This window comes from Larus michahellis, chromosome 1, assembly GCF_964199755.1.
Source record: "Larus michahellis chromosome 1, bLarMic1.1, whole genome shotgun sequence".
NCBI classification, from domain to species: Eukaryota; Metazoa; Chordata; class Aves; order Charadriiformes; family Laridae; genus Larus; species Larus michahellis.
In genome coordinates, this window is record NC_133896.1 from 125,407,234 (window position 1) to 125,539,990 (window position 132,757).

The 132,757-nt window shown below is 44.8% G+C and overlaps 1 protein-coding gene across 2 annotated transcripts; it reads left to right on the top strand.

The window, feature by feature from the left end:
* The first annotated feature begins 63,728 nt into the window (after positions 1-63,728).
* ABCG1 (ATP binding cassette subfamily G member 1) lies at positions 63,729-120,198 on the top strand. Of its 2 annotated transcripts, none has more exons than XM_074602637.1 (15): positions 63,729-63,849; positions 67,182-67,425; positions 98,553-98,670; positions 99,432-99,564; positions 100,966-101,016; positions 107,754-107,899; positions 108,589-108,712; positions 109,780-109,894; positions 111,451-111,599; positions 111,781-111,882; positions 114,303-114,471; positions 115,779-115,879; positions 116,336-116,494; positions 117,870-117,988; positions 119,390-120,198. In XM_074602637.1, exons 1-15 carry the CDS (start codon positions 63,808-63,810, stop codon positions 119,616-119,618), a joined length of 2,001 nt encoding a protein of 666 aa, XP_074458738.1. In that variant the 5' UTR covers positions 63,729-63,807; the 3' UTR covers positions 119,619-120,198. The 2 variants fall into 2 exon arrangements, with proteins under 2 accessions (XP_074458738.1, XP_074458746.1); XM_074602645.1 differs by lacking the exon at positions 63,729-63,849 and adding an exon at positions 64,162-64,249.
* Positions 120,199-132,757: the final 12,559 nt, after the last annotated feature.

Below are 132,757 nucleotides of genomic sequence, written 5' to 3' on the forward strand. Positions count from 1 at the left end.
AAAGATGAAACATGCAGTGTCTTACCAGATTTTATGACTTTTTTTAGCCTTAGGCTTGGTTATGAGACCAAAGAATGATCTATTTTGCCAATTTTTCTCCCCTGAGAGACGCTTTAGGAAAAGACTCATAAGAAACCATGGACTAGGTTGTATTAATTGGGCTGTGTTCTCACTGTACTGCAGAAGTTTTTAAAAATAACATCTACAAATTCAGAGGGCTGCATTATTTCATTTTTACTGTCTAATTTCATGCCATTCAATGCAGATGACTTTAAGCTTCTTGAGTGATCAGCGCTTGCTCTTAATAATCCAAAGTATATGAGCAAGGGTCTTATAATTCAAGCTGTATTGTGATGCAGAAAATCTATCAGTCTGTAGGAGGAATTTTGCAAAATATATGTTGTTACACATTTCAAAAGCTTTTAGGTATACACCAAATGATATGAAAATACCACTTTAGTTTTACAGGTAGAGACAAAAGAAGTTAATTAATGTGGTTCTTAAGAATTTGATTGATCTACTCCAGTATACTCTCTCTGAGAATACTTTAAGTTTCATACAGACAAAACCAAAGATCCAGGATTATAACTAAGTGTAGCTCAGGAGTAATATTAACTTAAGACAGAAGACTATGTCTGTGTTTTCAGTAGGAACAAAACCACTCCTCAAAATCAAGGTTAAATTACTTGAGGAAGTAAATGAAATGAGCCCGAGTTAGCCTGAGTAATCACAACGGAAAAAGGATTTGATTTTCCCTTTAAAGAAATTTCAGGACTCTCAGAAATGTTGCATCTTCATACTTACAAACTAACATAGTTATGATTTATTCATAGAGATACAGGTAAACACAGGAAAGCAATTTTCTCCCGTGATTATTATGACTTATGATATCAACATAAATATCTGCACAGAAAAAGCTCTCCCTCCTGACTGACAGCCAGTAAATAAGAAAGACATAATTGCCTTGTAAAATAAAGAAATAGAAATAATAAAATGTATGCAAAAAGATGAGGAGAAAATGATGCAGAAAAAAGGCATTCTGTCCATTATTAATTTTCCTTGTTAATACTCTAGACATTTCAGAAAGAAATGCTTTTTATGTTGGAAGGTAAAAGGGATTTTTTTAAAAAGTTTATGCCTACTGGTATTTGAATTTCTGTGTTGATATGAAGACCTTAATTGAATATCATGCATGTATTTAATAGCATTTGAATACTGATGATGTGGAGGAACAGTTCTAATTATCTAAATTTTAGCCAAGTTGACCATCTGAAATACACCAAATGGGGAAAGTTAGGAGTCTAAGTTTCCTATTAAGCCAACCGGTAAGCAATTCACTGCACTGAAATTACAGTCCCTGAACAGATGAAGTCAAAACTGCTTTATAATTATAAAGTGAGAGGAATGCTGGAAGGTCAAAATCCGATGTCTTTATCATAAAATAAACAAAATGGTATAAAATTGTCAGGTCCTGACAAGAGAGGCAACAGGTGCAGATAGAAAGGAATGAAGGAGATGTACAGAGCTAAAAGATCAGAAATTTATAACGGCTGAACTGGGAAAGTGAGAAGGTATCTGAATTGCTGCAGGTACTCCTGCAAAGCAGAGCAGGGCTTTAAAGAATGTAACGTTATACATATAAAAAATTTCAGTAGACTTGTCCACATGACTCATTCTAAGTTTTGTTCTGGAATACGCCATGTGCATGTATCCATGTGTGTACGCTCTTCATCTTCCATACTGTCCTGAAATTGCTTCTTAGTGATTACTCAGTATATGAGTGCAAATTCAGATCTTAGCATGATTAAACGAGAAAGGAAGTAATCTGAGACAAAAGATATAATAGAATGTATCTTTGCTTGCAAAAATCAAGTTTTCAGCAAATATTTAATGATGTTTTCCTACTTCCACAGTGACTTTTAATGAAGGGCTGGCCAGGAGCAATGTGACCAGCCCCACCTTCCCGACGACCACAAAGACCAACGCCGCTGCCACCAGCATGGCCACAGCGAGTGGCAGTGCTGCCTCCGTGTCTCTGGGGCCCAGCTCGGCAGCCACGAGCCACTTCTCCTCCTCTCCTGCGGGCTCCTCACCTGCCACTCCCAGCCCGCAGCCCAGCAGCTCCAGCGGCACCACTCAGCAAGCCTTGCCCGCCACATGCCAACCATCCACGCTACTGGCGTCCTCCGCTCCGTCCTCCACTCCTGCTGGTGGGAGCGGTGGGTCAGCCGCTGTGACGGTAGCAACCACGAAGCACAGCCCAGCTCCCAGCACGCCCAGCCCCCAGCCATCGACTTCTGCCTCCGGCACGTCCCCAGCTTCCGGCACGACCGAGGCCGGCCTTTCGTCCACGCTGGCTGCCACTGCCCAGACGCGTCTCACCTCCGGAGCCCGCACGCAGAGGCAGAGCACGCTGGTGGAAAGGACCACTGCATCTTCCACAGGGAGCCCCTCTCCTGCCATGGCCTCCACCTCTGCGGCTAGCCGTGCCACCACTGCTCCTGTCCAGGGTGAAAGTCCCACCACCATCCAGGGGACCAGCCTGAAGACAGAGCCCAATGCCAAGACCTCCCTATCCCTACCTGCCACATCTTCGGGAACTCCATCCGCGACGAGCATGGCAGGTGGAGGAGGGCCCACGGAGACTGCGGACACCACGCCAACTCGGCAAGGCAGCTCCCTCGGGATGTCGGCCAGGAGCGATGTGACCAGCCCCACCTTCCCGACGACCACAAAGACCAACGCCGCTGCCACCAGCATGGCCACAGCGAGTGGCAGTGCTGCCTCCGTGTCTCTGGGGCCCAGCTCGGCAGCCACGAGCCACTTCTCCTCCTCTCCTGCGGGCTCCTCACCTGCCACTCCCAGCCCGCAGCCCAGCAGCTCCAGCGGCACCACTCAGCAAGCCTTGCCCGCCACATCCCACCCATCCACGCTACTGGCGTCCTCCGCTCCGTCCTCCACTCCTGCTGGTGGGAGCGGTGGGTCAGCCGCTGTGACGGTAGCAACCACGAAGCACAGCCCAGCTCCCAGCACACCCAGCCCCAAGCCATCGACTTCTGCCTCCGGCACGTCCCCAGCTTCCGGCACGACTGAGGCCGGCCTTTCGTCCACGCTGGCTGCCACTGCCCAGACGCGTCTCACCTCCGGAGCCCTCACGCAGGGGCAGAGCACGCTGGTGGAAAGGACCACTGCATCTTCCACAGGGAGCCCCTCTCCTGCCATGGCCTCCACCTCTGCGGCTAGCCGTGCCACCACTGCTCCTGTCCAGGGTGAAAGTCCCACCACCATCCAGGGGACCAGCCTGACGACAGAGCCCGATGCCAAGACCTCCCTATCCCTCCCTGCCACATCTTCGGACACCCCATCCGCGACGAGCATGGCAGGCGGAGGAGGGCCCACGGAGACTGCGGACACCACGCCAACTCGGCAAGGCAGCTCCCTCGGGATGTCGGCCAGGAGCGATGTGACCAGCCCCACCTTCCCGACGACCACAAAGACCAACGCCGCTGCCACCAGCATGGCCACAGCGAGTGGCAGTGCTGCCTCCGTGTCTCTGGGGCCCAGCTCGGCAGCCACGAGCCACTTCTCCTCCTCTCCTGCGGGCTCCTCACCTGCCACTCCCAGCCCGCAGCCCAGCAGCTCCAGCGGCACCACTCAGCAAGCCTTGCCCGCCACATCCCACCCATCCACGCTACTGGCGTCCTCCGCTCCGTCCTCCACTCCTGCTGGTGGGAGCGGTGGGTCAGCCGCTGTGACGGTAGCAACCACGAAGCACAGCCCAGCTCCCAGCACGCCCAGCCCCCAGCCATCGACTTCTGCCTCCGGCACGTCCCCAGCTTCCGGCACGACCGAGGCCGGCCTTTCGTCCACGCTGGCTGCCACTGCCCAGATGCGTCTCACCTCTGGAGCCCTCACGCAGGGGCAGAGCACGCTGGTGGAAAGGACCACTGCATCTTCCACAGGGAGCCCCTCTCCTGCCATGGCCTCCACCTCTGCAGCTAGCCGTGCCACCACTGCTCCTGTCCAGGGTGAAAGTCCCACCACCATCCAGGGGACCAGCCTGACGACAGAGCCCGATGCCAAGGCCTCCCTATCCCTACCTGCCACATCTTCGGGCACCCCATCCGCGACGAGCATGGCAGGTGGAGGAGGGCCCACGGAGACTGCGGACACCACGCCAACTCGGCAAGGCAGCTCCCTCGGGATGTCAGCCAGGAGCGATGTGACCAGCCCCACCTTCCCGACGACCACAAAGACCAACGCCGCTGCCACCAGCATGGCCACAGCGAGTGGCAGTGCTGCCTCCGTGTCTCTGGGGCCCAGCTCGGCAGCCACGAGCCACTTCTCCTCCTCTCCTGCGGGCTCCTCACCTGCCACTCCCAGCCCGCAGCCCAGCAGCTCCAGCGGCACCACTCAGCAAGCCTTGCCCGCCACATGCCAACCATCCACGCTACTGGCGTCCTCCGCTCCGTCCTCCACTCCTGCTGGTGGGAGCGGTGGGTCAGCCACTGTGACGGTAGCAACCACGAAGCACAGCCCAGCTCCCAGCACACCCAGCCCCGAGCCATCGACTTCTGCCTCCGGCACGTCCCCAGCTTCCGGCACGACCGAGGCCGGCCTTTCGTCCACGCTGGCTGCCACTGCCCAGACGCGTCTCACCTCCGGAGCCCGCACGCAGGGGCAGAGCACGCTGGTGGAAAGGACCACTGCATCTTCCACAGGGAGCCCCTCTCCTGCCATGGCCTCCACCTCTGCGGCTAGCCGTGCCACCACTGCTCCTGTCCAGGGTGAAAGTCCCACCACCATCCAGGGGACCAGCCTGACGACAGAGCCCGATGCCAAGACCTCCCTATCCCTCCCTGCCACATCTTCGGGCACCCCATCCGCGACGAGCATGGCAGGCGGAGGAGGGCCCACGGAGACTGCGGACACCACGCCAACTCGGCAAGGCAGCTCCCTCGGGATGTCGGCCAGGAGCGATGTGACCAGCCCCACCTTCCCGACGACCACAAAGACCAACGCCGCTGCCACCAGCATGGCCACAGCGAGTGGCAGTGCTGCCTCCGTGTCTCTGGGGCCCAGCTCGGCAGCCACGAGCCACTTCTCCTCCTCTCCTGCGGGCTCCTCACCTGCCACTCCCAGCCCGCAGCCCAGCAGCTCCAGCGGCACCACTCAGCAAGCCTTGCCCGCCACATCCCACCCATCCACGCTACTGGCGTCCTCCGCTCCGTCCTCCACTCCTGCTGGTGGGAGCGGTGGGTCAGCCGCTGTGACGGTAGCAACCACGAAGCACAGCCCAGCTCCCAGCACACCCAGCCCCGAGCCATCGACTTCTGCCTCCGGCACGTTCCCAGCTTCCGGCACGACTGAGGCCAGCCTTTCGTCCACGCTGGCTGCCACTGCCCAGACGCGTCTCACCTCCGGAGCCCTCACGCAGGGGCAGAGCACGCTGGTGGAAAGGACCACTGCATCTTCCACAGGGAGCCCCTCTCCTGCCATGGCCTCCACCTCTGCGGCTAGCCGTGCCACCACTGCTCCTGTCCAGGGTGAAAGTCCCACCACCATCCAGGGGACCAGCCTGACGACAGAGCCCGATGCCAAGACCTCCCTATCCCTCCCTGCCACATCTTCGGGCACCCCATCCGCGACGAGCATGGCAGGCGGAGGAGGGCCCACGGAGACTGCGGACACCACGCCAACTCGGCAAGGCAGCTCCCTCGGGATGTCGGCCAGGAGCGATGTGACCAGCCCCACCTTCCCGACGACCACAAAGACCAACGCCGCTGCCACCAGCATGGCCACAGCGAGTGGCAGTGCTGCCTCCGTGTCTCTGGGGCCCAGCTCGGCAGCCACGAGCCACTTCTCCTCCTCTCCTGCGGGCTCCTCACCTGCCACTCCCAGCCCGCAGCCCAGCAGCTCCAGCGGCACCACTCAGCAAGCCTTGCCCGCCACATCCCACCCATCCACGCTACTGGCGTCCTCCGCTCCGTCCTCCACTCCTGCTGGTGGGAGCGGTGGGTCAGCCGCTGTGACGGTAGCAACCACGAAGCACAGCCCAGCTCCCAGCACGCCCAGCCCCCAGCCATCGACTTCTGCCTCCGGCACGTCCCCAGCTTCCGGCACGACCGAGGCCGGCCTTTCGTCCACGCTGGCTGCCACTGCCCAGATGCGTCTCACCTCTGGAGCCCTCACGCAGGGGCAGAGCACGCTGGTGGAAAGGACCACTGCATCTTCCACAGGGAGCCCCTCTCCTGCCATGGCCTCCACCTCTGCAGCTAGCCGTGCCACCACTGCTCCTGTCCAGGGTGAAAGTCCCACCACCATCCAGGGGACCAGCCTGACGACAGAGCCCGATGCCAAGGCCTCCCTATCCCTCCCTGCCACATCTTCGGGCACCCCATCCGCGACGAGCATGGCAGGTGGAGGAGGGCCCACGGAGACTGCGGACACCACGCCAACTCGGCAAGGCAGCTCCCTCGGGATGTCAGCCAGGAGCGATGTGACCAGCCCCACCTTCCCGACGACCACAAAGACCAACGCCGCTGCCACCAGCATGGCCACAGCGAGTGGCAGTGCTGCCTCCGTGTCTCTGGGGCCCAGCTCGGCAGCCACGAGCCACTTCTCCTCCTCTCCTGCGGGCTCCTCACCTGCCACTCCCAGCCCGCAGCCCAGCAGCTCCAGCGGCACCACTCAGCAAGCCTTGCCCGCCACATGCCAACCATCCACGCTACTGGCGTCCTCCGCTCCGTCCTCCACTCCTGCTGGTGGGAGCGGTGGGTCAGCCGCTGTGACGGTAGCAACCACGAAGCACAGCCCAGCTCCCAGCACACCCAGCCCCGAGCCATCGACTTCTGCCTCCGGCACGTTCCCAGCTTCCGGCACGACTGAGGCCAGCCTTTCGTCCACGCTGGCTGCCACTGCCCAGACGCGTCTCACCTCCGGAGCCCGCACGCAGGGGCAGAGCACGCTGGTGGAAAGGACCACTGCATCTTCCACAGGGAGCCCCTCTCCTGCCATGGCCTCCACCTCTGCGGCTAGCCGTGCCACCACTGCTCCTGTCCAGGGTGAAAGTCCCACCACCATCCAGGGGACCAGCCTGACGACAGAGCCCGATGCCAAGACCTCCCTATCCCTCCCTGCCACATCTTCGGGCACCCCATCCGCGACGAGCATGGCAGGCGGAGGAGGGCCCACGGAGACTGCGGACACCACGCCAACTCGGCAAGGCAGCTCCCTCGGGATGTCGGCCAGGAGCGATGTGACCAGCCCCACCTTCCCGACGACCACAAAGACCAACGCCGCTGCCACCAGCATGGCCACAGCGAGTGGCAGTGCTGCCTCCGTGTCTCTGGGGCCCAGCTCGGCAGCCACGAGCCACTTCTCCTCCTCTCCTGCGGGCTCCTCACCTGCCACTCCCAGCCCGCAGCCCAGCAGCTCCAGCGGCACCACTCAGCAAGCCTTGCCCGCCACATCCCACCCATCCACGCTACTGGCGTCCTCCGCTCCGTCCTCCACTCCTGCTGGTGGGAGCGGTGGGTCAGCCGCTGTGACGGTAGCAACCACGAAGCACAGCCCAGCTCCCAGCACGCCCAGCCCCCAGCCATCGACTTCTGCCTCCGGCACGTCCCCAGCTTCCGGCACGACCGAGGCCGGCCTTTCGTCCACGCTGGCTGCCACTGCCCAGATGCGTCTCACCTCTGGAGCCCTCACGCAGGGGCAGAGCACGCTGGTGGAAAGGACCACTGCATCTTCCACAGGGAGCCCCTCTCCTGCCATGGCCTCCACCTCTGCGGCTAGCCGTGCCACCACTGCTCCTGTCCAGGGTGAAAGTCCCACCACCATCCAGGGGACCAGCCTGACGACAGAGCCCGATGCCAAGGCCTCCCTATCCCTACCTGCCACATCTTCGGGCACCCCATCCGCGACGAGCATGGCAGGCGGAGGAGGGCCCACGGAGACTGCGGACACCACGCCAACTCGGCAAGGCAGCTCCCTCGGGATGTCGGCCAGGAGCGATGTGACCAGCCCCACCTTCCCGACGACCACAAAGACCAACGCCGCTGCCACCAGCATGGCCACAGCGAGTGGCAGTGCTGCCTCCGTGTCTCTGGGGCCCAGCTCGGCAGCCACGAGCCACTTCTCCTCCTCTCCTGCGGGCTCCTCACCTGCCACTCCCAGCCCGCAGCCCAGCAGCTCCAGCGGCACCACTCAGCAAGCCTTGCCCGCCACATCCCACCCATCCACGCTACTGGCGTCCTCCGCTCCGTCCTCCACTCCTGCTGGTGGGAGCGGTGGGTCAGCCGCTGTGACGGTAGCAACCACGAAGCACAGCCCAGCTCCCAGCACGCCCAGCCCCCAGCCATCGACTTCTGCCTCCGGCACGTTCCCAGCTTCCGGCACGACTGAGGCCGGCCTTTCGTCCACGCTGGCTGCCACTGCCCAGACGCGTCTCACCTCCGGAGCCCGCACGCAGGGGCAGAGCACGCTGGTGGAAAGGACCACTGCATCTTCCACAGGGAGCCCCTCTCCTGCCATGGCCTCCACCTCTGCGGCTAGCCGTGCCACCACTGCTCCTGTCCAGGGTGAAAGTCCCACCACCATCCAGGGGACCAGCCTGAAGACAGAGCCCAATGCCAAGACCTCCCTATCCCTACCTGCCACATCTTCGGGAACTCCATCCGCGACGAGCATGGCAGGTGGAGGAGGGCCCACGGAGACTGCGGACACCACGCCAACTCGGCAAGGCAGCTCCCTCGGGATGTCGGCCAGGAGCGATGTGACCAGCCCCACCTTCCCGACGACCACAAAGACCAACGCCGCTGCCACCAGCATGGCCACAGCGAGTGGCAGTGCTGCCTCCGTGTCTCTGGGGCCCAGCTCGGCAGCCACGAGCCACTTCTCCTCCTCTCCTGCGGGCTCCTCACCTGCCACTCCCAGCCCGCAGCCCAGCAGCTCCAGCGGCACCACTCAGCAAGCCTTGCCCGCCACATCCCACCCATCCACGCTACTGGCGTCCTCCGCTCCGTCCTCCACTCCTGCTGGTGGGAGCGGTGGGTCAGCCGCTGTGACGGTAGCAACCACGAAGCACAGCCCAGCTCCCAGCACGCCCAGCCCCCAGCCATCGACTTCTGCCTCCGGCACGTCCCCAGCTTCCGGCACGACTGAGGCCGGCCTTTTGTCCACGCTGGCTGCCACTGCCCAGACGCGTCTCACCTCCGGAGCCCTCACGCAGGGGCAGAGCACGCTGGTGGAAAGGACCACTGCATCTTCCACAGGGAGCCCCTCTCCTGCCATGGCCTCCACCTCTGCGGCTAGCCGTGCCACCACTGCTCCTGTCCAGGGTGAAAGTCCCACCACCATCCAGGGGACCAGCCTGACGACAGAGCCCAAAGCCAAGACCTCCCTATCCCTCCCTGCCACATCTTTGGGGACCCCATCCATGACGTCTTATAAGAAATCAACAACTGTTAGTCCTGCTTTTACTGGAACTTGCAGTGAGTATTTCAATACATGATGCTACATTCAGTTTTCCTCTTGTTGCGTGAATTGAGTGTAATTTACTTTTCTTCTTCTTTCTTTCTGATGTATTGTTTTACGTTTACCGTATGCCTTTTAAATTGGGAAAATAATCCAGGAATATGAATCATTGCTTCTACATACATTTCTCAAATTCTGCAGCTCTAGCCTGCACTTGTGTTCAAAATGGCTCACCTTCTGTTTATGCAGTGCGGCGTGCCACAGTGGTAATAAGCTGTGTAGTTATGTTGCATAAGCATCGTTATGTCTAGTGGTAACTGACTAGATTTGAAGGGGTAAGGGACGAATCGAGCAGCAGAGACGCAAGGGTAGTTGATGTTTTTAGAAGCTATGGCTGTGCCTGGGCATCGTCAGGTAGAAGTTAAACCTTTTACCTGGCTTATGGCCATATGGTTTGGTGATGGTTTATGTCAGAGTCAGGTTGATGGTTGGACTAGATGATCTGAAAGGTCCCTTCCAACGTAGGCAATTCTATGATTCTATGATTCTGTAACTTCAGTTGTTGTTGTTGTTGATTTGAGTTTTGAAATTCCCTTTTATGAGATAGTAGAGGCAGTTCCTTCATTGTGAGAATTCTATCTAATTTATTTTGCTAACTTAGTTCTTGTATTTTTCAACAGTACTTCTCTTCTAGTGTATTTTTAGTTTTTTCCAAGTGGCTATCTTCTGACTTCCAAGAATATGCAGTAATGAACCTTTCAAAATTTTTTGATGCATAACAAAGAAGTAAAGAAAAGACAAAAGGATAATAATGCTACCTTTTTCTATTTTGCAACAAAAAGAAATTAACTGGGGATACGATTTCCATTTTTAGAGCATAATAGTATTCTTCTAGTTTGAATTCAAATCTCAGGGGTTAATTCTAATCTGCTTTGGAGTTGCAGTGCTCTCATGGAATTCAATAGGAAATACGCACACACGTGATAAGGTATAACTTGGTCTTTCACACCTTTATAGAAACATTGCAGAGACTACTTATTTTCCGTAGCCAATCAGTTTTGCATTAATACTTTATTCCTTAAAGACACGGAGACTATAACTACATGCCTCACACGGATTTCCTTTTTGTTTTTTAGCTCCTATCACTTTCTCCATACAGCTGGAAAAGGTGACCAGTACAGTGATACAGTTCAGCTGGAAACCTGAAGGTGGCACAAGAGATAGTCCTTACAGAGTGCGTCTGTGGGGAGGCTCTGGAGAGATGGAGAACAGAAGCCTAAATGAAACAAGTACTGCATTTGAAAATCTGCTTTCTGATAATAAGTACCAAATATCCGTGGATGTTTCAACTTGCTCCAAGAATGTCAGTACCTCCTTGACAGTTCAGACAGGTATTTCCTCAGGAACCTTTTATTTTTTCCATTAGCAGACTAACACATACATGGCCTGATGATGAAGCCTTTTTCATTGAGCACCTACCTAGACATGAATAAGCTATACAATGAAATGAATAGGCAAAGAGAGGCCAAACTTTCAGACACTTAAAGCCAACCTGCAAATTTTTCTTGGGGCTGAGACCCAAAGCCTCCCTTGTCCTCCTGCCAAATTCAAAACTTTACTGAACTAAAAGCACAGTGGTTCAGCATGCCAGTCTCTCCCAGCTCCATACCCTTTACTTCCCAAGCCCGACCTGCTCCTGCATCTTCACATGCAAGTTGTGCCCACTTTTGGGTTCCCAGTCACATAGCAGCCAGAAGGTTTAAAGCCATAGTCCTCCTGTAGCCACCTAGCCTAGGAAAGCTCAGAGTCCTGCACCTCTTACTGCTTGCTCGCTTTGCAAATCCCAGCTTCTTTGTCAGTAGAAGCAGCAGCTGCAGTATGGCAAATGCTTACAGTAGGATATACCAGTGTAGCTAAATTCACAAATGAAATACTTATTCTATTATCTGGCGCCTTGCGCTATCCTCCCATGGGAGAGCGTCTGTGATTCTGGGAGCAACTGTGGCTGGTACATGAAGCCACATGTCGGAAGGAGCAGCGGCAATGTACGGCAAGTCAAGGGCAGGCCTCTTGCAGGGACTGATGCTCAAAGCTGCCTTGTTGTAAGGCACATAACCCAAGGGTATGGTGGTCATTCCTGTCCACATCATGTAACAGCTTGTCCTCTTCCTTCAGAGAAACATCAAGTAAAAGGTGATGAATACTGTAGTCAGTGCATGGTACAGAGTGTTTATGAGATATATCGTGGTCAGCTGTGGTGCAGGGAGTTAACCTGTCTGCAGTCACCTCTGGTCTGCCCTTATCCTTAGAGGTACTTAGGTGAGGAACCACTTTTAAACAGTACTTACACTTTGGCTGGTTATTCTGTCTTTAATATCTCCACAGCTGCTGAAGTCTTCAATGGAACCACTAGGATTACCAATGAAGTTTACACACCTGCATATCAGAACAAATCAAGTACAGCATTTAAGGACTTTGAAACTAAGTTCATTGAGGAGGTATTTTGCTTAGGAATTCTAACCCAAAATTTATTTTCTGTTGAGTTCTTTGTAACGTAAACAATCACGAGGATCTGGGTATGAATAATCTTAAATATGGGTAGGAAAGATTTTGTGACGGTTAAAAACAAAACAGTACTTATTTAGGCCTTACTTCTCATTTGTATTGTGGTCCTCTGAGGCCCTGGTTTAAACGAAATTCTGCCTGGGAGTTATACACGTTCCCCTATTATGAGAGATGCTTCTAAATTAATTATAGCCAGCATATTGCTCTAACAACTTTTGATGTTAAAGGAGAAAAATAGATAATAACTTATACCTTTTACCTTGCAGATAAAAAAACATCTGCCACAGGAGATCCTAGAATTAATACAGAGCAATAGAATGCGTATTGTAATTAATAGCATCAGGAATGGCAGTGTGATTGTGCTCTTCGACGTTGTGTTGGATACAGGAGAAAATATAACAAAACCACAGATTTCAGATGCTTTTACAGACGCCCTTAACATGAGTACAGCATTGCAAGTTGATCTTAAAAAGACTGTAATAGAAGGTATGAATTTGTTCATTGTGAATTCAAGCAGTAGTGTATATTTCACTGATGGTAACATCCAGTGAAATGGAATTTGGGTGGGGAAAGGCAATTGCAAATAGTATTCTGTTTATTTCTTTTCCCAATGCTGACTTAAAACCTTGTTCTTTTTCTGTTTTCTTTAATTTCACTTCAGCAAGGAATAGCTGTCAGCCAGGACTAAATGACTGTTCACAACATGCTACCTGCACTGCTGAAGGAGCCAGTTATTCCTGTCAGTGCAACAAAGGATTCACAGACAGCAGTCCCCAAGTTCCAGGGAGAGTTTGTCAGCATGACCAGAATCTACCTTCAGGTAACTGCTTCAGTTATTTTTTTTTAATTAAAAAAAGCCTTAAAATTTTGCATATAATGTCTATTCCCTCCCCTGACCCTTCCTCAACTAATAATTCATTATGATGACTAACGCTGGCCTTCGATGGATCGGATTTTATATGAGAATGGGTACCATAGTTAACTATTTAGGAAAACAATAGAAGCATATTTTCTGGGCTTGTTTTTTTCAAAGTTCTTTATGAAAACAAATAGCACAGACTTGGTGAAACTTTAAAAGAAATTCTACTCCCCGACTCCAAATTGCTATTTTACAGAACAAATGACTACGGTCCCTCCAGAAAGTGCTACAGCTAGGTTTACAGGGAGCCCCTCTACCTCTGCGGACAGCCATACCACGACTGCACCTGTCCAAGGTGAAAGTCCCACCACCATCCAGGGGACCAGCCTGACGACAGAGCCCAATGCCAAGACCTCCCTATCCCTCCCTGCCACATCTTCGGGCACCCCATCCGCGACGAGCATGGCAGGCGGAGGAGGGCCCACGGAGACTGCGGACACCACGCCAACTCGGCAAGGCAGCTCCCTCGGGATGTCGGCCAGGAGCGATGTGACCAGCCCCACCTTCCCGACGACCACAAAGACCAACGCCGCTGCCACCAGCATGGCCACAGCGAGTGGCAGTGCTGCCTCCGTGTCTCTGGGGCCCAGCTCGGCAGCCACGAGCCACTTCTCCTCCTCTCCTGCGGGCTCCTCACCTGCCACTCCCAGCCCGCAGCCCAGCAGCTCCAGCGGCACCACTCAGCAAGCCTTGCCCGCCACATCCCACCCATCCACGCTACTGGCGTCCTCCGCTCCGTCCTCCACTCCTGCTGGTGGGAGCGGTGGGTCAGCCGCTGTGACGGTAGCAACCACGAAGCACAGCCCAGCTCCCAGCACACCCAGCCCCCAGCCATCGACTTCTGCCTCCGGCACGTCCCCAGCTTCCGGCACGACCGAGGCCGGCCTTTCGTCCACGCTGGCTGCCACTGCCCAGATGCGTCTCACCTCTGGAGCCCTCACGCAGGGGCAGAGCACGCTGGTGGAAAGGACCACTGCATCTTCCACAGGGAGCCCCTCTCCTGCCATGGCCTCCACCTCTGCGGCTAGCCGTGCCACCACTGCTCCTGTCCAGGGTGAAAGTCCCACCACCATCCAGGGGACCAGCCTGACGACAGAGCCCGATGCCAAGGCCTCCCTATCCCTCCCTGCCACATCTTCGGGCACCCCATCCGCGACGAGCATGGCAGGCGGAGGAGGGCCCACGGAGACTGTGGACACCACGCCAACTCGGCAAGGCAGCTCCCTCGGGATGTCGGCCAGGAGCGATGTGACCAGCCCCACCTTCCCGACGACCACAAAGACCAACGCCGCTGCCACCAGCATGGCCACAGCGAGTGGCAGTGCTGCCTCCGTGTCTCTGGGGCCCAGCTCGGCAGCCACGAGCCACTTCTCCTCCTCTCCTGCGGGCTCCTCACCTGCCACTCCCAGCCCGCAGCCCAGCAGCTCCAGCGGCACCACTCAGCAAGCCTTGCCCGCCACATCCCACCCATCCACGCTACTGGCGTCCTCCGCTCCGTCCTCCACTCCTGCTGGTGGGAGCGGTGGGTCAGCCGCTGTGACGGTAGCAACCACGAAGCACAGCCCAGCTCCCAGCACGCCCAGCCCCCAGCCATCGACTTCTGCCTCCGGCACGTCCCCAGCTTCCGGCACGACTGAGGCCGGCCTTTTGTCCACGCTGGCTGCCACTGCCCAGACGCGTCTCACCTCCGGAGCCCTCACGCAGGGGCAGAGCACGCTGGTGGAAAGGACCACTGCATCTTCCACAGGGAGCCCCTCTCCTGCCATGGCCTCCACCTCTGCGGCTAGCCGTGCCACCACTGCTCCTGTCCAGGGTGAAAGTCCCACCACCATCCAGGGGACCAGCCTGACGACAGAGCCCAAAGCCAAGACCTCCCTATCCCTCCCTGCCACATCTTTGGGGACCCCATCCATGACGTCTTATAAGAAATCAACAACTGTTAGTCCTGCTTTTACTGGAACTTGCAGTGAGTATTTCAATACATGATGCTACATTCAGTTTTCCTCTTGTTGCGTGAATTGAGTGTAATTTACTTTTCTTCTTCTTTCTTTCTGATGTATTGTTTTACGTTTACCGTATGCCTTTTAAATTGGGAAAATAATCCAGGAATATGAATCATTGCTTCTACATACATTTCTCAAATTCTGCAGCTCTAGCCTGCACTTGTGTTCAAAATGGCTCACCTTCTGTTTATGCAGTGCGGCGTGCCACAGTGGTAATAAGCTGTGTAGTTATGTTGCATAAGCATCGTTATGTCTAGTGGTAACTGACTAGATTTGAAGGGGTAAGGGACGAATCGAGCAGCAGAGACGCAAGGGTAGTTGATGTTTTTAGAAGCTATGGCTGTGCCTGGGCATCGTCAGGTAGAAGTTAAACCTTTTACCTGGCTTATGGCCATATGGTTTGGTGATGGTTTATGTCAGAGTCAGGTTGATGGTTGGACTAGATGATCTGAAAGGTCCCTTCCAACGTAGGCAATTCTATGATTCTATGATTCTGTAACTTCAGTTGTTGTTGTTGTTGATTTGAGTTTTGAAATTCCCTTTTATGAGATAGTAGAGGCAGTTCCTTCATTGTGAGAATTCTATCTAATTTATTTTGCTAACTTAGTTCTTGTATTTTTCAACAGTACTTCTCTTCTAGTGTATTTTTAGTTTTTTCCAAGTGGCTATCTTCTGACTTCCAAGAATATGCAGTAATGAACCTTTCAAAATTTTTTGATGCATAACAAAGAAGTAAAGAAAAGACAAAAGGATAATAATGCTACCTTTTTCTATTTTGCAACAAAAAGAAATTAACTGGGGATACGATTTCCATTTTTAGAGCATAATAGTATTCTTCTAGTTTGAATTCAAATCTCAGGGGTTAATTCTAATCTGCTTTGGAGTTGCAGTGCTCTCATGGAATTCAATAGGAAATACGCACACACGTGATAAGGTATAACTTGGTCTTTCACACCTTTATAGAAACATTGCAGAGACTACTTATTTTCCGTAGCCAATCAGTTTTGCATTAATACTTTATTCCTTAAAGACACGGAGACTATAACTACATGCCTCACACGGATTTCCTTTTTGTTTTTTAGCTCCTATCACTTTCTCCATACAGCTGGAAAAGGTGACCAGTACAGTGATACAGTTCAGCTGGAAACCTGAAGGTGGCACAAGAGATAGTCCTTACAGAGTGCGTCTGTGGGGAGGCTCTGGAGAGATGGAGAACAGAAGCCTAAATGAAACAAGTACTGCATTTGAAAATCTGCTTTCTGATAATAAGTACCAAATATCCGTGGATGTTTCAACTTGCTCCAAGAATGTCAGTACCTCCTTGACAGTTCAGACAGGTATTTCCTCAGGAACCTTTTATTTTTTCCATTAGCAGACTAACACATACATGGCCTGATGATGAAGCCTTTTTCATTGAGCACCTACCTAGACATGAATAAGCTATACAATGAAATGAATAGGCAAAGAGAGGCCAAACTTTCAGACACTTAAAGCCAACCTGCAAATTTTTCTTGGGGCTGAGACCCAAAGCCTCCCTTGTCCTCCTGCCAAATTCAAAACTTTACTGAACTAAAAGCACAGTGGTTCAGCATGCCAGTCTCTCCCAGCTCCATACCCTTTACTTCCCAAGCCCGACCTGCTCCTGCATCTTCACATGCAAGTTGTGCCCACTTTTGGGTTCCCAGTCACATAGCAGCCAGAAGGTTTAAAGCCATAGTCCTCCTGTAGCCACCTAGCCTAGGAAAGCTCAGAGTCCTGCACCTCTTACTGCTTGCTCGCTTTGCAAATCCCAGCTTCTTTGTCAGTAGAAGCAGCAGCTGCAGTATGGCAAATGCTTACAGTAGGATATACCAGTGTAGCTAAATTCACAAATGAAATACTTATTCTATTATCTGGCGCCTTGCGCTATCCTCCCATGGGAGAGCGTCTGTGATTCTGGGAGCAACTGTGGCTGGTACATGAAGCCACATGTCGGAAGGAGCAGCGGCAATGTACGGCAAGTCAAGGGCAGGCCTCTTGCAGGGACTGATGCTCAAAGCTGCCTTGTTGTAAGGCACATAACCCAAGGGTATGGTGGTCATTCCTGTCCACATCATGTAACAGCTTGTCCTCTTCCTTCAGAGAAACATCAAGTAAAAGGTGATGAATACTGTAGTCAGTGCATGGTACAGAGTGTTTATGAGATATATCGTGGTCAGCTGTGGTGCAGGGAGTTAACCTGTCTGCAGTCACCTCTGGTCTGCCCTTATCCTTAGAGGTACTTAGGTGAGGAACCACTTTTAAACAGTACTTACACTTTGGCTGGTTATTCTGTCTTTAATATCTCCACAGCTGCTGAAGTCTTCAATGGAACCACTAGGATTACCAATGAAGTTTACACACCTGCATATCAGAACAAATCAAGTACAGCATTTAAGGACTTTGAAACTAAGTTCATTGAGGAGGTATTTTGCTTAGGAATTCTAACCCAAAATTTATTTTCTGTTGAGTTCTTTGTAACGTAAACAATCACGAGGATCTGGGTATGAATAATCTTAAATATGGGTAGGAAAGATTTTGTGACGGTTAAAAACAAAACAGTACTTATTTAGGCCTTACTTCTCATTTGTATTGTGGTCCTCTGAGGCCCTGGTTTAAACGAAATTCTGCCTGGGAGTTATACACGTTCCCCTATTATGAGAGATGCTTCTAAATTAATTATAGCCAGCATATTGCTCTAACAACTTTTGATGTTAAAGGAGAAAAATAGATAATAACTTATACCTTTTACCTTGCAGATAAAAAAACATCTGCCACAGGAGATCCTAGAATTAATACAGAGCAATAGAATGCGTATTGTAATTAATAGCATCAGGAATGGCAGTGTGATTGTGCTCTTCGACGTTGTGTTGGATACAGGAGAAAATATAACAAAACCACAGATTTCAGATGCTTTTACAGATGCCCTTAACATGAGTACAGCATTGCAAGTTGATCTTAAAAAGACTGTAATAGAAGGTATGAATTTGTTCATTGTGAATTCAAGCAGTAGTGTATATTTCACTGATGGTAACATCCAGTGAAATGGAATTTGGGTGGGGAAAGGCAATTGCAAATAGTATTCTGTTTATTTCTTTTCCCAATGCTGACTTAAAACCTTGTTCTTTTTCTGTTTTCTTTAATTTCACTTCAGCAAGGAATAGCTGTCAGCCAGGACTAAATGACTGTTCACAACATGCTACCTGCACTGCTGAAGGAGCCAGTTATTCCTGTCAGTGCAACAAAGGATTCACAGACAGCAGTCCCCAAGTTCCAGGGAGAGTTTGTCAGCATGACCAGAATCTACCTTCAGGTAACTGCTTCAGTTATTTTTTTTTAATTAAAAAAAGCCTTAAAATTTTGCATATAATGTCTATTCCCTCCCCTGACCCTTCCTCAACTAATAATTCATTATGATGACTAACGCTGGCCTTCGATGGATCGGATTTTATATGAGAATGGGTACCATAGTTAACTATTTAGGAAAACAATAGAAGCATATTTTCTGGGCTTGTTTTTTTCAAAGTTCTTTATGAAAACAAATAGCACAGACTTGGTGAAACTTTAAAAGAAATTCTACTCCCCGACTCCAAATTGCTATTTTACAGAACAAATGACTACGGTCCCTCCAGAAAGTGCTACAGCTAGGTTTACAGGGAGCCCCTCTACCTCTGCGGACAGCCATACCACGACTGCACCTGTCCAAGGTGAAAGTCCCACCACCATCCAGGGGACCAGCCTGACGACAGAGCCCAATGCCAAGACCTCCCTATCCCTCCCTGCCACATCTTCGGGCACCCCATCCGCGACGAGCATGGCAGGCGGAGGAGGGCCCACGGAGACTGCGGACACCACGCCAACTCGGCAAGGCAGCTCCCTCGGGATGTCGGCCAGGAGCGATGTGACCAGCCCCACCTTCCCGACGACCACAAAGACCAACGCCGCTGCCACCAGCATGGCCACAGCGAGTGGCAGTGCTGCCTCCGTGTCTCTGGGGCCCAGCTCGGCAGCCACGAGCCACTTCTCCTCCTCTCCTGCGGGCTCCTCACCTGCCACTCCCAGCCCGCAGCCCAGCAGCTCCAGCGGCACCACTCAGCAAGCCTTGCCCGCCACATCCCACCCATCCACGCTACTGGCGTCCTCCGCTCCGTCCTCCACTCCTGCTGGTGGGAGCGGTGGGTCAGCCGCTGTGACGGTAGCAACCACGAAGCACAGCCCAGCTCCCAGCACACCCAGCCCCCAGCCATCGACTTCTGCCTCCGGCACGTCCCCAGCTTCCGGCACGACCGAGGCCGGCCTTTCGTCCACGCTGGCTGCCACTGCCCAGATGCGTCTCACCTCTGGAGCCCTCACGCAGGGGCAGAGCACGCTGGTGGAAAGGACCACTGCATCTTCCACAGGGAGCCCCTCTCCTGCCATGGCCTCCACCTCTGCGGCTAGCCGTGCCACCACTGCTCCTGTCCAGGGTGAAAGTCCCACCACCATCCAGGGGACCAGCCTGACGACAGAGCCCGATGCCAAGGCCTCCCTATCCCTCCCTGCCACATCTTCGGGCACCCCATCCGCGACGAGCATGGCAGGCGGAGGAGGGCCCACGGAGACTGTGGACACCACGCCAACTCGGCAAGGCAGCTCCCTCGGGATGTCGGCCAGGAGCGATGTGACCAGCCCCACCTTCCCGACGACCACAAAGACCAACGCCGCTGCCACCAGCATGGCCACAGCGAGTGGCAGTGCTGCCTCCGTGTCTCTGGGGCCCAGCTCGGCAGCCACGAGCCACTTCTCCTCCTCTCCTGCGGGCTCCTCACCTGCCACTCCCAGCCCGCAGCCCAGCAGCTCCAGCGGCACCACTCAGCAAGCCTTGCCCGCCACATCCCACCCATCCACGCTACTGGCGTCCTCCGCTCCGTCCTCCACTCCTGCTGGTGGGAGCGGTGGGTCAGCCGCTGTGACGGTAGCAACCACGAAGCACAGCCCAGCTCCCAGCACGCCCAGCCCCCAGCCATCGACTTCTGCCTCCGGCACGTCCCCAGCTTCCGGCACGACTGAGGCCGGCCTTTTGTCCACGCTGGCTGCCACTGCCCAGACGCGTCTCACCTCCGGAGCCCTCACGCAGGGGCAGAGCACGCTGGTGGAAAGGACCACTGCATCTTCCACAGGGAGCCCCTCTCCTGCCATGGCCTCCACCTCTGCGGCTAGCCGTGCCACCACTGCTCCTGTCCAGGGTGAAAGTCCCACCACCATCCAGGGGACCAGCCTGACGACAGAGCCCAAAGCCAAGACCTCCCTATCCCTCCCTGCCACATCTTTGGGGACCCCATCCATGACGTCTTATAAGAAATCAACAACTGTTAGTCCTGCTTTTACTGGAACTTGCAGTGAGTATTTCAATACATGATGCTACATTCAGTTTTCCTCTTGTTGCGTGAATTGAGTGTAATTTACTTTTCTTCTTCTTTCTTTCTGATGTATTGTTTTACGTTTACCGTATGCCTTTTAAATTGGGAAAATAATCCAGGAATATGAATCATTGCTTCTACATACATTTCTCAAATTCTGCAGCTCTAGCCTGCACTTGTGTTCAAAATGGCTCACCTTCTGTTTATGCAGTGCGGCGTGCCACAGTGGTAATAAGCTGTGTAGTTATGTTGCATAAGCATCGTTATGTCTAGTGGTAACTGACTAGATTTGAAGGGGTAAGGGACGAATCGAGCAGCAGAGACGCAAGGGTAGTTGATGTTTTTAGAAGCTATGGCTGTGCCTGGGCATCGTCAGGTAGAAGTTAAACCTTTTACCTGGCTTATGGCCATATGGTTTGGTGATGGTTTATGTCAGAGTCAGGTTGATGGTTGGACTAGATGATCTGAAAGGTCCCTTCCAACGTAGGCAATTCTATGATTCTATGATTCTGTAACTTCAGTTGTTGTTGTTGTTGATTTGAGTTTTGAAATTCCCTTTTATGAGATAGTAGAGGCAGTTCCTTCATTGTGAGAATTCTATCTAATTTATTTTGCTAACTTAGTTCTTGTATTTTTCAACAGTACTTCTCTTCTAGTGTATTTTTAGTTTTTTCCAAGTGGCTATCTTCTGACTTCCAAGAATATGCAGTAATGAACCTTTCAAAATTTTTTGATGCATAACAAAGAAGTAAAGAAAAGACAAAAGGATAATAATGCTACCTTTTTCTATTTTGCAACAAAAAGAAATTAACTGGGGATACGATTTCCATTTTTAGAGCATAATAGTATTCTTCTAGTTTGAATTCAAATCTCAGGGGTTAATTCTAATCTGCTTTGGAGTTGCAGTGCTCTCATGGAATTCAATAGGAAATACGCACACACGTGATAAGGTATAACTTGGTCTTTCACACCTTTATAGAAACATTGCAGAGACTACTTATTTTCCGTAGCCAATCAGTTTTGCATTAATACTTTATTCCTTAAAGACACGGAGACTATAACTACATGCCTCACACGGATTTCCTTTTTGTTTTTTAGCTCCTATCACTTTCTCCATACAGCTGGAAAAGGTGACCAGTACAGTGATACAGTTCAGCTGGAAACCTGAAGGTGGCACAAGAGATAGTCCTTACAGAGTGCGTCTGTGGGGAGGCTCTGGAGAGATGGAGAACAGAAGCCTAAATGAAACAAGTACTGCATTTGAAAATCTGCTTTCTGATAATAAGTACCAAATATCCGTGGATGTTTCAACTTGCTCCAAGAATGTCAGTACCTCCTTGACAGTTCAGACAGGTATTTCCTCAGGAACCTTTTATTTTTTCCATTAGCAGACTAACACATACATGGCCTGATGATGAAGCCTTTTTCATTGAGCACCTACCTAGACATGAATAAGCTATACAATGAAATGAATAGGCAAAGAGAGGCCAAACTTTCAGACACTTAAAGCCAACCTGCAAATTTTTCTTGGGGCTGAGACCCAAAGCCTCCCTTGTCCTCCTGCCAAATTCAAAACTTTACTGAACTAAAAGCACAGTGGTTCAGCATGCCAGTCTCTCCCAGCTCCATACCCTTTACTTCCCAAGCCCGACCTGCTCCTGCATCTTCACATGCAAGTTGTGCCCACTTTTGGGTTCCCAGTCACATAGCAGCCAGAAGGTTTAAAGCCATAGTCCTCCTGTAGCCACCTAGCCTAGGAAAGCTCAGAGTCCTGCACCTCTTACTGCTTGCTCGCTTTGCAAATCCCAGCTTCTTTGTCAGTAGAAGCAGCAGCTGCAGTATGGCAAATGCTTACAGTAGGATATACCAGTGTAGCTAAATTCACAAATGAAATACTTATTCTATTATCTGGCGCCTTGCGCTATCCTCCCATGGGAGAGCGTCTGTGATTCTGGGAGCAACTGTGGCTGGTACATGAAGCCACATGTCGGAAGGAGCAGCGGCAATGTACGGCAAGTCAAGGGCAGGCCTCTTGCAGGGACTGATGCTCAAAGCTGCCTTGTTGTAAGGCACATAACCCAAGGGTATGGTGGTCATTCCTGTCCACATCATGTAACAGCTTGTCCTCTTCCTTCAGAGAAACATCAAGTAAAAGGTGATGAATACTGTAGTCAGTGCATGGTACAGAGTGTTTATGAGATATATCGTGGTCAGCTGTGGTGCAGGGAGTTAACCTGTCTGCAGTCACCTCTGGTCTGCCCTTATCCTTAGAGGTACTTAGGTGAGGAACCACTTTTAAACAGTACTTACACTTTGGCTGGTTATTCTGTCTTTAATATCTCCACAGCTGCTGAAGTCTTCAATGGAACCACTAGGATTACCAATGAAGTTTACACACCTGCATATCAGAACAAATCAAGTACAGCATTTAAGGACTTTGAAACTAAGTTCATTGAGGAGGTATTTTGCTTAGGAATTCTAACCCAAAATTTATTTTCTGTTGAGTTCTTTGTAACGTAAACAATCACGAGGATCTGGGTATGAATAATCTTAAATATGGGTAGGAAAGATTTTGTGACGGTTAAAAACAAAACAGTACTTATTTAGGCCTTACTTCTCATTTGTATTGTGGTCCTCTGAGGCCCTGGTTTAAACGAAATTCTGCCTGGGAGTTATACACGTTCCCCTATTATGAGAGATGCTTCTAAATTAATTATAGCCAGCATATTGCTCTAACAACTTTTGATGTTAAAGGAGAAAAATAGATAATAACTTATACCTTTTACCTTGCAGATAAAAAAACATCTGCCACAGGAGATCCTAGAATTAATACAGAGCAATAGAATGCGTATTGTAATTAATAGCATCAGGAATGGCAGTGTGATTGTGCTCTTCGACGTTGTGTTGGATACAGGAGAAAATATAACAAAACCACAGATTTCAGATGCTTTTACAGACGCCCTTAACATGAGTACAGCATTGCAAGTTGATCTTAAAAAGACTGTAATAGAAGGTATGAATTTGTTCATTGTGAATTCAAGCAGTAGTGTATATTTCACTGATGGTAACATCCAGTGAAATGGAATTTGGGTGGGGAAAGGCAATTGCAAATAGTATTCTGTTTATTTCTTTTCCCAATGCTGACTTAAAACCTTGTTCTTTTTCTGTTTTCTTTAATTTCACTTCAGCAAGGAATAGCTGTCAGCCAGGACTAAATGACTGTTCACAACATGCTACCTGCACTGCTGAAGGAGCCAGTTATTCCTGTCAGTGCAACAAAGGATTCACAGACAGCAGTCCCCAAGTTCCAGGGAGAGTTTGTCAGCATGACCAGAATCTACCTTCAGGTAACTGCTTCAGTTATTTTTTTTTAATTAAAAAAAGCCTTAAAATTTTGCATATAATGTCTATTCCCTCCCCTGACCCTTCCTCAACTAATAATTCATTATGATGACTAACGCTGGCCTTCGATGGATCGGATTTTATATGAGAATGGGTACCATAGTTAACTATTTAGGAAAACAATAGAAGCATATTTTCTGGGCTTGTTTTTTTCAAAGTTCTTTATGAAAACAAATAGCACAGACTTGGTGAAACTTTAAAAGAAATTCTACTCCCCGACTCCAAATTGCTATTTTACAGAACAAATGACTACGGTCCCTCCAGAAAGTGCTACAGCTAGGTTTACAGGGAGCCCCTCTACCTCTGCGGACAGCCATACCACGACTGCACCTGTCCAAGGTGAAGGTCCCACCACCATCCAGGGGACCAGCCTGACGACAGAGCCCAATGCCAAGACCTCCCTATCCCTCCCTGCCACATCTTCGGGCACCCCATCCGCGACGAGCATGGCAGGCGGAGGAGGGCCCACGGAGACTGCGGACACCACGCCAACTCGGCAAGGCAGCTCCCTCGGGATGTCGGCCAGGAGCGATGTGACCAGCCCCACCTTCCCGACGACCACAAAGACCAACGCCGCTGCCACCAGCATGGCCACAGCGAGTGGCAGTGCTGCCTCCGTGTCTCTGGGGCCCAGCTCGGCAGCCACGAGCCACTTCTCCTCCTCTCCTGCGGGCTCCTCACCTGCCACTCCCAGCCCGCAGCCCAGCAGCTCCAGCGGCACCACTCAGCAAGCCTTGCCCGCCACATGCCAACCATCCACGCTACTGGCGTCCTCCGCTCCGTCCTCCACTCCTGCTGGTGGGAGCGGTGGGTCAGCCGCTGTGACGGTAGCAACCACGAAGCACAGCCCAGCTCCCAGCACACCCAGCCCCCAGCCATCGACTTCTGCCTCCGGCACGTCCCCAGCTTCCGGCACGACCGAGGCCGGCCTTTCGTCCACGCTGGCTGCCACTGCCCAGATGCGTCTCACCTCCGGAGCCCTCACGCAGGGGCAGAGCACGCTGGTGGAAAGGACCACTGCATCTTCCACAGGGAGCCCCTCTCCTGCCATGGCCTCCACCTCTGCGGCTAGCCGTGCCACCACTGCTCCTGTCCAGGGTGAAAGTCCCACCACCATCCAGGGGACCAGCCTGACGACAGAGCCCGATGCCAAGGCCTCCCTATCCCTACCTGCCACATCTTCGGGCACCCCATCCGCGACGAGCATGGCAGGCGGAGGAGGGCCCACGGAGACTGTGGACACCACGCCAACTCGGCAAGGCAGCTCCCTCGGGATGTCGGCCAGGAGCGATGTGACCAGCCCCACCTTCCCGACGACCACAAAGACCAACGCCGCTGCCACCAGCATGGCCACAGCGAGTGGCAGTGCTGCCTCCGTGTCTCTGGGGCCCAGCTCGGCAGCCACGAGCCACTTCTCCTCCTCTCCTGCGGGCTCCTCACCTGCCACTCCCAGCCCGCAGCCCAGCAGCTCCAGCGGCACCACTCAGCAAGCCTTGCCCGCCACATCCCACCCATCCACGCTACTGGCGTCCTCCGCTCCGTCCTCCACTCCTGCTGGTGGGAGAGGTGGGTCAGCCGCTGTGACGGTAGCAACCACGAAGCACAGCCCAGCTCCCAGCACGCCCAGCCCCCAGCCATCGACTTCTGCCTCCGGCACGTCCCCAGCTTCCGGCACGACTGAGGCCGGCCTTTTGTCCACGCTGGCTGCCACTGCCCAGACGCGTCTCACCTCCGGAGCCCTCACGCAGGGGCAGAGCACGCTGGTGGAAAGGACCACTGCATCTTCCACAGGGAGCCCCTCTCCTGCCATGGCCTCCACCTCTGCGGCTAGCCGTGCCACCACTGCTCCTGTCCAGGGTGAAAGTCCCACCACCATCCAGGGGACCAGCCTGACGACAGAGCCCAAAGCCAAGACCTCCCTATCCCTCCCTGCCACATCTTTGGGGACCCCATCCATGACGTCTTATAAGAAATCAACAACTGTTAGTCCTGCTTTTACTGGAACTTGCAGTGAGTATTTCAATACATGATGCTACATTCAGTTTTCCTCTTGTTGCGTGAATTGAGTGTAATTTACTTTTCTTCTTCTTTCTTTCTGATGTATTGTTTTACGTTTACCGTATGCCTTTTAAATTGGGAAAATAATCCAGGAATATGAATCATTGCTTCTACATACATTTCTCAAATTCTGCAGCTCTAGCCTGCACTTGTGTTCAAAATGGCTCACCTTCTGTTTATGCAGTGCGGCGTGCCACAGTGGTAATAAGCTGTGTAGTTATGTTGCATAAGCATCGTTATGTCTAGTGGTAACTGACTAGATTTGAAGGGGTAAGGGACGAATCGAGCAGCAGAGACGCAAGGGTAGTTGATGTTTTTAGAAGCTATGGCTGTGCCTGGGCATCGTCAGGTAGAAGTTAAACCTTTTACCTGGCTTATGGCCATATGGTTTGGTGATGGTTTATGTCAGAGTCAGGTTGATGGTTGGACTAGATGATCTGAAAGGTCCCTTCCAACGTAGGCAATTCTATGATTCTATGATTCTGTAACTTCAGTTGTTGTTGTTGTTGATTTGAGTTTTGAAATTCCCTTTTATGAGATAGTAGAGGCAGTTCCTTCATTGTGAGAATTCTATCTAATTTATTTTGCTAACTTAGTTCTTGTATTTTTCAACAGTACTTCTCTTCTAGTGTATTTTTAGTTTTTTCCAAGTGGCTATCTTCTGACTTCCAAGAATATGCAGTAATGAACCTTTCAAAATTTTTTGATGCATAACAAAGAAGTAAAGAAAAGACAAAAGGATAATAATGCTACCTTTTTCTATTCTGCACCAAAAAGAAATTAACTGGGGATACGATTTCCATTTTTAGAGCATAATAGTATTCTTCTAGTTTGAATTCAAATCTCAGGGGTTAATTCTAATCTGCTTTGGAGTTGCAGTGCTCTCATGGAATTCAATAGGAAATACGCACACACGTGATAAGGTATAACTTGGTCTTTCACACCTTTATAGAAACATTGCAGAGACTACTTATTTTCCGTAGCCAATCAGTTTTGCATTAATACTTTATTCCTTAAAGACACGGAGACTATAACTACATGCCTCACACGGATTTCCTTTTTGTTTTTTAGCTCCTATCACTTTCTCCATACAGCTGGAAAAGGTGACCAGTACAGTGATACAGTTCAGCTGGAAACCTGAAGGTGGCACAAGAGATAGTCCTTACAGAGTGCGTCTGTGGGGAGGCTCTGGAGAGATGGAGAACAGAAGCCTAAATGAAACAAGTACTGCATTTGAAAATCTGCTTTCTGATAATAAGTACCAAATATCCGTGGATGTTTCAACTTGCTCCAAGAATGTCAGTACCTCCTTGACAGTTCAGACAGGTATTTCCTCAGGAACCTTTTATTTTTTCCATTAGCAGACTAACACATACATGGCCTGATGATGAAGCCTTTTTCATTGAGCACCTACCTAGACATGAATAAGCTATACAATGAAATGAATAGGCAAAGAGAGGCCAAACTTTCAGACACTTAAAGCCAACCTGCAAATTTTTCTTGGGGCTGAGACCCAAAGCCTCCCTTGTCCTCCTGCCAAATTCAAAACTTTACTGAACTAAAAGCACAGTGGTTCAGCATGCCAGTCTCTCCCAGCTCCATACCCTTTACTTCCCAAGCCCGACCTGCTCCTGCATCTTCACATGCAAGTTGTGCCCACTTTTGGGTTCCCAGTCACATAGCAGCCAGAAGGTTTAAAGCCATAGTCCTCCTGTAGCCACCTAGCCTAGGAAAGCTCAGAGTCCTGCACCTCTTACTGCTTGCTCGCTTTGCAAATCCCAGCTTCTTTGTCAGTAGAAGCAGCAGCTGCAGTATGGCAAATGCTTACAGTAGGATATACCAGTGTAGCTAAATTCACAAATGAAATACTTATTCTATTATCTGGCGCCTTGCGCTATCCTCCCATGGGAGAGCGTCTGTGATTCTGGGAGCAACTGTGGCTGGTACATGAAGCCACATGTCGGAAGGAGCAGCGGCAATGTACGGCAAGTCAAGGGCAGGCCTCTTGCAGGGACTGATGCTCAAAGCTGCCTTGTTGTAAGGCACATAACCCAAGGGTATGGTGGTCATTCCTGTCCACATCATGTAACAGCTTGTCCTCTTCCTTCAGAGAAACATCAAGTAAAAGGTGATGAATACTGTAGTCAGTGCATGGTACAGAGTGTTTATGAGATATATCGTGGTCAGCTGTGGTGCAGGGAGTTAACCTGTCTGCAGTCACCTCTGGTCTGCCCTTATCCTTAGAGGTACTTAGGTGAGGAACCACTTTTAAACAGTACTTACACTTTGGCTGGTTATTCTGTCTTTAATATCTCCACAGCTGCTGAAGTCTTCAATGGAACCACTAGGATTACCAATGAAGTTTACACACCTGCATATCAGAACAAATCAAGTACAGCATTTAAGGACTTTGAAACTAAGTTCATTGAGGAGGTATTTTGCTTAGGAATTCTAACCCAAAATTTATTTTCTGTTGAGTTCTTTGTAACGTAAACAATCACGAGGATCTGGGTATGAATAATCTTAAATATGGGTAGGAAAGATTTTGTGACGGTTAAAAACAAAACAGTACTTATTTAGGCCTTACTTCTCATTTGTATTGTGGTCCTCTGAGGCCCTGGTTTAAACGAAATTCTGCCTGGGAGTTATACACGTTCCCCTATTATGAGAGATGCTTCTAAATTAATTATAGCCAGCATATTGCTCTAACAACTTTTGATGTTAAAGGAGAAAAATAGATAATAACTTATACCTTTTACCTTGCAGATAAAAAAACATCTGCCACAGGAGATCCTAGAATTAATACAGAGCAATAGAATGCGTATTGTAATTAATAGCATCAGGAATGGCAGTGTGATTGTGCTCTTCGACGTTGTGTTGGATACAGGAGAAAATATAACAAAACCACAGATTTCAGATGCTTTTACAGACGCCCTTAACATGAGTACAGCATTGCAAGTTGATCTTAAAAAGACTGTAATAGAAGGTATGAATTTGTTCATTGTGAATTCAAGCAGTAGTGTATATTTCACTGATGGTAACATCCAGTGAAATGGAATTTGGGTGGGGAAAGGCAATTGCAAATAGTATTCTGTTTATTTCTTTTCCCAATGCTGACTTAAAACCTTGTTCTTTTTCTGTTTTCTTTAATTTCACTTCAGCAAGGAATAGCTGTCAGCCAGGACTAAATGACTGTTCACAACATGCTACCTGCACTGCTGAAGGAGCCAGTTATTCCTGTCAGTGCAACAAAGGATTCACAGACAGCAGTCCCCAAGTTCCAGGGAGAGTTTGTCAGCATGACCAGAATCTACCTTCAGGTAACTGCTTCAGTTATTTTTTTTTAATTAAAAAAAGCCTTAAAATTTTGCATATAATGTCTATTCCCTCCCCTGACCCTTCCTCAACTAATAATTCATTATGATGACTAACGCTGGCCTTCGATGGATCGGATTTTATATGAGAATGGGTACCATAGTTAACTATTTAGGAAAACAATAGAAGCATATTTTCTGGGCTTGTTTTTTTCAAAGTTCTTTATGAAAACAAATAGCACAGACTTGGTGAAACTTTAAAAGAAATTCTACTCCCCGACTCCAAATTGCTATTTTACAGAACAAATGACTACGGTCCCTCCAGAAAGTGCTACAGCTAGGTTTACAGGGAGCCCCTCTACCTCTGCGGACAGCCATACCACGACTGCACCTGTCCAAGGTGAAGGTCCCACCACCATCCAGGGGACCAGCCTGACGACAGAGCCCAATGCCAAGACCTCCCTATCCCTCCCTGCCACATCTTCGGGCACCCCATCCGCGACGAGCATGGCAGGCGGAGGAGGGCCCACGGAGACTGCGGACACCACGCCAACTCGGCAAGGCAGCTCCCTCGGGATGTCGGCCAGGAGCGATGTGACCAGCCCCACCTTCCCGACGACCACAAAGACCAACGCCGCTGCCACCAGCATGGCCACAGCGAGTGGCAGTGCTGCCTCCGTGTCTCTGGGGCCCAGCTCGGCAGCCACGAGCCACTTCTCCTCCTCTCCTGCGGGCTCCTCACCTGCCACTCCCAGCCCGCAGCCCAGCAGCTCCAGCGGCACCACTCAGCAAGCCTTGCCCGCCACATCCCACCCATCCACGCTACTGGCGTCCTCCGCTCCGTCCTCCACTCCTGCTGGTGGGAGCGGTGGGTCAGCCGCTGTGACGGTAGCAACCACGAAGCACAGCCCAGCTCCCAGCACGCCCAGCCCCCAGCCATCGACTTCTGCCTCCGGCACGTCCCCAGCTTCCGGCACGACTGAGGCCGGCCTTTTGTCCACGCTGGCTGCCACTGCCCAGACGCGTCTCACCTCCGGAGCCCTCACGCAGGGGCAGAGCACGCTGGTGGAAAGGACCACTGCATCTTCCACAGGGAGCCCCTCTCCTGCCATGGCCTCCACCTCTGCGGCTAGCCGTGCCACCACTGCTCCTGTCCAGGGTGAAAGTCCCACCACCATCCAGGGGACCAGCCTGACGACAGAGCCCAAAGCCAAGACCTCCCTATCCCTCCCTGCCACATCTTTGGGGACCCCATCCATGACGTCTTATAAGAAATCAACAACTGTTAGTCCTGCTTTTACTGGAACTTGCAGTGAGTATTTCAATACATGATGCTACATTCAGTTTTCCTCTTGTTGCGTGAATTGAGTGTAATTTACTTTTCTTCTTCTTTCTTTCTGATGTATTGTTTTACGTTTACCGTATGCCTTTTAAATTGGGAAAATAATCCAGGAATATGAATCATTGCTTCTACATACATTTCTCAAATTCTGCAGCTCTAGCCTGCACTTGTGTTCAAAATGGCTCACCTTCTGTTTATGCAGTGCGGCGTGCCACAGTGGTAATAAGCTGTGTAGTTATGTTGCATAAGCATCGTTATGTCTAGTGGTAACTGACTAGATTTGAAGGGGTAAGGGACGAATCGAGCAGCAGAGACGCAAGAGTGTTGGTGTTTTTAGAAGCTATGGCTGTGCCTGGGCATCGTCAGGTAGAAGTTATGCCTTCTTCCAGCAAAGAGGTGTCAGGAGCAGTAGCCCAGCTGAAGTGCTTCTACACTAATGCACGCAGCGTGGGCAACTAGACAGGAGGAGCTGGAAGCCATTGCGCAGCAGGAAAGCTATGATGTAGTCACCGTCACAGAAATGTGGTGGGATGACTCACAGGACTGGAGTGCTGCATTAGATGGCTACAACTTCTTCAGAAGGGACAGGCAAGGAAGGAGAGGAGGTGGGGTGGCCCTGTATGTTAGGGAGTGTTATGAATGTCAAGAGCTTAATGATGGTAACAGTAGGTTTGAGTGTTTGTGGGTAAGAATCAGGGGGAGGACCAACAAGTCTGATATCATGGTGGGAGTCTCTTACAGACTGCCAAACCAGGATGTAGAGGTAGATGAAATAGTCTACGAGCATCTGGGAGAAATCTCAGAGATCACTGGCCCTTGTCCTGCTGCAAGACTTCAACCTACCAGATATCAGCTGGGAACACAATACAGCTGAGGGGGAGCAGTCTAGGAGGCTCCTGGAGTGTGTTGGGGGTAACTTCCTGACACAGCTGGTGAGGGAACTGACCGGGGAAGGAGCTCTGCTGGTCTTGCTGTTTGGAAGTAGAGAAAGACTTGTGGGGGATATGACAGTTGGAGCCTGTCTTGAGCGTAGTCACCATTAAATGATGATAGAGTTTTTGATTCTCAGAGAAGCAAGTAGTGGGGTCAGCAGAACTGCCACCATGGACTTCTGGAGGGCAGACTTTGCTCTTTTCAAAAGCCTGCTTGGAAGGCAGTCCTGAAGGGTAAAGGAGTCCAGGAAGGCTGGACGTTTTTCAAGAAGGAAGTCTTAAAAGCGCAGGAGCAGGCTGTCCCCATATACCATAAAACGAGCCGTTGGGGGAAAAGACCAGCCTGGCTGAACAGGGAGATATGGATACAACTCAGGGCAAAAAAGAGAGTTTATTGCTTTTGGAAAAAGGGGCAGGCCACTCAGGAAGGCTACAAGGATGTTGTAAGGCTGCATAGGGAGAAAAGTAGAAAAGCCGAAGCCCAACTGGAACTTAACCTGGCTTTGGATGTTAAGAACAAAAAAAAAAAGTTTCTATGAATACATTAGTAACAAAAGGAGGACTCAGGAGAATCTCCATCCTTTTTCAGATGAAGGCAGTAACATTGTGACAAAGAATGAGGAGAAGGCTGAGGTACTTAATGCCTTCTTTGCCTCATTCTTTAGTAGTAGAGTTGGTTGTTCCCTGAGTACCCAGACCTCTGAGCTAGTAGATAGGGGCAGGGAGCAGAATGAAGCCTCCGCAATCCAAAGGGAGATGGTGAGGGACCTGCTCCAACACCTGGATGTACACAAGTGTATGGGCCTGATGGGATCCACCCAAGGGTACTGAGGGAGCTGGCAGAAGTGCTCACCGAGTCGCATTCCATCACGTATCAGCAGTCCTGGCTAACCGGGGAGGTCCCAGTTGACTGGCAGCTAACAAATGTGATGCCCATCCACAAGAAGGGCCAGAAGGATGATCCGGGGAACTACAGGCCTGTCAGTCTTCCCTCGATGCCTGGGAAGGTCATGGAATAGATCATCATGAATGCCATTATGCAGCACATGAAGTACAGCCAGGCAATCAGGCCCAGTCAGCATGGGTTTATGAAATGCAGGTCCTGCTTGACAAACCCGATCCCCATCTATGAAAAAGTGACCCGCTTGGTGGATGAGGGAAAGGCTGTGGAGGTTGTTTACCTGGACTTTAGTAAGGCCTTTGATACAGTTTCCCACAGCATCCTCCTAGAGAAACTGTCTGCCCATGGTTTGGACAGGAGTACTCTTCACTGGGTTAAAATCTGAATGGAGTTAAATCCAGTTGGCGGCTGGTCACGAGTGGTGTTCCCCAGGGCTCAGTGTTTGGGCCAGTTCTGTTTAATATCTTTATCAATGATCTGGACCAGGGGATCAAGTGCACCCTCAGTAAGTTTGCAGTCCTGAATCATAGAATCATAGAATCATAGAATCATAGGGTTGGAAGGGACCTCTGGAGATCATCTAGTCCAACCCCCCTGCCAGAGCATAGAATCATAGAATCATTTAGGTTGGAAAAGACCCTTGGGATCATCGACTCCAACCATCAACCCCACTTTAGAAATTTCTCCCCTACACCATATCCCCTAACACCACATCTAAATGACTCTTAAACACATCCAGGGATGGTGACTCCACCACCTCCCTGGGCAGCCTATTCCAGTGTCTGACCACTCTTTCTGGGAAGAATTTTTTCCTAATGTCCAGCCTAAACCTACCCTGTTGCAGCTTGAACCCATTCCCTCTTGTTCTATCGCTAATTACCTGTGAGAAGAGACCAGCACCAACTTCTCTACAATGTCCTTTCAAGTAGTTGTAGAGAGTGATGAGGTCTCCCCTCAGCCTCCTCTTCCTCAAACTAAACAGTCCCCTCTCCTTAATCGCTCCTCATAAGATTTATTCTCCAGGCCCTTCACCAGCTTTGTTGTCCTCCTCTGCATTCGCTCCAGCACCTCGATATCTCTCTCATATTGAGGTGCCCAGAACTGGACACAATACTCAAGGTGTGGCCTCACCAGTGCTGAGTACAGGGGGACAATCACCTCCCTACTTCTGCTGGTCACACTATTTCTAATACAAGCCAGGATGCCATTGGCCCTCTTGGCCACCTGGGCACACTGCTGGCTCGTGTTCAGCTGCTTGTCAATTAGAACCCCCAGGTCCTTTTCTGCCAGGCAGCTCTCCAGCCACACTTCCCCAAGCCTGTAGCGATGCATGGGGTTGTTGTGGCCCAAGTGCAGGACCTGGCACTTGGCCTTGTTGAACCTCATACTGTTAGCTTTGGCCCATCGGTCCAATCTATCCAAGTCTCTCTTTAGAGCCTCCCTATCCTCATGCAGATCAACGCTCCTGCTTAACTTGGTGTCATCTGCAAACCTACTGATGATGCACTCTATGTCCTTATCAAGATCATCCATAAAGATGTTAAACAGAAATGGTCCCAACACTGAGCCCTGAGGGACACCACTTGTGACCAGCCGCCAGCTGGATTTAACTCCATTGACCACCACTCTTTGGGACCGCCCATCCAGCCAGTGCTTGATCCAGCAGATCGCATGCTCATCCAGGCCATGAGCTGCCAGTTTTTCCATGAGAATTCTATGGGGAACAGTGTCAAATGCTTTTAGAAAGTCTAGGTAGACAATGTCCACAGCCTTTCCCTCGTCCAATAATCGTGTTATCTTGTCATAGAAGGAAATCAGGTTCATCAGGCAGGACCTGCCTTTCATAAACCCATGCTGACTAGGCCTGCTCCCCTGGTTGTCCATTATATGACTTGTAATGGCACTCAAGATGATCTGCTCCATGACCTTCCCTGGTACCGAGGTCAGACTGACAGGTCTATAGTTTCCTGGATCCTCCTTTCTGCCTTTTTTGTAGATGGGAGCTACATTTGCTACCCTCCAGTCCATTGGGACCTCCCCAGTTAGCCATGACTTCAGGTAGATAATGGAAAGTGGTTTGGCAAGCACGTCTGCCAACTCTTTCAGCACTCTTGGATGTAACCCATCCGGCCCCATAGACTTGTGTGTGCATCCAAGCAGTGTAGCAGGGCGCTGATCACTTCCTCTTTAATTGCGATGACCTCATTCAGCTTCCCCTCCCTGTCTCCTAGCTCATGAGGCTGGGTGCCCAGGGAACAGCTAGTTCCACTGCTAAAGACTGAGGCAAAGTAGGCATTGAGCACCTCAGCCTTTTCCTCATCCTTTGTGACTATGTTTCCCTCTGCATCCAACAAGGGAGGGACATTTTCCCTAATGCTCCTTTTGTTGTTAACGAATTTATAGAAACATTTTTTGTTATCCTTAACAGCTGTAGCTAGGTTGACCTCTAGCTGCGTTTTGGCTCTCCTAATTTTCTTCCTGCATAGCTTCACTACATCTTCGTAGTCTTCATGAGAGACCTGCCCCCTCTTCCAAAGGTCATAGACTCTCCTTTTGTTCTTGAGGTCCAGCCAAAAGTCCCTATTTAGCTAGGCCAGCCTCCTTCCCCGCCTACTTGTTTTTTGGCACACAGGGACAGCCTGCTCCTGTGCCTTTAAGACTTCTCTCTTGAAGTATGTCCAGTCTTCCTGGGCTCCTATATCCTTCAGGGCAGCCTCCCAAGGGATTTTGTCAAGCAGTCTTCTGAACAGGTCAAAGTTTGCCCTCTGGAAGTCTAAGGTGGCAGTTTTACTAACCCCTCTCCTTGTTTCTCCAAGAATCAAAAACTCAGTCACCTCATGATCACTGTGCCCTAAGACGGCCACCAACCTTTACTTCCCCCACAAGTTCTTCCCTGTTCACAAGAAGCAGGTCCAGGAGGTCACCTTCCCTGGTCGGCTCACTTACCAGCTGTGTGAGGAAGTTATCTTCCACACATTCCAGGAACCTCCTGGATTGTTCCCCTTCTGCTGTGTTGTATTCCCAGCAGATACCCGGGAGGTTAAAGTTCCCCACAAGAACAACGGCAAGTGACTGCGAGATTTCTCCCAGCTGCTTATAGAAAGTTTCATCCACCTCACTGCTTTCGTTGGGAGGTCTATAGCAGACTCCCACAGCGATATCAGCTTTATTGGCCCTTAACCTAATCCAAACACTCTCCACCCCATCATCACTATGCTTGATTTCCAAGCTCTCATAGCATTCTCTAACATACAGGGCCACTCCACCGCCTCTCCTTTCCTGTCTATCCCTCCTGAAGAGCTTGTAGCCATCGATTGTGGCACTCCAGTTGTGTGAGGCATCCCACCACATTTCTGTGATAGCCATTATGTCATAGTTTTCCTGGTGCATCATGGCTTCAAGCTCCCCCTGTTTGTTGCTCATACTGCGTGCATTGGTATAGATGCACTTCAGATGAGCTAACGATTCCAACACCTTTTTGTGAGTGTGGGCCCGAAGGGTAAAGGAGTCCAGGAAGGCTGGACGTTTTTCAAGAAGGAAGTCTTAAAAGCGCAGGAGCAGGCTGTCCCCATGTACCATAAAATGAGCCGTTGGGGGAAAAGACCAGCCTGGCTGAACAGAGAGATATGGATACAACTCAGGGCAAAAAAGAGTTTATGGCCTTTGGAAAAAGGGGCAGGCCACTCAGGAAGGCTACAAGGACATTGTAAGGCTATGTAGGGAGAAAAGTAGAAAAGCCAAAGCCCAACTAGAACCTAACCTGGCTTTGGATGTTAAGAACAATAAAAAAAGTTTCTATAAATACATTAGTCCCTCCAAAAAGTGCTACAGTGAGATTTACAGGATTCACAGCCAATTCTGTTTTCACTACCACATTTGCATGAGCACTTTGAAGTAAGTAAATATTTGATATTGAATACTAGACTGAAAATTATCCAAGATGAGTTATTAAAATCAGATACACTATCCTTGTTCATCAGTCTATCATCTGTGAAGTAAAATCTCTGGAAAGAATTTCAGAAAGGGAAGCCGGAGAGAACCACTACATAATTATACAAATATCAATCAAGGCAGTTTCTACACCTTGGTAAAGCCCTCCTGGACCTAGTAAGGTTACAGTGGGTGCCTGCCTCCAGTGATAAACCACTGTGATGATAGGTGATTTTTCTTAATGTTATTATGAAGTACATTTATTAAAGACCTATCTGCTGCTCTGAACTTAGGGTTTCCTAGTGGCATTTTAGTCATCCATCCTCCTGATGATATCAGTATGAGTGAAATAGCAGTCCATCTCAGAACACTCAGCAGATCAGCTGCCTTGCCAGTGCTGATAAAGACTAGAAGCAAGTGGAATGTCACTCATTTGTGTTTTGGAGACATCAAATGAATTACATTAATGAATGATTTACACCTATAGAGCAAACAGTTTATTTCTGCTCTTATGGAGAATGAGGTGAAAGGCTGAAATCAGTCCTAAGAAAACTCACAAAAATTTATATTGGTTTTATTTGTACTTTTTTACTTCAATATCAAATGTGTTGAATTGCAAAAGTGAAGTGAACCGCCCTGAGCTGTATGAAATTTTTCACTTTGCAGTGCCAGTGTCCATTAAAGTTCAGAATGTGACTGGGGAAGCAATACAATTCAGCTGGACCGGTGGCAGGAGAGGCAGCCTCTACACCATCTCCCTCATGGATGGAAACCGGCAGATAAACAGAACAACTACAAAAGAGACAAAAGCTGTGTTTAAACATTTACTTCCCGGTCATGTATACACAGTATCTGTGGCAGTATTACCTTGTGCTGAGGACAGCTGGACTTCAGTTAGTGTCCGAACAGGTATTTCCATTGTCATTTCTTTTTAATGAATATACTCTCAGAATATCTTTTTACAATATAATTTGGACTTGATTTCATAGGCTATTTTCCCTATAAGTTGTCTATTTATCTGACTCATCCTCTTTACTTGGATTAAACAGGAGTTTGCAAGAGTAAATGCATAATATGTAGAATTTCTGACTATGCTGCATTGTTGAACTAGATAATTCTGTACAGAAGTCAGGATATTTTGGTTGTAAATTCAACAGGAAATATTCTGGTAATGCGAAGTTTAGGCTGACATGCTTTTGTGAATGCAGACAGTCCTTAATTGTCAATCTTAACCTTTTCATTTCATCCTAGCATATAGACATTAAGACAGACTATTTAATTGTATCACAGTAGTAATGCATAAAAAGTAGAACATATGCTATATTTTTTCTCAAAATTTCAGATACATCTGCAAAGTATCTTTTGGGAAGTATATACTCCTGGATGCTTACATCCCTTCCCGCAGCCAAATGCTTTTGACTAAACTTTTAATCTTGTGCCTCCCAGGTGACATCGTTTTCCTTACGAGCTGTTTTGGGACTGTACATATAACCTAGATCCAACATTTTAGCATCCAGGGCACTCAACAGGACCATCTTAGTTGAAATGTCTGTGCTCTTATAGTCATCATGTCATGGGTACCTCTGCAAAAAATGTCACAAGCAGACAGGAACGCTTTCCTTGAAAAATCTTCCTCTGCCCACCGCTGCCCACACAAAAGCTGAGTAGTGCCCTTAGAGCAGTGCTAAGCCTGAGATCCATACCTGCCTCCTAACAAGGTTTACAACAAGTGGTCAGTTAAGTAGAGCTAAGTAGTTATAAGGTAAAAACTATAGTTCTTATCAACTTAATTTATAAGGCACCTTGAGAGGCCTTAGGCATTTTCCCTCCACTATTCCAAATGAAAAGCAGTTCCAGAATTGCAATGCTCCGATGTTCTGAAAACTTTTATCAAATAGCCAGCCTAAAAGTATCCACGGCAAATCCATATTCATTTGCTTTTGTGCTAACGTTGCCATCCAGCTTAAATACTCCCCTTCTTCCTTTTCTCATATTGTGCTCTCTCTCCCTGATGTAACTATAAACTTTTCCACAGACAGTGCTCTCACCCTTTGTTTGCTAGACTGGACAAGCCATTCTTCCATAGTTCGCTTCCCTAAGAAGAATTCTTTTCTGCCTTGGAGGCTCCCGTCACTCTTCTCTCTGCTTTTTTGAAAAAGAAGTCACCCTTGAATGTGGGTAACTGGGATTACGCACATCCATCCAGTCAAGGTTGTACCAGTGCGCTTACCATATCATTAGCATTCCCATCTCTACTGGAAATGTATTGAACTATGCATCATAGGACAACACATGCTTTTTTCATAGCTGCATCGTGGCTGTGATCAGCTTGGGCACTGACGTCCTTTTCTCTTCAATGCTTGCGCTGCCAGGTTAGAAAAGACATTTTTATTATTAACCCCTAAATGCACAAATTTCAGGGAATGTCATCCCAGTGCTACTGCTCTGTCCTTAGCTTCATCCAGTTCTTTCTGGAAGATACCACAATTCTCCCCTGTGTTAATGACACCCACTAACTTTGTGTCATCAACACATTTTATGAGCAAACTCCTACATTTTCTGTTCTATATATGGAAATGTTGAACAAGTTCTACACCCAGACTGATTCTCAAGGACACCACACGTAATATCACTCTAAAGTAAGGTTTCTTCTTTTAAAGCTACCCATTGCCATTTCCCCATTACCCAACACCTTTAGACAAATATTTTTCCACTAAAATTTTACCACTTGGCACTGTATAATATTGCTTTTCTATCGTTGGAAAAGATCTGAAAGCCAACATGTCAAGGGAAGCTGGTAGGTTATTTTGGCATGATTCACTTTTGATAAAACTGTATTGCACTTACCATGCTTTCTCAGTGGCTGAGAAAATTTTCATGGTTTCTTTTAATATCCTTTGAAAGATCTAACTTGACTTTTGGCAATTGTTACTTTCTTCCAGCATTTCTTGACCTCTAAAATATGACTGTCTCTGTTGAGACCCTTTTTTTAGTTCTGTGCTGCATTGTCTGATATTCTCAAAACACTTCTAGCGCAATTATTCTAGCAGTTAAATGTGGGGTTCCTTCTTATGGTCTTACCATCTACCTTAGGCTTTACGGCCACAGAGCCAAGGAATTCTCCTCATACTTTCCATTCAAATCTTTCAATACTTCAGTCCACTGGCTTTCATTTTTCAGTTTCCCTATTTTCAAAAAAAAAAGAAATTTTGTTTCCTTTTGTAACCTGAAGCCATCTGTTTTACCAGAAAAGTGTTTGTGAGCTAATTAAAAAGAACAATAAAGTCCAAGTCATCTGGATTTTATATGGAGTTAAAGATTATGTTCAATTCTGTGAGGAGAACTAAGCTATATCCAAAGAACTAACCATATAAAAACTGCAGTACCACCCTTTACTACTGTTTTGGCCCATTACGAATAATTCAGATTAGCCTGCCCAGACAAACATACTGAGGTTTTGAGACTCCATGATGCATACTGCTTTCAAATGAAATTACAGGTGACTTTTACTTCGGAGAACTCTATCTAGTTTAGCTGAGTTGTACAAGCACCTAACGGCACAACCTGTATCTTTAACTCTCACGAGAAATTAGTGTTCTCAACATTATTTCAGTAAAGTTCTCAAATACCACCTACCCACCCACCACCTGCCTCTCGTTTGATATGCTCCATTTTTATAATCTGTGGCCCTAAGTTCTCACTGGGCAAAAGGAACTGCTGCTTAGGTGATTCCTTGGCCATGATTAAATGCCTTCACCTATTTCATCATTTTCTTACTGGCAACAGTCACGTAGGCACAGAGGCAATTATCTTGATTTTTTCATTTATTTTGCAGATCCTGTTTCCTGTTTCAACAGAACTGAGTTTTGCTTACCACAAAATACTGGCTGTCCTGACTTAAAATACATTGTATGCTCACGTAAGTTTTATAGAATTTTATTTTTTTTTAATTCATACATATGTGGTATTATTTCACAGTATAGTATCTTTCATGAGTATTTTGCCATCTGCTTTATTATGTCAATTCACATAACATCTGAAGTTCACGCTTCTTTGGTAAGGAGGCTGCCTTCATCAAACCTCAGTGTCAGCTTCCAGCTCTATTTTTAGTCTGGGGTTTTCTATGTAAAGCGCACTTCTTTTGGCTTAGGGCTCATCCACCTACTCATGAGGATTTAAACGTACTCAGTGCCTTGCAAAATCTAACAGACTGATCTTGCTTCTGCTGAAATCAATGGGAGAGTGGCTGTTGAATTAGGGAGTAGGATGCACCCTGAGTAAGATAGGAATGACTAACAAGTTGTGAGAACTGTGATGGCTGACAAATTTGAAGAGGAAGAGATTCAACTCTGAAGGTTCAGAAGCCAGTGTATTAGACAAATGATACAACTTCTTATTATTTTCTTTAGTTTCTATCAATTAGTATTATAAATGCGTGAGATAATAAAGTCCAAAAAGCAATTGTGGAGTGACATCCTGGGATTCATCTAATTATTGAACTTTTTTTTTTCCAGATTACCAAGCATTTGCCTGCACTGTTTTGTTAAAAAGCCAGACGTTTAATCATATGCTTTATAACTCTGATAGCGAAGACTACAAAGCAATGTCTGAAAATATCAAAACAGAAGTAAGTTGCTGAAATCTTCTTTGTCATCATGAATGAACTAAGGAAAGTTTTGCAATTGGCAACATCAGTCTCCTAGATTCATTGTAAAATGAAGAATTTGATAGGAGAAAAGGATAATCCCTCCCTGATAAAACAGTATTGGAAGCACAAGGACTGTTTTGACTGAAGGACAGAAAGCATGCTGTCCAATGAGAAGGGGTATCTTCCCTAACTCATCCTCAAATGTGAGATATTTAGTGAATGGCACTTTAAAATTCTCTTTTTATAAGCATGGTAGTGGCTGGGGGAGTGGAGAAAGTATCAAGGGCTCCATACCAGGGAGGAACTGAGGAGAGAAAGCGGAAGCTTAGAGTGGGTGGGTGAGCCTAGTAAAGCTGAGATGCAGAAGCAGCAGTCTGCCGCTTGTCTGCCTTTAGCAGGATGTTAAAAAAAAAGACTAATAATTTACACACCTCTCAGGAATCCTGGTACATATAAGCCTGTTGAAAACATATAACTATTGTAAGATTGGGATAGACCACTTTTAAATAACTAACATAGAAAATAATTTTTAGTGTGATTATCATACCTTTTAGCTAAGAAGCTCCGCAGATTTCATAAGGAGTAATTAATTTGTTCTCACAATGCCAACTCAGAGGTAACCTTGTCTTATGACTGCTAGCATCTCCATTTCATGGATAGAAAATTTGCTTTAGTGAATTTAAAAGGCTTCCTCCACCCTGACTGAATGTAACAGGAATCCTACTACTGTCTTTTAATAAGCTTTCACTCAGGCCTTGTGCAACATTCCAGCATGACTGTTATCACACTTGTCTTTAAAAAATGGCAAAATCGGAAAGAGGCTGTACAAACATGACCAGAAATGTAGTCAATTTCTATGTTGGATTTTTTTTTACAAACTGAATGTTGAACTATTTCCTTTAAATTCCACAGTACTACCACCCTGTAGTTGTAGGTTTGAAATTTTACACTTCCACCTGCATAGGCCAGGTTTCCTACCTAGACTGCTCATTGTGGTGAGGAAAAGAAAAATGTTTTTGGAGTCTCTGGCCAGAGAACTTAATGCGACATGTAGTTTGGGGTGGGGGTTTGTTCCACAGAGAAACATGGAAGTAGACAACTGAGCAGTGATTCAGAACAAGGTTTGTTATCGTCTATGAAATATAATATTCTTTCAGAATTTTCAGGTTAAATATCATATTAGCCACAAAAAGAAGATACCTTTTTCCTTGTGGGTTGAATCAAATTTTCTGTAAAGATTAGTCTTGACAGAAATGTTTCAACCAGTGTTACTTAGAAGGGAGTACTGCTTATTCTTGCCCTACATCCCCATGAAAGCACTAGGCAAGGCTGTACTTTTGGAGTTATCAGTGTAAACCTGAAATCATTCCAATTGGTGTAATGGGATTACGCTTAATTTATGACAGAATGATTGAGAGACAAATCAGACCCATGTCTCTCTTTGCGTAGTTATTCTGTAACATCATGATTTTGATAATCTGGTGACAAAAACATTTGATCTGTTCTAAACCTCTAACGTCAAGTCCTGTGCTGGTAGTGTGTGCATGGCCACGCTTGAAGTTTAATTGTACATGTTAAAAAAGCTCTGAGACACTGAAGATAACTTCAGAAGTCTTAGGTGCACTTCATAGATTCCAGATTTTGTACGGTTGGGGTCCCACGTGGGTTTGTAGCCTGTGGATGAGGATAACTAGTTTCAATGCATTCATTGACAACTTGCTAAACAGATTATTGCTTTGGAAGCCAAACTTTTATTTCATATTTTCAGTCACAGACCACGCATTGTTCTGGAATCCTCCTTCAGTAAGTTTTTTAGTGGTATAGATAAAAATTACTGTCATTCTTTTATTTGTTATTCCAAAACGATTACCCTGAAAGAATGACAAGTGCAGAAAATTAATATCCTGATGTGTGTATGCTGATATGCGTACGATGTGTGCATTCCTGCTCTGCCTCAGTTAACTGACACATGGAACAAATATCAATTTCAATTTACACAGGTTGTTACAGAAATGCGCATTATACTGAAGGATGAGCACTTCGATATCATTATGCTTGGATTCAGACCTGGGAGTGTGATCGCTTATTTTATTTCTCTACTGCAAAAACAAGAGCCCATTGATGTGAAAGTTATGCAGGCACACTTAAGTGAAATATTAAAGAAGAAGTTTGGTGATCAAACTGAAGTAACTGTAAAATGTAAGTGATGTTGAAACTGCTCTTCTGTCATGATGTGGTGAATAAAGGGTCAGATCTTCTGCTCTTCACAAAAGCTCATAAATTAACTTATTTCCTTTAAGAGATTCAAGTATTTCAGATAACCTATTTAAACATTCACACAACACATAGTCCAGATATCATGCAGATTATGGATCCATTTTAAAGTGCCATTACACGTATTCCAGTCTCAAAGGATGGGTTCTCTTCACGAAGAATGAGGGCTAGGCAAGCTTCTTGTTGCAGTGTGTATCACCTTTGTACCTGCCACACTGATCCTAAAAGATTGGCTTTCAGTGGAGAAGGGGATGAGGAGACTTTTTCTGTAGTGGTATTTGCAATACTTCTCTCTGGATAGAGGTGTGATGGAAGGGTTCACCTCTTCTGTTGGACAACCCTCAAAAACCTTTGGCCCCTGCTTTCCTGGCCAGAGGCGGTGTGGATTTAGCATCACAAAGTACTGCAGAGATGCAGAGAGGCTGAAAGGGAAAGTAGAAATTGTGCAGAAGGATATTAATTCAAAATATGTATCTGTCATGCTTGTGGTAGTGGTAATGTGCTTATTGCCTTGAGCTCCTATGAGCTGGGGGCTTTTCATAAAACATAGATGCTCCTTCTGCCCCAGTTAATATGCGCTCTCTGTAAAATGCTGGCTAGCACTATCATTTGGTCTATGTGCCTCCCCACCACTACTACATGCATCTTTACCACAGAGATGAGGTATGTTTTCATGTGCTACAGGCCTTTCATTGCCTTTATCTGGCAATCAGGAAGCTTTCTGGTTTTAGCCTATCAGTTTAGAGACTTTGGTTCCAACGGACTGTCTCGTGGAGCAAGACATGGATAGGTGTGAGTACAGCTGGCAGACCAGGTCACGGTGAATTTCACAAAGTTGCTTGTGCAAGTATAAGGAGGACTGTGAGGGTTAAATTATGTACAGCTCCCTTTCGTGGCCCTTCTCCACACCTTGGAGTGACTCTTTGTTGACGTACAGACTGAAGTTCTCTCCTCCCAGAGCCTTCCAGATACTTTTCACCAAGCAAATCCTCAGAACTGCTGATTACGGATGTCACCAATAGATCGCAAGAACCTTCAGAGAGAGAGTGGTCCATAAAATTTTCTAGTGAACAAATCTTTACTACATACAAAAACATTTTTAAGATTATTCAAAAGTTTCAAAGCTGCGAAACTGTAAAATGCAGTTGTCACTTAGGGATCCAAGCTTTCTTATACCTACTTTTTACTGTTTCTAGCTAACATTTCTAAAATGTGTTTTAAATTTCCAGCTCTGCCTGTTCAGTCATCAGCTGGAGAAAGTTCCACTTGGAAAGTGGCAGTGATCGTCCTTGGAGTTTTACTTGGAGTTGCATTAGTGCTGATTCTTCTGATATCATTGGCTTACATCTATACGAAGAAAAGATCGGGTAGATATTTGGTCGAACCCAAAGGACTCCTGGGAAATTTTTTCTACAAGGACTTATAATATAAGCCATCAGTTTCATTTACATATTTTGGGTAAGGAGAAAAATTAATATATATGTCTTAAAATTATATGTTAATTGTTTATATTAACTTCAGATAACTCTACTCTCTCCTTCCCAAAGTCCATCGTGAAATTCCTGAGCTCCTGACAACCTCTAATGAATCAGCCTTTTAACATTGCTCTCAGGTACGCAGTGGGGAATTTTCCCCGTTGTACACGTGGTAGAGTGAGGCCCAGAGAAACTTCTGTCCGACCATCCACTCTAGGTATTGCAATGATTCCTAACCATTGACTGTAAAGAGAGACAGGATCTGGAGACTGCTCAATACTCTTATCTTTAGTTGACACAGTAATCAGAGTGACTGCGGTTAGTACCTATGGCAGGTCACCTGTATGCACGGCTGAGCCCAGAGCCACCCTGTTGGGCTTTATGCACTTGGCCAAGGGTGATTCACCTCACCTGAGATTTTTATCACCATATGAAGATGCCTCTTTCTCTCCAGTGACTGCAGAATGAGCCCAGGGCAATTTGTGTTCTAGCATATGCAGGTTGGTCAGGAGTCTGGAGGGAAGTGGGATAGATCTGGGCTATATAGACTTCCTATAGGAGTCTCTAGTGGAGCAGGAATTTGATCTGGAGGCTTCTGAATTCAAGGTTAGTTTATTTAATTGTTGGGCTATGAGGGAACAACTGCCTTTATGTGACAAATGTATAGCATGCTAAATACAGGTGTGGTTTAATAGGAAATCATGAATTGCACAGCCTTAACAGGTTACCAGACAGGGAAAGGGAGACAAAAGGTTAATTTGGGCTGAAGTATTTTACTTATCTATTCTTGCCTGTCAAAAATGGTTGCTTGGGCAAGGATGTGTCATACAGTGCCATTTTGCCTTGCTTTTGGTAATCCCGAAGTAGAGTCTGCTAAAAGCAACCTGAAGGATCCTGTGGCATTGGACCAGGATCTTGGTGCTTTAAAGCAATGAAAATAAATGGCTTTTAACTGTTATCATGACTCTTAGCTGCAGTCCCGATGAAGTTACAGCCTGTTTCTCCTGTGGTGTATTTTTTCTGCTTGGAACGTGTTGTTGAACACATGATAAAGGGCTGTATAACGCTGTACGTATTTTCCGTAGGATTTATGTATTTAATCTCAAACCTGTTCTCCCTATGTCTGTGTATTTTGTCTGTATGTCTATGCTCAGCATTTATATTAAGGCACTGAATATCCTGTGGCGTTGACGCCCTGGCTCATGCCCCTCAAACAGTTCAGGCCCTTTGTCTTTGCGGATTACGTTATGGTTAGTTGGCATGGGTTTGAGTGAGGAGGTGTCCAGAACCATAGCGTGTTGTGGGACACCAGCAGACAAAGGACCTCAGATGGGCGATAGTGCACAAGCAACTCTCCTGTCCTCTGGGTGCAGCCAGTGTTAATTTTTTTTATACCCCCTTTCCTGCACTACAGTATGGCTCTTGGAGGAACCCTGCCGAGGACCCTGGTTAAGCAGAATGTTGAAGCCATCTTATGCGCTGGCCTTACTGCAGAAAGGCTGATTTAGTTCAGGTTGTACCATCACCCTAATGAGGGAAGTCACATCCAGCCTTGTTCCTCTGTCCTTGGCTTAGCAGCACTGTCACTGTGTGAGGCCAATGGGCTGTGCTGGTGGAGAAGGGAAGGCTGTATGAGTACCTAGGGCGTCTTTGCACACAAATTTGTGTTGGTGGTGTATGTTTCTGTCTGGAATATTTGTACATTTTTTTGCAGGGACCTATGAAAGAGGGGTTTTGCGTGACTTGCTCTCCCTTTCCTTCCATGTAGTATCAGCTTGGCTGTCCTTCTGCTCAAGTCTAGGGTATGGAGTGACAGCCCACCTCACTGATGGAAAGTCAGTGTGATTAATATTTGTTAAACTTACTTTCTGTGGGTTTTAAACGTAGCTAGCTCTGGCACTATAGTCACTGAGCGGTCACTTAATAATGTATTCTGTCAGTAAATGCATGTTCTCCAGTGAGCTATGTGTTGAAAACACAAATGAGCCCTCTTGCTTATGTTAATCCTGTTTTCTTTCTTTTTGGGGGGTTCTACTTTGAATAGCAAACTCTTATTGTTAGTAAACCTTTCTGATGTCCTTGCAAATAATGTTGAAATAAAGACCATGTACAGCAGGCTTGTACTATGGAATCGTGGGACTTGTTCATGCAAAATATATTTAAACTCTCTGAAGAACAGTGGTATTTTAAATGATTTTCTCAAAAATGCTTTACAAATAAAATCTCTATTTTTACAATTTTGCATTCTGATGGTGTCTGCTGTTCTTATTTTGTCACGTAATTTGGAGCCTCTTCTACCTGCCTGAGGGGAGGGTGGCCAGTACTATCAACAACAGAGCTAACCTTGGTCCAGTATACAATTAGATAGAGGCATGATCTCTTTGAGCTAGATTAAACAGAAGCTAGATCTAATTGATCTAGCCTTATTGTTTTCCCCTACTCCTATAAAAATCCCCTTACCACCATACCGAGGTGTCTAGACTCTGAGAACTCTCCAAAAATGAGAGCAGATCTCCCCTTTCCACAGGGGATCGCTTCCTCGCTTCCAAGCAGCATTCAGACAGACTCGCGCTTATTCCTGTTATGGTTGGAAGAACCCACAACAATTTATTGTTGTTTAGGCGATTATTCTATCACCCGATGACCCCTCCCCACCCAGGAAGGGGAACTGGGACAAAAACAAGGAAACTTGAGGGCTGAAATGTAAACAGATTTAATAGAATAGTACTAAGCAATTAACATTAATAAGAATTAACATTAAAAAGAACCAATATTGATCCTGATACCAATATAAAATATACAAGGATTATACTTGGCCAATTCTATCAGCAGGAAGCTGTGCGCTCCCAGCCGTGGAAAGCAAATGTCGGACACTGTGAGCGCTACGGCTTCAGGAGGAAGGGAAGGGATCAGGGGTCCGGCACTGAGGCAGGAAGTTCTCAGGATCGCAGCCATCACAGAAGAGAAGAAACTCCTCAGCAAACTTTCTAATTTATATTGAATGTGACATTCATGGTATGAAATAACCCTGTTGGCCAGCCTGGGCCAAGTGCCTGGGTCTCACTCCTCCTCATCCCCGCACCTGGCAAAGCTCGAAAACACTGAGACCTTGAATCCCACATAGCCTAGCTGGCTGTGAAGTAAATATTTTCACAAATTCAGACACTAGAGTCTTCTAAAAATGCAATTTTCCCAAGCATTAGAAGAGATCTTACTGAAAAGTAAAATTATTCAAACAGAAATTAATCCTATGTTGCTCAAACCAGGAGAACTCCCTGCTTGGATAGATGCAGGCCCAGCAGGGAAATAAATGGCTGATGGTAAGATACTCAAAGGTATTTAGGTAACTGGCTCCTGCTGATGCCAGTTAGATTTAAGCAGCCCCTATGTCTTTGTGGGTCAGGGTCCTTATGACCAAGGAAAGGCACTTTGCCTGTTTCAGACTCACATTTTTTTCCCCTGAACTGTCTGACGTTGTTACCCAGAGAAACTTGAGCTGCTCTGCCTTCAAGAGACAGGGATGAGCCAGTGTCTGAACAGCAGAACTGCACAAGTCTGGTTTCCTAGGGGCTGGCTTCCTGCATGCTCTATTCCCCATCGCTGCAGTAACGCACCTTCCCATCTCCATGACCTCCCCTGCCCCCAGTCCATGGTCATTCCATGGTGTTAGCTTTTCTCCCATAGTGCCTCCAGTTTTGCCTCCTCCCTCTCGTCCTCTCAAACTGTTCGTCTGCGCAAGAAATGGCATAGTCTGGGTAATGGTTGAGCTTTCCTTTCGTACAAGGAGTATTAAAAGCCTCTGATTTTCACCATACTTCGGTGACCACAGTACACTTGAGACCTCTGAGCCTCTTTTTGGAAGCATCTGCATCGTTCAAGTTTAGTTGCAATTGGCCAACATTTGCAAAAGTTTTTTGGAAGGTCTACAGCTGAATAGGCAGATGGGCTGGTAGGGCGATTGCCAGCTCAGTCACGCAAGTCTTATCTCCTTAGGCACGTAAACTAAACAACAGCTCACTAGGCATTAGTTTGGGAGTTACAACAGTGCCCCCAAACTTTTCAAACACACCTCCCAGGCTGGGGATATCTCATGCGATTGGCAGAAGGGCTGCTGTTGAGCCTGGCTGTGACAGAAACCAAGCCAACAAGGGCCATCATCTTCTGGGACATAGCACCATACTTGGCCCTTAGGTGCTATTGTTGTTTCCCATCTGAGAAGCAACCTGGAGCTCTCCTGCCTCGTGTTTCACTCAAGTCACCGAGGACAAGTTCAGCTCACTTTTCTGTGGTTCTGTGCTCTTCCAGTTTGTCTGGACTTGTTGCCGTGAGCCAGTGGAGCTGTGTGATCCCACAGCAGATGTGCACAGTCAAGCAAAAAAATCTACGGGGTTAATTAGGAAAGGGTGTGTGTGTGTGGGCAGACTTCAAAGCTACTTCAGCAGCAATTATTCCCTCTCCTTCAGTTCCAACTTCATAAAGAAAGGGTATTTTTTAATGATCACACTGAATGAGTATAACGATACATCTGAACTTCCAAAAAATCTTGTTAATACCTTGATTAGACATGGATGGAAAACTACCCATTCATGAAGGCATCGGTGCAAGAAAATGCTGCGCTGTTCAGCAGTAGCCACCAGATGGTGCTCCCTGTACTTGTATCAGCGGCTCCAAGACCTGTTTGCACTAAAATCTTCAATAATTTTTGAATTTTTGTCTCGGTCCAGGGCAGCCTGGAAACTCATCTCCCTTTCAATGGCCTTTGCAATGCTTAAGTGCACTTCAGTCCTGTCTCAGAGCCATACAAGCGTCTTTTCCAGCACGTGAGATGGCATCGGGGTTGGAAAATGAGTAAATTTCAAAACTCTGAAGAGGCGACATGGAGCAAAGAGATGCTGAACAGGAACCGGAGCTTCTGCTGCCTGCAGGTCACCTTGGCTGTGCCCTGGCAGCAGACTCTGTGGCTGTGCTGGCACAGGCACGAAGAGCCATGCAGCTCTCTGGTTCCACACGCGGTTAATCTCATAGGGGGAATTACAGTCAAAAAAGGAAGGGATAAAGGTGCCTGTAGGAATCTCAGTGTGATCCTACCTGCCTCTTTGAGCATCTGAATACCAGCTTAAACCACAGCCCTGAACTCTGTGAAGAAGAAAAAGGGTTTGATCTGTTTCCTCCATGCGTTCCTTTTCTGCTTGCGTTTGTGTCTTCTGGGTTGGTGCAAGGTGAAGTGAGAACGGAGCGTGGCACGTCAGGAAAGCATGAAGCCAGCGCAGCGGTCAGGGAGCAAGAAGCCGTCACTGGCAGCCTGAGACAAGGGGCTGATGGATGTGTTTGCTGGACTTTGCCACTGCTGTTGTGGCAATGCAAATCACTAGCTCCTTGTCGCCGTGGTCCGGCATTGGTGGCAGCTCCTAAACTTTTATTCGCCTCATTGCAACAATAAACATGCTATTCTTCTGATTGAAAGGTTAATTGCACATCAGGTAAATTCGAAATCTTACATTCAGATGTATCTCACATCTTCTCACATTCAGAAGGCTTACGTGGCTCATGCACTCTTCATCTTTTCAGCTGTTCCTTGTGGAGATATTTACATTGAATTCACTGAATCAGCAACTCAAGTAAACACATATTGAAAAAAGATATGATTGTATGAGCATGGCCAAATTATCTGTGTAAAAAACACCCTATGAAACAAAATTTGATTAAATATTAGCTCTCAGCAAATTAAAAAATGTGATATTCCAACTGTCATTTTACTTAACTGTCACTAAGTCGTTTCACATGTCTAATCGTTCCCCTTGTCTAAGGAAATGGATAGCTGCAGACTGAGCTTGCTTGCTCTGCGGTATCACACACAAGAGCCTGCATATCGCGCCATTAGTTTTTAAATCCTAATTAGTGTTTAAGGAAAAGATTTTTTCCTTCACTTCTGCGAAATCGGTGACTTGGTACTCGCTGAAGTCACCCCTGGAACAAGGAAATAATTGGTAATACGGGACTGGTAATACATGGCCGCAGCAGGCCATCTACTTGCCTGCCGTTTGTCACTGCCGCGCTGCTCAGCCTATAGAGCAAGTAACATGCTATGACCCTATAGCCATGGGCTAGTGAACAGCCCCCTACAGGGCCAAAGGGATGGGTGGTATAATCTCTTGGGTCTCCTTTCTGTCTTTCCAGACTCAGGGAAGAGCTGCTCACCCTTGGGAAGGGGTGAGGACTGTGAGCTGCCACCTAGCAGGGATGTCCAGGAGGAGGGAGCCCTCCCTGCAGGACCATGACTTTGTCCCTTCCCAGAGATGCAGCTGTATTTGCTGTGTGATGTTGTGACAGGGCCATTTGTCTTGCCTTTGGCTGGCCTCTGTCGTCAACAGAGAAAAATGAGCACCTTCAGGACATGATTCATCTGCCCTGTTTTAGGTGTCTACTTCAGATGAGATGAAATCACCCAGAAATGTCTGTTTCTCTCCACTGAGTCTGAAGGGAACCTAAAGCAACACTAACTCCTAGACACATACACTATAAGACAGCTGTAGGTGCTCAGAACTGTGCCCCCCCCACCCCCCCCCACCAACTTTAATGCCTTGGAAGAAGGTGCCAGCTTCATCCATCACGTCAACACCTGGTGAGGTGTGTCAGCGGATCGGGGGCATTATATTGGGTCATGGAGAAAGAGCAGGAATTTTCGCAGGTATGGGGAGTTCAGCAGCAGCACCTCACTGGGAGCCTTTGGCTCTGCAGGCACACAGCTGTCACAAGACTTGTTCTCTCTTTTCCAGGATTTTGCCAATAATGGTCCCTAGGGTATACTCACCACAGCGCTTTTCATGACTGGTGCCTTTCCTCCCCTCTTCCCTTATGAGGGAGTGTAGCGATAGGATGAGGGGTAACAGTTTTAAACTGAAAGAGGGTAGATTTAGATTGGATATCAGGAAGAAATTCTTCACTGTGAGGGCAGTGAGACACTGGAACAGGTTGCCCAGAGGCGCTGTGGATGCTCCATCCCTGGAAGTGTTCAAGGCCAGGCTGGATGGGGCTTTGAGCAGCCTGGTCTAGTGGGAGGTGTCCCTGCCGGTGGCAGGGGGGTTGGAACTAGATCATCTTTAAGGTCCCTTCCAACACAAACCATTCTATGATTCTATAACTGGGATAGAGGTCTCACTAACAGGATTTTGGTTTTGTTTTTGGAACAAGACGTGTGGGATAGGACATACATCCCTCTTGTCTTTCCATCCCATATCCCTCTCACCATGCCTGTCAGGATGTCTTGACCTCAACATGCACATGTTAGAGAAGATGTGCAGTGCCACCAGCGCACTATTGCACGTGCCCTTGTCTCCATTGCAGTGCCGCTGCCTCCCATCCTATGCAGCCTGCATATAGAGCTGCAGACAGATCACAGAATCACAGAATGGTTAGAGTTGGAAGGGATGTTAAAGATCACCCAGTTCCAACTCCCACTAGACCAGGCTGCTCCAAGCCCCATCCAGCCTGGCCTTGGACACGTGTATCAGCAAAGACTGGGCAACCCAGGACCTAACAAAGGGATGTGTTTGTGCAGATTACGTAGGAGCGAGGAAGACAGAAAAAAAGGATTAAAGCAAAGACAGGCTGGAAATTCCTTAAATGCTAACTTGTCAGTGTATACTGGTAGAGCTAAGGAAACTAGTTAAGGAGGGTTGTGACTGCTTCACTCCTTCGTGACAGATCACTGCCCAGCCTTGCAAACTTGTTGCGCCTAATGCAGGAGTATCCCAAAGCAGCGAGGAAGCTGGGACGTGCTGTTACCCTGCAAGCCTGATGGGAAATGCCTGTTCTGATTCTCCCCGCCAGCGACCCGCCTGCCTCAGACAAGTAAGCTGGCAGCAACGGGTGTCTCATCCGATAGCGTGATGGAAAGCAGATAAACCCCTCCTCCTCCTCTTCTTTTATATTTTGTATAGGCACGAAGCCTTGTGGTTGGCCTGTTATTAATAAGGAGTGCGGTCACAGTGCTCTGTGAACAATTTCCTCAATTCTAGCAAAAAGTGCTGAAATATTTCGTTAGAAGAGAGGGTGAATTTGCAGTTTATGCCATGCTTGAAAACTCCCTTTTCCTTGAGTTGTTCAGTCTCATGCTAATAATTGGTTCCCACTTCACTATAACGACTCTGTATTTGCTGGGTTGTCCTTAATGCTTTTTGAGACACGATGGTGCAAATGTGTGCAAGGTGTATTGATAGTTCACCTGGAGGAAAATGTGGACTAAGTTGCCACGGCCAAAAAAGACCAAGCAAAGGAAGCTCTTGGGTCACTGTAAAGGGTAATCTGATTTTATTCTGCTTGTGCAAAGTCAGAAGTGATTGATATCTTAAATATGAGGAAATGGGGTTTCCTGCTTTGTCCTACAGCTTGTATTGCGATTGTCTCTGTCTCATTCTCTTTTATTAAATGATCTCTCCATGGGAGCTGGGAACAGTCTCCCTTTTCATTCTCTACATTGTACAATGTGGTTTGTAATTATTTCATGATGACTTTCATTAGTCATTCTTTCATTAAGGTTACAAGCACCACATTTAGTGACTGACTTATTTTTTTAGTTGACTACTCAGCTCTTAAATGAGTTGAGGGGCTTAGAAGAGAGTGAAATGGCTATTCAATTTTGGAATTACCTCTGACAGACTCAGAGTACACAACTGGTTGCCATTTTTTCAGATCAAAAGCCTTACGCTGGAAAACTGCCAAAGTCAAACGGCTCTGCAGGAACCCACTTGTTTTCCTGTCAGCTCACTCAGACTCTGGCCTGGGAGGCTGCAGGTCCTGGCCTTCAACCCACCACGCCAGCTGTGCTGATGGGAAACCAGGTGGTGAAACTTCCACCCATGACTTGCCTGAAGAGTCCTTCATCCCTGAACCCTCTTCTCCTCTTCACCTTCCTTTGCCAACAAAAAGCTAGTAGATTGCTACAAAACTGGAAGAGTGTCTTGAACAAAATGACGCTGAAACATTTCCATCCGCCGTGGTGTTATGTTGTCATGTGCATCAGGCCTGTCCTCTTCTACTCAGAAAAGTTATCTGAGCCGAGTTTGAGGAGTTGCTATGTTAATTTGGGATGCGCAGGTGTGTGGTCTTGCCCTTAATGACACAGCCTGCTGCCACTGAACATATGTTACACCATGAGCATATGCATACATGGCTGCAAGGAGATTCTCACCAAGGGTGCTCTACATCTGGAAACTCCAGATGTCCACAGTGCATGCACAGAAGAACGTGGAAAGTAGATCTGAATGGTTCAAAATGGAAAAAGGAAACAGAGGGATGCTTACTGTCCATGCACCACACAGAGCGCACCTGGGTGGAAATCAAAGTAGAATGATTCTAACATGGGAGACGTGCTGTATTCTGCAGCTGGCAGTGGTGAGCCAATGCTGGAATTTTTAAAAGTACCAATTTGGTAACATTTAAAAGCATTGTGTCCAAAATAGAGTAGCTGGGTACTTTCTGTCTCACTGGACTGGAAGCCAGTGGCTGCTGAGGGACCACTGATGCCAGCCTGCCTGTTTACAAGCAAGGCAGCAAGAGAAGAGTCCCAGTAGTGCTCTGTATATGGGACAGACCCACTGTGAACCTGCCATGACTCACAGCACTGCAGAAAATAGCAGAGTAATTTAATAAAATTTGGAAAGGAGCTGCATGGCGTGAGCAAATCAATGAAGACAAAGCAGTACTTTTTAGACCCTTAGGATGGGAGATGATGCACTTGGCACTAAACTTGTAAATCATTGGCCTGGATAGTTTACAGTCATGATTCCGAAAAATATCTCTGCAGAGAACCTTGATGACGTCGAATAAAACTTGGAGTCCCGGGGAAACTTCATTGTTCCTAAAAATATTGCCCCAGAATTCAGAAAAGCCTGGAGCAATGGCTGGATTAGGCTGGAGTCTGTGACACCAGTTTAAGGCAAAATGTGCCATGTGCTGAGAAGACCGTTTTTGACTCTGCCCTAGCCAGATCAGCCCTTTTCTATGAGCTGGTACCAGCCAGATTTATGTAAACACATGCATGCCCCCATGTCATATACCTACATTCTTGTGAGGTTTGACCTGGTATCCTGCAACAATCTGACCAGTACTGTACAATACCATAAAATAAGATAAATAGTTTAGCAACTGGTAAACTAACGTACCTCAAGGTGGTCATCACTGGGGAAGCTTCTAATGGGTGTGTTTTGATTAAGATGCCACTGGAGATAGTGTTAGGCCTGAAGTGATTAAATATTTGCATCGGTGATTCGGAAGTAAATATAACTCCTCCGCTGATTAAGGTGTATGTCTTATGTAGAATGGTAAACAAAGAGGCTAGAACTGTTGCATGCAATGATCTTGACTTCTTGATAAGCTTGACCCACTTAAGTGAAATGTATTTAAGTAGCTGACTGCACAGATACACTTTTAGGAATAAGGAATGAAGGTCATGCCTACAGAATAGGATGCTGTATCCCAGCAGGAATGGACTCAGAAGAGGATTTGGCAATCGAAGGATAAGCAAATCAGCATGAGCTCCCACAGTTATGCTGTAGCCAAAAAAGGTTAATGGGATGCTTGGATTAACAGCGCATAAGCAGGGCAAAAGTAAGGTAATGTTGACTCTGAACATGGCATTAGTGGGATCAACGCTGGAATGCTACATCGAGTTTTGGCATCAACTGCTATACAGAGAGGCTGAAAAGGCATAAAAAAGAGCTACAAATTATTAGATGGCTGGAGAAACTGCCTTATAGAGAGCCCTAAAGGGTTCAGCGTGTTTCGCTTATTAAAAAGAAGATTGGATGCAACTTGATTATTATGTCTAAATATCCACCTTCTTGGGCTTGGGGGAGGGAAAAGTACCAAACTGTAAAGGGCTTTTTAACCTGATTAAGCAAATAGTTGAAATTATGCTGGATGCATAAATACTCTACAAATTATTTTGCAACAAATGGCTAACTGATGGAATAAACTATCAAAGGTAACCTTGCCCTTCTTTGAGTTGGTACTTTTAAAGAAAGCCAGAATACCTGATCAGAAGAGAGCTGAACGTTACTGACTCCCATACAGGGTAACTGAGCGTGACTGCAGGACCAGTGACATACAAGGGACCAGACTGGCCGATATGACCTCTCAGTCTGACATGTATCTGTCTATCGATGGCCAAATATGTATGAATTAGGAAAGGCTCATGGTGAGAGGCTTTCACGTCAGGCCTGTGGACTGACCAAGGAAGTAGGCGCTGCTGAATGCCGTGGCTGTGAGGTCTGCGACAGTGCCAAATCACTTGCAGGGCTCCAAGCGCGCCGCTCTCAAGCCTCTATGAGCTGTGCCAGGGACTCCAAGGAGCTCATCTCCCCAAACTGACAGGCCGTCACTCTGATAACCATGACAAATTGGAGTGCAGTTCGGGGCCTGCAGTTTGGCTCCCTCACGGGTAATGACAGCTCTGCTCCCTTGGGAGGCCTCCCGGTGACCAGGCACCTTTTCCAGGGTGCATCACACTCATTTCTTGTTTCTAGATGTAATTTTGGACAAAAGCATTACCATTACCAAGTACACGTAACAAGCAAACAACCATGCACTAAGCTTACCAGTTCCTGCTATGGTCCTTTCTGCACGTAGTCCTGGTTGGTGGCTGATACCAGTGTGTTGGTGCTTTGTTCCCCTGATAGTCTCATGTGGGCTACTGGAAGGAACGAGTGGGACAACTTGCCCAATGCCACGTTGATAACTACACAGTTCTGAGCGGTTTTGTAGCTTTCTTCCCCTGAGCTCAAGCAGAACACGCAACTTCTCTACGAGACTGAGACTCCAGAGGACTAGTTTTGTTTCTTAGGAATCGCGGCCATTATCTCCCAGGCATTTCTGTGCTGCAGGAAATAAATGTATACATCTGCAGGGAGCACGGAGGGAGGTTCATGTTGTTTACAAAATGATCTTTGAAATGTGCCAGACAACATGGCCATGCGGAATAATTGAAGTTTCTTTTCTAAGTCTCACATCCCTCCAAAAGAGTCTAAAATCCCAAATCTTCCGCACTTTTGCTGCCAAGCATGTACAAAACCACCTGAGGTGGACCGGGTTGGGAAAAGGGCTGCTTTTCCTTACAATGTGGACAGTTACAGTGCTTTTCTGGCAGCACAGTAACTGCTGTGCCTAACCTGGAGCTGGGGGGTTGAATCAGAGACTCCTGTCCTTTGTAGAAGAGCTGTATATTCTGGGGTGAAACTCCTGCCTTCATGAAGTTGTTCCACTTCAAACAGAAACCGAAGGGGAGGGGGGCATTCACATGCCTTCCCCAGTTACTGTTTAGGAGCATTCCCAAAGCAGAACAACTGCAAGGGGAGAGACACCCAATGCTTTTCCCACAGAATACTTAACGTCAGTGACGTGGATCTTGTCCTCTCCCAACAGGCCTGTCCAAAACCCTTCTTGAAACCGAGCAGAGGCTGAATTTGAAATTTGCTTTTCAGCACCAGGATGAGTGCTCAGTAGCAGGGCTGTTGGGTCTCATGGGATAGGTGCTGTTTGCAGCTTTTGGTGAGAAAACAAAAACTGAGCTGGTGCCATGGCTGAGGATCCGCTTTGGAAACAGCTTTCAGGGACTAAGTCCAAGTCCTCCAGGCATGAGCCTTTTGTTGGCATGTCCTTCTGCCTAACTTTTCCTGTGGATGTCTCTGTATCCCTTTCCCAGGTGCTTGAGTCTCTCCCTTGGCACTGTACAGGGACCCTAAGCTGGCAAAGCAATTCAGAAAATCGGTGCCAGGTCTAATTTTCAAGTTGTCTTGTGAATTGAGACTCCAGTCTTTTCATCAGACTGCAAGAATATTTTCTCCACCTAATCTGCTCACAACAGGGCTGCTGAAGTGGTTCCCCTTGGCTATCGCTGCATGAGTGCTACCACTTGCTCCCTTGTGCCCAGACCCTGAGGCTACAGCCTGGGAAGGTGCAGTCCAGGGAGACATGATGCCTGAAATCCAGCTGCTCTTAGCTGTGCTTTCCAGCCATTAGTCTGAGCAATGTATCTGCATGTCTGGTTATAACGAGGGCAGTATGATTTGAGGGGGGGCTGCACTGTAGGAATGCAGAAATATGTCTGAAATATGGTCTGTGTTGGGGACCTTTTTCTTAGTGCCGTTTTCTGCTTCCAGCATGATATATGGGTGACAGAAAAATTTGCTATTTCTCCTCTCATGATAACTGAGGGAAAGCAAATTTGCTGTGAGCATGCTATGTTGACATCAACTGAAAGCAGTGAGTTCATATAAATTACGCTCAGTCCCTCACAAAATAACTCTATTTGTTCACACAGGAAGACTGATGATGTGTTTTCTTGCTCCTTCCTAGCGTGTCTTGGGATCAGCTGGCTATGGCAACCGAGGGCTACTTAGATACAGATGAATGGACCACCATCTCTTGCAGAGCTAAGCTAATCCATTGCACCTACTATTACTTCTTTCCAGTGTTATCCCCCTCCGTTTTCTTGAGCCAAAATGCTCAGAGAAATAACCCCTTGGCACCAAAGCGAGCACTGTACACCCTACCAATTCCCACGAGTACAATATAAAGTAGCCATAGAAATGAATGGCAGCTAAAATTGGTCAGAAATAGGTTAGTGTTTTGCTCTTGAACTTCTTGCCTTTGTATCTCAGAAGAGGGACATTTGAGTACCCAGATATAAAAATACCGATAAAAACTCATATAAGACAAACGTGTGAAACCTCTTGTATTATTCCTGGAAATGTTAATTGAAGACAAAAGTGGCATAAGCTGAGGTGGTACCCGTCTCTATAACACCGGCCATAGTGATTCCAAGTTAGGTGTCTGAAGCCCGCCCCAGTTGATAGGGAAGCCAAGATGGATCCAGAATCCATCCCAAATCAAGGTAAACATTTAAGAAGGAAAGACTGAATTTTCTTTTGGGGATGCCCATTTCTCTCCACTGACTGAAAAACAGTCTGTATGACTAGCTTAGATACCAATTTTCTAGGCAGCTAAAATTAGAGACGAATCCCACCCATTACACAGAGTATATCTAACCTGAAAGGAATGACTGATTATGTTCTTCAATATTAAATAGATCTGAAGGCAGATCTGTTTAAACTAACTGATCACGTTCTTCTCAAATAGCACTATGTGAGTATTTCCAGCATAGATAGGGAAGTATTAATGTCATATACAAAAAGACATGACAAAATTGAGAAGGGTTATGACTGTTGTTCCAATAAATAGGAAAGGGGAACAACAGGAAGAGAGAAGAAAAATGTGATCTAAGTCAGGGATTTATGGCATTTTAGTAAGATGCTTCTTCAACTTTCCAGCCTACTGCCAAAAAGTACTGGAATAGTCTTCTTACTTGGGGACTGAGTGCTAAGCTAATAACTTCCTAGTAGTAAAGGAAAGTTCAGTGTGTCACTGGTGGTTTCTTTGATGCATCACCTGAAAGTAATACGTATGTTGATGTCTTTCAAATCCTAATACATGGGAACTTAAACGGAGAACAATACCTCTTTAGTTAAAATATTTGTCTTCCAGTAAGACACTGATTTTTTTAAACGCTATGCTTTCCCTTCCTGTGCCCTTTTTTTTGAATGAAGTCTCATGGCTACCAGCTGCCAGAAACCCAGGCTCTCAGCCTCTCTCAGAATCAGACCGTAAGTTTTTCTCATCTTCATCTTCAGGCTGTTCAAACCTACCGATAGTCCTTCCACTCTGATTTCACCAAACTTATGGAAATAATTGGGGTAGGGCATAAGAAGAGAGAAAACATATTTCAGAAAGCATTCAAAACAGTGCATATTTTCAAATGGCAAAGTGACACCCTGTCTGGGATAAGCTGTGTTGTTGAGTTTTTATTTAGGTCAATAATTGCGTGGGTGTTTCACAGTGGGATATGTTTCTTTGTGCTCTCAGCTCCTTTGACTTTTTAGGCAGATTTAGAAACATAATTCTGAAAATGAAAATCCCGAGTGTTTTTCTTTGACAAATGTTTTTTTAAAAAAGGACATTTTTCTCAAAAGCTCCTTAAATCTTTTCCATAGAATTCCTTAAACTCTACCCAGACCGGTTTGAATTAACAGCAAGTTGCAAATAGCTAAAGGCAAGGTATTTTTTTTAATTAAAACACCATCTAAAATATTTTGCCTTTTTTAGTTAATACTTTCTTTTTCTCATCCGCCTCTTCCACATTTCTCAGCTGAACTTTTCCTACATGTTGTATCTCAGCAGTTAAGTCCAGGCTGGCCTCTATATTTCCCCAGGCTATACCGCTTCTAGGTGTGAACTAGTTCTTGCACAGAGACACCAGAGCTATCCGTACTGCACTGAAATGCCTCCCGTGGCTGGGCTGTAAATCTGCCCTCTCCTGCTGTTGGTGCGTTTCCACTTTGCCCTGCCCTTCCCAGTGTGATCTGCTTGTGATGTCCTTTTTCTTTCCTGTGGGCTGCACCCGTCTACTGTCTGTATTGCTTACCCTGCTGTAAAGCCTGGAAGCTACTACTATTTCCTCATCTATTTTAGGAGTCAGAGTTTTGTCCCTGCCTGCTTGTCTTCACCTTCATTTGTAGCTTCCCTTTTTTTTTTTTTTGTCCTGGATTTTTTTTAACATGGTTTTATCTCTCTCTCGTCGTCTTCTTTTCTTTTTTTTTTTCCCCACAGAGTTGTGTTCTTGATCTTTTTCTCTGCAGGGACCAGGGGATCACCTGTAACGTTAATGGAAGAGTTAATGAGGGAATGTAGGAATGCAGGAGACTGCTATTTTTAGCATGCTTCATCTTATGTAATCATTTTTTCCCTGTGTGGTATCAAAATAGATACCAAATAGAACTTGGTTTCTGAGAAACCTGTTTTATGTCTCCATGTTTTACAAGAAGCTCCCTTAGATACTGATACCGCGGCCACCGTGAAAAAAACAAGTCCTGGGGATATGATCGTGTACTCTTGCTCAGGCAAAGCTCCCGTGGAAGGTGACAGGAGCGGTGCTTAAGCCATCGCTTGTCTTCGCATTATGCCTAATGTTTGTGTGTCTGTGCAACCTCAAATAGCATTTCATGTACACCGTTAAAAGCCCTATGACAAATACACGGTGGAGCCCATGCTACTTCAGCCATAACATTGATAGAGAAGCCGTCACTTTATTGATCAGGGGAATAAACGCAGTGCAATGGTCCCCCTGGCACGCTGATGGCCTGTGAACGAGAGGCAGTGGCACAACGAATCCGGCAAGACATGGGCAAGCCCAGGCGGGCAGCACGGGCAGCCCCGCAGCCCACAGGCAGCCAGGGTCTTCCTGCAAAGGGCCGGCTCCCAAAAGGTGCAGTTCAGCCCTTCCTACCATAAGCTGCTTACGGACGGAGCTAAAACTTCTGTTTGTGTGGTGGATTTCAGGGCTGTAAATCTAAGTTTCGATACAGCCTTTATGTTGCTTTCCTTACTTCCTCCTTTAGGAGCCTTTAAGAAGTTAGAACAGAGGAGAATAAGCACTGCGCTGGGTCTGCATCGCACACTCGCTAAGGTCAGGGTATCTCCTGCTCTCTCTCTGCATTTCGTTCCTCCTCACAGTTAAAACACGTGATGTTTTTACACAGTTTGTTTTATCCCTTAAATGCCTTAAACACATACAGCAGTATTTCACAGCCCTTTTCAGATCCTGTAGGGAGATAATGCAGCCTTCTCAACGTTTCTAAGGGAAATAAAGGAGACAAGCTTGAATAAATTTTAGGTGCTACAGACACGTGCTCCAAATCAAGTTAATTAAAACCCTGGACCCTCACCGGAAGAATGCTTCATAATTTCTCTTTATTTCTAATATTAGGAGATAATTGTATTTCAAACTTCTTCTCAAACACAGTTCAAGCCTTCAATGAGGACTTCTGGATGGGCACATCCATGTTTGGTCTCGTATTCCACAGCAGGTAGGCATTTCTTCCTCAATACATAAGTAAATAATTTTCTGCAACATCTACAGACTGAATCCAAGGTCAAGCTCAGCAAGCCTCCACATTCTATTCCTTGGCAATAGGATGTAGTGGATGGTAAAAGTTCATGTTTCCAAGGGGAAGGTCTTCATCTTCTCTCATGGAAGAGGTATCTACTGAGGCTTATTAGCACATTCAGGAGCAACAACTACATCAGGAAGTCCTTGAGCCAAAAATGGGTGTTGGCTGGGAGAGCATCAGTGAGACATCTGATACAAGCCAGCCTTGTGCTTAAGCTCTTCTTTGAGCATTCATCTCCCGGCCACTGCCAGGAGGGAGGGTACTGCAGGAGATCCAGCGCAGATGTCCTGTGCAGCAGTTCCCTCCCCATAGTGCTCTGCCGCCTGCTGTAAACACCGCTCCACAGCTCAGCAAGGATAAAATACTTACCTACCTTCCAGGGGCTTTGTGAAGATTACCTTGGTGTCTGTACAAAGCTACACGAGCACCAAGCAGTATGGCAAACTCCCTGGCTAGAAGATTCCTCACAGATTATGAACTTGTGTATATAACGTTTGGTAGACATTGTGAATCCTATTCTCAGACCCCTGCTACAATTTATCCCCTCTTCCTGCTGCTTCCAGAGGAACAAAGGAGCCCCAGCACACATGCTACACAGGCCAAGCAGGTAAGTAACTGCAGAGGCACTTCAGACGGTTGGTCTTCCAGTACCTGGCTTCTTGGTGAGCTGCTTGGGCAGAACCTTCTGCCAGCAGGCAGCATGGATAATGAACCTAACTCAAAACTTAGTCACAGATCTAGATTCAAGTCAGCAGTGCCAGCACAACCCTAATGGCTCGTGAACACCACTCACTGCACTTCATGGGCGGTTCAGGCCCTCTCTTTGCAGGATCTCACTGAAATGCAGATTTGGGAAGAGCAAAGATGGAAACGTAATGACAACCTTCCTTTCTCTCCACCTCGGAACCACAATGGCTTGCTCAGCTTATAAATCAATGCTGTGCAAGTCCAGGGCCAGAAGAGCTATTTCTTCCTCATGCCGGTGGGATGGTACAAGGCGCAACCAGACGGTGCTTCGATTCCCCTTCTCCTTGGGGGAGTGCCATCCCTCTGGGAGCTCATTAGGAAGCCAGGGCGCGAGCTGTGCCAGTCTGGAGTGTGGAGGCCATGTGTTATGATTTGAGAAACCCATAACAATTTATTGCAATTTAGACAATTATTCTATCACCTGATGACCCCTCCCCACCCGGGAGGAAAACATGGCAATATGAGGGTTGAAATATAAATAGATTTAATAGGATAAGACTACATAATTAACAACAATACTAAAGAAACAATATTGGTCCTGATACCAATATAAAATATACAAGGATTATACTCGGCCAATTCTATCAGCAGGAAGCTGTGCGCTCCCAGCCGTGGAAAGCAAATGTCGGACACTGTGAGCGCTACGGCTTCAGGAGGAAGGGAAGGGATCAGGGGTCAGGCACTGAGGCAGGAAGTTCTCAGGATCGCAGCCATCACAGAAGAGAAGAAACTCCTCAGCAAACTTTCTAATTTATATTGAATGTGATGTTCATGGTATGAAATAACCCTGTTGGCCAGCCTGGGCCAAGTGCCTGGGTCTCACTCCTCCTCATCCCCGCACCTGGCAAGGCTTGAAAACACTGAGACCTTGAATCTCACAAAGCCTAGCTGGCTGTGAAGTAAGTATTTTCACGAATTCAGACACCTGTGAAGTAAGTATTTTCACGAATTCAGACACCGGAGTCTTCTAAAAGCGCCGTTTTCCCCAGCAGTAGAAGAGAAATTAGTCCTGCGTCGCTCAAACCGGGACAGCACACCCGGCAGCTCTCCTCAGGGATGCCCCTACCTTCGCCCGCTCCCCTGGAGCAGCGTCCGCCGACTTGTTTCGGCGAGAGAGGAAGAAACCCACGGCCGCCCCGGTGCCTACAGCGGGGACGCGCAGCCCACACCTCCCCCCTGCGCCCCGGTGGGCTGGAGACCCCCGGCCGGCTCCCCGCGGCGCCGGCGGGCGGGGGCCGGGTCGGAGGCGGCCCCAGGGCGGCGAGAGGCCGTTCCCTCCCTCCCTGCCCGCCCGCCTGCCTCGCGCAGCCAGTCTTGGGCGGAGAGGCGGCACTCGAGGGCTCGGTGCGGAGCCGGCGGAAGGGGAGCCGCCGCCAGCAGCCGGGCGGGCAGCGGGGCACATGGCATGTCTGATGGCGGCTTTCTCCCTGGGCACCGCTTTGGTAAGGCGGGGGCCGCGGCCAGGGGCGGGCGGGCGGTGGGGGGACGGAGCGAGGGCTCCGCGGGGCGCCTTTCCCCTGTCCCTGAGGGAAAACCGGGGCTGGTCGGCCGTGTCCCGCCGCGGGAGGTGGGGGCGTTGCGGGGTGGGGGGCAGCCCCCCATCGCTGGGCGGCCGCGGTGTCTTGAGGGGATGTCGAAGCTTGACCGCTGGTTACCTCCGGGCTGTGGCTGAGGGATTAGCGGCGGCTCCGAGCATGCTCCCTGCGCCGCTGCGCCCCGCCGGTTTCCAAACAGATTTGCGGAGGGACCGTAACCTTTGCACATAACGCCCGGGGACGGTGGGGGGGACACGGACTCGGCCGGGGAAGGAGCGGGCAGAGCCAGCGGGACCGTCCTGCCGCGGTGAGCGGGCGGGAGGGGGCGGGCGGCCGTGCCCGCTGGGCGCCCGGGAGCGGTCCGGCTCCTCACGGGGTGGGGGGTAGGCGAATAACGACCGTAGCGGGAATAAAGCTGTGTCTGGGGGGCTGAAATGGAGAGGAGTTGGTTGGTGTTGGTGGACGTGGGAAGGGAGTTGGGGAGTGTTTTAGGAGCAGTTCCGCAGGGCTCCGGTAAGTCTGTGGCTGTGGTAGCCACCGGGGTTGCCCACCTCCTCGCAAGCAGGGGTGATCCCGCGGCTGGGAGCCGTCTCCACCACCCCAGGGGCTCGGGGGGGGAGGGGTCCTCAGCCCTGGGGTGTGCCCCCTCCCTGGTCCCTAGGCGGAGGATCGTCGCCCATAGCTTGTGGTCCCTGGAGGGGCTTCCTCGCCCGTAGCAGGTGGTCCCTGGGCAGAGGATCCTCATCCATACCTTGTGGTCCCTGGAGGGGGTGGGGATCCTCACCCATAGCAGGTGGTCACTGGAGGGGGGGGGGAAATCCTCTCCCATAGCAGGTCCTGGGGGGGATATCCTCGGCCGTAGCAGGTGGTCCTAGGGGGAGGGGGTGTCCTTGCCCATAGCAGGTGGCCCCTGGAGGGTGGGGGGGATCCTTGCTCATAGCAGGTGGCCCGTGGGGGGTGAATCCTTGCCCATAGCAGGTGGTCTCCAGGGGACGGGGGGGGATGTCCTTGCCCATAGCAGGTGGTCCCTGAGGGGAGGCAAGCGTGTGATGGAGGGCTGGGAGGATTCTGTCACTGTCTACTGAAAACAGGCATTTCAGTCCACTGGGTGATTGAATTGGTTTGTTTAATGTCTCGGGAACTACAGTCTCTGGCTTCATACTTCCGGATGATTAAGTAGGCAGAGCCAAGGACCTTGTCCAAAGGATGTTTCTTTTTGAGTTGTCCAAACGATGTTTCTTTTTGAATTGATCTGAACTGGAGAAGCTCCGACTGTCCCCTGAATACTCAAGGTGACTTGCTCATTGAGAATTAGTTTTTGGATATTCCCTCTGGCGTGTGAAGGTGCTCTGTGGTTCCTCTGAACCACACAGTTTATGAGTGCCAAAGTAAGCTTTGAAAACATTCAGGAAAGAATGTTGTTAACTCACCTTCTCTTATTTTTTAGGGAAGAGGGAGGTTCCCTTACTTTAATTGTTCAGTTCTAAGGTGTTTCTCATTACTCGTGTTATGTTCAAATTACATGCCATTACAGTCAACTATTTAAGAAATTGGCAGTAAGTGTTACTGGATACCTGACCTCTGAGTAAGTTGAGAGCACGATTAAAATCGCTTTCTTGAGAAAATGTGGTAAGCAGAGCTGATTTTTACATCCAGAACTTGGGGCTTGTGCTTGAAGAACCTAAAGACACTAGCTGTATAGTGGTTATGTAGGACTTTTGGCCTTTTTTTTAAAATGTTTTTCATCAGCCTTCATGACAAGTGACAGATCTGAGCAGCACTGCTTTTGCAATGTATATGGGAAGGCCATTAACCATGACAGAGAGGGTGAAAGTGGCGCAGTGAAAATGAGGCAATGTGACTTCTTGGTTGCATTGGAGGACAAGTAGGGGGACACAGTGGCATGAGCTACAGCTCTTTATTTGAGGGTGTTCAACACTGATACCTTGAAAAGTAGTGCAGCACATCTCGTTTCCAAGAGATACCTTTGGGGACATGTAGGTTGTTGGGCAGATGTGACAGTATAGAAAGCCTAGCACATAAGCCAGCTACAGAAGTCTGTTCCAATACAGATCTGCCTTAAAAATACTAAATTTTCTAATAAACAGCTGTCCAAATTTTTGGCCCTGCTTATGACATACGCCAAACAAACAGCCTCTGAACTGTTCAAAATCCTGTTTAGCTGAAGAAGTCATGATTGTTTTACCTCTGGCTTTAAACTCATCCGTTGATATTTGCCTGCAAGGTGCCCATGCAGGTAAAAGGAATAGAAGAAATTCGGAGTTTTGTGTGCATAATAAAAAAGAAGAGAAAGGCAGGTGGCAGGCCATTGTCATGGTCAGGAGAGGAGGGGGAAGAGATTCAGTCCAAAAAATGACAAGTGGAATGGCACTGAGTGCTACGGCGAGGACAGCATAGTAAGAGGTATGGCTGTTAGCATAAAGTGTTGACCTTACGGTGTCAGCGGTGCAAGTACTGGAGCAAGGTTTAATATGTTTATGTAGCTGATAAGATTTCCATTAGGGTTTACTGTGAAGCAAAGAAAGTGCGCAGGGATTTTGGGTAGAAATCACTGTGCTTTCCTAACAGATCTCTAGGAGAGAAGTTGTACTGTTCCAGGTTGCAAAGTCTCCAGAACTATCAGTGCAGGAGCAAATGAGGCACAAAATAGTACATTTCAGAATTTGCAGAAATATGACTTGTGCAGTTTCACATTTACAGAATTATATTCTGATCTAAAGGAATAAGAGCTCTTAGACTTTTTGAGTGGTTGTCTTTTGAAATGTCTGCACAAATAATAGTTCAGCTCGCTCCCTTCCCCCTTCAGCTCTGTCCTAATATAAGCCCTGGAATCAGAGTAACTAGAACCAAATTCTTTCAGTGCATGAGAAACCAAATACAATGGGGACTGAATTTACAAATGTTGTATTAATCTGGTGCAAGAACTACTCTGTTCTGAAGATACTAATGTACTGTGCATATATTCATCGAGAGGAAACTGGCGCTAAAGGAACTGCCCTTTGTGTGCTGCAAGTGCAAGAGCTCTTTTACCTCTTCTGTCAAGACACTGGCAGAACAAACAAAAGATTGATTTATTTTTTTTCCCTTTCACCTTTCAGCGCATTACTGTGCTGGATTCTTATGTTATTTAAATAATAATTCTAATGAAGAAGGCTTTGAAATCTGTTCCTGAACTAAAGTCTGTGAACTTTGTCCTTCCTCCAACTTTTCCCCTCTAGAACGGCAGCAGTTCTGCTTGTACCATGGCCGAGCCAAAGTCAGTGTGTGTTTCAGTGGATGAAGTCGTCTCAAATGGCACAGACAATCAAGACATTCGACTGATGAATGGACATTTAAAAAAGGTGGACAATACTCTGACAGAAGCTCATCGTTTCTCCTACCTACCCCGCAGACCAGCTGTGAATATCGAGTTTAAAGAACTGTCATACTCTGTCCAAGAAGGGCCATGGTGGAGGAAGAAAGGTGAGGAAAACTTAATGTTGTGTCTAACATATAAATATTATTGCCCATGTGGGTGGTCACGATAGGTGGAATGACTCTGTTGTGGATTGTGAAGCAAAGAGAGTAAAGGGAGCTTTTTGCTTGGCTTCTTGATACAGCCACTGCCCCGCAGCTGGCCCCGGTGAACTTTCCCAGAGCCTGATGCAGTGGGGTGTCCAGCCCCTTGCACTCCAAGAAACTGTAGATGCAGTAGTTCATACAACTGCTGATTTTTGCCTCACAATTCTAAAGTATCTGAAGTAAATATAGTATTGCTGCGCTGCCAAATAGCTGTCCTGTGATCTTGCATGTCTACAATGTATTGCTGAGGGTGGGTAGAGCGTGCAGTAGTTTAAAGATGGGGGTGAGGGGAAAGAGGATGCTTTTTTCACTTTTGTGATTGGTTGTTTTGTGAAATGGTAATTTTTTCAGTAGTCTTTCAGAACAGCATGCTTCTCAGAATTTCAGAAGGCATTTGAATCCAGAATAAAAATTACTCTCTTAAAACACTGCGTTTGGAAATAAATGCTGTGGGCTATAGGGATGTCAGCCCATCCATGTCTCTTGGTGTTCCACAATGCGTCTCTCTAAGCTTACCATTTCTTTTAACTGATGAAATCACTGGCTACTGCTAGGACTGGATCCTGAGGTTTAGCCAAGGACCAGGAAGCTCTTGCTACCTACTTGGCTAATAATACACAGCAAAGAGTTCACAGCCTACAACACAGGGCACACTAAAGCGATGCAGATGTTGAATGCATCTCAAGGAAGTGAAGTGTTATCACCTTGCTCTCACAATTCAGTTTCACTTATAGCTGGTTCTGTGACAGTGACAATGACAATTCTTCTGTTACTGATTTACTGATGGGAGTAAGGAGGGCATATTCAGCTCTCTTCTTCATATGTTTCTGGTCTATTCCAGTTCTGAAAGGTGGGTGTAAGGTGGCTCTGTCATTTTTCATTGGCTTTGCGTTCGTCCTTTTTATACCTTCATCTGCATTGTGTAGCCATGTGTTTCCTAGAGAGTTTTTGGTTTTTGTGTGTATGTGTGACTAGCCATCTCTGAGAGGAAAACTAGGTTGTGCAGTAAATTCCTGCTCGCAAAAAGAAGTAAGCCCAAGAGAAAATATTGAAATCTTCATGAGAATTTTGTGTACTAAATGGCATAATTGCTCTTCCTCAAGGAATTCTCTGTTAGTAATGTAAATTGGTATGGTTGTGTGTTTTAGTTCTTTTTAAGAGATAAGCCCCTGCCAATGCACCGCTCACCTGAGCCAACTTGATATCTGCGCTTGCTCTGAATCTGTAAATCCACTGGCTTAAAGGTTCCACTTGAAATTGTTTCATAAAGTACGTTGCTGCTGTCGGGAAATTGTGTCGTTATCACAACACCAAGGCTTTAATCATCTAAAAATGTGTGGTATGAAAAACACTGGATCTATGACCATGGAAGTGCTACTGTATGTGGACAGCCTGTGCATACAGTTGTTAATTTGTTGAAGGATGTGCAAACTTGAGGCTCTAATGGGTTTTTCAACATCAAAACTGTATGTACACACACGTGCATTTTTTTAATTCTTTATTAAAATTGCATGTAGCCATACTGTCCATAGGAGGACAGCTTGGTTTGACAGCAACTGTCGTACATTCAAAATTATTTGTTGTCCTATCAGAGCGAACTCCAACGTTGAAGTCTGTCTTTTTCTTCCACAAAATGGAACTATGCCAAAGTGTCTCTGTAAGGTTTAAAAGCTTGAGGTTTTTAACTGTATCTCTTTCTTATTGGCCAAAACTTATAGAGGGGTTCTAGACCAAAAACCACTGTCCACATTTGCTGACATGTCTGAGTGACTTGGCTTGAACAAAATGGCCCATCCTGTCAAAATACCCCGCTGCTGAAAAGGACCAGTTGCGGTATTTAGCTCTAGGGCACGGCTGGCTATGACTGTGTCAATAAACTTCGCTTTGAAGGAAGAGATTAAACTTTTCTGGCTATCTATGAGCAGGAGTTCATATTCTCTTCCCCTGGTCTTGCACCATATGTCTTTCCTCGGACCACTAAGGACAGCCTCTGAGTGGCTGTGGGGGCATGCTGTCTGCCAGCAGGTCTTGGCACTCTTCTAGCCAAGGATCTAAAAAAGACGTGGGGGGGTTTTACAGTCAATGCCAAGCTGAATATGAGCCAAAGTGTACTCTCACTGCAAGTTAGGTAAACCACACAATAAGCTACCTTTGGAGAACCTGGCCAGATAGAGGCAAGTTGTTGTCCTTCTCAACATCGGTAAGAGCACAACTGGAATACTGTGTCCAGTTTGGGGCCCTTCAGATCAACAGAGATATTGGGAAGCTGGAAGGGGTCTGTTAGAGGGGTAAAAAGTTGGTCAGGGGACCTGTGAAGAGAGGCTGAGGAAGCTGGGCTTGTTCTGACTAGTAAAGGGGAAGCTGGGGGATGATCTCATTCTGGCCTGGAACCACTTAGAGGGCAGTTACAAAGGCAGTGAAGCCAAACTCTTGTCGGTAGTGACAGCTTATACCCAAGAGCCAAAGGCCAGATAATGCAGTTGGGTGGCTTCTGGTGGACGTTAGGAAATACCCATTCATTAGGAGGTAGGTGCAACACTGGGACGGATCACCAAGAGACGGTGTGCTTTTATTCATGCCAGGGGGTGTAGAAAATTTGGCTGGGCAGAGCCATAGCTGACCTGACCTTATGTTGGTGATCGTCTTGCTTTGAGCAGAAGGCTGGACTAGGTGACCTCCAAAGGTTCTTTCCAAGCAGCACTTCTATGATTCAGTGAATTGCTAGCCAGATTACAGAAACCTTCTATAAGCAAACTTTCCTCCCAGCCACGTTCTCTGCTCCAGGGACTGAGCCAATGTATTGCTTTTAATAGAAAGGGTTTTCCATTAGAGAAATAGAAAACGGAATTGTTTCAAATGAGGGTAAGGACTGAACTGTCAGATTCCTTGAATTCTTTTAGTGGTTCTGCAGTAGAATTGTTTGTGTGCAATTTGGGATAGCTCTATTTAAAACTCATGGGCTTGTAGGTTAATACATTACACGTAAAACTGGCACTTTGCAATGGATTTTAATCTATCTCTGCTCAACAACAGGGTAATATTGTGTCTTGAAACACTGGTGGTTGTTTCATCTCTACACTCCTTGTGGGTTCCCTGTGCTAAAAAGATCTGTCATTGCCATGATGTGAAATTTTTAAATGCACTTTTTTATGAGAAGTGTAGCAGAAAACATATTCCTGAAAGTAGGAAGTCCAGTGTAGAAAATGCAACTGATTTTTAAAAAACAGTAAACTTCTTTGCACAAGCTGAAAAAAAAAATAAAATGGGAGATGTTTCTTAGTTCACATTGTTCTTGGGTGCTGTTTGTGACAATAAGCAATAAGGAATGCTGTTATGAAAATGTGCCTTCTGAATTAATGGTGTTTCTATTCTGAAACCGAGCTTGGAAAAAAAATTCTGCTATTTCTACATCTTTCTCCATCACTGTAATGAATTAGTTAAAACCTTTCATGAGTGTTGTATCAGAAAAGGAGAAGTATAGTTTCATTGCAAAGGCAATTTGTGACATTATGTTGAAGAGGAATTCAACTAAGGAGCAACAACAAAAAATGTACTCCCTTCAGTAAAAATGGTATTGTGAAGGTTAGGCTCTAAATTAACAAAAGGAGGAATAATTATTAATGCTGCCATTGTGTTCTGTACTTAGCTGTATTGTTCAGACAATGAAACTCATGGTATGTAACATCATTTACTTTTTTAATTAAAAGCAAAAAGAAATGTGAATTTGCATTGCTTGTCAACAACAAAGCAGCTAAATAAGCCATCGTAGACTTCAAATTAGAATTTTTCATTGATTTGTGTCAGCCTTAAAAGGCCTAATTTATCTCTTAAATCTCATTTTCTCTTTAAAAATAAGGATGGGATTTTCATTCTCAGATTTATATGATAAATGCAGTTCTACTCACTTTAATGAGGTTTTATCAAATTCATAGCAAAGATTGGTATGACTTTGGACCTGATTCATTCATGGTGTAATTCCTCTTGAAATCAGTGGTATTAACAGGGAAGGAATCTGGTAGGTGAGTCCTTGATCAAAGCAGCTGTATCTGACCCATTCCGCTCAGTAGGAGTTCTTACCAGTATGTGAATTTGGAAAAGGTTACAGAGATAAAAGTTTCAAAAGGTCTCAGATGACTTTGGCATTTTCTCCATAAAGTGTTTAGGGGATTAGTCAACTGGTAGAATTAACTTTTGGAGGAAAGAGACTGATAAGCGATTTAATCCAGATCTTGTGAGGGTAGGGATCTTCCATAACCAAAAATGCATCTTGATCTTTCAGCCTTTGTTCAAGCATGTGCCAGGGGTCTCCTGCAGTCAGCAAGGTTCCAGACTCATGTAAGAGAGCTGCAGGACTGCTGGAGCAGAGATGGTGTGTTGTAAGATTAAGACGAACTGGAAAAGCCAGAAAAAAGAAACTTCGTCACACAAAGAAATAATAGGGCCACTTAGTCCGAGATTGCCTTCTCCTTTCTTTGAGGATGAAGGAGCTGGCTGGCTTGGAGGGGAAGAAAAAGAGGAGAGTCTTCTGTTAGATCCAGTGTGGCCTTCTTAAATGAGGAAAAGCAAGATCCGCAGAGCTTCGGAACAAGTTGTGGCCACAATTTCAGTGTCTTGTCACAAAGGCATTTATCTAAGAGTTGGGAGAGAGAGATCTGAAAGCAGATCTTATCTTGGCTTCTGAACTGTCTGTTTAAACTGCAATTTGAAATGCAAACCACAGAAACATATAGTGGTTTTACTAGTTTATAGAAAAATTGTAGACACATAGGTTTTAATTTTAGGAGTGCCTGAAACTGCAAGAGTATTTCAGAGGAAAGTCAGTGCCTTAGTTTTCTGCCATTTTTGTTAAAAGCATCATAAAGAATGAGTGGTTTGGGGATAAAATTATGGATAGTCCCAAATATGGAGAGGGCACAGAAAGTACTTTGGAGCCTTCTGTCTTGGTCAAATTCTTTCAGCTTTACTTTGAAAAGATATATACATTCTATATACCCACCGAAGGACACTTGCCCTGTTGTTTCTAGGTGTTTTTGTTATAATGTAGGATGGAAATGGAAATGCTGTTCCTACATAACTCGAGTGCATCCAGGAAGAAAGTAGTAATAAATTTGCTTTCAGAACTCCACAGCAACTCAGGGATTACTTTTTTCCCCCCCCTCATACTTGTCAGTATTCATGGTTAATTAGGAACATTTTAGTTGGAAATTTCTCTGTTGTTATTTTTAGGACCATAATGACTCATTTGTGCTGCATTCGAGTGTAAGTTCTGGTAGGATTTGGTCTGTAGTAACCTCTGAGGGAATGGGCTCCAGCCGGTGAAAATGCGGACGGGTATTTTTATGGAGCGGTTTAGTAGCAATACAGAAATTCGTGCTCAGCAGAAAATGCAATATTTCTGTTATTTTGTGTTTGTTCTGATGTCTCAGACCCTGTGGAAACAATCAGCCAGAGAGGTGCTGTCTTTTCTCACAAGATTGCTGCTTCATAGCTTTAAGATTCAGCAGATGAAACGGCAGGAGTGGAAGGAGGGGAATGAAGGACCGTGCTTGTTCTAGATGTCTCTGTCACGTCCGATGGGGAAATACGGAGTCTTTGGGAGGTTGTTTGATATTCATGAAATGCAAAAAGTGCCCATCGCAGTCCGAGAGAGTGTCATCAGAACAGCTAGATACCTAGATTTCAGCTAGGAGGTCTGTATATTATGTTAATGCTGTTCTCTGCATAAGATGGAAACAACCCACTGTCAAATCATCAGCAGGGATTTAAACAGGCTGGGTTTCACCGATTTCGCTTTGCTGCTCTGTTACGAATTAGTTCTGGTACGTGCGCTTGGACAGGCCTGTTTCTTTTTATTTAGTTAGGCTTTTTTTTTTTTTTTTTGCTGCATCCTTTCTGTGACTTCATTTAAAAGATTTCACACACCCCCACCCCCCACCCCCCACCCCCTTTCTCGCCGGAGATATCCAAAGGCCCAAATGAAAAAGGGGAGGGGAGGATTTGCCCTAAATTATTTGCTAATCCTGGCTGGAGGAGTCGGAAAAAAGCTTGTCCTCATCCCCAGCAGGTGCACTGCGGTAGAGGTGCTGCAGGCAGGGCCCCGGCTCTCACCCGGCGCGGTTACTGGCGGGCGATGCACGGCAGTAACCCGGCGGTGATGATGTGACGGTGATGCTCTGGCCCCGCCGCCCGGGCCCTGGTTGGCTGCTCCAGGCGCTGTTGCTAAGATGGGAGGAAAAGATGCAGAACAGTAAAGCGCAAAACCCACTTAGCGAGAGAGCGTTTGGGTTTTGGTTTTTTTTTCTTTTTTTTTTTTTTTGCCTTTCTCTGACAGATGGGTTGTATTGTTTTTGTCCGTTTTTGCCTGCTGTGTCTGAGAGCAAGCGTGTTTTCATCTCAGAGAGCAGGATGTATGCAAATTGAGATCCATATGTTAGAAAGAATGAACAAGTTAAGCTGGTTGAAGTGAGCGGCGATACTAGTAAAAAGCTCTCTCGGCACACAGTTTGTGTGTTCTCTTTCAGTGAGTTAAAACATTAGCGAAATTAAGGAAAATGAAACATGATTTTTAGCAGAGGATTTCTAAATGCGTGTCTCAACCTTGATAAAATCCATGCAGTTTTTCTTTTAACACTTAAGCTGTCTCAAGATAGTAAAAATATACCGAGTAGTCATTGTTACTGGAATAGTTCACAGAGTTTTATTAAGTGATATATAACTCTTCCTAGCATCCTCTTGCATGGGTTGTTATAAAATAGAGGTTACTGGGGACAAGTCTTGGTCATCGCCTTTGTCTGATCCTTCTACTGTTTCCCAACTGAATATGACAGCTGAGTATGACCTAACTTCAACATTACTTTTTTTCCTCTATGCAGAACCCATTGTTATTGCTGTGGGTTTGTTTTGGGGTGTTTTTTTTGTGCCTGGAGCTTTTTTTGGAAATGTGTCTGAGTTTGACTCAGTGAGTTTTGGTCACCGAGTCTTTGTGTGAGTAGAACATATTTTTCTTCTTTCTCTTTGCCATATTGTTTATTGAAGCTGAGCATAACAATGACCTGAATGTTTCTCATTCTAGGTAATGTTTTAATACAATAAATTTTATTAGTTGCTGTTGTGAAAACTTGTGGCCGAGGAAGGAAGTTTTAGAGAGATACCAATTAAAACATTTCAGAATTTATATGCCAGGGAAGTGATGATGGCAGTGGTGATGATGGGTTGTCAGGAGTTTGAGCTGTGGTCCCCAGTGTTTCCATCTCACAGTCAGCATGTGTTGGGGGCTGGCTGTAACTCACCCTGACAGCCCTCCACTACAACTTTCTGTACACTGAGTGGGATTTGATGAAATGCTTTGCTGTCCTCTGCCCATACGCAGCCTTGTCTTGCTGGAGGTGTTGAGGAGGTAGAGACAGCATGCACCATCATATGGGTGTACTTTTTTCATGTTTCAAAGTAGAATTTGGTGCATAGTCTGATGATCATCTGAAGGAACATGAAGCAAGAGTCATTTTTCAATTCAAAGCTTCAGCCGTCAGATGGTTGATCAGGGTTCACCATAGCCTCAGTAAAAGAAAAGACAAATCACAAAAGCAACCAAGAATAGAAGCTAGTTCAAGAGTAAAAATGCTGTTAGAGTCCATTTTAACTTGTATATTTCCATACCATTTTGGGAAGTGCCTTCTGGAAGCCCATGGGGTCTAAACTTACCTGCTTACTAAGGCAGGTCCTTTGTTCTCAGGAGATTTAATATCTCAGAGTTCAGCTCTGTATTCTCTAAGAAATTAATTGCTTCACACTTCCCTGTAGCATTGTTCTTGTAGGTAAACTGGCTGGCTTTGGGAAGACAGCGTTCAGGGAACAAGATACTACTCAAAATGTGGGGGATCCTCACAAGGAATATTCAGCTGTGTTATAATTCACAGCTGTACCCCTTAAACTGATGGCCACCTTTGTCCTCTATTAGAAAATAACGTTTGGTCTTACTATTGAAATTAACATCTCAAGACTTACTCCAAACAACAGGCAAGGAGAATCCCAGCAAAATTTACATGATAGTTTAGCACATGGGAATGAAGTGATCTGGACTTAAAATTAAGGCATTGCAAACTGAAGGGTGGGTGTTCAGCCTTGAGGCTGAACGAGGCCAAGATGGCCTTGAGGCAAAACTGAAATGCATTAGCCAAAAAGGCTGTGCCTTATCCCCAGAACCTCTGTGACTTGCACAGTCTTCAGGTGCGTAAAGATACATGTCTAACATAAGACTGAGTTTTTGACAAAAATAACCTGGGAGTTAAGATCAGTCATTATACCCAGTCAGAGAAGGTCTACCTGGCCTGGTGTCCCTTCTCTGATAGCGGGTAGAGCTGGATGCTTGGGGAAAAGTTCAAGTGCAGGCAAGTGCGTAGCAGTGTTTCCCTGGGTGCTTGCAGCTTGCAGATCAGAGGTTTCCTGAAGTAGGTGTAGTATTTTTGTGCTTACTGGCTCTCCATGGATTTTTCTTCTGTAAAATCATTCACTTGCTCTCTGAGCCTAAGCGGGCTTTTGGTGTTCATGCTGTCACCTTGTTATTTGCCCGCTTCATCAAACCATTCATGAATGGCACTTAGCCCAATAAAGATTCCCTGAGACTCGGGGGTTAGCTTGCTTCATTGATTGACCGCTGACTCCTACTCTTTTGTTTCCTGTTGCTTTATCTGCTTTCTCATTTATTTTATAACCAGCCATCTACCTTCTTGTCAGATTAGTTTATTTAAGAACTTTAATATAAGACCTTGTTGAAACATGACATCCATGGCAACAAAGTGGCCCTTTTTTTTTAGGTATTACTTCCAAAAAGACATCACATGCATCTATATTACCAAGTTTTGTGTCAGAGACTTCTGCACAAAATCTGTCTTTTTTTCTCTTTCAAAAGCATTGGGACAGTAACAAGCTGAGATGTTGGTGATTCAGATTGCTTGCCTGCTGTGCTGGCATTGCACCTAGAAGCTAGCAATTTTTGTTTGAAAGCGTTGGTACAGAGGACAGTAAAACTACCAGCGCATACTTAAACTGTACCATGTGGAAAATTTTGTTCTCTAGTATAAAGGTAATTTATAAGCACAGCTTTAGCGCCTAGGACTGGCAGAGTCCTCATCAAGCCCAGGACTAAGCTGTAGCAAGCACCTTCTTCTTGCTATCAAAGCCTATGTTAATTAGGAAATGGAAAGACTGAGGGTCCCCAAATCCATCCAAATGTAGTCACATTTTCACCAACTTTCAAATACATGAAAAGATGTTATGATATAATAAAATATGTATGGAAGAGCTGCTGCCCTTTTCAACCAGTTCTTTAGCTTGTTCATCCCCAAAACAACATGTTAAATATTATGGAAAAGGGTCAAAGCACATACATAGAAGGCCAAGCAATTTTGGTTGTTTTCAGTAACTCTTTGAATCTCAGTAGCTTCCTACATGTAGATGTTCTTATACATCGAATTTGTTCCTGAAATAATTGTCAGGAGGTCTGTTGAAATATCCCGTTGGTGATGATTCAGATACTTGAAAACGGCTCCCTTGTGAATTATGTGCTTTAGTGCAGACGTCTGTTTTCATTTGGCCTTTGGATACTTCATCTCTTAGAAAAGATTTTAGAATGGATGTTTGTTACAGAATGTAAGTGGTAGTATAAAATACAGAAGGACTAGTGCTATGTAAATGTCTCTGAAATAAAAAAAAATAAAATTCTGTCTAGGACATGGTGTGGCTGGAGATGCACACCACACTACGTCTTAAGTCACACTGTGGGAACCTTTGTAACTGCAGTGGACTCTCTTGTGGCTGTTAGGCTTGTGTTCTCATTTACAGTTCATTTAGACTTTGCTGATTTCGGGGGGGGGGGAAACAGATGCACTCTGAAGACTTAATTCGCTTCAGAGATGATAGAGATGAAGCTGTCCAAATTCTCATCAGAGCGAAGTACATGGAATTACATAATAGTCAAACTGAATTAACTGCTTGTTTGTTTGTTCGTTTTTCTTTATGTATCTGTTCCAAAGAAAAATAAATGGCAGAGACCTTGGCTTTACAAGATAATTTACCATCTGCCTCTCATCTAGTATCTACAGCCTACATCTTTTGTGTAAGAATCATATTTCTTCCTGCTTTGCATGTTTAGAATAATAACAAATGTTGTTTATAATTGCAGTACATCTGCTACAGGAGAGAGGAGAAGATGGAACATGCAGTGGTCAGGTTCCTGGGTAAATGAGAATGAGACCTCTGCTGGCCTTCTATCACATAACTGAGCAAAGAGCATTTTTGGACCTTCTTAGCTGATTTGATTTTTTTTCTAAGCTTTCTATTTAAAAATAAATGAAATAATGTGCCTGGACAGTCACTTGTTTAAGCCCATAGAAAGTTTCCCCCTGATGTAAATCATCATTGAAATGGAACTCACACCAATGCATTTTTACCCTCCCATGTGAAAGTTTCAGGAAGTTGTGAGTAACTGCAAACACGGAATCGAGTTGCTGCCACTTGTGATTACAATAAATCAGGTTCTTCTGTCTTAAAGGCTGAGTTATGACTATTTGTGCGAGCTGCTATATCAAAAACAGTCAGAGGAGCTTGACAGACATTCCTGAAGAAGGTTGACTGTTTGGTTTCTTGCCTGGGAGAAAGACGATGTAAACTTCAAGGAGAAATACGTTACCTGAAGTAGTCACAAGTCCATGAACCCTGGGGTTACTCTAAGACTAGGTGTTCACAGAGAATAATTGTGTCTTGTCCAGGAATAGTATGACACCTGGGGACACCGAAAGAAAGATGAAACTTCAGAATATGCATAACAACACTTAACACATTTAGTCTTTAGCCTCCAAACAGAGGTATTAACATCAGTCTCCTGAATCCCATGTACTCTAAATACGCCACGTACGCATTATAAAACCAACCAACCAAATAAAAAGTAAGCAGGCCTTCCCATATGGGGCATAGCTATGGCATTTTAACACTCAGCATTTGATTTTTATTGACAGGTAGTAAAAATAAACTCCCCAAGCAAAAAGTATCACACATTCTGCAATAAATAAAACTAACTTTGAAACTAACGTGCAATTAATCTCAGAGGTTCATACTGTACGGCTTTAAAAGTACAGGGCCAAATGAACCTTGAAATCACTGCTATGGCATAATGGATAGAGTTTACCCAAGGAACAGGTATTGACAGTATGGCAGGAGTGTTGTTGTATGATAGAACATTTTGGACCAAATTCATCCCTGATATAAATTAACTGACATGAATAAAGCTTGATGAAAGAAGAGTATGGCCTAGTACCTAAAAGACACTTTTTCACTCATTAGTATGGTGTACTGCTAAAATTGCGTTCTAAAAAATAGAGAAGCTGATGCAGTTCATGTGAAATGTCAGTATTAAGTGTGAACCAATGTGCTGTTCGGGCCAGACTAGACTTTGGACTACCAGGCTAATAAAGCAAAGGCCATCTATTTCCCACTCCCTCCCATCACCCACAGTTTTAACCAAATAAAACTTGTCCTGACTTGGATTCCAGCTCCTGTCTGGATACTCAGCATTACAAATAAGAGAGTGCAAGGCATGTTTATGTGATGGTGGAAATGTGTCAGCAGACATCATCCAATATAGGCATGTCTCAAAGCATCAGAGGCCCCCCTTTCAGAGTGCAAAGAGTGATGTATTGCTTCTTACCAAGATTACTACATTTTCTTTTTAGTCATCTATGAATATGTTCTATGTGCATTGTCTTTATAGCTAAATACATTCAATATAATGTGTATATATGTAGATACATCTGTTTATATAGATATGTGTAAATATAACTGTCTGAGTATATATATATACATACATATTAACTCTGTTTTCACATATATGTGTGTATATATGCACATACGCCCATACACTCAGGTATATTTATTTATGTACAAAACCTGTCCGTGTATCAATATTTTGAAGATAATATTTTTATAGAGGTGTATATTCCTCCTCCTTTGTAGTGACAAGATGATATAATTATAGAAAAGCAGTAACAACCTGATTTTTTTAAAATGAAAAGCAAAAGAGTATCAGTTGCTTAGAAGTGGTTCAAGTCAGTTGCTACTGGATTAACAGCCTAAGAAGCTAAAATAGCAGGAAAAATTACTGTAAAGTGGAAGCTGTTTTATCCACTTGAATGCCAGTGGTGTAAAGAATGGTATGAAGAAGAGACAGCATTTTGCTGATGCGTTTCAATAGGGACTTATTGCGTTACATAAGTTGAGTAATTTTCTGCTCTCAGTCATTTCTCTCGTAATCAGATTGGTTGTGCTTTGTTCTTCTTTTCTTTAGAAGTTGTAAGAAAGAATGGGTTGGAGCTCTCATGTATATCAATGGTGGGTCCAATTCATACATGTTTGGGCAATTTTGCCTGTTTATAACTGCTGACATCGTTGTCTGAATTTCCTTCTTTATTAGCTTGGCATTATTGCAACTCCCTTTCCTGCTGGTTGTAAAGGAGAGAATGCTTACATGCCAGTAAATGTGTGTTACTTCTATTTAAATAGTGGTTTGCTGGTGACAGAAAACTGGAATGATTGTGTATCTTGGAGTGCAGAAGGAAAATACCAAGGTTTTATGCAAACTGATGGGAATATGTGCTTTGATTTGCAAGAGCCACTGAGAGAATCATAGAATAGTGGGAAGGGACCTTTAAATGTCATCTAGTCCACCCCCCCATACAATAAGCAGGGACATCTTCAACTAGATCAGGTTGCTCAGAGCCCCATCCAACCTGACCTTGAATGTTCCCAGGGATGGGGCATCTACCACCTCTCTGGGCAGCCTGTTCCAGCATTTCACTGCCCTCATCGTAAAAAATGTCTTCCTTATATCTAGTCTAAATCTACCTGCTTTCAGCTTAAAACCATTACCCCTTGTCCTATTGCAACAGGCCGTGCTAAAAAGTTTGTCTCCATCTTCCTTATAAGCCCCCTTTAATACTGAAAGGCTACAATAAGGTCTCCCTGGAGCCTTCTCTTCTCCAGACTGAACAACCCCAACTCTCTCAGCCTGTCTTCATAGGAGAGGTGCTCCAGCCCTCTCATCATCTTTGTGGCCCTCTGGACCCACTCCAGCAGGTTCATGTCTTTCCTGTGCTGAGGACTCCAGAGCTGGACGCAGTACTCCAGGTGGGGTCTCACCAGAGCAGAGTAGAGGGGCAGAATCACCTCCCTTGACCTGCTGACCACGCTGCTTTTGATGCAGCCCAGGATGTGGTTGGCTTTCTGGGCTGCAAGCACACATTGTTAGTTCATGTCCAGCTTTTCATCCACCAGTACCCCCAAACTTGCTGAAGGTGCACGCAATCCCACTGTCTATGTCATTGATGAAGATATTGAACAGTACTGGTCCCAGTACGGACCTCTGAGGGACACCACTTGTCACTGATCTCCATGTGGACGTTGAGCTATTGACTGCTACCTCATGGATGTGACCTTTCAGCCAATTCCTCATCCACTGAACAGTCTACCCATCAAATCCATATCTCTCCGATTTAGAGAGAGGGATGTTGTGGGGGAACGTGTCAAAAGCCTTACATAATCCAGGTAGATGACATCTGTAGCACTTTCCTTGTCCACCGTTGTAGTCACTCCCTCAGAGCCACTGGATTGATCATCCAGGACTTGCCTTTGGTGAAGCCATGCTGACTGTCTCTAATCACCTCCCTGTCCTCCATATACCTTAGCATAGCTTCTAGGAGGATCTGTTCCATGATCTTCCCAGACACAGAGGTAAGACCGAGAAGTTGGTAGTTACCAGAGTCCTCCTTTCTGCCCTTTTTAAAAATGGGTGCAATGTTTCCCTTTTTCCAGTCTCTAGGGACTTCACCTTGCTGCCATGACTTTTCAAATATCATGGAGAGTGGCTTGGCAACTAAATCAGCCAGTTCCCTCAGGAGTCGGGGATGCATCTCATCAGGTCTTATAGACTTAACGTATGTTCAGGTTCCTCAGGTGGTCATGAACCTAATCTTCTCTTACAGTGGGAGTGACTTTGCTCTTCCAGTCCCCGTCCTGCAGTCCATCCACTTGAGAGGTGTGGGAAGAGGAATATGGTAGAGATGTTCTTCTGGCAGATTTCTTGAGGGCTAGAAATGTCCCTTGACTGCACTGGGGAAGGCAAGTAACAGCACCCAAAATCTGCAAATGGACAGCATTTCCCAGAAAGAGCTCTGTCCACACAGTGAGTGTCCGTGTTCCCTTGTTGGCTACATTTGCCTTCCCTGAGCACCTCTGATGTGGGGAAGGAAAAGAGCTGATGAGGATATTGTCTGGTTGTGGTCAGCCTCAAGAGGATCCACAATGTGTACCCCTTACAACCTGTCATATCTCAGAGGTGTGAGTGGGAGCACTCCGTGGTCTCTTTTTCACAGAGATGAGGGGAGTGGGATAGGGATGAGAAGAGCTGTGTTGTTGTCATTGTCTTTTTTGCTAGCCACCCTGTAACTAATACACCTCAGGTTTTGTGTGGATTGCCCAGTACATTTTAAAAGATTGTCTCTCCTGCCTCCTCTTCTCCATCTTCCCTAATTACCTACACTTGTAGCCATCCTGTGCAAGTGCTGTCACTAAAACACATAGGAAGAAGTGGCTCCAAATGCTTCCAGGGTGTTTACAACTGTAGGAGAGGAGATTGAAGATAAAGTCAAGATTAACCTCTCCTTTTGTATCACAGTATCATTATCTAATTAGATCAGAAGCAAAGCCCTGCAGCTTAGTCAGCATTAGAGCGTAGGCACCCATTTCAGGAGGGAGCCTTTGAGAAGAGCAATCTTCAGCCGTCCACCTACACCATTTTCTTTGCGGCTTTTCAAGATGGAAAAAGTGACAGATGTAAACCTCCCCAAAGGCAGTTGCATGTTCTTGTGCGCGTTGCCTTTAAAGAGACTTTTGGCCCCCTGAACCACTGACTCTTGGACGATCCTGGTGGGTGACCCTTGTCTTTGCTGTCCCTGGGCTGCGGGGGCAGAGGCAGAACAGCTCCAATGGAATTCAGTGGGTCAGACCCTGAGGAGAGGGCCTGCTGGTTTCAAATCTATGCTATTTTATTACAGGTACAGGTAGTCTCCTCTAGGAGAGCGTGTCATGTGCAGTTTCCCCAAGCATTGTTCTAACATAACAGATGGTGGGATTTTTGTGGGCAAAGCCAAACTGTGGGTTTGTTTAAGTTCTGAGTTTACCACTCTATGTGAAACTAATCCTGGTGCGACCTTCGCTTTATTGATGTATGAGGGTCTTAACAGCAGTGCTTTGGATCCTTGGAGGAAAACATACTGTAGCAAGCCCTTTCATTGTATTGGGACAATTTAGCATTAGCAAATAAATGGAGGGTGTGGGAGAGAAGAATGAATTAGATCAGATTCTGTCCCTGCTCCAAGATCTTAATCTTCATACTTGATATCAGTTGACTAAGAACATGGGACTATGAATCTGGCGAAGGCATGTAGAGGCTATTGTGCTAACAGTAACAGCAACCGTAAAATACAGAAGAATTCTCACAAATATTATAAATACTGAAGTGGAAACTCATCTGTTAGGGGCAGATAGCAGAGCTTAAAAGCAGTTTGTTGGGTTTCACTCAAGTCTTCATTGGAAGCGGAGTGGTGACTCAGTTTTAACACGTACATACAGAAATTTTAAGAGGTAGTAATATTTTCAAAATGTTGTGATCTGATGACAGAGCAATGTTCTGTACTTGTGCCATTACCCGGGTTGTTGCAGCCCCTGTCAGCATAATGTAATCTCACCTGTTGGCACAAAGACACCGATGGTGCCTTCACCACTTCCACATAATGATCAAAAGCATTTAGCTAGCGCTGAAGTGAAGACTAACAACATTAGGGGTGTGCTTATTTTTCCATTTGCGCTCAGGCTACAGCTGTCATTACTCTCCCTTGCTCTGCCACACACATTTAGAAAAATTTGCATGTAAACTTTGAACTTGCACATCTCCTCTATGGCACTGAGTGCACTGACCGTACAAGGACTGACTGTAGCCCGGCAGACTGCAAATGCTGTATTACTGTGTGTAATGAAGCTGCTCATCTCACAATGAGATTTTATATTAGGTATATCAGATACTTTTAAAAACATGGATTGCATGAGCAGTCAGACCTAATAGCCAGTAGACCACATTTTCCCTTAGGCATCTCATAGCAGTGAGAGCCAGGCGTGACAGATTCATCTGAGTCCATATAGGCTTCTACTCTGTAAGAGGCTGTGTTCAAGCTAGACAGTGATCTAGGCTCTTCTAATGAGAGGTTTCACTGGTGGTCAATGGAGTATAGTTACTTTAACAAGCCAAACAAATGACTCTTTTGGCACATTTGCTAGGAGGAATAGCTGGGGTGGGGTGGCCCTAGGCAGCAGCTGAGCACCCACACAGCCGCTCTCTGTGTCCCCCACCAGAACAGGGGAGAGAATCAGAAGTGTAAATAAAAGCTGAAAACTTGTGGATCGAGGTAAGAGCAGTTTAATAAGTGAACCAAAGCCACGCGCACAAGCAAGGCAAAATAAGGAGTTTATTCACTGCTGGCCATCAGCGGGCAGATGTTTAGCCACTTTCTGAAAAGCAGGTCCTCAGCATGTGGAAGTGTCACTTGGGAAGATAGATGCCGTAACGCCAAACATCCCTCCCTTCCTGCCCCTTTCCCCCAGCTTTTATGGCTGAGCACAACGTCGTATGGTATGGGATATCTCTTTGGTAAGCTGTCCTGGCTTCTTGCGCACCCCAGTCTACTCTGGAAGAAGAAAGCCTTGACAGTGTGCAAGCACTGCTGAGCAATTGCCAAAACACAGTGTGTTATCAACATTGGGTTTGTCATGGATCCAAAACACAGCACCATATCAGCTGATCTGGAGAAAATTAACTCCATCCCAGCCAGACCCAGTAGAATAGCACACATGCAAATGTTTACATTGTAGTTGTTTGCTGATGGTTAAAACACATCCCACCTTCAGTTTTTGAGTTCCTGATATAACAGCGTTCCTATGTGGAAGGTTTCCACCTTCCAGTCTTTGGGTCTTGTGATATTGCTGTGTGTCTAGATTGTCATGGATCCCCGCTTTCGATCCCTCAGCCTGTGTCACCTACTGAACTAGCACAAATCTGTGCTGCTGTATTGATTTTAGTGGTGCCATGTTGTTTTACAGGAACTGGATACGGAGGGTGCCTGTGGTTTTTAGGATCAAAGCATGTGTTTTGAGGTGACGTGGATATTGTTCTAACGGCGTCTCTTCATTATTTCATTTAAAGTGCGAGGAAAGCCATGTAAACAGCCTGGACTCTTACTTCCTTTTTCTTTCCTGTGTGTACTGGTGTGTTAATAGGTAGCATAGATAAATGACTTACAGAAACATGTTAAGCGTAGGTAGACCAGTCATAAAGAAGTCGTACATTAAGAGAAGAAAGAAACCTCATGAGACAAGTCAAGTTTGAGTTTCTGGTAACATGTCCAACCAGCATTGTTTTGAAAAGTCACTGTCAGTTTAGTTGGTGGTCGGGCAAAAATGGTAACATGTTGTCTTGACTTTGGAAAACAGATATATTTTGGAATATGTTTTACAGGGACATCTAATTAGAAGGATGTGAGATGACTGACACTCTTCACGTGAGTCTCTCTTACTAGTGATACACATGAGTCTTCAAACAATTAGCATAGTTAATTTCTTTTGATGGACTTCCAATCTGTGGAGGAAGCAACTGCTTTCACTACCAGATTTTTCCTGTCCCAATAGACCAGTTGGATCAGTAAACATCCAACTTAAGTCTGTCCATAGTTTACCCCTTGCCTTTTCATTGAACAGTTGAATACCATAATTGTAAAGAAGGACAAAAAGTGTCAAAAGAAGTTACAGGTGTTACTGAGAAATGAACCAATGCAGAAATAAAGTATAAGTGAAAGGACTGTTCACAGACAGGGTACATTTGATTTTTTTTAGTATGTGAAATAAAAGTTAATCAATTTGATGACACTTGCAATCTAAGTGCATCTGTCAAATTATTATTTCTATTTTGTGTGTGAAATGTCAAAGAGTTTTCCTCCTAAAAACTGTCATCTTTACATGGGACATATTACTGATAAAACATTTCATTGATTAGGGTATATGGTTAGCAGCAAGAGTCAAGCTTTGTTTGTGCTACTCTATAAGCTTCAGCTAATCCATAATATAAAATGTAGGTCAGCTGGAGCTTTTTAAAACAGATGGAAATTTAATAGTTTATGGTAGTTCAATGGATGTATGTCCCCACAAGGCTGCCAACGTCTCCAGTTCTGAATTGTGAAAAAAAGCAGAAATCAGACTGCTGAAAGGCGCTCATTCTCACTCATTTTCATTCCAGAAGCAGCAATGCCCTGTGCAGTGGGTTTTGTTTGTAACATATTCAGCACTGACATGCTACAGAAGATGATAATTAGTTCAGTGGTGTTTAGAGGATTTTATATTTAGTTTGCTGACAACAAAAAGTATTTTAATTTGGGCAACTTTGTTAGTGTAAATATTCAAGAAGAGAGATAAAAACACAGTTGTTTTAAGTAAAATGCGAGAACTGGAGGTAGTCTAGGGTTTATTTCCACACACGCTTCAGGTTTTCCTTTATTTTTACATTCAGGATCATAGGTTATATCTGTTACTAGAGTAGTGCTAGAATAAAGTAAATATATATGCCTGTGTTTCTGTTTCATAAAAGTCTTGTGAATCTTGAGGAGAAATGGGAAGAATCAGTATGTCTATTTCTGAAAACGAAAGTCTGCCAGGACACATGGTCCATCCGTTCATCTGGCTGGCCACAGAGATGTCCCGCTGCCGTAGGAGCTTCTTCAGCCTCAGCGGTTCTTCTGAACATGACCCCTGTTGTCATTCACTGAGCTCTTCCAGTTTTACAGGCCAGTCGCTGACGTTTCTGTCCGTGTCTCTGCTCCTGGGTGTATATAGTAGAATTAAGTACTCAACGCATGAGTTTAAAATTTACTTTTCAAAACGCCTCTGATATTTGCCTCTGAGGGTGTTTCAAAGTGTCCTCCTGTCTCCAAGTGTTCTTCAGCAAGTTTGTGGGAGAGACTGGGATGGGAGCAGTGAGAATGTGAGGAAGTGGAAGTACTTCCTGCAATTCGCAGTGCAGAGTTGGTTTGAGAGAGTAGGAAGAGGCAGTAGAAGGATGTGCAGAAGCTGTTCAGAAGGTCGGATGGCTGAGGTGCTTGGCAGTTGCCTGCTCTTCAGAGAGTTTCTGCAACAGACTGTCGTCACTACTGTAGTTGAATAAGACTGCTGTGAAAAACTGCTTTTTGTTTGGAGTCAAATGTAATATTTTGAGTTATTAAAGCTGACTTGTGAACTGTGATTTTTTTTTTTTTAAAGGTCAAGACACTGTGGCAACTTTTAAATTGCAGTGACTGAGACTGAAAACATTTTTCAAAATCCAAGAAATGTGTCTCCCCATGTCTGTAAGGGACAGGGACAAAATTTTGTCTTGTGAGTGTGTAAATCATCGCAGAAATCTGTGTTTTAAACGATGACTCTTGGTTCCAATAGTCAGGGAAAAGGTACGTTTTTTTCCTATGCAATTTGCGGGAGACATTTCCTCACATTCCAGTTTAACATAGAGTTTGTGATAAAAATGGACACAGAAGTATTTGTGAAAGCTTATCTTTACACACCAAGCTCTTCAGGCTAGATATTGCCGTCAGGCCAAGCTTGGAGGAAAGAGATGCTACATAACTTCACCTGCTTCTGCTGTAACTCTGGAAAGCCCCAGGGCCTTCCTCTCTAGCCCTTACACAGGTAGGTAGGAGGAGAGAGACTAAGTTTTCCTTTTGCTTTTATTCCTTCCCGCTTTCTTGCTCTGTGGGCGCGTGTGGGTGGGGAGAGGCTGGGAGGAGGAAGGGGGAGTGCAACAGTAAAAAATGCGGTGACTCCGAGCATCAACACAGGAGCCCCAAAATAGTCCTCTCGGAGGGAGGAAGGGTTTCTGTCTCCCTTGTTGCAGAGTGACCCAGCTGGATCTGCGCTTGGAAATGAAGGCAGATGGTGCAGTTGAGTTCGTAACTGCTGCTGGCCTATTTTGGAATATCTCCTATTTGAAGATTTTTTCAAAAGGGAAGAGATGCTGGGAAGGGTTCTGGTTTTCTCTGTTTGTAAGACTGAATAATACTATTTGTACTTTGAGGTATAAGGGTACTGCAATTATGAGAAATTGCTTTCTGCCTGACTGGCGTATGTAAACAGCTTTCATCTCTAAATGTATGTATCAGGCTCGTGACTTCAGTTTGTCATTTGAGGGAATGTGTCAGCCTTTCATTTCAAATTGTGTTGGCTCTTCCTTTGTCAGGAAAGACCTTTCTTGCGTGCTTAAGTAACAGAAACAAAGGCAATTAAAAAAAGGCAGCAAAAAGCAATTATCAAACAAGGATTAGGCTATGGATATTGCTTTGAAAAGACGTTTCCACTAGATTCAGAAGAAAGATGAAGCTGTGCGTCATTCATACATGCTTTGTGTTTTTTTTTCCCCCTTTCATATTTCCTAAGAGTTGAAGATAAATTAGGGTAGCTATTTTCTGTGCAGGCAAAGTACAAGCTATGCCCCAGATCTCCGAATGCTTCAACATGTAAATACTGCTTCTGAAGCCATCAGGTCTTGTTGCAAGTACAGATTTATTTGCATTCATGTTTGAAGGTTACTTTCGTTCATTGACCTATTTAATTGTCATTCCCTATCCTCAGTCGCAGGCATATGGCTTTGTGTGCCTGCGTATGGAAGATGAACAGCTTTAGCTCTCTCAGGCAGAAACATTCAACAGAGAAACCGAAAAGAACAGAATCTTGCCATGGACATATCTGATGAGAATTAACAGGCAGGACCCACATATAATTGTAATCATCCTGTAAACCTCCGTAGAAGGCTGTAACCTTGCTGTAGGACTGGATAAAGGGAGCTATACAGAAAAGGTGAATGCAAGGAAAGGCTCAGAGCAGCTGTTACAGGGGGACTAGTATCAATCAATATGACATATTTCTTTGTGAGAAGGGTGTCTAGTAGTTACCTGGGTCTGTTATGGGCTCGGGTTGCATCGATGAGTTACTTATTATGTACTTCAGCTCTGCCTGATCATAGCCATAAAGAGCGTAGACTTAAAAGGGGGCTGGCACAAACCCCATTCGTCTCACAGCATGGTGGGGAGGTGTAATCAATAATTGCAGGAGGGAGGAGGTGTGCTGTTGGAAGGATGCATGATTTCAATAAAGTCTGTAAATTCTGTGTCCACCCGCAAGCACTTCAGTCTCCTGTTACTTGCTGGTATGGGTTCTGTGTACATAAAACCCATCTTGTTTATAGAGAAACATTGCCTGGCCAGGAGAGGTGATACAGCCAGACAAGTTGAGTGAGGTTGTGTAGTCTCTTACTTCGAACTTAAAATTAGGGGACTGCATATCTTGCAGCTTAACAGACTGTCATATCTAATTAGTTTTTCTGAAGAAAAGCAGTGTTCAGATACTAAAATAATTCGATGAGCAGCCTGCACAAATGAGAAAGAGCATGGTGCACACAGCTCTTATTTCGAAGTTTCAAAAGAATGAAATCTTTACTTAGTCAGGGCTTTTTTTGTTTGACTGCACAATGTAGACTGTCAAATCCAATGTCTTGCATAAGTTTAATATCTAGTCCAGGGATCTGGGAATACAATGAAATTAAATGGACTTTTCAGATTCCTTATAATCTACAGTTTGGTTTAAGATTCTCCCTCTGCTAGAACTCAGTTTCTCATCTGGATTGCCATCTTCTCATCAGCGCATTCTCTTTTATTATACAACATGGCCTACAGTAACTAGAGATTTTATGTAATAAATCTTGGCTTGGGGGTTCATGATCTCCCATTAGGCTCAAGTTTACTTTATGTTTTACTGACTTGCCACAGAAGGAAGTTAACTGATAGATTTAGCACAAAGCAAGTGCGGTGATATAAGTCAAATCTTAGGGACCCATACAAACACAATTCAAAAACTGCTTTAAAGTTTGTTCTCAAACATTTAGCTTTTGATTAAGATCTAATCTTCTAAAGCACATTTGGATTTTTCAGGCTTTGAGATGTTCTGGTTAAGTTTGAACCAAGAGCTACCAATACAGTGCTGTGTTCTGGGGCTAGTAGATAGCTTGAAGCAAAAATCTGTAGAGTTTTGAACTGTCCCAAGTTATCAGAGTGCAAAGTAAGTGCTAAATACTAATGATAAAGTAAAAACACAGTGTGTGATACACTTGTACATCCTGAACATAGGCAGGATGCTTTTCTTGATATGTTCGTAGGAAGGATCTGAACATGTGGGGTTGGCAATACAACTTGAAGATTTTGAGTGTGCTATTTGTGTGCTTAATTACTGCAATTGTGCAAGCAAATGAGTGACCATGATCAAACCGTCATTTAAAAAACACAGATGCCTTTATATCCATTTTATTTGTGACTGATACTGAAAACAGCCGTGATTTTGTTGGCAAAGAATGAGATTTGTCACAGTGTCTAGGGGTTTGGTGTCTAGTCTAAGCTAATTGTCCTGAACTCACATTATAGTTAAGAGAAAGATGCACTTCCAGAGGGTTATTTATCCCTTCCCAGAAAAGGAATGCAAAACAGGTAGAATTAATCACCTGTTAGGTGTGCCTGTTTCTCTCTATTGGTAATTTATGGGTCCTAAACAATGAATTTAGGTTAAACGGCAAACTTCTGGATGTATAAAATTAGGTAGATTGAACACTACAAGGCTCGCTGTGAGCATAGACTAAGCTCTCCATCTCAGTTATGAATAATCCATCCCGTAATCGCTAAGTGGGAAATCGGCTGTGGATCAAGAGCAGTATGTTTAAGAAGACCTGGTTGTGGGCTATATTAAGTAATGCAGTTTAGTCCACCACAAAGAAAAAGCTTTGCAGCCCAGAGGGATTTCTTTTTTGTTCTCCTCCCCCCCCCCCCCGCCCCGTAAAGCATGAAAGACTTGGTTGAGAGGAATGGATTCCCTGTTTCTGAGTTGGAAAGGACTTTGAGACATAAGAATTTGATTTGGTTACTTGAGGCACTCACTTAGCTTTTCTGCCCTCTCTGTCCTGATGTTTTGGTGCCTGGCTTGCTGTTTTATAGGCATTTACATAACGAAGGTCGTTTCTCTGAGGCAAGGTGCAACAATGCATTACAATTGTAAATTCTCTTAATTGTCCTAAAGCAGGGCTCAGAGCTTAGACAGTGGAAAATCCTATTGTTCTACGTCCCTTAGAGACATGTGAATAGAATAGAAATATATGGATGTGTGGATTCTAAAGCTAAAGTGGAAAAACAAAAAAGTTTATTCACTTATGATACACAAATGATGGTGGAAGCCGTGAACCAATGACCTGCGGGTTTATATATAGGTTTTATTTGGTAGGCAGTTACCTTAAACATGTTTATTATTTCTAGCGTGACTTTGCCCCCTAGGCTTTACAGAGGTACAGTTCAGGCCAATATACAATTAAGAAAATTCCTATTATTAAAACAATATATTTTTTCACTCTGTTTGTTAGGAAAGCTGTTTCTGCCTCACACATTTTCTGGAAGTTAAAAGATGCCTCTTTTTCTTCCCAAGTATCAGTACCTGCAACTCACTGTAACTTAAGCCTGTTTGGGGAGCTCAGTGAGGAGCTTGGGAGAGAAATGTCCGTTTAAATAATCCCTGTCAAGAGTTTTTTAAAATTCAAATTATTTAAATAATTATCAACTGATACAGATAATCCCTCTCATCTGAGAATTTACAAACTCTTAAACATTAACAAACCCTGTCTATACCACTGCGAGGAAAGCGTTCTGTACTCACGTAGTGAATGAGCAATGTGGTGCCCTGGCTGGTTAATAGCAGAATTAGAAATACATGGAAAACATCTCCCTGACGATATGCCTATTTATGGAAACACCCTGGCTTTGAACTAACTTTCATGTAGGTGAAAAGCCCCAGGTATCTTCATCTTATCGTTGGGATGTGATTTAATTTTTGTTTTATACTAGAATAAAACAAACAAACAATCCAGTTTGGAACGAAAGGGTTTGAATGGCCCAGCATGAATTGTGCATAAGGGGTAATTTCATTTAACTGTAAGCCCTATTTGTGTTTCAGAATGGAAAAGAAAAGGTATCTCAAGAGACGGGTTCCTGGGTGGCACAAACTGCTGGAAGGTCCCCCGCTGCTGAAGGGGCTGTCCCAGCTCCCCACCTCGCCTGTGAACTGTGCGGTCTTCTCCTGGCAGTGACAATCCTGCAGCCCATGCAGCTGAAAAAGACAAGCCCTCTATGTTCTTAATTCCCCAGGAACGCTTTCCAGGTGGACAGGCTTGCTGTCCTCACTGGTTCTGTAGGTGCACTTGAAGGCCAGCTGAGGGAAAGTGGTGGGAAGGTGTCCTGGGAAGGAAGGGCAGAAGGACAGTGGCCACTTCAGTAAAAACTTCATCTTCTGTTGCTGTAAGCTGCTTCTGAAACTATATGCTCCAAATAGCCCCAAACCCACAAACTGGGTCACCACCTCACGGTAGCTATTAGTCACTCCGCACATCTCCTGGTATGTGTACGGCTATCATGTTTACATGCACAAACTGGATGGCTCTGTGACTGATGAGTTGTAAAATGGAACTGTAAATCATCAGGAACTAATTTACATGCGCAATTATGTTATTTATGTGCAAATAAGAGGAACCCGCACCTCTTTTCATGTGCAAATGGACTATGCAGTTGTGACCGTGTGCTCCAGAAAATAGCACAATAAATGCAAGATATTTACTGTCACTCTCCTCAGTGCTCTGCGGTGCCAACCTGCTCGTCAACTTGCTTTTGGGGTTTATGAAGGTGCTCACCCAGTGCAGGTTTAGGGCAGAGGAAATAAAGCACCAGGAGGCCCAGAGAGACTCCACGGGACTGCCTTACCGGGTAGCTTTCTCCAGGAACTTCACAGGAATCTCTGTATTGCCACTTCTTGTTTAACCCCTCTCGTGCGGAGATAAAACTCCTATTAGATTAAGCAGATCGGTGTAGTCTGTAGCAGTAAAGATGCAGATATTTTGCTATGACAGTGGCTTCTTCTCAGGAATGAGAACAAGGGCTGAGATGCAGAAAGTGAATAATAGATGGAGAAGGATCAGACAGAGGAATTTTTGTTGGTATATTTACATCTAGGTGTATGGAAAAGACTTTTTTGCTGGTGTAAAAATTATAAAGAAATATGTTTCCTAGCTAATGGTGTATTTTTTACGTCTACAAATGTTTCTAGTGTAAATCTGGCCTTCAGCTGTTATCTCTGTGTGTGTGTGTGTGTTTCTCATCTTGTGCTTCTCTGTCAAGTTTCTGCCAGCATTCCCCAGCTGTTCAGATTTCTGATATCAATCTAAAGAGTCTACAAATGAAATGTCTGCCAGATATCATGAGGATGTTTTCCAAGTCTGGAAGCAAGCTCTTTCTTCCATGCATAAGTCACTAACTTTCCTTTTAATATGACAGATGACCTGTTTAACCTGTTTTTTCCCTTACTTGTGTTGTTGCGCAGTAGGTAAATCCAGGGAATGGTCCTTAGCCGTGGAGGTGTGGGTATGGTGGGCCTTGGCGACAGCAGCGAAGTCATAGATTTGCTAGGAGCATTTTTCCATAACAGAGGGCTCCCTACTCCTGCCTCAGGGGGAAAGGTGTGGATGTGACATCTTGATTCCCCTTCCCTTATTCAGGTTTTCTGGTGGAGAATTCCCTGGACTTTGGCACACTTTTTTTTTTTGATGGAAACAAGAGGAAATGAGAGGAGAATTAAGGCTATAAATTTTAGAATAGAAGAGGAAAATCCAGTGGAGTTTCTTTAATGGAACAGGGTCAGTACACAGTGCCAAGAAATGGCTGTGGTTTCTCATCATTTAATGAAAAGTTTGATTGATGGTACTGTAAATAAATTGTGTATTTAAAATTAAATTGCTGTTTAAAAAGTATGTTTCTTGCTGGAGGTATTAAAATGAGGCAGGTTAGTAATCTAGTACTTGCCAGAGTGTCTTCTGATTTCCAGCTGGATGTTTCTGAGCAGTAATAAATCACATCCCATCCAAAAAAGCATCACAAAAAGATGAAATGTAGTACTTCTATAAAAATTTTTAATAAAGAAATGGTGCAATTCTACCTGACTGCAGGTAGGAAGTGTGGAAAGAGCAGGTTATGATGCCTTTGGTTTTGATTTTTAAGTGCAAAATGATGCTTATTTTGTGGGTCGGTTTTCTGTCATTTATAATTTTGCCAAACTCTGTTTGAGCTGATTTTTTTTATGTTTCCTATTTGCTATAGTGAATTTTCTGAGAAACCTTTGAGCAGTTTCAGGCCAGGGGTACTTCCAGGGTGCGAACAGCTATTTCCTACCTTCAGAAGAGATTGTGATGAAAGTGACACAGTTCAGATCTATTGGGAAGGGCAAATCCTGCTCCAGTTGCAGTGAGCGGGGAAAGCCTGCTGTGCTCACCCGGGACCCGAGACGGGCTCTTGGTGCCTATTGATGGACGCAAAATTAGGCTACAACCCCTAGAAATTTCTAGGAGTCTGTGTGACATTTCGCTGAGTACTACATGAGTGTGTTCCTGGCAATGAAATGCAAATGAATGAAGCGTTTTAGTCAAAAACCTGGAGATGGTATTTACCTGAGGAAATTCTCTGTAAGGGTAGGAGTGAGTTTTGGTTGTGGGGTTTTTTTTGGTGCTGATTCAGACACATTCTGAAGCAGGCGCTCCTACCCTAAGCCTGGGGAGGAGGTGGTTTGCTTTTTTCCAGATTAATCATAATTCTTTGTGAGAATGATAAACCCAAATCTCCCCAGAAATCCTTGTAGAATCCATGAGGAAGCAGAAAAAAACACCAGCCCGTTTCTCCCTTGCTGAATCCATTAGCAAGAAATTTTGGTGACTTGAGCAATGAGAGCTCTCCTGCTCTCTTCATAAATACAAGAGGTCACCCTCGATCAGCTCATTAAACAATGGGCTGCTGTGGGGGCTTTGTGCTGCAGCCAGGCAGGGAAGGAAATCCGCCTCTTGAATGGGGGTCTGTTCAGGCCGGTCATGTGTTTCTGGCTGTGAACCTGGTCTAATATCACAGTGCCTGGAGTTTGCTTTCCGTGAGAAATCCTAACATGGGAAAATGAAACACATTTCGCTTCTCCGGGAGAAGCAGTGGGACTCTGGAATGTAATGTGAGGTGAAATTAACACCAAAAGTTTTTGCATCACTTGGAATTTTCTCTTTCAGTTTTGACTTCTTACTTTTGGTATTCTATTTTTAGTGGGTTCGACTGAGAAAGTTGCTGAGTGCTTGCTCTGGTTGATGATAGTGTATTGATGTCCTGTTGACAAATTCATATTTTAAGTAGTTCTTGAAAACTGGTATTTGGATTCCTATGGGCATCAGCCCCTAAATATATTTTTAAGGGTGAGGTTGCAGTAACTCCAGGAGGGGACATTGGAAAACTGAAAGGATCCAAGCTATTTTCCATTGGAAATCAAAGCAATTTTAAGAAAAATGCCTGAAAGTCATGATGCTAAACTCAATCTTGATGTAAGTCCCGTCCAAAAGGAGACAGCCGCTGTGGTGCTCAAACTGAATGGCCCGCAATATGCATCAGTCTTGGGGTGAGTTTGCTTTGAGGTTCAGCCTTTCATTAAATGCTGGGGTACCGAAACTCCTTGCTGCACGAACCACGAACTGGTCATCTGAGGAAAATCAGGTAGGCCAGGTAGACCGGGATTGAAGGTGGTCAGAAATTCCTAATATACGGCAGATGGATGTGAAACAGTCCCTGTACTGTAAGAATACAATCCCCTCCAAATGCATAATCTGTTTCTCGTGAAAGACATGTGGCCCAATATAGAAGTTTTAGGTCAACTGATTCAGTTAAAGATTAGCCTCAATATTCTGAAAGAGAAGACTGTAGTTACTTATGGACTTTAATTCCTTATAAAGGATTATACTGGGCACCACGCTATTGCTACAGTGTCAAATCTTTTTGTGGGTTTGCTAAATTAACCTTTGTAATAGAAAGGCTTCTTATGTGCTTCCAGTCAAAAGAAGAGATGGTTTTTGAGTTTGTAGCAACTTCAAATGCCAATGATTGGGATCCTGATCTAAAATTCATAGGTTTTTTTCTATTTCTTCTTAAATCATATTTCTCTACTGTTTTGCAAATGAGTTTCAGAGATGTATCCCGCTCTGATTTAGCATGGTGTGCAGGATACTGAAAATGGAAATCTGCATCAGTGGGGCAGAAACAAGTGCAGGTAATGAGGGGGAAGATATTGCAATTAAAGGTAAACTGATTATCATTTGTGAAATGATGTTTGGAAAAGTGACTTTAATGGATGTAGCGTTAAATCTCGCAGTCATATATAGTGAGAGGAAAGGCTTCAATTTTAGGTAATTGTGCATATCTTGATACATGTTTTCAGATGATGAGCGTGTATTTTAGCTTGTACCTCCCTCAGTATTCATGGCTGTACACATTCTTTACGCTCCCCTGTAAGTTTGTGCAATATTTACTGTCCTAACCTTGGCACTCATGATGGGCTGACTATTACAGAACTCTGACAAGAACCTTTTGCCCTGGAAATCTGGGTCGTTCCATCATGTTGAAGTGCTTTGTGGGGCAGACAGAATAGAGACAGACACCAGTGAGTACTTTATCCCGTACACAACATGTGGGACCCGGTGAAGGAAATTCTATCCCAGTGGAAGTTAATGACAGGCCAACTTGGCCGGCTTTTGACCAGTGTGAGAGAGTTTCCCAGCCAGACATGTGTGTGTGGTGGGTCTGTGCATAATGCAAATAAATGGTGGTAAAGTCTGATGTTTGAGTCCCTTAAAAATTTCATAGGCTTGGGAGGTAGCTGGTTCTCATTACACTTAAAGGATTGTATGAAGGACTTTGTCTCTATAGGTCCCATTAAGCGAATATTGTCATGTTTGAAAGGTCTTATCTCTTCCTTGCTCTTTTCTTTCAAATGCTAATTTTCAAAAGGTGGTGACATTGGCGTGAGGGACAAGCTTGTTAGGCCTAGTCGAGGTGCCATGGATTTCTGTCTTTGAAATAGATGTTCCTTTTAATAGATTGTCTTTGCTTTTGTTCTTAGGACTTGCTCCATAAACAGGCAGTGTGAATACACTGCTGTTTTCATACCCATGGTATCTTGTAGCTTCCAAACAAGTTGTTTCTTTCAGGTCCAGAACAAGATTTTAGAGTGAAAAATTACTGGCCTGTTTAAAATAAGGTACTCAAGCAAACTGTCATTTTGATACATTTGGTCAGTTACATTTTCTAAGACGTTTGCCATAAAAACGGAGGGACCAAATATTTCTAGAGAGACTTTTTGTGGCTACTGCTTTTCTCCTGGGCTGGGGAACGCTTGGAGAAGAGTATTGGCTGTGAGTTTGAGAGGTCCCATGGCAGCATGACATCAATGTTTTTGTACAAAAGTTTGCTCTCTGTGGCATTGCAAAGGTGTGAATGGAGACTAGAGAAAAGAAGAAAATTTAAAGAGAATGCTAAGCCCGGATAAAGGGAACCAAGAAAGGAAGGAGTTAGGAAGAAAGAGAAGATAATCCGCCATTCATTTTCTAGGAGCTTGCAGACAAGGTGGGGTTTTTTTTACAGTATTTCAGTGTTCCAGCTGCAGCTTATGCTAATGATAATTGATAGCACTGGCGTGGTTTACATGTGGCATATAAATGCTGCCTGTATATACACCAGTATGGCAAAATGAACTGCCAAATCCCATCACTGCATGCAAATGGATCTTCCACCCTTCTGTGTTGGTTTTAATTCAATTACAGAAATATTTTCAATGTATAAGATTGTTTTTTGACACCTTACTTAACTTTTTTTATTATTAAAAGTTTTAACCAAAAGTACCGGTAATTAAATTAGAGTAAGCAAGCAAAATAATAAAATGGAAAGAGATCCTGAAAAGTTTGAATGCCGGTCAGGGCTCTCTCCACCCTCCCCACCCAGTCATTATGCCTTAAAATGGGCATCATGCAGGACAAGGTGGATACAAGTAAATCCAAATCTGGAATTCTCCTTGGAGGCCAGTTTTCAGACACCTAGAGTAACACGGAATTTGGGGCTTTAAATTAAGGTTAATTGGAAGGGTAATTTATTTAGAAATAAGGTGAAATACTTGGAAGTTGGTATTGTCTAGAATACTAAAACAGCTTTGCCTAACGACATATTTATTGTGGCATGATCTTGTGAAGTGGATTAATCCAAATGGGAAAAAACTCAGTATGTTCTTAATCTGGAATAAGCATTTCCTTAGGAATTATTTTTATAGAGTTATTGTGGTCAGTCTCCCTGCCTAGACAAGCCTTTATATTATATATATGATAAGAGAATCCTTATGATAAGAGAATGAAGCAGGACTGTCTTTTCCTGTATGTCTCCTTTTGCTGTGTTTCTTGTCATACCTCTTTTAGTATGAACAAATGCATAGGGCTTTGCTTTTTAGATCATGGCTATCACTCTCCAAGAAGTTGTTGTTTTGGTGAGAGGGCAGAATTTTGGCATTGAAGCTGCAGTAATCGGAGGGTGGTCTGTTCCAAAGCTGTGGACTTACGTTAGCCGTGGAGTATTAGGTGCAGTAAGGGAGACATCAGCATCCTAGTAACATACTCCAAGAAGACACTTATCAAATGGCAGCAAGGCTTCTTAGCCCTGTTTGAAAATTTTCCTAGAGTGAATCCAAGAGTGTGTGATCCTGTAAACCCACAGTACTACTTACATAGTGGGAGGAGGCTGCTGCTCCCACTCTGAATTTGGCTTTTGATAGTTTTTGCAGTGTGCTGATCTTAGCATCAGCCTTTTAGTAGGTACCTGCTAATGCCTATTTGTCATCATTGTTTAGAGGAAATAAACTTCCATTGCCCACCAGACATGATTGTGAAGGGTTCAGTGAACTTTTCTTTCTTCTTTCAGGTTATAAGACCCTTTTGAAAGGAATTTCAGGGAAGTTCAGCAGTGGAGAACTTGTTGCAATTATGGGTCCTTCGGGAGCTGGGAAGTCAACGCTTATGAACATTCTGGCAGGATACAGGTCAGTAACAATGAAAATCCCAAGTAAGATAAGATCACCTGGCATGATAGCTCCTTGGATACAACAGCTGAAGAAATCTTACCCTTTGTTTATAGAAAATGGGTAATTCACAGATTTTGAATTGGATTCTTATTGCTGATATTTTTTTTCCATTTTTCCTGTTCTAGTCACTTAGGATTTATCTGTTAACAAGTCAGATCCAAAAATAGGAAGCAATTTAAAGTCCAAAACACACAAAAAATTCTCCTTTCTAGCTGTGTAACAAATCTGACTCAGTGTCTTATGTTTGTGGTATTTTTAAATCACATTTTATAAGCACTTGAAAAAAATGACCCTTCTTAGTCGCTTTCATAATGTTGATGTCTTCTTGACCAAACTGCAATGTGTGAAGCGACTGTGGTCCATCTTCCTGAATCCCCTATTGTATAGGCAAATACAAAGTGTTTCTGTGTTGTTGTCATTAGAGCATAAGGAACAGGATAAAGATACCTAAAAAAAATCACTTGAATAGCTTAATGTTTTTTCAGACATTCATGTAAGACAGCACACATTTTGTCCTAACTTGAAGTAAAATTTTCAGCGAAATTGCATGAAGCCTCTTATGAAAGAGAGCATAATCGTGAAATACATTAGTTTCTATTCACTGTGTCACTTCTACTCCATACTGGGCAATAATTACATAAGAATTCCACATACTGAGAGCTGTGACAGTACAAATGAATGGAAGATTCACCCCTGGTTATTTCCTTGGTTCATTTCAGAGAGACGGGAATGAAAGGAGAAATTCTCATCAATGGACAGCCTCGTGACCTGCGCTCTTTTCGCAAAGTCTCCTGCTACATCATGCAAGATGACATGCTCCTTCCTCATCTGACTGTCCAGGAAGCTATGATGGTGAGCTTTGTTTCTGGCTCTAATTTATTAGGGTGGGAGAAAATGGAAAAATGTTTGTGTATTGTGCACATTTTCTTGTCTTCCTGGTAATGCCATGAACCATTAACTCTATTTGATTCCATGCAATGAAGGTGCTTGGACTTCGATGATGTCTTGAATTCCATTTCAGGCTCATCCTTCTAGGGGTTGTCTGAGCTTCTTTAGCATTACGGTTTTCAGTTTGTGACCAGCATTATGATTCGGAAGAAAATCTAAAGCCTGTACTCTGTAGACCTCTCAGAGAATGGAACCTACAGTTCTGCACAGAATGAGCCTTTGACCATATCTTTTCTTGGATGGTGGTTGTGTCTCTCCCTTTCTCCCCATCTTCCATGTTCTGGCTGCAAAGTGCTGTTTTGACTTGAGCATGGTCTCTCTGCTACTTCTACTCTTTTGTGCCTTTTCTTTAGTAAAGGCATTGTATAAAATCTCTTCCAGTTCTTTACAGGAAAACAGGAACAAAATAATCCCAAGGCAATGCAAATTCTTACTGGTTTTCGTAGCATCAAGAAGTGTACTAATTGACAGCTTGACCAATCAGTCTAGAAGTGCCTGTTGCTCAGTTTGAGAAGTGATCCAGTTTTTCTCAGAGGATGTTATCAAAATAAAGCTAAGGTTACTCACACTGCATGCCAGCATCAATTCACAAATTTTAAGGCCAAAAGAAATCACTGTAGTTTTACAGTGGCTTATCTTCTGCAGAGGCTCTTCTCTGTGAGGAAGTTCTCTTTTGTTTACTTGAATATTGTAGTCAGAATCCCATAGGACCACTTTCGTAGTATTGGGCCCAGATGATACTTGCCGTATAAATTAATCAGCCAAGGCTCTGACAAAAATAATTACTTAACAGTTTAATTGCTTCTAATAAGGGTTAATCATAATGTTTTGTGGAGCTGCCTCTTAGGACAGCAGATGACATCTTTCATAAGACTGTTTATTTCTCTACTTATTTGTTGGCATCCTGGAGAATGGCAGAGTTTTTTGGTTGTACTTATGATACAGACGAAGGACAAATAAACTGTGATTCTAGCATTGCCTGGGAAGTTAGTGGCTATGCAAAAAACATGACTCTTCCATCTTCCTCTCAAGCTTTTTGATTTGCAGAATGGCCCTTCTTTCTAATGCACTTTTTGTCCGATGCTTGAGTGATTGTTTAAGTCAGATTATACTCAGTTACCTGTTGCACGGGCATATGTGGTGCTTGTCATTTGAACATTATAGTTCAACTTAAATTTCCCTGAGACTGGGTTGAAAGAAGTTGTTTAAATGGTACATTGGGATGTTGGGCCTGAGACATCCACTGTAACTGGTTGTTGTGCTTCAAATCGTTTCAAAATCAAATTCCATTGTATTGCATTCCAGGTATCTGCTCATCTGAAACTTCAAGAGAAAGATGAAGGCAGAAGAGAAATGGTATGTATGTTGTCCATCAAACTGAGAATTTTTGGGGATGCCCAAGAGGTCCATGAAGTGAGCTCCAGAAAGCTGTTGTTTTTATCTATTATTGAATTGCATTGCACTTGTAATGATAGAATAATTTATAACCTCAAAGTTGACCAGTATCATTAGGAAGGAACATTTACTACAGTTTCTATGAAAGTTGCTTTCAGTATGAGATTGAGTATATAATTGTAAAGGATCTACTGAAATGAATTTACAGGTTTCGTAGGATTCCTTTTAATGTACTTTATCACCTTAGATTCTCTTACATGCACGTCTGAGGGCTCAGGCATCTCGTATGTGTCGAGATAAATCAGTCATGTGTGGCAATGGTGAGTGTAGGCCTTAATTTTTCCAAGGACTAATGAAAAACTCAGCAGCTCTGATCTTCTGTGCTCATGTTTGGAAGCGTTGGTCTTTGTGGCTGTGCTAGTGGGCATATTGTTGCACCGAACAAGTTAATGTGGTTGCAGTTAAGATACAGATTAATGTATTTTGAAGCTGTGTTGAGTGACCAAGGTTTGGACGAGTAGGAAACCAGGCTAAAACATGCACGTATCTTTTCTAAAACACTGGGAATGAGTTACACAATTTACTTCTGCGCATTTGCTGCACTGTCCTGCTTCTGCCTGCAGCTGACATATGACTGTCCTGAGTGGATGAAAAATCCTGGTGTGTTTTTGTCCATGGAGACCTATAACCCAGCTGGACCTGCACTAGGAAGTGTGCTCCTTTCACCCATCTGAGTGCCACGATTCCTGCCCATCATTTGAGCTGACACAGGGCTGTCCTTTTAAAGAAAATACCGTGGAGCTGTGTGACCAGACAAAATGGCTTCTGACGTGTTAACTTGTCCATGAGGCAGCTTTCTCAACTGAATTTGGTTACCTCATTTATACTTTAAAGGGCTGGAAATGTGTCCTTTCTACACACGTATTTTCACTTAAAATGCCTGGGCCTGTGTATTCCTAAGGACAGTCAGAGTTCAGGCTCTGCTCAGCTGGAGTTACCAGAGCATGCCAAAGCCTAGAAGTGGAACAGTTTGGTGCTCCACAGTGTGTTTCAAAACCATGTTGTGGAATACTTACTAAATTGGCCAAGAATACAAAAGTAAAGTACAGCATTGTTCACACATTAAGGAAAATCATAAAATCAAGAGGCTTCTGAGGTAGAATACAGCCGCAGCTGGCACACGAAGAATGCAACATCTGTGATTCCCTGTGCAAGGTTGTTTGCGAAACTACACGAGGGATGGGATGGAATGGAACGTGATTGTTCTGTGGCCTTTCCTTGTGATGAATAGCAGATATGGGAACGAGATGGTACTATGGAACAGATAAGCTGCCTACTTGCTTACTACAAAACGGATAAGTGTCCCTACTCACTACCTGAGGCAACATTTCGTCAAATTTTGATGAAATGCTGTCCTTTGTGTGAACTTTGCTCATTACAATGTACCAAAACACACCTCCATCCCGGAGGCTACCCACCCCCAAGGTGCAACCACTCCTCCTTGAGTACACCAATCATAATAAAAGTATTCATGACTAAAGTCACTCAAACTCCACTTTGAAGATAAAAAAATAGTGTAAAAATAGCCCGAGAGAGGGGGGATACTGGGGAAGACGCCATCGCGAACAAGCCAGGAGAACTCCATCAGTGACTTCTGGGACCAGTCAACGGGCTGAGCCTTTCTTACCCCCAATAGGAACGCCTTTGGGTAAGGCTTAGATTATGCCGAGCGTTTCCTCGGGGAACTTAGAAATCTCTCTAGAGAATCTCTCTCCTGCATTTATAGCCAGGCTGTATGGTTTATACCTTTGTCGCGCATTTTGTATACTTAACAATGTCTTTATTTGCACGTGCTTTGCAGACAGTGTATTTATTGCTGGCAATCCTAAGAACCTCTATATCTGTTGTTAAAATAAACTGCACTGTTTAAGTAGCTAGTCGTTTCGGTTTCTCACTGAACGTGACCAAAGACTCGGGAGTGGCTGTGCTAGTTCATGAGCACGACTAGACTGAAGGTGCAGTCCACTATTAGTGTATCCAAATCGTAAGTTTCGTACATATGAAACGCGATTGGACTGATAGTGATGAATTGGGCATCACTCAGAATTTAAACCTAGTCGCACCTCGCCTCCCACCTCGGCGAGGAGTGTTAGAACGCAAGGGGGTTTATCTTCTGCCAAAATCGCTTTGCCCCTTTTCACGGAACACATGTATGCCCAAGGACGGGGAGGATAATGCCTGCAGCTAAGTATAAACAAAAAGTCATGGCAGTGGTGAAAGCAGAGATGGTTCGTGTTGAGAGAGTTGAGAAAAGCGAAACGGTAGCTCGGAAAATGTTTGAAGGTGTTTTGACTGGCCTCAGGCTATGTTTCAGTCCAGCATAAGAAGGAAACCACCAAGGAGGCAGTATGATCTCTCATACACTGCCTCCCCAAGGAGGAAGCCTCTGTTACCTGGGGGTTATGTTGAGGGCTGATGGTGCTCATGTGATAACATGGCCCCATGGCTAACATTGAGATTTACCTTCCAAGAAAGCTGGCTGCTCCTTCTTCTTTCACTAGGGACATGTCTGTTACTCTGGCCAAGTCTACTAGTGGCTTAGCAACTCAGTGTCCCACCAATGAAAAGGGAGTTACTTCTGGTATAGGAAGCTCCCAATGTTTTTGCTGTGCTCTGTCCTGTAAAATTCAAGTTTTGAGCTTTCCATGATTTTTTAGCGTTCTTTTTCATAAATAGAAGGATGAGGTTTTCATTTTGGTGCATTTTGTGCTCCTAAAGCCATGCACTGAGGATACTCTCCGTGGGCAAATGAGGAAATCATGCAGGTGACTGGGAGAAGCCACATTGCAGGACTCAACTGAAACCAAGTTGTGCAGGAGGGAGGAGGAGATGAGGGGACACAGGAGTGGGAGTGGACCATGGGCATGTTGTGGCCTACTGTCTCAGGAATATGAGAGGCTTCCTGCTCTTCCCCAGATGCAAGTTTAATCCATTTTTTGTATCTGATGGAGGCTTCAACTTGACCTTCTGGACTTAACCATTTCAGAGGGGTCTCTTATTCTAGGAAAAGACACCTCTGGCAATAGCTGGCATGTGGTTCTTAAGCAGAGGTTTATAAAGGGGAAGGTGAAACCGCTTCTGTCCTGCATGGTGAAAAGCATGTGCTTTGCCTGAAATGTGAAAACTACGACAACTTTAGAGCAGACATTTTGTCCATATATATTTCCAAATTGGAACATTTGGCATTTCTTCAGTCTCAGAGAATCCTTGAAAATCAGAGCAAGCTCCAGAGAGCTAAACTTAACAGGAATCAACATATGTTTGGTAGCTTAAGATTGCTTTGATTCTCTCAAATACTTTTTTTTTTTTTTAAATAAGCTAAACACAGATTTTTTTATTGGAAAATACATTTATTTAGAAACAGCTGTTAATTTTATTTGCACTTTGAAAGTCTTAGTTCATTTACACTTTAGTAAGTTATGGCAAGCAAGTTAATTCATTTGTTCACACTGTCACTGTAATTACAAACAGCTCTTTGAGGAAAAAACTGTGCTGTTTGCATTTATTCAGCACCTATCAGAAGGGCAGTGATGTTCTGGTTAGTGTTACTGGCCTGTGCTGGACTAGATAATTTGTTTTATTGTTGTAAATTGTAAATGTTTATCATAGATAAATTTTATTAATTTATGCACTTGTGTTAGCAAGATTACCGATGCTTGTTTAAAACAGGGACAAGTGAAAAAACTCCAGTGAACCACACTTTAGGTATCTAGTTGACCTAGATTGTCCTGCCCATGTCCCATAGCAGCCTTCCTAGAGATAAAGGGAAGGAGATATTTATCAGATAATCATAGAATTGTTTAGGTTGGAAAAGACCTTTAAGATCATCAAGTCCATCCGTTAACCTAACGCTGCTAAGTCCACCATGCGTGTCTCTAAGTACCCCATCTACATACCTTTTAAATATCTCCAGCAATGGTGACTCTGGGCAGTCTGTTCCAGGGTTTGACAACCCTTTCACTGAAGAAATTTTTCTGAATACCCAATGTAAACCTCCTTTGGTGGAACTTGAGGCCATTTCTTCTCGTCCTATCGCTTGTTACTCGGGAGAAGAGTCTGACCCCCACCTCGCTAAAACCTCCTTTCAGGTAGTTGTAGAGAGCGATAAGGTCTCCCCTCAGGCTCCTTTTCTCCAGGCTAAACAACCCCGGCTCCCTCAGACGCTCCTCATAAGACTTGTGCTCCAGACCCCACACCAGCTTCGTTGCTCTTCTCTGGACAAGCCCCAGCACCTCAATGTCTTTCTTGTAGTGAGGGGCCCAAAACTGAACACAGTATTTGAGGTGCAGCCTCACCAGTGTTGACTTCAGGGGGACGACCGCTTTCCTAGTCCTGCTGGGCACACTGGTTACCAGTGGGCACACTGGGCACACCAACAAGCCAGGACGCAGTTGTCCTTCTTGGCCACCTGGGCACACTGCCATCTCATATTCAGCCAGCAATTGTCCAACATCCCCAGGTCCTTTTCCACTGGGCAGCTTTCCAGACACTCTTCCCCAAGCCTGTAGCACTGCATGGGGTTGTTGTGACCCAAGTGCAGGACCCAGCATTTGGCCTTGTTGAACCTCATACCATTGGCCTCGGTCCATTGATGCACCCTGTCCATATCCCTCTGTAGGTCCTTTCTACCCTCAAGCAGATCGACACTCCTGTCCAACTACGTGTCTTCTGCAAACTTACTGAGGGTGCGCTCGATCCTCTCGTCCAGATCACTGATAAAGATATTGAACAGAACAGGCCCAAATACTGAGCCCTGGGGGACACCATTCATGACTGGCTGCCAACTGGATTTAACTCCATTCACCACAACTCTTTGAGCCTGGCCCTCCAGCTAGTTTTTTACCATGCGAAGCATATGCTCTTCCAAGCCGTGAGCAGCCAGCTTCCCCAGGAGAATGCTGTGGGAAATGGTGTCAAAGGCTTTACTTAAGTCCAGGTAAACAACCTCCACAGCCTTTCCCTCATCCACCAAGTGGGTGACCTTGTCATAGAAGATCAGGTTGGTCAAGCAGGACCTGCCTTTCATAAACCCATGCTGACTGGGCCTGATTGCCTGGCTGTCCTATATGCACTGCATGTTGTCACTCAAGATGATCTGCTCCATAACCTTCCCCGACACCGAGCTCAGACTGACAGGCCTGTATTTCCCTGTATCTTCCTTGCTGCCCTTCTTGTGGATGGGCGTCACATTCGCTAACTTCCAGTCAACTGGGACCACCCTGGTCAGCCAGGACTGCTAATAAATGATGGAAAGCGGCTTGGTGAGCACTTATGCCATCTCCCTCAGTACCCTTGGGTAGATCCCATCCGGCCCCATAGACTTGTATACGTCTAAGTGGTGTGGCAGGTCACTAACCATTTCCTCTTGGATGATAGGGGCTTCATTCTGCTCCCCATCCCTGTGTTCCAGCTCAGGGGGCTGGGCATCCCAATAACAACTGGTCTTACTCTTAAAAACTGAGCAAAGAAGGTGTTAAGTACCTCAGTCTTTTCCTTATCCTTTGTCACTATGTTTCCCCTCTGCATCCAAAAAAGGATGGAGATTCTCCTTAGCCCTCCTTTTGTTGCTAACGTATTTCTAGAAACATTTTTTATTGTTTTTCACAGCAGTAGCCAGATTAAGTTCTAGTTGGGCTTTGGCCCTTCTGATTTTCTCCCTGCATGACCTCACAATATCCTTGTAGTCCTGCTAAGTTGCCTGACCCTTCTTCCAAAGGTCATAAACTCTTCAGTTCGTCCTGAGTTCCAGCCAAATTTTGGCTGGTGCTTCTCTTTGAGAACAAGGGTTGATGGGTTTTGTTCTGTTTGTTGGTTTTTTTCCCCTCTGGATGAGAGAGGTAGCTAACCAATGTTTATTGTTTTAATTGCTTGAGCAACATAGCTTGGATTCATCCATTTTCATATCTGTATTTTTACTGATGCCAAAGAGCTCTTTTCCTCATGTAGGGGTACCAGGCTAGATCTGCAATCACTGAAACAGAAAAACTCATAGCAGCTGAGGTTGTTCTCCTTTTGCTTCAAAGACCCTGGGACAAGCTGTGCCCTTCCTGAGGCTGTGCCTTGAGGAAATCCCAAACATCTGAGAGTATGTGTGCAACTGAATTGGCTTTGAGGAGAATGAAAACACTTATAATCAATGGCTGTACTTGAAAGAGTAGACTGTGAAGAACAGATGAGATGAGAGCAGGTCATTGCTCAGTAGAAACCACTGATTTTTGTTATACGCTTTTCCAGTCCCTTGTAAATACAGCCTAGAAGTTCTATTGAAAGAAGCTTCTTGGTTTCACTGTATAGTGACTCCTCACTTGCTGCAAAGCTCTTTTGTTATCGGTGCCATATCCAAGGGGTGCTATAGAAGAACTGATTGCCACTCCATTTTCACAAGCAAGGCTTCCATACAGGTCATGTAGGATGAACAAATAGAATTTGGGTCAAATTTGTCGATGGTAGGCTGTGAAGCCCACTGAATCTAATAAGTATTTAAGATCCAGCTTTCCTACGTTAGATGGAAAAATGCTTCAGTGTTTGGATGGTGAAACAATGTCATGAGCTAGTTTACATTTTCCATGAAGATCAGTAAAGAGGCTTTCTTTTGGGCTAACAAATTTAAATGACATACATCGTTGTGTTTCCTCTAGGTAAAGGAAATCTTGACAGCCCTTGGTTTGCTGACATGTGCCAATACGAGGACTGGCAGTCTTTCTGGAGGCCAGAGAAAGCGTCTTGCCATTGCTTTGGAGCTGGTGAACAATCCTCCTGTCATGTTTTTTGATGAACCAACCAGGTACTTCAAGGCCAAAAATTGAAGGTAGACAAATATCACTTTATATTGTAGAACAGTGCTGCAGGAAGGTTGTTCACCTCTAAGTCCTTGGAAAAGGCTCATTTTGTATTGCCTGTAAGTACTGAATAAGGCCCCAAGGAATAATTGGGTTTGGGTACTTAGTGCCTTGGGTTATTGCTGTAACTGTTGGACTATGGGACTATAAATAATTTTTAAGGGAGACAGAAACTGAAACAGGAAGGGAGAGACAGGGGAAATTATTTTCATATTGTGACATGAGTTTTCTTTTTCGAGCAAAGATAGCTTGAATATAAGTATTTTAAAGTGTGACTTTTAATAATGAATGTAGCATATTTAGAATCAAATTCTGTGATCAGTCTAGGAGGAATCTGGGAGAGCTATGAATATGTATCTATTCATTAAAGTTGGGAGCATTTAAATCTGTAGTCCTAAAATGTAGAAGTCCCCGAAGGCAGCTTTGAGAATACTCCTATTTTTCATTCTCAGGCATGCTTCCAACTTAATTAAAAGACTGATGGAGAAATACAAGCATAAGGTTAGCATATGATAAAATTAAACTGCTACAGAGAAAATTTATGAAAGGATAATAGTGGGAGACTGAAGTGTGCTAGTTTTGAGTGGTGCCTATGGACCTGTGGATAACAAACAACTTCTTTCCTTTCATTCAGTGGCTTGGATAGTGCATCATGTTTTCAGGTTGTCTCATTGATGAAGGCTTTAGCCCAGGGCGGCAGGTCCATCATTTGCACGATTCACCAGCCCAGTGCTAAACTGTTTGAGTTGTTTGATCAGGTATGATTCTGAAACTCTTTCTCTTTTTGTGTTGTGTAGGTAGGTTATCCTTTCAAGGCTACACTCTCTGAGTAAAAACATGAATAATTCTAGTCTATGATTCCAAACCAAATAAAGAATTAAATAAATAAGAGCAAAATATGCTTTTTTATTATGTTTTTTTCCTTCTTCTCTGCCCATTTCCAATACTTAAAGGTAATGTTTTTAAAGAATCTGTTTGGTATGTTTGTGAAATTCTGATTATTGCATTTGTGATTTTCCTACCTTCACCCACCACTGCTTCTGGGCACAGGACTGTCAGTAAAGTAAATGAGAGGTTATTTAAGAGCAAGAGAGCTTTAGTGCAATGTCTGCATTGTTGCTAGTACTCATTCTCATCCTAGCTACACAGGTGTAAATTCAGAAGAGTTATTCATGTGAAATAACAATAATTTAAATGAACTCAGTTGGAAATATTTTCTTCAACCTAACAACGGAATTTGGACGATCCATGTTTAGGTTAATTTTAAATTTACTTTTTAGGAAACTTAAATTAGACCTGTGAGAGCTAAGAGAAACCCCACTACACCATAGGTGAACAAGCTCTTGCAGATTGCCAGTCTGGCAAGGAGGTTTATTTAAAGTCAATAGCGTGGCTAAAAGTAAGAACAGTCAAGCTGTTTCCCATTACTGTGCTGTTCCACCTCTCCTTCCATTCCGACATTCGCCAGCCTCGTCTCCCAACCCAAAATATCCAAAATGTGTGGAAATTAGATGGCTCGGCTATACAGTTTCTTGCCTGTTTTCAGCATGTGTCTAGGGCTGGAATTAGTCTGTGTCTGTGTTAATGTGCTTTAAGTCCTGGAGTGAATGTTTGCAGAATTCAAACCTTAAGTATTTCATTTTCCATTAGTTGTAATTCCATGCAAAGGTAGTTCTAAGTGGTGACAAATCTTCCCAAGGGTGTTCTTCCCACAGGGACAAGAAGTCATTAGGTTCATGGGTTGCTGTCATACGGGTAGCAGGTTCAAATATTTTGATGCTATTTCACATTTTTCTTTTTTATTTTCTTTGGCCTTGTTTTTCAGCTCTATGTTTTAAGTCAAGGTCAATGCATTTACCGTGGGAAGGTGGTAAACCTAGTCCCTTACTTGAGAGATTTGGGGTTGAATTGCCCAACCTACCACAATCCAGCAGATTTTGGTAAGGTCAATTTGAATAGTTTATTTAATTTATTTTTTATTTGATTAGCACCTTCAGGGTAATGGGGGCCATAGTGTGTTTTATACTTTTGTACTTATATACATATGTCAGTGTGTACATACGTGTACCTAAATTAAAAATCAAATTATTCATATTTTTTCTAAGTAATTTGAATGCCATCTAGTGGTAAAATTTAGTGGATATTTCTCTCTAGTGGAAGTCTAGGTCCAGAAAATGAAAGGTAAAACATATTGTTTAGTGTTTCATTAGTTTTTTTATCTTGAATAATATCACTGTGGTATTGTACAGCTCATAACATTGAGGGTTTTTTCACTGTGGTTTCTTAATTCCAGAGAATCAGTAAGAACCACAAAAATAGACTTTTGTCATTTTTTATTACCAAGAGTATCTCATATTCACTCCCTTTCCTCTAAAGTAGTTCATTTAGCTTCTGGGATGAAGAGAACTCTCTGAAGATTTATAGAAAGATACATTTAAATTATGTGTGTATACCTATGAATTTGCATGTGGCATTTTAGAGCCTATTTTACGCAAAAGTCCTATTTCTCTCAGTGCAACAGGATAATCAAGGGGATCTTGTGTGTGGCACGGTGGTTGTCACACTGGAGGGAAGGGATGCCATCCAGAGGGACCTTGACAGGCTTGAGGGGTGGGCCTGTGCAAACCTCATGAAGTTCAACCAGGCCAAGTGCAAGGTCCTGCACCTGGGTCATGGCAATCCCAGGCACAAATACAGGCTGGGCGGAGAATGGCTTGAGAGTAGCCCTGAGGAGAAGGATGTGGGCGTGCTGTTGGACGAGAAGCTCAACATGAGCCAGCAATGTGCACTCACAGCCCAGAAAGCCAACCACATCCTGGGCTGCGTGAAAAGAAGTACGGTCGAGGGAGGTGATTCTGCCCCTCTACTCCACTCTGGTGAGACCCCACCTGGAGTACTGCGTCCAGCTCTGGAGTCCTCAGCACAAGAAGGACATGGACCTGTTGGAGCGGGTCCAGCGGAGATCCACAAAGATGATGAGAGGGCTGGAGCACCCATGCTATGAGGACAGGCTGAGAGAGTTGGGGTTGTTCAGCCTGGAGAAGAGAAGGCTCCAGGGGACTCCAGGGAGACCTTATAGCAGCCTTCCAGTACCTGAAGGGGACCTACAGGAGAGATGGGGAGGGACTCTTTGTGAAGGAGTGTAATGATAGGACATGGGGTAATGGTTTCAAACTGAAAGAGGGGAGATTTAGATTGGATATCAGGAAGAAATTCTTTACTGTGAGGGTGGTGAGGCACTGGAACAGGTTGTCCAAGGAAGCTGTGGATGCCCCATCCCTGGCAGTGTTCAAGGCCAGGCTGGATGGGGCTTTGAGCAGCCTGGTCTAGAGGGAAGTGTCCCTGCCCATGGCAGGGGGGTTGGAACTAGGTGATCTTCAAGGTCCCTTCCAACCCAAACCATTCTGTGATTCTGTGTGATTCGGTGATTCTGTAATAATAAGGCTTGTAAATAGTCACTCGTGTAAACCAGTAACTTAGTTTCTGTTTTTTGTAGTTATGGAAGTAGCATCTGGTGAATATGGAGACCAGAACAGCCGGCTGGTAAGGGCAGTACGGGAGAGGATATGTGACACAGAATACAAGAGGGATGTTGGTGGTGAGAATGAGTTGAATCCCTTCCTCTGGCACCGGCCCTCTGAAGAGGTATTTTGTATATCACAATTAACGGGCATGGCTTGAGGTTGGAGAGGGAGGAAGAGAATTTAAATCCTTGGTCAATGGAGGAAGTTTCTGGGCACATTCAGCTGATGAGTGGGGTTTTGTGAATGAAAACTAAACAAGATACTGCAAAGAAAGAAGTTTATTCTTTTATGTGTTTCCGCAGGATTCGTCTTCCACAGAAGGCTGCCACAGCTTCTCCGCCAGCTGCCTAACCCAGTTCTGTATCCTCTTCAAAAGAACTTTTCTCACCATCATGAGGGATTCGGTAAGATTGCCTTTATAATAACTTTTGTATCCAAAAGGTCTATTCAGTTGGTTGTGAGGTAGTGTAATAGGCCGTAAAAGTCCTGTCCAACAGCCCATGCACGAAGATTGTCATAGAATTGCAGAGGAAAGAGACTGATCTTTCAGTCTTGCTGTTAATTGTACCCTCTTCATTGTAAATAACAGTTTTCTTCAGAGGAACTCAGAAGCATCTGGGCTAAAAACCTAACGCCTACATCCCCCCTGCTGGCAAGTCCCTTATATAGTTATTTATCCTGATGAAAGGTGAGCAGGAAGTCATACTGTTGTGCCACAAAATAACTTTTTCAAGAAAATTCAGGGTGGCAGAGATGATAATTTCAGTGTGATGTAAGGTTAATACTTGAAGTCCTTCTTTTTCCTTGTGAAACATAAAAACAATAAATAAAAATTTTGCTTCTTAGAAAAGGGAGAATATCTGTTTTCATACATTTAAAATCAAGATGAAGTAAGTATCATACTGAAGCTCTTCATTCCCAAGGAAAAAACATAACTTTCACTTTTTTCTTAAAAAATAAACACCCCCTTTCAAAATCCCAAATTCTGCAGGTTTCATGTAAGTTCATTAAATGTTTTGGCTGCCTAGTTTGCATTAGCAAAATGCAATGGGATTTTTATTTTTTTTTACTCAGGATAGTTTTTCGTATCTCTAAGTAGCTCAGTTGTTTGTGAATTTAAGAGATAGGACTATTTACATTATCTGATCGATGCTTTGAAATGTCCTCTAGATAGGATTGTCCCTTCATTAACAGGCCTTAGTTAAGGAGATGAGCTTCGTCAAATAGACCTTACGTGCATACCTATCCAAGGGACTCATCCACGTGCAGTGTAATTGGTACTAGTTGGCCAAGTGCTTTTCTCCATGGCAATTTTACAATTTGATGAATCTGAGTAAGGCTTATCTGCTGCTTTTTCTGCGTTTTGGAAGGGTTTCAGTGCTTTACATGACCGGGGGGGAGGAGACAATAGATACGTTAATATATATTGATGTATTAATTTGACATACCTGTCCTCAGAAAAGCGGAAAGCCAGACAATATATCTATACTGATGGGCACATGGTGGGTTCAGGTGAGGTAGTTTGGAAACCAAAAGCTCAGCATGAGTGAGTTGCCCTTGTGAAAGCGTAAGCTGAGCCTCACTGAGCTCCAGATGCTGCAGCTACACTGATTTTGCTCAGCACCCAGGCAGGTGTCTTTTTGGGACACCCCCATTTGCAGTGTAGACATGTCCACACAGAACTACAGGCCTGGAAGAAACCTACTGGACCATTGTGTCCAGGCCTCTGCTGTCAGATAACCATGCTATTCCTTCCCTTTCAGAAAGGAAAACACTATATTGAATGCCATAGTAAAAACAGTCAACTGTTTTCACCACTGCTCTGGTTGGGAAGATACGGCAGAACCATTCTAGTGGCTAGGAAGCACCTTCTTATTTCCAGATCATTCTATTACACTCATTTGTTGTTTTGCCAGCACATTTCTTTGTCATAACTTGTTCTTCTCCCTTGCTGTTTTACATCATAGTGCATTTGTCATTCAAGAATTAATTAAGTTGTTGAATTTTGCCTTCCTGCAATCTGTAATAGTTTGCACATCTGGTCTAGTACCAAATATTTGGTCAAAAATAAATTGACATGTTCAGGTGGGAAGCCTGTTGTAATCTGAAGCGTACATACAGCTTCACATTCTCCATGTTGCTCAACTAGCTGATCAGAATGTCACTGGTACACATAGAGAGCATATCTCAGAGGTTTGTGAGCACTAACCATGGATGATACAGTCCTCTCCTTGTCTCCACCAAGGGGAAACTGTAACTTTTTTTCTGATGCATAGATTGAAGAACAGTGTTGTTTCTAAGATTTTTTTTCCTGCTCAACTGTAAAGGCTTGAAATAATTGTTCCAAATTTTCTTCCATACCTCTTGTAGGAATACTGTATTGCAGAGAAGGCACAAAAGGCTAATTTATGCCTAATTAAGTTAGTTTCGTCTATACAAGCATGAAATAACTTTTCTGCCTCGCTCTGCTCTGGGAAATTTATCTTTTAGCCAGAGAGAAAGTCAGCTTCTCCTGATGAATGGGGGCCAGTGGCTCCCTGACATTGTCAGTAAGATTTCAGGTTGCAGCATTTGCCGTTTCTGCCTGTGTTTACAGGAAGAAATTTTGTGTACTGTAGTAGCTGTGTGTCTGATTCACACAGGAAAGCTCATTACAGTAAGTTTTCCTTAGCTGAAGCTTAGTTTGCTGGTAGGAAATTAATATTCCTGTATAAATTCTTCTGGACATAAGTACTCCTTTTCTGCAGTCTGATTTCAGTCATATTGCCATTGTTTTTGAGCCCAGGCTTTCTGATCAGAAATACTACTCTTTCCGTGCTTGTAGGTCCTGACACACTTGCGTATCACCTCACACATTGGCATTGGACTGCTCATCGGCTTGCTCTACTTAGGCATTGGCAATGAAGCTAAGAAAGTCCTCAGCAACTCCGGCTTCCTCTTTTTTTCCATGTTGTTTCTTATGTTTGCTGCGCTCATGCCAACTGTCCTTACATGTGAGTACCAGTCATGCTGTTACATTAATGGACAAGGAGATTGGAGTAAGCTGGGAGGGTGTTGTAATGTATCTGTTTCATATAAGATAACATTTGACTTGTGCTTCTACTTCTAAGACAGATGTGGGCATAAATCTTGCCCTCACTGAACTGCGGTGTAGAGGCAAACAGAGGTAGACTTGTCCAGTGGCACATCTCCCCAGTTTTGCCAGTGTTTCTCAATCCCAACAGTTCACTGTTACAGTCCTGGACTGGAATTTCCCCTTTTCCTAAGGTGCCAGTGCATCTCAACTCAAGCTCAATGAGCTTGTGGTTGGACTTAGGGAAGCAGTAATAATTTCTCTAGGACTTCATCCTGGTTTCAGCTGCGATAGAGTTAATTTTCTTTCTAGAAGCTGCTGTGTTTTGGATTTGGTATGGGAAGAATGTTAAGGAATGTTGATAACATACTGTTTTAGTTGTTGCTATGCCATGTTTATATTAGTCAAGGACTTTCACAGCTTCCTATAGAAGCTGAGAGGGAGCATAAACAGAACAAGCTGGCCAAAGGAATATTCCATACCATAGACATCATGCTCCATATATAAATGGGGGTTGGCCAGGAGGCAGGGATCCACGATCACTGCTCGGAACAGGCTGGGCAACCGATCATAGGGTGGTGAGAGAGACTTGTGTGTATCACTTTTATTTTGTGTATTCTTTTACCATTATTATTATTGTTATTTTCCTCTTCCATTACTATTCTATTAAACTGTCTTTATCTCAACCCACAAGATTATTTTTTCCTTTCCCCTCCTTTTCTCCTTCTCCCTACACTACTGGGGGGAGAGACAGGGGAATGAGCAAGCAGCTGTGTGGTGCTAGTTGCTGGCTGGGGTTAAGCCACAACAGACTTCTAAGTCATGGCTCCTGCATGAGATCAGTGTATTCGTGTGGTGTCAGAAGCAAACTCCTGCATACTTTCCATACTTTCTTTGGGAGCACTGTTACTTTGCATTCCCTTTTGGATCAAAAGGAATAACCAGGTTCTTTTAAGTTTTAACACCAGTTTTATTTCAAAAAGCTGCTTTGAGGGAGGTTCAGATCATCTGAGTAGACTGGTATGTATCCTAGACAGTGAGCAACTCTCAGGGCTGTCCTCTTACATTTCATTACAAATCATTGAAACTATTACTGGTCTGTCAAAGGCCTCGGAGTTTCAGTCCCACTATGGGACTGCTGCAGTTCAGGATTAGATATGGATATCTATGTGCAAGAGTGCAAGAGTATTTCACACTAACAGTCTTTCTAATTTGTGTTCTCCGTAGTTCCTCTTGAGATGGGAGTATTTCTTAGAGAGCATCTGAACTACTGGTACAGCTTGAAAGCCTACTATCTCGCCAAAACCATGGCTGATGTTCCTTTTCAGGTATATGCTCTGCTCTTCAATAAAACAAGAACCATTTAAGTTCATGGCAAGTCCACTTGCCAGGAAATTTAGTACTGGTATTTTATCCATCTGAATAGTGGAGAAACTGTCCGTACGTGTGTGCTGAAGCTTCTGGTCCAAATCAGAAGCACCCTAATAGTAAACAGCAGGACTTCACAAAAGCTGAGACCTAACCCAATACTTTTTTTAATAATCAGAAGACCATCTTTGCTGTTTTGCAGAAGGGGAATTGAAAAGGGCTGTAAGTGAGAGGGATCTGTTTTCTAATGCCCGAATAGGAATATAGATATCACAGTATTTATTCTCTTCAGCTTGTCATGTAATGGAAAGGCTGAGAGGTGTGGGTTAACTAGAACTCCCCATGTTTTTATCTTACTCAGATTAACAGTGAATGTTTGGCTTTCATAGACTAACTCGAAGCGTATCTTCTTACAGATCATGTTTCCGGTGGCTTACTGCAGCATTGTGTACTGGATGACTTCACAGCCCTCTGATGCACTCCGATTTGTCCTCTTTGCAGCCTTGGGAACCATGACATCCCTTGTGGCTCAGTCACTGGGTCTTCTCATAGGTGCAGCTTCTACATCCCTCCAGGTACTGATGGTGTTTTGTGGTCTCGCAGGAACCCTGCTGTCTCCTAATGCTGACTGCTTGCTGTGACTGCTGCTGTGTCACCAAGACATTTGCTGTGAGATGACAGGCAAAAAGTTGTTTTGGTCTGATACAGCTACTTGATGCTTCCCACTAGCATCAACTTAAACAGCATGTACAGGTAGCGTACATGTGTACGTGGATGTGAAGCTCGGAAGTTTCTTCCCCATCTGAATGGGGCTATGCCTGCCCCTGCTTGAGTTGGTTGTCACTTGCTATTCGTCCCAGGCTGAGCAGGTCTTAGAAACTGCAGGACCGATGCATTTCTGTGCATCTACAAAGTGTAGGTAGGCCATGAGAATCAGTAGCTTGGGAGGGGGTTCTGCCATACACATACAAAAAGGTTGCAGGAGGCAAGGTAGGAAAAGGCTTGCCCAGAAACTAAACCTCCACAAAGGGAGGGAGAGAAGCAGCTGTTGGTGTGACTGCCAAACTGTGAGCTGGTTGTGTAACTCCATGCTACCTCCTGGCAGGAGGAGCGCTGAGATGACCATTCCACAGCAGAAATGTTTTGTGGTGTTTGTGCTAACAGGTGATATTGACATTAATATGCACTGACACTATCAAGATTTCTACAGTGGAAGACTTGATTCCCTCTCTGTGCCACCCTCTGGAAACCAGCATAGGCCTGTTGTGTGACCCCTGTGCTTCTGCTCTTGACAGAGATACCTGTACAGCCCTTTGCCCTGGAGGGGATGTAGAGGACAGGCTGGAGTTGGGCCAAGATCTATCTTCCCCACCAAAGCCACCCAGCTGGAGGTGTTCCTTATCCTGTTCATCAAATTTTAGGACCAGTTGAAGCTACTGTTCATGTGGGGTTAATGAGGAGGGAGGTCTGTGTGTCATCAGCAGGGGTTGAGTGAAAAAGGATAATATTTAGGAAGAGGGGTCTCATTCCCAGAGAAGCAAGGAAATCACGGTGCCCATCTTGCTTTGTAAACCTGTTGGTTCAAGTCCCTCAAAGGAGAGATGCTGCACAGCAGCATTGTCAACTAGTAGCAGGATTTAGGAAGAGGAGACGTACCACTTTTCCTTCACTAACATCATCTGACTTCCCCCTCACAAGAAACCTTCGGAACTGTGGTAGTTTTGAGGAGTAGTGTTCTCAGAAGAACCTGAATGGCATCACTCCCCACTGCCTAAGAGAATAGGTTTTCACTGCCTATTTGTGTTTGGCACAGAACAGACAACTTGCCATATGCTCTTTTAAAGGTTGATTTCCTCACTGGAGGTGAGGACATCAGATGAAAGAACAAGTTAATTTTTACTTTTCTCTCTGGCTGTCTGACAAGAGACTGTCTATTCCTTCTCTTCACAGGTGGCCACTTTTGTGGGCCCAGTTACTGCCATCCCAGTGCTTCTGTTCTCTGGGTTTTTTGTCAGCTTTGATACCATCCCAACATACCTCCAGTGGATGTCCTACATTTCCTATGTCAGGTACTGCTAGGGTGGTGATTAACCTCTCATCTTGGAAATGCTGTTTGTTTGCCTTTGTTTGCTTGATTGGTTATTTTGGGTGCCAAAGAGACTACAGAGCATGAGAGTATAAACATAAATGTGATGTAGACCACATTATCTCACTACGTTTTATGTTGTATATGATGGGAAATAAATAGGAGCATTCAGTACAGATTATCAGCCAGAACTCCATGTAAGTGCCCTTGATTTCAGTGGGATTGCGCAGCACGCAAATGTCCCTGGATTTTGCAATAGTGGATTTCTGAAATAATAGGGACAGTATGCCCAACTGATAAGTTGATGCCACCACCTCATTTTGGCAGAAAATGTTGTATAAATCACTGCTGCATCTTAGGTAGACTTGTTGGATAAAGACCTGTTTTTAAATTTTGCGGTAGCACTGCCACAAGAGGCATGGGATTTCTGTCATCTCTAATCTAAATTAGTGGTTTAAGAACCATAGGCACCTTGTATTCTATCTATGCCTGTCACTTTTACTGTCTGAGACAGCTATCTTAAGAGGGGATAACTGCCATCAGGAAACTTCTGGAGGCTAGCACAGAGGAATAGTTCAGACTAGATACTTAACGGTTTATAGCTGAAGTTAGGTGAGGTGAATTTTCCCATCCCACCTTTTCCCCACCCTGCCCAAGATAAACTATTACTGAGAAAACCCAAGCTAAAATATCCTCTCATTTGGCAAGTGAGGTCTTACACAAAGACCTTTCAAAGATTAAGAGACCGCACGCCTTGAATTAGGAGCTGGAATTCAAGAGGAGGCCGTAAACCATTGTCTAGCCCGTATGGGATCTCCTGAAGCTGGAGGGAGCTGTCATACACATGGGAACCATGATGGTGTATCTCCTTGCAAAGTCAAATCCAAAGTGCACCCAGTGCCAGGGGAGACATGGGAGCTGTGCATTGTCAGTGAAACTGTGGCACGTGGAAGGAAAGAGAAGAAAAGTTCTAGACTGTGCCAGTTTTAATATATTTCTGACATCAAACTACAGTTGTGTCCCCCTTGCTTAGTTTCAAAAAATTGAATTAATGATGTCACTTCTAAAAAGAGAATTTCTGAATACGAGCTGAAAGTGGTCTGCTTTGTATTTTAATGTTTTTCTTTGGAGAAATTGCTCTATACACTAACTGGAAGCAGTTAAAGGCAAAACTTCTGCCCCTGTTCAATCTTATGTAAAATGCCAGTGACATGTAATTAGCTTGATTGTAACAGGGATAGAATTTGCCCCGAGACACATATGTCAGAACAATATTGAACCCCTCAGTGTTGCCAACCGAGCTCTCGTTAGGGATTGTATTGCTGGCGGAGTACTAAAGAGATCATCAGGACTTCTCCTTGTAATCCATCCTTCTTCTCTCCAGATACGGGTTCGAAGGAGTTATTCTCTCCATCTATGGACTGGATCGAGAAGATCTACATTGTGACAAAGATGATACTTGCCATTTTCAAAAATCAGAGGCCATTCTGAGAGAACTGGACGTAGAAAATGCCAAACTTTACCTGGACTTCATCGTTCTTGGAATTTTCTTCTTCTCTCTGCGCCTAATTGCCTATTTTGTTCTCAGATACAAAATCCGAGCAGAGAGGTAAAGGAAAAACAGCTAAAATGATGCAGTAGGAAGATCTTTAGACATGCAATAGAGTGCACTTGACATTGTCTCACTGTGGCAGGCCAGTCTACAGTGCCCAGCTAGATGCTGTTATGACCTAGCCCATAGAGAACCACAATGGGATAGTGGACATATAGTGTTAAGCCAATCGGTCCAGTTGGGTTGGGTCATGTTTTCATTACACTTTCTAGCTTTAACTAGGAAGCAGACATAGAAGGGAATTTTACACCGCAGAATATCAATACCGAGGCAGTGTAACTGTAATAAAAAACCTGGCTGCAGGAACTTTCCTTATGAAAACCAATTTCGTGAGAAGGTAATACTAGTCCTGGTAGCCAGAATAGTATAATGCCATCTATAGGTGACAAGGTAATGAGGTGCAAAATTGAGAAAGCAAAGAAAATAGAATTCTTTCATCTTTTTAAATTCAAAGTTTCATCTTTGCAGTTTTCTATGTATTACTTTGCAATACTTTTCCACAGAATTACCCCTTCTGGCCAAAAGTCTGTAAATGTATTCATTAATAAGGTAAAGATATCTTTTTAATACGGATACTTTTTTAGAACAAACCTAAAGTGATTCAAGTCATTATTTTTGTTTCTGTCTAAATTTAGAATTCTGGTGCTTTGCTTGTCGAGCTGGTCTCATATCTGAAAATTGTAATGGTAGGAGGAAAAGGCAGATTCCAAGTCTGCACTAAACCTGTGGTCCATATTTGGAAGCAACAATAGATAGCACAGGCAGTCAGACATGTTCAAGCTGTTGCTGAGTGATTGAAAAAAACATTCTTTTGCAGTGTCTTTTAAATCCTCAATATTTGTGATATTTAAAATACTAACGATACTCATTATCTGTATGATCTACCTCCTGTGCATTTTAAAATCAAAGCACTCCAAGGCTCATTTTTTCTTAAATTGTGAAAGCAGAATCTATCCCTAAAGCCTGAGCGGTTGTTAAAGCCTGATGGAGTGCAAGAGCTATCCACAGCTCAGAGCTTGGGTTATTGTGCTAAAACATGTGTGACTGCCTCATATGGCAGTGGTCATTTTATCTGCAACACACTATGTGTAGGACTCCTCAAAATACGCAGATGTCCTTGTAATACTGCAGGTCTAATTATGCCAAGCAGTTTTGTTCTCATCCTGAATTCTACATGCACGACATGGGAACCTGATACTAATTGATTTAAACACCAATGAAAACGTTAAAAGAAGCATGCATTTGTTTTTGCGTATCTCACCTTTGTAAACTTGGCAGTGGGAATTCTGGTTCCAAGTTGATGTGAATTTTGTCACTGATTTTCAACCCAAAATGACATCGTGGGGCCCATACTCATGTTGGACACCTTGGTGAGTTCTCTGTGAGTTCCATTAACTTCTGCCTTTACTGTGCGTTTACCTTAGTGTCACAGACCTGTGAGTCAGACCTACAAATTCTACAAATGCATTGCTCCTATCAGGATACTGAAGCCTTGTAGATTGGAAGCAGCTCAATGTCAGCAAACCATTGAGGAGCTCAGCAGCTCATGACAGCAGGGTAGATGAAGAGAAGACTTTGGGCACGTGCTGGTCAGCAGCAGTCAGCAGTTCACAGACTGTTTTCGAGGACTCCATGGCTACATCTATACTAGTAAACTGAATAATGCCAGGGCCAGCTCTGTTAGTCCTCAGGCAAGTGGGGGAATGGTCTCTGTACTGTACTAACTTCTAAAGAGAGCCCAAACATTGTCTGGAAAAGCTCTGGCTGTGATGGACTGCAGCTCTGCCATTTAGCAGTGAAGAGAATTGTTTCTCAGTTTTCCTGGCCAGTGCCCAGGTTTTATTTAATTTACCAATATAGACATAGACCACGTGTATCTCAGGATGCTTAAATTAAGACTGTGTCTGGAAGACCTTGAGTCACGTGTTTTAGGATGGTTAGCTGAACCTTCCATGAAAATTAGATTGACCTCTGAAAGCAAGGACAATCCTTACTGTAGAAGAAAAAAATGTCCTTACACAATCTCCTTGCACAGTTTTGTTGCTTTTTTTTTTTTTTTTTTTCAAAAAATGTCCGGAAGCCAGTAGAGCTTTTGTACAGTTCTGCAGCTTCTCCGGGCATAATCACAAGCATGTATGGGCCTATATGGCTGTCAGATTTGAGAAATTTAAGAATTTTGGCTATTCTAAATAGTACTCATAACTGTGAGCAGTTTTTAAATAAGCCACAAGCTGAAATATTTTGGCACAACATGCCTTGATTATTTCAAGACTCAAAATATTTGTGAATAGTACAGGTGGTTCAAATGCTGTTTGCAAGCAGATAAAAAACTACCTTTGCCAAATTACTCTCTTGCTGCTCGCTGCTGGTCCAGCTGTAGGCTAGCTGAGTGGGAAAGAGTGCGGTGTCCATGGCATTAAATACCTTCAGGGTTCGTGTTTTGTGTTTACCAACACCATTTACCAAATACCCCATTGAAAATCCATTGCAGTGTACCAAATGAAGTGACTTTGCTGACATTTCAACGCTGTTAACTTATGCAATGACAATGATGTCTTCTCCCATCTACATCAATTTAGCAGTATGAGTTCCTTGGATACCATCTTGTTATCTGTGTCTGTTCCTCTGTTCTTAGACCTCCTTATTTTCTCTCTTTAGTCTGCAACAAGTCCTCCTGTGCTGTACTTTTGTGTTGTATGATGGTAGCCAAAAGTCTGGTCCTCCACGAGCGTTCCTAAGAAAATGCGTGCTCTGAAGTATTTTTTGTCGCTCCTATTTTTTGTTCGATACATTTTTTCCCAGCCATCTGCTGACAGCATTTAGCTGAAAGTTACTATTCTGAGGAACAATTTCAGACTGTAGTATCCCAGTGAAGAAATAAATGAATTTGCTTGAAACTCAGTGCTACACATAAATGGGATAATCATTCTTTCCCTCCTTAGCTCTAAAATTAACTAATGATACCTCTTTTGCCGCTACTGTGTGACAGAAGTATTTAAAGTCCATCCCAATTATGTTTTCATATACTGCAAAGATTTTTAACACAGTCTCAAGTTGGCTTTTTTCTATTTATGCGGAAATAAATTCTAACAGGCTGGTATAAAATGCATTCCCAGGTTAATGGACTGAGCATGCACGTGCTGTATCCTTAAGCAAGCTCATTGTGAAACTCTGGAGGCTTCACGTGGAAGAATAATGAATCCAGGAAGATTCTAAAGACTTCAGATCCTCAGTTTATATAGCCATATATAAATAGCCATAAACTGGTTAAAATCAATGTCATTATTACCATTCGAACCAGTCACAATCTGGCTAAAAGTTGCATAAGAGGCTAAAGTTCTTTTAAAGGTCTCTTGCGACTGAATGTATGATTTCTGTTGGGATTGCAGGGAGACTTTAGTGTTATGTTGGTCTCCTTGTTTTATTTCAGTTTGTTTTGTGTGCGTTGCTTCCGTTACTCATCAGTTAAGACTTTATGTGCTTCAAATGTTTTGGGTTTTTTTTGGAAACTTGCATATAATCTGAAAAACCCTGAAAGTTTTTAAAAATAATTTAAAACATTATGATTTACAATTAAATAAAAGATTCTGTGGAAAGCAGATTCTACTCACGTAAGAAATTGAGAAAATTTTATCTTTATGGATCAAAGGGAGTAACAGAAGGATATCTGGTGCTGAAATCCTGTTCACTCCTTAATATTTGGAGCCCAAGACGTCTTTTTTTCACTAAAGGAGAGGAACATAGATACACATGATAGGGAGAGCTGGTTGTGTAAGTGGGGGATAATGAACACTTGCGTCCAAGTACTGGATGTATCCAATGACTGGCATTTCAGTCTGTTCTTTGGTGTCAAAGTCTGCGTTATCAACAGAAATGAATGCTTCATTAAACTTCCATTTTTAGAAAGCAGCGCAGTACATACATACGTACGCTGTCCCACCCCAGCGATCCTTACAGAGGAGGTCCTAGCTGTCCTGTTTACTCAACTGCTAGGTGGATGTCTTTTGCTCTAATGGGATCTTTTGAAGCCCTGTTCCAACAAAATGCTTAAGTACGTTAACTTCTCACATCTGCATTGTGAATCAAAGGAACGACTAATGTCCTTAAGATAGAGTCCAGGCTTAAGTGCTTTGCTGGGTGAGGGCTGTGTTGCACAGGAAGACTGAGATGTTGGCTGTCTAAACACACTCGGAGACTATACTGAGAAATCCACTTGCTTTGGGTTAGTCTCTAGGAGACTACAGCTTTACAGTGATCTTGAATTAATCTTTTGGAATCACAAGATACTTCTTTTGAGGGGAAAAGGAGAATGAAAATCAAGCATGGAGATGAGTGTATATTTTTCTGTATAGTTACTGTTGCTTTGCATAATTGCTTTTGTTATCTGCATAGTTTTGGTAAGGAAAAAGGAACCTTTTTTTTTTTTCAGTATTAGAAATGCCAATCCAGGACTGCTTGACATTCGAACAATGTCAGCATTTATTTTTACTCTACAAACCAATCTTAATTATTTTTCAGTGTTAACTTCTATTGGAATGCAGTTTTATTCTTTTGTCTCCTGCTCTGTGACGCTCATATTTAAGAATGATAACAAAGGGCAGAGGGAGAGACTCAAGGTGCCCTGTTGATGTTTCCAAACAGAGCTACCATTCTGTAATTCCGTGATTCCTCAGAAAATGTGTGTGAGGACGGCGCAAACAGCATGTGTACCTCTTTCTGCAGCCTGATGCATCTTCTTCCATGTTGCCTTTGCTCACTGAGCTTCAGGTCCAGTCTCATCTGGTGGCTGTGTGGGACAGAGGGCCATGCATGTTTGTCGTGCATGACACAGGAGAGCCACCCCAGCTCTGCGCGGTTGGTTATCAGCTCCTTCACTGGGGGCAAATCAGTTCTGTGGGGTGTTTTTGATACCTGTGGGATCTGCTCTGGTGCTCCTTGATCTGAGGATCAAGCAGGAGCTGGCTTGGAGCCTTCTTCACAGGGGCTGAGCACAGCATTTTCTGTCCCAGTCTGGCACTGGCTTTACACTGGTGTATCCTTTTTGGAGGGTGGATTTTGAAGTTCATCAGCTCTCTTGGGTTGAGTGGGATGCAAGCAGAAGCTTGAATGCTTTCCCACACAGAACAGTTCTCTTGACCTGTGTTTGTTTTGGTCCAGGCTTTGAGAGTTAGTATGAACATGGTTGAAAGGACATCAGCTGCAGGAGTAGCAGCGAGGCAGAGCTTTCTTCTGAATGCACGGGTAGAGCTCGGGGTGCAGGTGTCCAGCCGCAGCCTTGGCCTACTTGTCAGGATCCGGGTGTGGAGTAAGAGGACATTACACGTGTGCTGCTTTTAACTATGGATACCATGATTCAGCCAATGAAATTAAATTCTTTTTCATCACCTGGGTAGTGTTTTTGGAGATGGTCTATCTCACAGAACCATAGCTGTCTAAAAACGAGAAACTCAGTCTAAGTTAATTGTCTACTTTTCTCTGTAAAAAAAAAGGAAAGAAATGGCCATCTCCAGGACAAATGGACCTGAGGTACGTCCATAATCCCCTGAGGTAGGTATTTTTCCTAGTGACTTGAATTCTGGCAAATGCAGTGAGTATTACTATAGCAGTTGCCCCATTTGAAGGCACGCCAGTTCCCAGGGGGGTTCAGAGCAATGTCAGCTGGAGCAGGACTGGATCCTCATTTTACCAGTGTGTTTCCAGTTTTTGCAACAGCCCTGAAGTGGACAAATTGAAAAGTTAGCAGTTAGCAGTTATTCAGCTTCCTCAACTTACTGAGCTGTAGTTTATGCATTTCTTCTTCTCCCAAGCTAACTTGAGAAGTTAATGAGGGCTAGATGGGCAGCTACAAAGGCAATCTTTCACACTGAACTTAGCATCTCCTTTGTGATCTTTCCAAGGCATGTATTCTGGGCACTGGCAGAAGATTTGGAATTAGGTTATGTGACAAAAAAGTACGGTTTGCCCTCATGGAGGTACATAACTCTTGCACTGAGGATCGAGGGAGCCTAGGAAGGTGCCTTAGAGAGCCTACCGACCTGCTCTGGACACGTCAAGTTAGAGGAGACGAGCCCCTCTACGTTGAAACTTAAGAGCTTAAAGCTTTGGCGCTTAGACCTTTGGAGCTCAGACCTTTGGGTCTGGGAGTTCAAGCAATTCCTTGCTGAAATGGAAGCTTGTTAAAACTGGTCTTGCATTGTGGGTACCATAGCACACTTAACAAGCAGATGTGGTGTTTTAAGTTACCTTGTTTCTGTAGCCCTACTGTAAGTTTGACAAGGTCTGGACTTCGCCCTGAACTCTTGAGCATTAGGATTGTCGTTCCCTTTAACATTCACACAGGACAGGAAAGATCCCTGCCAAAAGCAGGAATATTAGAAAACATCGAGGTTGGTTTTGGCAGTAGCTGGCCTTAGGCGCCTCCAGAGCAGGGTGACCGTGGTAGATAATCCTTCTGTATTTCTGCAGAGGGGATCTCGGTGGGAGCTGCAGAGATGCTGTCCCACGTGGTGTTCCTTTTCCTTTGAGAAAATGCTCTTCTCGTGTATTCCCATTTTCGTACCAGAACAGCCCGATAGGGTGCAGTTGCTCAGGAGTTTCTTTCCTTTAGTTCTGTGTGGAAAGCCATTTATAAAGTATGATAATAACACAGGCATTTTGAAAAGCCATTGGGAGCTAGAAGTAGGCAGAAAATGACACCGTGTCATGTCCTCTGTAGCAGCTGGTGACAGGCTGATCATTGCTGTGCCAGTGACACGGGTCGCATTAATGCTGCCACACAGCAGTAGCGAGTGCATAAATTAAGTGCTGTGTGTCACTGAAGTCACTCATGAGCTCTGCTATTCATGGACAGGAGCAGTAGTGTTTTCAGGGATCAACTCCTACTGTCCTGTTCTGTTTTCATAATATATAAAGATATTGTTATAACGGATCCCACTGAGTGGTTTTTATAACCCCAGATATCGTTCTGCATATTACATGTCCAAAACTTGCAGGTTGAGCCTGCAGACATAACAAGTTTGCTTTTAATTCTGTGTGTTAGAGTATTTCTGTTTCTGTACACATTTCAGGTAGAGTTTGTGAAGGAGTAATGGTACCGTAGAGCATGAAATCTAGCCGCAGTGTGTTTATTATTTTGAAATCTTATCACAAACCGTAACTTTACACAGTTGTCAACTGTAGAACCTTCCTTGAAGAGACTGAGATTTCTGTTGAGACCCATTGCCAGCACAGTAAAACTAAGGGTGACCAAGGCAAAATACGTATCCTTTGGCACAAGAAATCCCCCTGGCTCAGCCTGCCAGCCCGCATTCTCTGCGTTGGTCATGCCTTCAAGATACATCAAGATTTTGTCGACCCGTTTTCTTTCTGGGGGCCTCCATGCAGCTCAGCCCATGCTTACCCGTTGCTTGTGTCCTTATTGCCGGATATTCGTGGTTGCTGCCCACGTGGGGTGTGAAAATGAGCTGCTTGGGAACAGTGTGAGGTAGTTACTGGTGGAGGGATGGCTTTCAGACTTCTTTGAGCTACGGAATACCTAACGCGCTGGATCTATGGGCGTGCTTCACTCTTTCAAGAAGAAAAAACTCTAAAAAATGAAGAAAAAACTCTAAAAACTCTAAAATGTCTGTTTAAGCAGATTGCAAGGCAACATGGAAGTCTTTACTTTTAAGGTTTGACAGGGTTTTTTTACTTCAGTGGCATCAGTGATACCTTTTTTTTTTTTCTGACCCCACTGTAGCTTATTTTACTAGCCCATTTAGATGAATCATTATACAAACTCCTTTCTATTACTTCCAAAAACCAGCTTTCCTGGCCGCAATGATAATAGTACCAACCTTTACAAAGGTGAATTAGTTGTTGAGCAATTAAAAAAAATATGGAAAAAATGCTCTTAAATTATAGTAAAAATAAACGAAATTTAAGGAACAGATTACAACTGATATATCGAAAAAGAAGACAAACAAGTCCTGCAGTGTGGCCAAGCCTTTATCTGTGTCAGTAAGGATTTGTGAAATACCTTATCTGAGTCAGTTGACCTTATTGTGAGATACTGCCCTTGAATCAGTTACTGAATTATTTAACATTTGTTCTTTTGTTTTTAAAGCAAGAGTCAATGCAAGGTATCATTTTAAATCAGCGTGCTAAAGTGTGCATATTCTGTATATCTAATATGTCATTGTTGTCTCTTGTTTCTGTAATGCATTTGCATTACTATGAATCAGTTTTATTATGCTTCTCTAGAGACTACTGCTGCCTGCACGCTGTGATATATTTGCACTGTTGTAGATATATATATATATGCATATATATAATTATATTATATAAACCATGTCTTTTTCAGGTTGCTTGTTACCTTTGTAGTTTACGCTTACCGGTACAGTGGACCTGAGTAAAAATGTGGGATGTGGGGCATTCTGATGATACATTACAATAATAGAGAAATCTTTGTATATTTCTGTATACTTAATACCCGTAAGAAGAGATTTGTATGTGCATTATTTTCCAAACTAGGGCTTTGTTTTCTGAGACTAGAGGACATTTATGATAACGTAAAAAAAAAAAAAAAATCAAATAAAGTGGTATTATTTTCAGACAGATGCCTTTGTCCCCGTTCTCTCTCAAAGGGAGGTGGCAGGTGTGTTGGTAGTGATGCGTTTTCACTGCCTGTCGGCACAGACATCAGATCGCCTGTCTGAGATGTACATTGTGGTGGTTTCAGGTAACTCCCAATACAGGTAGGTTGCAGAAATAGACAGTAAGAGTTCTTAAAAACATAAGCGCAGTCGCATTGGCTCAGAGCAATGTATCTGACGGTGAACAACAGCACCGCACAGTAAGAGTGCAAGAACAGGGCAAGCATCGGGGGGTGCTTCCTTGGCAAACCCTACACAGTTCGAGGACTTCCTGAGCCAGTGGGATTGTCTTTGTATTTCCTTGCCTTTGAGGGATTTTCCTTCCACAGCCTTACCTGCTGTTCGTCTTGACCATTCTACCTGCAAGTGTCGGCAGAGGTTCCACATGCTTTTCCATTACAGGAGGCGGAAAAGGATCATTCTCTCTTTACCATCTGCTTGGCACTCTGGAATGGATAGGTTTCCTCCTCCCTTGTTCCCAGCCAAAGAGAAACCACGATTTATTCTGCCAGCCACACCTCTCCATTCCCCACGTTGCAAAACACCGTTCTCCCTCGTTCAGCCACAACACGCCAACACCCGTGCTTTGTTCCTCTGCAGCTCTCTGTGCATTTCTGTCATCATGAAAGGTCTCTTTGCCTAGTTTAAAAAGCCAATATTTTTCCTCTCGCGTTTCTCCTGAAAATCCACACTGTCCAAGAAACGACATGCTTACTATCTCTGCGCCTCCAAACAGTCTCCCAAAATACGGTCCATGCGGCATTGGGACTGCTGCTCCCAATTGCCCTGGCTGGGAAACTTGGGCAGAAAACTCAACCTGTGTAGGGCCCCAAGAACAGCAGTGTCAGAAGAAGGGTTTCAGTGCAGGTGCCCCTTACTTTGCCATACGCTTTGGCTGGGTGGTTTTTCATGCTGTTAAGCTGTCTGTCTGTGTATGGGACTTCAGGTCAAGCCTAGACGACATCCCTGTCCTTGTGCCACCCCTCCTGGCCACCACAGCAAGAAGATTACCTGCACTGGTCACCACAGTTCAAGGATAACAGCCGTAACTTTTACAAGTTAGTTAAGTGTCCAGTGCTTGGTAACGTGAGCAGTGATGCTTAAAAGGTAATTACCCTAAGGATGCAATAGGATTGCATTTTCAAAACTAAAGACAGTTTTCTAACGATAACAGAGATCATACATTATGTTATGTTTTATAGACCTATAAATAATACTAGACTGAAGGAATTATGGTCCTAAAAAACTAGAAGCTCCCCCGTGCCGACTGTCCATAGATCAGGAAGGGAAGAAAAGGAACAGGAGTCCTTCGTAGCCCGAGTGGCAACGTGAATTAAGTGTTCTATATTTCTGTTAATGCTATGAAATAAGCCAACCATAAACTGCTCATTAGCAACGCTGCAAAAATTAATACACCTCACATGCAATCACCGTCCACTGTGTACTCTGAAAGGATTCATAAAATAAGGAGCGTTTGAAAATAAAGGTCGCTTTATGTTCTGTTCTCTAATGGCTACCCATTTAAAACCTGCTTCGTAATGCGGGTTGAAAGGCGCTGGGAGCCGGGGAAGCTGCCTCAGTAAGAAGGATGGCCTCTTTCAGCAGGGGAGGATACAGGGATCTGTGCCGTGCCCAGGTGAGCGATGAGCGGCTGTCGTGCTGTCAGTCGCTAGCGCTCACATCTTGTCTGGGGAGAGCCTTCATAAAGGACTTGGCAGGAAAGTGTGTGGTGCAAGTTCTGTTTACGGCCCAAAAGCTGTCAAGGGCTGGATTAGTCAAATTGGCACTAATGGCATAATTTCTTTTTTTGATTTTATTTTAAATTTCATAGCTTCATTTTGTTTTTTTTTTTTTATTTTTTTTCTGTGCCTTGAAGATTTTTTCAAGATCCGTGAATTTTTTTTATGCAATGTTAACTTGGTGCAACGTCGTGGCTGGATACCTGACGGCTCAGTTTTGTGCCTGTGCCCACGCACACAATAGGAAGGCTGAGAAGGAAGTCATGACTTGATCTCTTCCACAGATGGAAAACATTATCAAAACATGAAGGTGATCCATTGTCAGCCTCTGACTGTGACAACACCCCTCAGAGTTGCCGTATTTCCCCCTACTTCTTTCTAGCACCCAGTCAATCTCTTGTCCCACCACCACCTCTTCTGCTTTGCTGGGCAGGTTGAATAAAGCTCCACCTGTTCCTAGGTCAAATATTACGTAGATTTCATGGCTTTATCAGGAGTCTTATGGATGCTTTTTGTCTATCTCCTGTGTAAGAATCAGAAAGTAGCCCCAAAGTAATTAGAGAAGAAACAAAAGCTACAATAAAGCTTTTGATTTTGCTCGTTCTGTTTGCTGAAACCCGTATCCTGAGTCTTGGTGAAGCATCCTTTGGATGGGGCATAATGCCAAGTCTGAAAAGGGGTAACAAGCCGGGGAAATCCTTCTTTGTGGCAGGAAGGGACATGTGTCCTGGCTGGGTTTTACTTACCAAAGTTACCTTTCGTGAAGCTTCCTGGAAACACCACACACCAAAATCATCAAACGGATGATGCCTGCTTTCAAACAACCGTCTCCACCCCTGTGTTTCTTCAGACCCAACTAACTTTCACAGGCTTTGAACCCTGGGAATTTCCTAGAGTTTCTGCAACAAGTTCAGCAATGAAGGTGTTTGGCTCAGCTGCAGTGAAATGTTGTGATTCCAGACTTCCAGGGTTTCATTTCAATTGTGGTATTTCAGTATTAAATCCCTCAAAACTTCTGTTTTCCAAAACAACCTTTTGTTATGCTCAGGGGTGGAAGCGCATGCTGAAGGAAGCCTGGGAAACCTAACACGGAGATGGGTGGGAGCAAGACCCTGAAAGAGCCCGTCTTTGTCTAGCATCTTCTCTAAGGGGAATTTCTGGGTACCGCAATGGGCATAGAAAGGGTGCTCACAAAGCACGAGAAGTTATTACAGCTACATGAATAGATACACTAGTCTCCAGCAGAAAAGTACTTTGTTTCCTTACCCTGCTCACCTCTGATGGACACACAGAAATTTTGCCATTGAGTAGCACTAAATGACTGCAAACGCTTCAGCACACGGGTGCTACTGGTTAGTTCTAGCACCTGAATGTATTACACATTGCAGCACACATTTTAGAGCAAAGTCTATCTGTTTGGCCGTTGTCTTCTAGTACTGAGGACATGTTTGTAGTCTCGTCCTCCCATTGCATACCTGGTGGACCGTACTGGGACAGGGACCATATATGCTGTCTTGGGTAGTCGAGCAGCTCACTATTCATTGTACTGACAGTGGCAGCTTTCAAATGCCTTAGAATAAAGTTCAGATGGGAAAAAAAAAGAAGTCTACAGAGTAATAGTGGACTGTTCTGCACAAAGAGGACTTTTGTTTCTGGCAGAGATACTTGGGAAACTCTCACCCGAGAGTTTCTGAAACGCTCACCTGAAGTTTGCTCATAAGGAAGGTTTTGCAACCTGCACCTCAGAGCATCGAGTCCCCCCATTTGGACTCATCCTGGCAGCGAGGGCAACCTCCTGGAAGCTGAATCTGGGTCTCGAGATCATCATTCTGCCTGGTTTTAACACAGGGAATCAGATTTGGTCCTTGTGTTTTACCTTCTGCTTTCCAAGCTGTTGAATGGCATCATGGTCAAGTTTTCACGCTTTAGTTAAACCAGTAGCTCGTTAGAGACTTGTGGCAGAACTGTGCGATTTAGCTGCTCTCAACAGAGGAAGATTTCAGTTTCTGTATTCTTTTTAGCTTTGATTTAGCACCTTGTCTGAAACCTTCCTTTTGAACGGGAGCTTTGCCAGAGGAGGTGCGTGATAGTAGCTGTAGCAGGAAGCGTACCCTTTCCAGAGACATCTGGAAATGTGAAGTAAGTGGGCACATTACAATACACATTTTTGGAGGTGTTTTCAGTTCTATCCCTTTTTCAGATTGCTACGGGTTTGTTCTTTGTTGCTAGCGCCCATCTGCTCTGAGCTCCTTCTCTGTCCTAGTTTTCTCCCCTTTAATTCTCCATGTCAGTCAAATGCAGCTTTCCTGCATTGCTTCAAAATGACTGATTTCTGAGACCTTTTCCTTGGCTACAATTGTTTTAAAAAGCGGTAGAATATCCTCCCTCACTGAAGAACCACACCGGCAATCACTCTGCAATGTCAAACATTTTCTGTTCAGCCTTATTAGAAGCTGAAGCATTGGTTGCACACAGCTGTCATGATTGCAGACAGTTTAGGACTACCAGGCATCCGTGATTTTAAACGTCATTCCCTGTGTGCGCAATAGCCTCATCAGCATAAATGCTTTGTGTCACAGAGAATTGATTCCTGTTATGGTAGCACCTTTGCTGACGAAAATTGTGTGGCTGACCTACTTTTCCCCCCCACACCCGAAAAATATTCGGAACTTTGTTTACTTGTTCGGCACTCGCTGTACAGTCATGTGGGGATGCGAGCAGAGTTGCAAAGATACAAAGGGCAAGTCCTCATTTGTGCTTCTCACATT

Coding starts and splice junctions, on each gene's coding strand:
- ABCG1 (XM_074602637.1), top strand. CDS start 63,808: ATGGCATGTCTGATGGCGGCTTTCTCCCTGGGCACCGCTTTG. Junction 101,017..107,753: donor ATGAAGGCAGAAGAGAAATG/GTATGTATGTTG, acceptor TGTTTCCTCTAG/GTAAAGGAAATCTTGACAGC. Junction 111,600..111,780: donor GGCACCGGCCCTCTGAAGAG/GTATTTTGTATA, acceptor GTGTTTCCGCAG/GATTCGTCTTCCACAGAAGG.